The sequence below is a fragment of the Ochlerotatus camptorhynchus genome, unplaced genomic scaffold (genome assembly GCF_037179485.1).
Source record: "Ochlerotatus camptorhynchus isolate MF236.1 unplaced genomic scaffold, CSIRO-AGI_Acam_v1.1 ptg000166l, whole genome shotgun sequence".
In the NCBI taxonomy this organism is placed as follows: domain Eukaryota; kingdom Metazoa; phylum Arthropoda; class Insecta; order Diptera; family Culicidae; genus Ochlerotatus; species Ochlerotatus camptorhynchus.
Window position 1 is genome coordinate 745,317 of NW_027040656.1, and position 144,179 is coordinate 889,495.

Consider the following 144,179-nt stretch of genomic DNA (forward strand, 5'->3'; position numbering starts at 1 on the left):
GCAAATGTAATCGTACGTATTTCAAATCGTTCCAGTGTACCCAAATTGATAAAATTTTGGGTTTGGGTTCCATTTTTAATGCAGATTACGAATATGTATTTACCTCAATACCCTTAAAGAAACCAATTGCCGTGAGAGTGTCCCGGTGGACCGTCAAAAGGGTTTTAGACCGAGAAAAGAAAGGATAACTATCCGAGAAGGTGGCCACAGGTCGTCCGAGGTCAGCTCGGGTTCCGATGGTTATCGCTGCTATCAGAAGGAAGATTTGGGTGCATCCAGTGCGTTAAATAAGGAAAATGGCAAAGGAACACGGGATAAGTGACTTAACGGCACGGAAGATTGTAAAGGAAGATTGCGGGGCGAAGTCGAGGGCACGGAAAAAAAAACTCACATTATTACCAACCGCATCCGGGAGCTACGAGTCGAACGATGCAAGAAGATCTTGAACTTCCTTAAGCGAAAAAATCCGGTAATCCTGTTCACCGATGAGAGCATGTTTACCATCGATCCCGTATCAAATTCCAGAACCGACCGGTATATTAGTTCTCTTCCGGTAAATGACGTGTCCGACGAGCACAAGAACGTGTAACTGGCCAAGCATCCTGCTAGCGTTGTGGTGTTTGGATTGGTGGCTTCCGATGGCAAAAAAATGGACCCGGTGTTCATTCCAGAAGGTGACAAGGTCAATACGGAGGTCTACATCGGGATTTTAAAGTAAGTATGTTCTTCCGTGAATCAAAGAACAGTACAGTCCGAAGCCAAATTTTGTATTTCAACAAGATGGGGCTCCGTGCCAAACCTCGAACCACACTCAGAATTGGTTGCAGGAACATCTTTCGTTCTGGGCGAAGGATATGTGGCCGCCATCCAGCCCCGATCTTAATCCGCTGGATTACTCAATATGGCGCGTCATGAAGGCCAAGGCCTGTTCTAAGCGCCACCCGAGTACAGCAAGCCTCAGACAAACATTGACCCGTATTAGAAATTTTTATCAGCAGAAAATAATGCTTTTCAATATAAAGTCACAATAGCAATTTTATGATTCAGAAAATCCCAGCGGCGCCGACTGGGATCGAACCCAGGCCTTTTCGGATGAGAGGCAATCACGCTTACCACTACACTACCGGCACCGCTACTTAGTACCTTAACACAATTTAAAATACAGGAAACATACAGGAAGCTCCAAGAAAAACACGCACACTATGCATTTATGGGTGAATGCTAGTAGTAGTATCTACTAATTGTATTACTATTCTAGTTTACCGTTGAAAAGGCCATAATAAATGGACTAAACGTCATGCAATGTAAAACTGACCGTTTGGATTACCCTAGACTGCCAAAGCAATAAAACATAAATTAGTAATGGCTACATCTATGAGTTATTTCAGTAGTAGTTTCATGTTCAAGGTACCCGACCAAAAGGAAATAGCAAGATTATTTAACATTGTGTTATATTGTTCCACAATTTTTTGTAACAACAGTTGTAACAATTTAGATCCCGGATGTATTTAAAATAACAAAAAAACCACAGCGTGGTAACAACATTATAACAACAATTGTTAGGCAAGTATAATGTTTCTAGCATAGCTTGTTACAGTATTACACACTAAGGTTAAATCTAAATAGAATTTTAACTGATACAAAGTAAAGTATTTGTTGAGTGTTTTTTTCTATTATTAGATCATCAAACAGAACAGTCCGCACCCCGCCGGGCCCCAGCACCCTTGTTCAAGATTGATTAAAGTGCTGCCGTCGGGATTTGAACACAGACGTGTAAGAATAAAAGAAAAGTTTTTTCAACTCCTCTCACTCACACTCTTCTACGCTGAGGGTGTTAGTTTATAACCTAATTTGATATAATTCTCAAATTTGCCGGTATATGAGCATTGTATTCGCCAATTTAGAACTTTTATTAGTCGTTACTAATAAGTTACGAAAATCTAACACTATGAGAAGATTAGATGTTTTGAATGAGTCTGAAAGAGTATGATATGAAGTATAACAGTGGTTCTTTTGATCATTTTTACAATAGCTGTATCTTTGTTCGATGTTCATATGTTAAGTTGAATTTTTCGTATTCCTCAACGATTTGGCCATACATCCGTAATGCAAAAAAAAAAAATAACCAAACTGAGGTTGTTACATCATAGAGTTCCATTGCCCGCGGGCCGCACTTTGGCCATCACTGATGTATAAGAAAAATTTGTTTTCAATAAAAGTTAATGTTTTAACGAAAGTTCAGTTTTTTTGTTGATTTAATTCAATGGATAAAGGAATGTCAGTTGATTTGAAATAATCACATAGTGGAGCAGACTTGACAGAGTTTTTTTTTAAGATAGTGAGGCATTACATTTCAGATTCATTAGGCTTGTTATAAATAAAACCCTCTTATCTCGACGTTATAGAAGAAAAAATCTCATTCCTATGTACTATGTACAGTACTTTGCTATAGCACGGCGATAGAGGAAATGCTTCGTTAACCCACAGGAGTGCCAACCGACACATTGGGATCGACGCCAGTAAGATCCTAACTACGGCATACTGGACACGGCATGGAATGATGGACACGATACGGCACGGATTGGATACCACGATACAGGGCTGACAGTCTGCTCCCTGAGTAAAGCAAGGTGACACCTTCTTGAAATGGCAAGTGGGCTAATAGTGCAACTGCTCTCGTCCCGGTAAAACCTTGGCATGCCTCTGGATACGTTCAAAACTCGTCACCTGATTTGTGAGTAGTTGGTTCAGATGTAACATTCCTGACTTACGCCGATCTGGCTCTGAACAACCCTAGCAGGGCCTCTCTGCATTGCCTCCCTATGCCCTTGCATAGATAACCATGGGATCACGATAGGCACGAGTGGAGATAGCGGCCTGGAGGGGGGGACCCAACAAAATGGAGAAAAACGGAGAAAAAAACAAAAATGAAGGAAACGAAAAATAAAAAAAAATAATATGAAGGACGATGGCAAGACGCCAGACAGTGAAGACGGGGGAGCGAACGTGTTCGCAAGGAGCGGGATATTGCTGAGATCACCAATTTCGAATATGGTGGCCACTGCGAGTTCCAGCAGCAGCAGTAAGTCCCAAGGTGAGCAAGGACCCCAAAGTTTCCAAGGAGAGCAGCCAGGCTTTGGGCTAAGCCAGATATTCACACCGATATCCAGCAGTAGCAAATCTCAAGAACTGCAGCTTGGGAGAACCAACATGACGGAGATCAGGAGAAAGATCGATGAACTCTATGTGTTCGTAAAGGATAAAAACAACGTACAAAAAGAGATTGAGCAACTTGTGACCAGTATCAAATCCGCCATAGCAGTGCCAGATCGGGAATTTCAAGAGTGGAGAAAAAGAGCCGAAAATGCCGAAAAGGCTCTGCTGGAGGCCAAGGAGAGCATAAGACTAGCTGAAGCATATGAGACGCCGAAGGGATCCACAAATCCACGTCCTGAAAAGAGAGATAGGGCATGTCAGGAGATGAGGAGGAGCCCAAAAACCGCAGAGACAACGAGGAAGGCATCAAGGAGATGGAAGAAAATGGTGGGTAGCGTGAAGTCGAGAACCAGAAGGAGAGGAAGAAAAAAACAGAAGGAAGATGAATTTAGGAAGAAGGACGAGGAAGCGAGGAAGAAGGAATACAGGAAGAACAAGGAGAAGCCTAGGCCTCGTAGGGAGAGAAGCAAGGGTGTCGCTCTGGTTGTTGAGGCGAAGGACAAAACGTCCTACGCAGCACTCCTCCGGAAAGTGAGAGAGGATCCGGAGTTGAAACAACTAGGCGAGAACGTGGTGAAAACCAGGTGAACCCAGAAAGGCGAGATGCTATTTGAGCTGAAAAGGGATCCTACGGTTAAGAGCGCAGCTTTTAAAGAGCTCCCAGGAGTCCGTGGTCTAGTGCAGGGATCTGGACGAGATCACAACGGAAGACGAGTTGAAAAAAGCGCTGAATGTGCAATGCAACTTGGAAGACGTACCGATGGCAATTCGGTTGAGGAAGGCATATGGTGGCACTCAGACGGTGTCAATACGAATTTCTTGGGACGCAGCTAACGAGCTGCTGAAGGCAGGCAACATCAAGGTTGGGTGATCAGTGTGCCCGTTGAAACTTATCCTCGGGTGACTAAGAAAATGGAGAGATGCTACAAGTGTATGGGCTTCGGTCACCAGACGAGAAACTGCAAATGCCCTGACAGATCTGATCTGTGCAGGATATGGGGAGAGAAGGGGCACGTTGCAAAAGACTGTACGAAGCAACCGAGGTGCATGCTCTGCAAAAAGGAGGAAGGAAAGGGCCATATGATGGGAAGTTTCAGGTGCCCAGAGTTCAAGAAGGCGATTGTTAGCATTTCTTCCAAACCAACTCTATGAAAAATCAGCCAAAGTTTTTGGACTGATCAAAGCTGAAATATATTCACATTCGATAACTTCTTCTTAACACTTTTTAACCTCAATTAGCTACTTACAAATTTAGTTTTCAATCCGAGTTTCAATCCTCTTGCAGATCGGATTCCGTTCGGTACTAGCAGCCACTAACTAGCATGTACATGTTTAATTAGAACTTATCAAATGAACATAGATTTAGATTTAGCAAAGTACTTACTTTAGAGATTTTTCCAACGAATTGTGTTTAAGTATTTTCAATAGAAAATTCTACCACTGCTTATAACCTGCATGTAAATTCATATTTCAGGTATTTTAGTTAGGAAAATTTAGTAGTTCACTTTTCAAACTTACATCAGTTTTATATTAGGTAGGTAGAAATCAATTAAAATCCTCAAATAGAAAAACAACACAATACATTAGATTTTACTTTGCAAATTACTATAAACGTGCCAACTACTAGCTAATTCACTTTGGGTTTTGTTTATGTTTTGGCATTTACATCGATTTCCTTCACTCACCGTCTACCAGGTTGCTAAAATCAACGGACTGCCCCCGTGCGTCATTTTGCGACAGGGATTGCGTTGCCTGCCCTGCGGTTTAGGTCGCAACAGCGATGGTGGGCCAGCAATAATGAATGTAGCCCAAATAAATCTCAATCATTGCAACACAGCACAGCAACTGTTGTGGCAGTCGACAACGGGAACAAAGTGCGACGTTGCAGTCATTGCAGAGCCATATCGAGTCCCTCTAGATAATGGTAACTGGGTGGCGGATAGAGCAGGAATGGCGGCCATACAAGTCATGGGCAGGTATCACATTCAACAAGTGGTCGCGGGCTCATACGAAGGTTTCGTGATCACCAAAATCAATGGTATCTTTGTATGTAGTTGCTACGCACCTCCGATATGGACAATTGAGCAGTTCCACCAGATGCTAGATGGGCTCACCGGAGAGTTCATTGGACGGAAACCAGTGGTCATTGCAGGAGATTTCAATGCTTGGGCAGTGTATTGAGAGAGCAGGTGTACCAATGCAAGAGGGTATAGCCTGCTGGAAGCTCTAGCAAAGTTGAACGTCAGACTTGCCAACTTAGGAACCATCAGCACTCTCCGCAAATATGGTAGGGAATCCATTATCGACGTCATTTTCTACAGTACGTCGCTAGTGGTAAATATGAACTGGAGAGTGTGCGAAGAGTACACCCATAGTGACCATCAGGCGATCCGGTACAGTATCGGCGAACGGACACCGGTGGAAATGCGGAGGACGAAAGTAAGCGAACGGAAGTGGAAGACGAAGGCATTCAATAAGGATATCTCTATCGAATCTCTAAGGGTAGACAGCAGCTATAAAGCTGGAACAAGTCAAACAGTTTCAAGAAGCTGTGTCGAGATGCCGATGCCAACCCTTGGGGCAACGCATACCGAGTCGCGATGTAAAAGATCAGAGGTCCAACGATGCCGGCTGAAATGTGCCCCTACAAGCTGAAAGTCATCGTGGAGGGACTTTTCGCACAGCATGATCCAGCGATCTGACCACCTGCTTGCTGCATACTGTCGGAGAGCTCTTGGAGAGGATCATCATGAACAGGCTGACGAAATGCACGGAGAATGAACACGGATGGTCGGAGAGGCAGATCGAATTCCGGAAAGGGAGATCGACGGTGGATGCAATTCGGACAGTGATTGACAGAGCCGAGAAAGCTTCCAAACAGAAGCGGAGAGGAGATCGATACTGCGCCGTGATTACGATTGATGTGAAGAATGCATTCAATAGCGCCAGCTGGGAGGCCATCGCCAAGGCTCGCCTGGTCTAAGAGACAGACACGGGGCAGAAATCGCTTAGGATCACGGCGGAGTTCCACAAGGCTTCATTCTAGGTCCCACTCTGTGGAACAGAATGTACAATGGCGTGCTGACGCTCAAGCTGCCCAAAGGAGTTGAGATCGTTGGCTTTGCGGACGATGACGTCTTGACGGTAACAGGTGAGACCCTGGAAGAAGTGGAAATGCTGGCAGCCGAGGCGATAGATACGATTGGAAACTGGATGCAAGGAGCGAAGCTGCAGATACCCCCACCACAAAACAGAAGTGATGTTGGTCAGTAACTGTAAAGCAGTGCAGCGGGCAGAAATCACCGAGAGCACGCCATTGTTTCAACGCGCGTGCTGAAGTATCTGGGAGTGATGATCGACGACCGGCTAAGTTTTAACAGCCACATCGATTATGTGTGCGAGAAGGCGGCGAAGGCCATCAACGCAATAGCCAGAATCATGCCGAACAATTCTGGTCCGATCAGCAGCAAGAGGCGTCTTCTGGCTAGTGTGTCCTCATAGATACTAAGGTACGGAGGTCCAGCCTGGAGTGAAGCACTGGAAACGAAGCAGAACCAAAGGAAACAGTACGTTCCGGCTCATGCCTCAACTTCCACTTGACGCAGTTCCTGTCAGGTCATGGCTGCTTCAGGAAGTATCTGCATCGGTTCGGACACACAACGTCACCCTTCTGTCCGGAGTGTGGGAATGTGGAAGAATCACCATAGCACGTGGTCTACGAATATCCTAGATTTGATGCTGTGCGAGAGGAGGGCACCTTTAACGCCGTCAGCAGAGCAGTAACGCAGATCATGTCAGCGCTGCAGCGAAAATGGAGAGAAGACCAGCTACATAGTAGTAATGTGCTCACACAAGTGCGAAAAGAAAGACGAAACCGGGAGAACTCTCCGTAGGAGTAGGCTGAATCCACCGCCGGGGGTAGAACGCGACTACGCTGGGAGCTAAATGGCTCACATACGGAAAAGTAACGGATAAACTTCCATCTCCGGGGAACTCTCCGTCGGAGTCGGTTGAATCCATCGCCGCGGGTTAGCTGAGTAGAACGCGACGCTGGGAGCTAAATGGCTCACAAATTGGAGAGACGATCAGCGAACTTTAAGCGCCAGTTAGCTGAGATAAAGTGAGGTGCGTAATGTACAGCTCCCTCCAAAGTAAAACAACAAGTGGCTCCGGGGGAAAAGGGCTAGGCGTCCAAGGAGGTTTTAGTGCGGTAGGAATCCCACACACCGTGTCACCGCGACCGTGCGCCCGGTCGTCTAGCGGTGATGGCATTTTTGAAGGTTTCCGCCTTGCCGAAAAAAACACACATACAAAAAAAAATACAAATATTTAAGTTTAATTATTTCTTCTATTCCAAACATAACAGAATTTGTTAAAAAAAAAATATAGAATTTAATTTTAACGAAATGTGTTATAATGTTGTTTTAATTGGATTTATGATTTTATTCACACCAATACCCTGAAAGATAATTATATTAAGGTTTGTAATTAACAACAGGAGTTGATAAAATGATGTTATAATTTGGTTTTTCCATTCTGGTCGGATAAAGGCTGTGATTGTCGCTTGTACACATACCTATCATGCGATATATCAAATCCCATGTTCCGGAGGCTAACGAGGAAGTAGTTGTAATCGGATTTAAAATCCATCATTGGTGGTCATGTTAAGTGCCCAGGTTTTCAAGGCGTCACCCTAATTAAAAAAAAATACTGGTCTAATATTTTGCGATAAGGAACAAAACTTACATTTTTTACGAATTTCTTAGAATCACGTTTTGCTATGGAATAACTGTATATAGATATATGTATTGTGTTCGTAGCGGTTAGTTCTGTTCCCAGTTCGTCCAAGGAATTTTTCAGGCTAGACAGTTTTCTCAAATTTCTAATGACACAGACTCAGAAAACTTTCAATTAACATCTGTGGAAACGCTCACAAAACACATGAGGCCAGGCTTAATGTTCCAGATGAGACGTTAACCCTTCCACATTATTCTCCATAATTATCACACGTACACTACCGGTGGATGCATAACTGTCCCATACCATATAGCATGGTACAGTTATGTGCCCACCGGCAGTACATCCTACTGAAATCGAAATTTATATCCGCTTGTAAGAATGATAAATCGATGAATTACTTACCTAGATTTTCCATTTGTCTACGTGTTTCTTGGCATTCATGTGTTTAGTTTCGAGGCTGTTTACAAACTCTGTCATGTTTTATTTTTTTTTAGTTGTTCCCACCCCCTGCACAGACAATCGTTCATTCACACATTCACTCACAATGGGCACCTATATTTTTTTTCTTTCTTCGAAAATGAAACATTATACTCAATTTTAATGTTCTTGACTTTTTTCATTCGTCATTTTCTTTATTGCAACTAGTAACATTATGATGGTTTTCTGTTGTTGTTTTTTGCTTTTCTTTTTCGGTATGATAATTTACAGTACAATTACTTTAATTCATTACCTCAATAATATATATAAAGTTAAATTTTCATATATACGTTTTACCACTTTGTTTTAGTTAGTCAAATTCACTTAAATGTCCTCATTTTACACAGTTGTAATTTTCCTGCTCTTGAACATTCCACTTAATGCTTAGGTAAATTTCTCAATAAAAATAAATAGGATGGTTAAATAATTAACTAATGTAGATTTTATACAGTTTTACAAAGGTTTGTTGATTCGTACTTGTTTGTTAGGATTTTTGCTTGGTTTCTGGTTGTTTGGGACTTGTGGCAGCTACACAAGTCTTTTCCTGTAGTCTACATCTTGAATGATGGATAAATTATACAAATCACTTTGCCTGCTTCTTTTACTCGCTTTTTTACGTTTGCTCTTTTCAGGGGTAGTTGATCGCTACGGTCCCCTATCTGGGTCAAGAAGACGGCAAACAGCTATTTTGAACTAGTGAAAATGGCTTTAGTGGAGTTCCCATGATATGTTCTCATTTTACACCGTTTTCTTCAACAGAAGATCAAAACACAACAACTAGCTAGCGGGAGGTAAAGAAACTAAATGATAATTACAAACAAGATTGACTAAGGAAGGAAGGAACGGCTTCTCGAAAATGCGTTCAATAAAAGAACGATACACGATAAAACTGAAATAAAAAACGTTCAATCGTCGCGAAACTTCTTACCCTCTTATCAATTAATATTTAATACATTTTAATATCACATACACTATTTTGTTATCTATAATTCTTTTATTTACAACACTTTTGCTTAAATATGTCCATTCATTATTTGTATTTATACAAACATTTTATTACAATGTACAAAAAACAGTTCCGTTTTTATTCGAAGAAAAATCCTAAAATTCACTGCGTCCGAGCATTTTATGGACACAATAAACTTAAATTTGGGCGATAGAATTTCCCAACACTTTTGCGTGTCCCTTACTTTTGCCCAAAGAAACTTCCTTTTTATCTCTTTTTGTATTTTTTTTATGACTAATTCGTTGCACTTCAGTATTTTGCCGGTTTACATTTTTCCATTAGCTTACGAACTTGGCATGAGCAAGGTTGCAAAGTGGAGGAAGGAATAAATGATTCTGGATGTTTTCGCACCTCAATTGTCTTCTCATTCGCAACAAGCGCGCACGCGTTCTATGCTGGGATTTTGCCGACGGCTTTTTGGATTTGGAATCGTTTTCAGCACTTGAAGTCGGATTGGATCGTCTCTTCGTGCGACGCGACGCGGTGATCCGAAAGTAAAACTGCCGCAATTTAAGAGTAATTATTGTAATATTGATTGCATTTCGACGCACCCGATTGGAAAGCCGTTTGTTCTTTTCTTCCTGTGTGTGTGTGTGTGTGTTTTGTCCCATGGGTATTGTGCAAGCTGATTGATGATGGTTGAATTTGTTTATTCACTGTACTGATTAGGCAGCTCATTTCATGTTTTAAGGGGGCTATTTTTTATGGTAGCAAAGAAGGAAAGAACTTGCATTTTGCCCGGGCCGTGACCGTTGAGAATGGGAAAACTTATAATCACATTTATCATTATTGTCTGATTGTTTTTTTTTATCGCCAAATTCCAAAACTACAGCAAATCCGGTAGTTTTGCATTAATTACAGAGATGGCTTACTTGATTTCCAGCTGTCATGGTTTGGATGTATGTGTCACGGATACTAGCTTCTCAGCGGTGGGCGAGGTGGGAGTAAGGTTTTCAGGTCCAGAGGAGGTGCTTGAGGCAGGCGACGCTCCTGGTTGTGGCGCCATTGTTGGATTACTGCTTGTGGTTAGACTGAGAGGTGCAAACGGAGGCCCACTTCCGGAGGCTTTCGATATAAGCGGACTGATGCCGACGGGAATTCCGTTATGAGCTAACGTAGCTCCAAAGGTGCGCTGGTAGGATTCCAGTAGAGACACTTCCGGAGAACCTGGCGTTAAGTGCGGGCCGTAAAAATTGCGATAAAACTCGGGCCTCATGTAAGGATGGTGGTGCAATGGGTTAAGTCCACGTCCTGCGAGAGGTGTTATGATTTTTCCTGGTGAGGGGTACCCGCCTGGTGATGAAGATTCGGAATCTTTGTTCTCCTTACTGGCCATATCAGCGAGAGACCATATTCTTGGTTTGCTGGGGTTTGTACTTCCGCTAGGGGTGTGAATCACCTCAGGAGGGGTACCTATCGTGGATCGTAAGTGGGGCGGGAAGTTGGAGGGATGCAGTAGGGGATGACCATGCATGGGCCGGTCGTAAATGTCTGGTGAATTGGGTCCACTGCCATTACGGGATCCGTTCCATTCACTGTTTCCAGGCCGATCCAGCATATCAAGCCGCGAAGGCCGGTCACCGTCTTCGCTCGATCCTGTTCCTGAATCTTTGGAATCTACGGAAATGGTAAACGGAAAACACAATGTAAGATATTTTGAAATGATTACGAAGTGGGAGTTAACTTGACTTAATCATTAACTTTCTCTAATCAGATTTTGGTTTCTTCATACGTGAAGTTGACGATTAAGAAGTTGAAGGAAGTAGGGTAGAGCCAAATATATTATATCAACAATATGACCCATCCGTGCCTTTTCCATTCATTGCAATGGCGACCCAAAACCTATTGCTACACGCACCATCTAGTGTTGAAAAGGGTCGGCAACAGTCATCCAAGGGGCACTTATTACAAAAATAAAAGTCAAATTATTTTCATTAGTTACATTTTGCATATTACATACATGCACAATTGTCTGATGTGTTACTGTTGTCATCAAATAAAATAATATGCCTAAATATATACATTTTAAGTATTAAACAAATTTCAATTAGTTTACCCCTCGTGAAGATAAAAACAATACATTAGTAGCATTTTCAGCAACAGATACGCTTTCATCGATAAAAAATTGGTTCGACAGCTAAGCGAAAGAGCGGATCATATTGTTAATATACTATATTTGCTACTTCGTTGTAATCGCCTATTTCCATCATATCGAGAAGAAAACATAAAAATATCGAAGGGTTCCCCGCAGATAAATCAACAGAACCTTTGTTCCAATTCTTCAGTGCTAAGAAATAATTCTGATATTTGACCCCCAAGTTTTTTAGAAAACAAAAAAAGCACTCATATCAAATTCGTTTTTCCTATGTACTACGAAGAAAGTCCAATGGTGTTTCAATGCATTAGGACGGAATTGAAACTCATAAGACGCATTTGGAATCAAATAGCAGTGTTAATTTTTTAATAAAATGTAATCAATTTATGGCATCAAATCCAACAAGTGTTGTTCACCGGTAATCAAACCTATAAGACATTAAACCTCCAAATTTGGTCTAAAGTTAGTGGGAGTGATAGATAAAGTAAGCTATGTCAATTGGATCTGTTTTGCTTCGAATTCAAGAGCTCACGATCTCCATTACTGACCCGATTACCGAAATTACCGGATTCCGAAACACATTTGGATGTCTAAGGCTTTTTAGATTTGATTTTAAATTAAAAATTCGAACAGTAGCGAAACATACCGGTACATAATTCTAAATCCAATGGTATGTAACATTGGATTAGGGGTTATTAACCGGTTATTTCCCTGCTATTGGAATTTTTAAAATAAATTAAAAAGAAAAGAAAAGAGAAATTAATCTTCAAGTAATCTTCAATAGACACATTTTTTATTTATTGTTTGATTCCGAGGTTGTGTTTAGTAGGACGGAAATTAGATTTAAAAACCCTACTTAATTAATGTCATTATCAGACTTAAGGATACAATTTATGCTAGAGAGGAGGGTGATGAAAGTACAGAAATGATAGTTCCGTTGGAGTACGGAGTGAGAGTGTTAAAGTTATGTATACAGGATGATTCAGAATAACTGTCAATGATTTTACAAATATGGAATTCTCAATGAGTAAAATGTACATATGTATTTTTAATTTAAAGTGTGTACAAATATCAGTTTGTATCGGTAGTAGGATTTGAAATTTCATTCGTTTGCGATTTCAAGCAGCCATGGACGTCAAAATGGAGCATGTCATAAATCTTTTTAAAATCGTGTGTTATCTTTTAGAAACTAAAACCTCTTCGAAAGAACGAAACATTTATGTTTAGCATTATTGTACAAAGGAACCATGCTTGGATAATCCGTTCAATATCAGAGCTTAGACGCATCGCCAGGACTCATAATGTAGTTTATCTGGAACATACTGATATCAAATATTCATGCAAGCGTCCACTAGTTATGACCATTTCTCAAAATAACAGTTATTCCGAATCACCCTGTAAAAGTTAAAAATGTGCTAAGGGCAATTTTTGATGATGAAACGAATCGAACAAGCATTACATTTTGATCATACGTTTGATTATGTGGTTGGTCTACTACACGTGGTTAATCTACTACATGGCCAATGATATCAACCGAAATTTGAGTTCAGTTTACTCATAATCGCAAAAAGTGCAGGAACTCAGCGGTGAGTAAATTTGGCTCATGTTTTTCCAGGAAAAAAATCCCGAATATGAGAAAAGTAAAGATTAGATTCTATCAGTCTATTGGTACTACTCCTAGACTGAGTAAAATTTTCTTAAATTTTTCTTATTTTTCGGCAGATTTTTGAGGTTTTTCACAGGATGAGGTAAATTTACTTTTTGCGATTATGAGTAAACTGTACTCAAATTTGGCTCATCTCATTGGTCGTGTATCGGAACTGGAAAAAGAAATGGTCGCTCTTCAATATGCAGAAACAGTTCTAACGATGTCCCACTCTTACCACGCTAAACTTCATCCCAAAAATCAAAATTTCACTAAAATGTTATGTTTTACGATTATTGTCAATTTTAAGGTGTCCATTTTGAAAATTTCCGAAAAGTTAGCTTATAAAAATAATGAGTGATGAACTAGTCAGATTACAAATCACTTTAATAAAGTATTAAAACAATAAATAAAAATCATTTTAAAAATAAGGAACAAGTTCTTTTTCATAGTCGAAATGACTCAATTCCAAATTTGTTTGATAGCACACAATTAAAAAAATGTGCCATGGCAATGTGTGTGAGAGAGAGAGTTAAGCAAACAATATTATGTAATGGATACCAGGCGCATCCTTTACTCCCTACCAGGCCTGGATTTAGTCCCTACCACACTTTATTAGCCCCCGCTAATTTTTCAAAATATAATGTAAAAACCATGTTACATTTAAATAATGCCGCTTATAACAACATTTTATGTGCTTAGTAAATTGTACAAAATTTTCACTTGTAGTAAAAAAAGCGTGCACAGCAAGACATATGCCGCTATGTAACATATTTCCAATGAGAATTTAACTTGAAGCCAACATCACAACGCAGCGTTTAGAATTCTAAGGGCTTAACTGCGATGTTCGATTCTCTCTATCGGGTTTGTCTTTGAATGACTACACTGTTAGATAAAAATAAATCAGTGTGTTTTTACAGTATTTTTAAGGTTGTATTAACTTTAACAGTAACAACACCAAATGCACCAAGAAATTTTAAACCAGGCTAGTTATTAACAACACACAAAAATCAATAATGAGCATCAATCTTTTAAGGTTGCTTCTAAAGATTTTAAACGCTAGATGTAATTTAGCAAACGATTGCATTCTGTTATTTTTCATCATGATTATGTGAGAATGAGCGGATTACTTGTGGACTATGCGGACTCAAAAAGACATAAATTCAATGATCACGAATCATTGGGTATACCTAACAAAGATTGGAAGAAGTATAATATCTTATCCAGGTAAAATGTGGCTTATTCAGCTTAAAAAAGATTTTTCAGTTGAATGAATATTACGATGAAGAGCGTACAAGATAGCAGTTCAACTCTCTTATCTATTTGAAATTAGTCTAATCGACACTCTCTGCATAGGGAAATCAAAACCTGTCAGTTCTTTCCATGATCGATCTGCTAATTAACTCTCCAATAGCGGTGTACAAGCTGGCAATGTACCGCTTTGTGTTCCTGTTTGGCATAAATATCAGTCCTTCTGAATTGTCGTTCACCTTAGAAAGCAAAAATGTAGCGTTTCCAAAATCCTTAAAACTCTATCTTGGAAACGGAACTAAATATAGTTAACTATACACCTCAAAAATAAAGCTATGTTCATTGTGAAAATTCTTCCAAACATGTTGGGGAATTGACCTATTCTCGCCATTCTAAGCAGCGTCCGTGCTTCTATTTGGATTTTCTCAGAAACACACACACATATGACGTGTTTAGCTGTTTACATTTATCTGCTGCTTGCTATCCATTCCAATCGACAGAATTGTTCAAAACTGTTTGAATGTGTTTTTACAACGCTTCAAACTTCTCAGAAGCCTTATCATTTGAACCAGCTGTTCTTTTACCGGCAACTCAAAATCAGCCGCATTTTGAAGTGCTTATATTTAATTTAAAGAAAAATCTGTGCTAACAGGATTGCGCAGTCGTAAAAGTGTAATTAGATGGAAGCTGAACGACTTTTTTTCTTATAGTCACTTTAACGCTTTTGGGTCATTCGTGACTTGTTTGGGGGTGAGATTTGAACTCGTGACTTTGGCGTGAGAGGTATGGATGCTACGCCGGGGTCGCCCCAGCTGAAAGACTAAGGAATCGTTTGAATACATACAGCAGTGTTTTGATGCAAAAATACCTCTTAAACGGATTCTTAGTTTCTTAAATATTTTGGTGATTCAAAATAATTTAGGAATGTCAATGTCTCTTTTGTGATTGATGGGCTATTTTGACGTTTTTAGCCAATGTTGGCGATTCACGACCTTTTTGGAATTTTAGAGCCATTTTGAGAAGGTCATTTTGAATATGTTGGGCCATTTTTGGCGTTTTACCGATTCATGATTATTATTGAGCCACAGACAAACAGACGTAACTCTTTGAAAAACTTGTTCTTGAAAACATAGTATCTCAAAACATATAACCTCAGTAACGACATCTCTCTGGCTTCTCGCGGAAAACAAGCTTGCTCGCTAACTCGTAAACAATATTGCATAAAAGTTCTATAGAATATATAGAAACGTCAAAGTGATCTGATGCTAGCGCTGCGGCGAGTAGTTCGCGGAACTGATAATATTCAAATCAACCGTTAAATGCATGAACGAAGATACACAATGAAGAGTTACGTCTGTTTGTCTGTGATTGAGCTGTCGTTTTGAAGAGTTGTCAGTCCGTTTTTGAAGTTGCAAGGTAATTTTTGCGTCTTTTAACATATTCTTGGCCATTTTAGTATTGCAAAGCCATTTTGGTAATTATAGGCAACACATTCAACATGAACTTAATTGTTTTCTGATAAAAGCGTACATTTCACAGGTGCAGCTGCACCTTATTAAAAACTTAAAGTGCATATTCCAAAAGATGCGAAAGATAAAATTATGCAAAACTTCTGAACATACTTAAACGCAAAAATGTACGATAAATCGTAAAACAATTAAGTGAGTTTTTGCTTTTAACGCTGTGCACTCTCTTAAAGTTCCACAACATCCAAAAACAAATTTAAGACCTATTTCTGTCTAACATTTTTTTTTATCGTTGAAGCATCTATGTACATCCTATAATCGCAGAACTATGTCATATGAGCAGGAAGTCACGCATAGATGGCACTGATATGTGATTATGTAACTATGCAAAGATCCAGCTTTAAAAAACACTTTTGACTTTTGGTTCGTAGGGTCAATCAACTACTACGAAATACGGTACGTATATCGGTACTTACCTAGTATTTCCTTATCATCCTTCAAGCTCTTGTTATCGTCGTCGTCATCGTCCAGGTTGACATCGTCGTCCTCCACCCGGTTGCGGGGCTCCCAGGTCATTTTATTCTCCTTTTTTAGCCGCCGCCGCGCGTTCGCGAACCACGTGGACACTTGCGTGAGGGTCATTTTCGTGATTATCGCTAGCATAATCTTTTCGCCTTTGGTAGGATACGGATTCTTTTTGTGCTCGTTTAGCCACGCTTTCAGCGTGCTCGTGGTCTCCCGGGTGGCGTTTTTCCGTCGCGCTCCGTTCAGATCCATTCCGTAGCTGGTTGGGCGTGGTGGAAAGAAAAAAAAGGAGAAAAAGGGCAGGGGAAAATGATTAATTTTCTGGCTAGAACCACTAATTGCACAATATTGTGTGAGGTGAACAGTCGAGAGAAGAGTGAGTGAGCGAGTGAATGAGCAGCAAAAAGTCGAAATGGCCGTGTGGTATGAAAATTCATATTCTATTCCGTGGTCTGACTGGCTTCAGGGAGAGTGAAAAACTTTCTATAATTTCAAACAGCCGCTGCCAGCAGTTTTTGGTCATTCTGTGGTGTTTCACCAGCACGGAAAACCGTAATATTGTGGTTTTGTTTGTTCGTTCGGACTTTTTGACTTGCTGCCATTGCTAGTCCGGTACGGTTGTTAACGACAGGCTCGTGAGGTGAGAAACCAAAGAATCGGTGGCGCAACGAGCGATTGAAAATGTTCCATGTCGAACACGTCGATTACCCGAGTCGCAAAAACATCATTTGCTCCGGGTCTACGAGGCAAAGATGTATGTTGAAACGATAACAGATCATGTTAGAGCTCTCAGTTGTACGAAAGATGGCCATCATAGGTGATAGAGTTGGTCACTTCCGGCCGGGGTGCTTGGGTGAGATTTCAATCAAGCATGCATTGAATAAGACTTATTCGCTTGACAATTTAACACCGCTTACTACGCTATCAGATAACTGTGGTGACCCAGCCATGACACACTATGATATGGGCACTGGCGGTGGTGGGTCACGCCTTGGGCGCCATTTCGGTTCGTCGTGATATGCTACGGATGCGAAAAAACAGCGAACCAAAAGAACATCATGTTACCTCCGGGCGTAACAAGCTTGTACTCTGTGTTTCCAGCAAGCAATCGCAAAAGTTTTATCAATTTTCATTCTCCACACCCATGCAGTCAGTCGGGGAAGAAAAGTCACACATTTTCATGACGGCGGCCGAGAAGCGCCCTATCAAATTGACTGCGTTTTCTTTTATTACAACCCAAAAAAAAACTAAAGAAACGAAACGAAAAGCCGGGACAAACGAGACAACCGAGATTTGGACCGCTGCCGCCGCCGTACAAGAGACGCCATGTTTTATGTTCTTCTTTTTTTTCCGGTTGTTATCATCTCGATTTTATGCTGTCGTCGAAACCATACACCTTCCAGAAGGTGTAGAAACTGCGAGAAAATAAAAAAACCACAGGCTCGATTTGATTCTCAATTGAATAAACATTAAAGCAATTATCAAGCCAGGCATGAATTGGCTTTGGTGGCCAACAACAACGGACCAAGCATGGAGCCACCAACAGGGAGTAAGTTCCTGATCGAGAATATGCGGCCAGAATGTGAAGCCAAATGAATGATGTATGAAAAATCGTTAAAAGTGGTCTTCTTGAACTCAGTTCTTTTACTCGATGCTGTAAGGGAGGTACTCCATTTTGCCGCCTTCAAGTAGTAGGCTGTGCAATGTAAAACAATCGTTATGATTCACTAGAGAGGTTTGGGACCGCAGACGGCCATGGAACAACGACGAATGAGGAACGGGATAGAGATCTCATAAAAAGAACATGAGAGCGCGTAAAAGTTATAATTTAAAGTGCTGTTTCTCCACCCCAATCATCGTCTTTTCGCACTTTAAAACCCAATAATCAAGTGTTTAGTGTTCTGTTATTTACTAGGGATTCCGTTGCTCAGTGCCTTCTGAATTCATAAGCGGACGCTTTTTTGTCGATTCCACCCTAACACTCCGGGTAGAGTGCGAAAGAAAGACCCAAAAGAAGTTGTTCTCGATGAGGCATACGACGACGGCGCAACATGTGAACAGAGAGTGAGCCACTTTTTTCATAAATTTATAATGAATGGTAATTATAACACATAATCGTCTATCGTCGCTGAAGCGAGCCATGGCGACCAAAACTCCAGTAGAGTGGGGTGGTCTGAGAATTCGAGTAGGCAAACAGGCAGTTCGTTTAAAATTTAAAAGCATGACGAACAGGCGAGACCGATGAGATCTTGCAAATGAAGCGAGAAAGTGAGGCAATTTGAATGCATTGCTGCAGAAAACAGAATATGTATACAGATTCGTGCTCGGTTGGTTTGTTGCTTCCAAACAGAATCGATTTGGATAGAGAACGTCTTGCCCGTAGCACGAGCAATAAAGGCTGGATGAAACGGTTTGACTGCGATTTAGACAGGATGTTGCGGCTACCGCAGTAGGCGGGAAGATAATAAATTGATAAGTCATGTTCTGTGATGGATTGTTACCCCTTCTAGGTATGTAGTTTGCGATTCCATTGAAACAAAACCATAGCAACTAACTACCACCAGACTGTACACATTCCAGACTAATCGTAACACATTGAAATCGCCGAATGAAACCTCGTGGAGGGCTAGTGGAGATCGATATGCATGAAACAATATCACTATTTTATGTTTTTCTATTCATAATTTTTTAGAGACTTTTCCTCCTGTCAACGTGCATATTATATTATCATGATGGGTTTATTAATTTCATATTAGGGGAAGTGTACCAGTAGTTGAGCTTCCCTAATTAGCCATAATCAATCATAATAAGTTTTACCAAAATTTTCAATGCTAGCATACAGTTAAGCATTGAAACTAAACTTCATATGGAAGAAAATCTAATTAGCACGCAAATTGAGAGGTTTTAGGTCTTATGGCCAATTAGGAGAGCAATAGTACAATAACTGGTACATTTCTCCTATTTAAACCACGAATGGAATGAAGTCGACTTCCGTGTACATCACAGGACATCCGGGACTTAGTCTGACAAAAGTATATCATCTAGCAATTTTGTTTTCTCTCTAAAAAAGTTCATATGATAGAGGACTACCCGAGCAAAGTCGCATTGTATACATATTTACACTCATTATTCTCAAATACAAAATATAAGAGATGAACTAGCCTATGGCTAAAAATCTCTATAATAAAGGAAAAAAAAAAATAAAAAATAGCGCTTCTAGCGAATCCATTTTTTATTACCGTCATCTGTAGGAAGAATGAAATCCCATGGTTTTTCAATGCGTTAGGACGAATTTCAAACTCGTAGGACGAATTTGGAATCAAGATTTTGTTAGTTAATATTAGATTTTTAACAATATTTTAACTATTTGTTGCTCGTTTTTAAATCTAAATATAAATAGTGTTGGGTGAAAATGCATAGACGCATCCCTCGGTAAATTCATCGCACATATCTTGTAAGTGTTTGTTGACAGCTGATGACAGGTACCTTTCTTTTAACTTTGACAAACTAATTTGCGATAAACATTATGGCGAAAATAAAGGGAGATCACGGGCGATTAACGATGGATACCAATTTGTAACTGTGTATTCTCGTGATGTAGCGAAGCTGTAAGTAATTATTATTGAATAAAAAATATTTCAGCTTTGGTGCGTGTGCCAGCTACGTATAATTTCGCATGTTGTTGCTTGTCCCGCTGAAGGATTCGGTCTCCGTGTTCCCCTCAAGTTAATAAATAGGTTCATAAAGTCATCTTTAGTAGAAACATTTCATTTTTCTGGATGTCCGGATGTGTTGAGATAAATTCCGTTTGTTCGAGGAGATTGTAGAGTTCGACAGTGAGCATGCATAAGGGCCTATACGCGATGATGGATTCTCTTCGTCGATTTTCTCTTTTGTTAATAGCTCGCTAGATTTAACGTTTCTCGGTGCGTTTGCTGTTGCTTTTGATAGCCAATGCAACCTGTTACTACTCTGCATTGAACAAATTCTGGAAAATTGTTTCGCTTAGCTGTAGCAATGCAAAGAGAAAGTCGATGAAGAGAATCGATCATCGCGTATTCGCCCTTATGCATGCTCACTGTTGAGTTGAAAATTTTGTTGACTTCCCTGGGCGTAGAGTATCACTGTGCTTGTCACATGGTATACGAGTGCAGCTACTCTATTTTAAAAAATCGACCATATTTCAGTGATTTCAGGTAGTGTAGTAGGACATCGATCTGTCAAAATGATTATAACAGATGTAAATTTGACAGGGAATCAAGCGGGTAGTAAATTCTATTAAAATAATTCTAACGTGGTTTATAATTCTTGTCTTCTTAGTGCTCCTGTATTTCCTTATCGAATTACGTCCATTATTAATAATTATATAGCTAGCTTTAAAAAAATCATCCCTTTGCCTCACACAGCAGAAAATATATTAACGTTTGCGAAAAAAAGGATAAATTTTCCCTGGGTTTTTTGTGCGATAACCTGCCACCAAGCGATTAATCCTGAAATGTCATTTGAGGTTACCATACGTTTACAGTCCAACTTTGAAAGCGATGCGTATTTGTTTTTCTATAGTTATGGCTGAAAAAGTGGCGAAACTCAACACGAATACTTGTTAAGATCTTCGAACTCAAATTTAGCGCGGTAATTTTTTTCAATTTTCTTTCAATGTGGTAAACTTGGAAAAAAATCTTTGAACTTTATCTGATTTTCAGAAACTATTTGAATAAAACCTTGATTTCATTTGGTTTCGTAAGAGCAGTGGTCGCAAATTATCAAAGCTAAATTTGAATTAGCGGGTTAACGATTCAGCTAAATGTTTAAACTGATCACGAACCAGTTAGCTTCGCGCTAAATTTGGGTATGCTTATATTACTAATTTGATAATCAATAATTTTAAAGTACACTTAACGTTTGTCAAGTGAAAGATCTTAAACTGGAATGTCTTTTAGTTGAAATTTTACTAACTGACATAATTTTCAGTTAAAGAATAGTTATAGAAATGCAAGTTTATGCTTTAGACAATAGAAGAAGATTTTTTTTTCAGAAACCAAAATTTTCCTTTCATCATAATAGATGCACCCTTATTAGCGACTAACGAGCTCAAATTTTATGCCGACAGCATTGAGTAAGATGCATACATTTGTAGCTAGTATATATTGTGTTAGCTAGTATTGTAAGAGAGTTGTACCTCTTCCGTCCGTAGCGTCAGTCCAAGAATACTTTTCAAGTAACAGATTTTTGACACGAAAAGTTGCACCAACTTGATTGTGACTGAAATAATTAAAAGAGAAGTTACCGCAACTGTTTTGAGACAAATGTGCTACTAGGGATATCTATAAAAAATGTGCAATATCAAAGTGTCAGAAGGACGTCTATGCAATTTAGATGCATTTGAAAACTGGTTTGTAAGCGAATGCTTTTTGCTAGGTGAAAAATGAAAAGTAAAGGTAAATGCTACTGAGTCATTGCATTTATTTCATTTTTGATTGTTTAGATTGCTTTTCGAATACAAGTAAAACTGTTAACAGTTGGCAATTAGGTATTAGCGGTATAACCGCTAACTTCCATTTAGCGGATTTTCGATAAGTTTTTAGCAAGCTAACTAATGCAGTTAGCGACTTCAAGTTCAGCGCCCATTTTGAAACAATAGAGAAGCATTTGAAAAATGTGCAAAGTGTTCCAGTTTATATAGAAAATTTAACAACTACAGCAACTAAATATGCAGTGTTTTGAGCTGATCTTGCTCCGTTCAATTCGCAAGAATTTCACAAGGAGAACGATAAATGAAATCGAACTCTGATCGATACCTGCTACCTTGTTGCTAAGGTATCCAATTTTGATTGAAAAAGGGGCGTTCCTTTGGAGGGTGCTCTCACTCTTCGAAGAGTATAAATAGCAGGACCTTTCAAGTAGAGACGATTCCTTGCGATGAAGGCAAGAATGACAACTGTATCAAAACCGAATACTTCATCATTGCTGAATAGTGATGGAGTAATACGACATGCACTAAACTAAAGACACGACATTACAAAAGATCAAATTACTGGTCGCAGTGGTGTTATGCCCCGCAGGAAAAAAACTAATGTTGAAGCACTATTTACTTTTTTTAATGCAAACGTTATAAACGTAAGTTGACTTAATAAAAACCCAGTGAGCAATATTCCAAAATTCCACAGACAAAATTGTAATTTCAACGTTATCAGTGTACTGTAACTAGATTTCTTATGACTAAAGTTAGTAAAACATGGCCGAATACTCGCGGCTTATTCGAGGTTAAGGGCTAAAAAATCTTCGAATTGATGGAATTCAATTACGTTCAATAAGCGTACTTTCCGTAATTAATCCAATGCATTGGTTGAAGGTTGAAGATACTAAATATTGCGTCTGTAAATAGGCAATATTGCTGACTAACAACACTCTTAGTTGGCTTCAGACCGACTTAAAAATATTAGTCTAATTTTTTTTTGAAAAGCTCCCTATAGAGCTAGCCGAAAAAAGAGTGGTCGCATTACCAATTGACAAATCGGCTTGACGAGCACTTTGAAACTCTTTGGTAAAATCCCATAAACAAACGTCAATATGTGTAGGGTGGACATTATCTTACTCTATAAGTACAGTGAAAAATCCCATAAAATACTGTCAAGCTTTGCATGAAGAGCCGGTTCCTCGCTGGTACCATGGTGGAGTAAAGAAATAAGACAAATTCTACTAGGTTTCATGCACAGATTGACAGATGCTTATGTGATTTTACCATAGGAGTAAAGCGTCACAAAGTCACCGTCAACATATGTAAAAATCCAGTGTTTACGTTTGCGAAATTGGTCCTCATGAACGCTTTTCTTCTTCTTAATTATTTTATTTAACGTCGGTCTCTGTTCCGCAATTGAGTGCCAATCACCGACGGGCATCGAATGTGCAGGGAGGCAGCTTCCACACTTGCGTAGGATATCGCACCCATCAACACAAATGGGCTGTTACCAACGGCTACTTCCCTTCCTATGGAAGACGTCACCAGAGATTTGTATACCTCAGAAAAATCCCACCAACCTCGGCTGGGATAGAACCCAGATTGGGGTTTGAAGCAGTCACGCTTATCACTAAGCCACCGGTTTCGGATCTTAGGAACGCTGAGAGTCTATATTGATCTTATAGTTTTTTTTTACCCAACATTAAGTTCAATTGACTTAAATTTGAGAAAACCTCAAATCACTCACTAGTAGCTTATTGAACTGATAGTCATGGCTCATAAGTGAGTCGAATCTCTCGTCTTTTAGACTGTTTACTGGTGAACTGTATGTCACGAGTGATTGAAAGTGGTCGCAGTCCTTCTTTTTTCTGCTGATATCCCTCTAGTAGGAGCAGCTAGAGTGTGTTTAGTCAGTTTAGTGGTTGTTTGGGGTTTCCACTGTTGTGTGACGAAGGAATGGCGAGATAGCTGTTAGGGCCTGTTTATAAACTACGTAGACAGTTTTTTGGGATTCTTGACCCCCCCTCCCCCTGCGTAGACAATCTCCCATACAAAAATTTTAAAATTTGTATGGACCGTGGATAATTGTCAACCCCCCCCCCCTCCTAAACTGTCTACGTAGTTTATGGACAGCCCCTTAGCGGCTTAACACCATTTAAAGAAGTAGCGGCTGCATAGCTATGGGAGCTCTTCGAAATCATCGTGATCTCATGGATTCCTTTGCAACATAGTGGGAGTGGTCTTTCTTTTATTTTTCTTATAACTTTCATACCATTATTACACGACACATTAAATGCTGGGTACGTGAGGGTTCACCCGATTGAAGAGTGAAAATGCCAAACTTCCTGTCTTTAACATTTCTTGCATTGTGGCATCCTCCTGTTGTTTTTGACCGGTTGTACAGCGAGGATAGTCCACAGTCTACCGACAGTTGTCTTGCTATACTGAGTGGTAGTTCCATATCATCATCATCATCATCATCATCATACAAAACGGAATATCATATGATATGTGCTCAAATTGAATAGATATTTACACTACTTCATTGAAATTTGAAGATATACCACACACTTTGGCTACTTATAAAACATTACTAACGACAGTAACTTGCTAAGTGACCTGAATATGAAAGTTCAAAAAAGCTGTGTAAATTTCTGTCAAAAAGATGCACATAAATTATGCAATATTACTTTATAAAATATATGTCCCATCTTAAAAAACAGCAAGCCAAGAAAAACATTATTGTACATTTAATTCTCCGTATGCTGTTATGGATGAAACAACCTAGTTTTGGGATTTTCCACGATTTTTTTTTTCTGATAAAACGTGTAACAGTGTAAATACCGGTAGTGTACATGTACAACCGATTCTAATGGATAACTCATTTTTGACAAATATCTTTTTTGGACTGTTATGCTTTTATGGGCAGTATACTGCCCATCTCGATCTAATCGAGAATGGTCGGATAATGTTATGATATATTTCATAAAATATTTCAAATATTGTATGAAAACGTCGGTCTTTGTATGCAATGGTCAGAATATACATAGTATTAGAAACATAAGTACATAGTGCCTCGTTTGCATAGTAAACAAACAGCCTAGTTCTAGCCCCCAACCTCCTTCTCTTTAGCCTAGCTACAATTATTAATGCTGGCACATGCTCCTGAAATACCTATATATGCATATGATTGTTTTTAATTGAATGAACTATAATAACGTGTCCAAACTTACGGATAATCAAATCCTCCGATAATCGAGTCCCACCGGTACAAGTTCGCATACATGCATACATTAGTATTGTATTTTGCATTTTAAACTCCTCAAAAGAGCGAAAAGGTTTATAAAAGTGCGCATTTGTCTTCTTGGTGTCCTCTGAGCACTTATTCTTGATGAACCACTTTTATAAACGTTTCCGCACTTACAATGTGCGCAATGTGCAATTATATTCAGCTTTGTGTGTATTTTACAAGAAGTTCACATGAACACTACCGCAATGTGGTGTGTGAGTTCTGAGCTACTTGTCCACATTGTGGAAGGACTTGGTTACCAGAACAACTTTCCCGAAGACAATAACTTCGTAGGTGGTCAGGATCTCGAGGTATAGCTTGTACATTAAATTCAAATGCGCACTTCCCATTTCCCGATAGACTCGTAAAACTTTTGATCTTGTTGCACAAGTCTTGACGTTTGAATGTGAACAACTGGACGCAGCCAGCAGAATACCCGTTCAAAATACTTCTTTCAAATGGTAGACACATTTACGTGTGTTATTACTTTCAGGGGCAGTCTATAGGTGAAACTGTGTAAGAAGCTGTTTGAATATTTGGGACGCGTTATTTTCCACACAGAACAATTTCAAGCTGCAGAAATCAACGTAAGGTTATACTTTTCAAATATTGTATTGAACAGTACTTCTTATATTTCGGATTCCAGTCGCATATGAACAGCTGATTTATCCACTTACAATTCGTATGTAAATATGTTCAGACGGCACTCTTTACATCTGTTCCTCTTACTTGGTTACACTATACTAATGCACCATGTCTTTGCGCTGCTCTCATTAAGCTTTACCAAACCTCTTCAATACAAATCGGATCACATTCATGCGGGAATGATCATTCGTGCACCGGTAAGCCAACATGTATAAATAATACATTTTTCGTCAACCCAACCGATAGGAAAAAAACGGAACACCAAAAATCTTGCTATAGGGCTAACAACGCATTTCGATTTTAATGATATGCAAAATCGAACAAGGCGTGTTTTATGGTTATTCGATTTTTTATTGTTATAATAGTGTTTTATCCATGTCTCTGAACTAGTCGCTTGGAGCGGTCAACTTACGGTTGTTCATTTGGACGGGAAAAGTGATGCACACCTGTTACTATTCTACGCAACAATCTCAGTGCCTAAGGCCCTTTAGGGAGCTTGATTCCGATCCCATATTTGATTTATGCTTTGTCCAGCGTGCTGCATTGATTTCTACATGCGGGGATTCATTGATATTCACGATCGATTTTTGCGCTTATTTTCAACTTGTTTCTCAACCAAATGACATGGACATGCTTCTTCTTTTTGTGAGTTCCACTGGGGAGCGTGACTGAGGTACCTTTTGTTCGATTCCGTTGAAACTTCCTCAGCTGACGGGCTCACAATCTGTGCGATGTACACGTTTGGCTAATTGTTAATCAAATGAATTATTAGTAAGACATAGCGCTGACAAGTCGTATTTGGGTTGGTCGATAAGACAAAGCTGCGTCCGTTGCCTTCGATGGAATGTGACGCGATCGGTTGAGTGTAGTGCGGTGGAATCGGGCCATCACGCGGTTGTTGTCTTGGATTACTAATTAGTTGTGATGCATTTCTAACGACGACAACAGTAATATGTTTAATGTAATTGAGGTGGACATACTCTCGCCAACGCGGCCATACCCAAAACTGATCATCCGGTTGAGTTCGAGTCGGTTTTTAACAAATGCATTCCAATCTAGGAACTGCAGGCATTTGATTTCTCGGATTAAACCGAAGAATAACAATTCACCCGTGGATGCGTGACTTTTCGAGAAATCAGATTGAATCACCCTCATTGATTCAGTGTCCGATATTGTTCTTGTTGCTAGCTCACGTAGGACATTCATGCCTCGTCGGCGTCATTGTTGTTTGGAGAGATGTGAGAGTAAGCGGAAGCTACCTTTCTGGTTTCGAGCTCTTTCACCACGCTGCACTTAACTCCTTTTAGCTTTTTATTGGTTATGTAAATGAGCTGAAAGGGAGGCGCTCCGGTTGTGGCAGCGGAGAAGCTTGGAACATAAAACTCAAAGATAAAAGTATGATAATTTGATCATCATGGTCACTAAATTACTTGCTGGTTATTAGGTATTGTTCTGCGTTTAATTACCCCTTTAGACAACGTGTTTCTAGTTGGTCGGTTGGCCGAACGAGCGTTTGTGGACAAACACTCAGGAGAAACCAGCCAAAGTGTGTCTATTTTTTTCGGTGCGTTTTATGGCCTATGGCGTCTGGGAGTAATGGTCGATGAAAGAAAATAAAGAGTTTCCTCAACTTGGAAGAGGGATTTTTTTTCACAATTTGAATGCTTCTTCAGTGTACGGTAAATACCAGCGAGGTGCTTAGTGCGATGCGATGGGTAGATATAGCATGTTTTTCAACTAAATGTAACATTTAGTTCACAATGTTTGGAAGCTTTCAAACAAACTACACAATGTGCTAATGTTGTGAGCTACTCAAAACTCAACTTGAAATATATTTCGTCGTTCACAGCAACATTACGTAGGCAAACAATTGAAAGTGAATAGTTTCGCGTCCCATATCGACAGTGTAAAATAGTCTGTTAAATAAAATAATTGATTAACGTCTAGTACTAGTCAAATTAGTATTCCGGCATGTATATGCACATTGGAAACAAGCAAATAAAACATTCCACAATCTATGGCTTGCCATACTGAGCGAAGCGGTTCCAGACTTCCCGCTTCTCGATTGGAAATTGAACTGCATACACAGAAACAGAGAGCCAGTGTCCACAATTTGCATTACTCACCGTGTAGTTTAACTCAATTTACACGTTCTTTAACGCGACTGGTCTCATATGGGCCCATTTTTGCGAGTCTTGCGCTGCTGTCTATGGTTCAAATTGGCGGAACGTGACCGGCCGCTAGCTATAACCGGTACCGGTGTGCAGCACTGATACGAGACGGTCGGCGTGGGTGGAAGACGAGCGCCATCGACTGACTTGTTTCCTGCGCGCGGTCAAGTGGTGTACTTTGACAAATATGTAGGCTTCGCTAAATTAATACATATTTGTTAATAAACATTACAAATTAATAGTTCTCTTCACGCCGTCAGTCGTTCACTTTCCTGGATAGGATAATCAACAAGTTAGTTTTATTGCAAGCTTCAGCGGACGGGACAGTCCTGACGCTGCGTTCAAATTTGGTCTGAACACGATAAACAATGGGTCAGAAGTAAAAAATTGGGATAAAAAATGTATGATTTAAATTTATTAGTGCTTCGCGATGCTTCTATAAAACTTGATGTTTGGTATTGTAAAATAAATTTCTACACTAACCAATTTGAATAATTATAACATATAAGTTAAAATGTAGAGATTTTAATTAATATATTAGCTACATAATTCAGTAGTTTCAAATATGTATGTCAAATGATCTTTATGGTCTATTTTGTAAGTCGTGATTCTGAGATGATGTAATTAGACGTAAGACAATTTTGTGAATACACGGTCGTACCAAAATCTGTTTGTAAGTGATTTACGATAAATTGGATTTAGATATCTTCTTTGGGGCCTCCCTTAGCTCATTCAGTAAAGGCGCAGCCCATACTGGAGGGACAGCTGTGTTTGGTTCCCGGTACCCGTTCTAGGAAGTTTTCGGGTTGATACATTTCTCGACTTCCCGAGGCATAGAGTATGTTGTACTTGCCACATAATAATACTAATGCATCACGCATCACACATTTATAGAAGACTACTGCAAAGTTGATTACACATCCCAGTGATTTCTCGTGGAATTGCAGAGGACTCCTCCACTTCTAATATAACGGGTATACGTCAACACATTCCTACTCATTCCTTTTTCGACCTGCGCTCGAGTGTGGCCGGTATAGCCTAGATTGAGATCACCTGTTTTTACACATTGAGGATGAATGCATGTTTCAAGCATCGTCTATTGGTTATCTGTGTAATAACAGCTGATCTGGCAATAACAAATTAGCAAATCGAGGGTGGTCAATCATGCCCATGCTCATGATAAGTGCTCTCAGTTGCGTCGAATGAAAATAGATTTTCGATGCAACTTATTAAAAAATATAGTGGCGCAATCGCCAAACCGAAGTGCGCTAGTGACATAGCGAGATCAGTGATGCCAGCTAGAATTCCGCTAGCACTCCTATCATCTATTCCATTCAGAACGGCTTTCCTATACAAAACATTGCTATATGTTGGAAATCCATTTCGAACTGAATACATAATAGGTGTGAATGACTTGTTACATTCACCTTTCCATTTCTCGATATTGAAGGGACCATGAGATAGCGCGAGAACGGCATTCACAGAACAGTAATTTATTAGTCTACTAGTACAATTTTAGAAGCACATCGGGTTTTTTTTTAGAGTATTTGATTATCCCGTATCTAAAGCAAATCTTGATCGCTTACTTCAAAGCAAAAAAAAAAAAAAAAAAAAAAACTAGTGTACTAGGTTTTTCCATCGACATATGGGGAGTGATTTGTTCTCGAATATTTTCCAGGGACCATCGACATTGAGAACAGTCGAGATAGAAAGAATATCAGGTTATAAACATAAGCATGGGAACCTGAAGGGATTGCCCAAATCATCGAGATAGTTAGAAATATTGAAATGGAAATGGAATGTTTACTGTAAAGTATTTACTAATTTTATTGCTTGATGGCAGTATCATTTTTTCATAAAAAATAGTGTTTACTATGTTTGAAATTGTAATTGTAGTTATTGAAAAGTCACCAGGGATGGTAATGACCAATTACAGTAGTGCTGGTTCACTAGCGCTGATAATTTTTCAGCATGAAGTGTTGACACAATGGAGCAAGCTGATCATGCTGAAAACCAAAATGTCAGTTAGCTTGCAAATTCGGAGCACCTGACGTGCGGATAAAAATCAGTTGCTGAAAACTGTTTACATCATGTTGATGACCATTTGCTAGCAGCTGGCTCATCAGCGCTGGTGAACTAGTACTAATTTAAACCAAGCGTAATGGCCTGTCTTCATTAGAGAGGGTATAGTATAAGGCATAGGTTGCCAAGGCAGTTTGTTTTGAATCCGCTCGTCCTGTCTTATAAATACTAGACCCTCTCTTGTTTACATATGTGCTGGTTCATAATGGTGATTAACCAAAATTGGTGAATTCCGATCAATTTTGTGCCAGAAATTGATGCGCCAATGTTAATTAGCACCAAAAAAACTGTTTACATCACCATGCGAACGACAGGCTTACCAGCACGTAAATCAGCACAAGTTTAAACACCTCATAACGGAGGGAACATCCAACATACCCGCACCAGGTGATATGGTCCCACTCCACGCCTTTGGAAATAGATAAAATGTTTATCCTACTTTTGGTGCGAAATCTTCCAATCTGGCCCATTGTGTAATCGGTGACCATCCTTGGTGTCCAACTCTGCTAGATTTAAGTTTTATTTGTTGCAAATTGCAGCAATAACAAGGAGGTCTACAAAAAAGGCTTCACCAACCATTCAAGTGGTGCGTACGATTTGCTACCCGCACAATGTAGAATGTGAGCTTAATATTTATTTTGCTGTAAATAACACTATGATGAAGAGTCTTGGATTGCCTACGAATGGGAGTTCAATTTCCAGCTGACTTGACTCGGTGAATGATGGCTGACATACGGCGAATCTTCACTTGCACATTGCAAACAACGCCGGTGGCCAAATGGCAGTCCGAAAATTGCCTCCACCAGTCGCGTACGTTTTCAATTGAATAGTGCATATATTAATATCGAAACACATAAATGATAAATAATCCTCGCAAGTGATATCATCTTCATGATTTATCTGAATTTGATTTTCTCAATCCGTCTCCATCAGCTGCAGGCTGACTGACGGACCAGTATCAGAACGCGATGTCATGACAGTCAGAGATATTCGCGATCGTTATTCGGCGCATGGTGCGAACCGCTCACTTGGGTCTGATTTTTGCACCGTTTGTCAGTTTCTGAAAGGACATGATTCAGTAGAAACAGGAAGTGGGAGATTTCGACACTATTGTTTCCTGAGCTTAGAGCTGAGCAGGGCTCGTACATTCGTACGTCCTATTGCGATAGCAAACAACAACCAGGAGTTTATTCATTTACTCGGACGGGACCATCCGCTCAAATCGCAAATCTATCATCGAGATTGTGACTGCCATCATAGGAGCCCTCGAACGGAAAAATGTGGTGTGTCCCTGACAGCAAACGGAGAGAAGCAGAGTGAAGGGAATCCGATGAGCTCTCTTTGTGTTATTCGCGGCTTAACAAAGCAGCCGATGACTTCTAAACAGTGATAAATGATGGTTGATTGAAATTGAACAGTAAATTTCAAACATGACAAATTTTCTGTATTTTGATTGACTTTTGATGGAAAAGAATGGCGCTTCTTAAGCTGAAGGCGGGGGATGAGTGCGAATCGGGATACGGAAAAGTGAAATTAATTTAGACACAACGTGCAATTACGAAGCACACAGAATCAAGCAAACGATGGATGGGGTTTATGTCGTTTGCAAACGCCATCCGTCTGGTCTAAAAGGAATGTAATGAAGCATCAACCAGAGAGCAACATTTAAATTATTCATCAAACACAGCAACGACATTACGCTTCCGAATTTTCATGGTGTTCTGCGGCTGCAATTTCGAATGCCAGATTTCGTAAAAACCGACAATATCAATCCCGTAATTGCTGTGTAATGTAACTTGACTACTAGTAACAAAAAATGAGCAAGTCGTTATATAAAGCATTTTTTTTGCTGTTTGCTTGGGCGGATGTTAATCAGAGGGAAATTCAGAACAGCTCCAGTTACATAAAAAGCACTGTTGACAAGGCAGCGACGAATAAAAGGATTACCGCCGATGGAAATGTGCTTAAAAATTCATGATAATGGAAAACGATTCTGCGGCATGGCGGTGACGATGATGAATGAGCGTAAATGCAATGGTGAATGACGGGGTGGAGGTCGTCCCGAATTTTGTTCATATTTGGTATAACACGATTTGTAAATTAAAGGGAGAATTGTATTACAGGTGACCCGTGTTATGACGGAGTGGCGTTGACAGTTACACAATGTGGAAATTAGCTGCATCCCCATCTAACATGATACATTTGAAATCTGTGCGTGGATTGCCTTATCTTGAATTGCTAATATTTTCTGAAATTACTCTTGGCTACCATGTTCAGAGACATAAATGAGCATATTTACAATTATCTTTCATCCGAACTGGTGTTCTTCTTATTAACTGCAAGATGACACGTCAAGAATAAATTAGTTCCTAAGATTTGAAATGCAGGTGTGAAATATTTAATGACTCCACGCAACACTTCCTTTTCATCTTCGATACTCATCGCCCTACACTGAGGACGCGCTACACTGCCTGGTCCATCTATCGAGCAAAGTGTGGCAAGATCAAGATGATGCGATAAATTTACGTTTGTGACCCGGAATAAAAGCAACACACCAGGAAGATTGATTTATTTACCTTTCCGCATCACAACAACATCGCGCGAGTATGTTGCACGCTTCCGACCAAACCTGGGAACTCTCGACATACGACGACAGAGTGGAGACGACGTTGTTGAGGGAGTGATCATTAACCTCGGTCCCCATCGGTGCAAGCTTTGGTTTGATTTATCAACACTGACGTCAATGAAACCACTGAACTGAAAACACGTTCGATAGTCTTATTTGAGGTTCGATAGAGACAGAGCCGGAGTGAGAGAGAGAGAGAAAGCTGCTAAAGACGCTTGACAGTCTTGGTCCTGTCTTCATTTCACGCCCTTATCGGAAGTGTTGGTTGACAGGTTCATGAAAAATTGAAAGGTGCTGCAACGATCATCCGCCATGGGACATACAGGAAGGGTTGTCTCGCACAGAGATGCTATCGGGAAATCATTTTCAAATAAAAAAAAAATCAACTATTACATCACCTATCCCTAGTAGGCGATGCCGATGAATCGGGAACCTGACAGAAAACGGTTAGATTACAGACTGCTTGGATGCTTTACCAGGTGCCTGCTAAAGACCTATCATCAAAGTCAAACAATGCCGAAATCAATATAGATTTTCATTATTATTTGCCTCGCTTCGCTTTCCTTGGAAACGGGCTGGGCAGTAGCACACCGAGCGGTCAGAACGAGCACAACAAAACGTATGATAAAGATCTCTTTATAAATTTGTTTTGATAGCCTTTCAAACATGCATATTTGATCGAGACTACTGCGGCTCTTGAGTCGTGATTTTTAATTGTATTTATTTAGAAAAAAAATCAGTAGATACACTCCGCAATGCATTACCGCACATCGCGATCAACACTGCTGTTGGCGACAATCGGTGGTTGTCATTGAAGGGTGCAAATGAGCTTTGCTGTGTAGCACCTACATGTACCTTGTTGAGAATTTTGTCCAACTATCATACGCGTCGATAAGCGTCATAAACATTAGGTTGAAAAAAAAAAAACAATGACCAACAAGTTGCTTATTTCATGTACAACAATCAGTTCCGATTGGAGTCTACTAAGTGACGACACGAAGCACTGTTCTTAGTAGCGATCGATTGGGTTGGTTTGAGTGAAGAAAAGAAGTGTGACATTACCTGGAAGTGCCCCTGGATTGAATATAAAATAAAATATTAATTCCATCAATAATTCATCGGTGGCCTAAAGTGAAGCTCTGTCAGTGGCAGTCGCTGTTGACTTCAATCGCTCCCTACAGTCCATCAGCCAAAAGTGTATGTCTAAATTAAATAATGCATTACCATATAATTAAGACACTTTTGATGCGCGACTACCCGTTTGTCGTCGAAGCCAAATGTCATAGTGAAAAGACACATGCATTGGCATTGTCAAACCATTTTCGAACAAGGGAAGAAACAAAACGATGAGTGGTGTAAAATAGTTAACATTTCCTGTCTTCGTACGTACAATATGTTTACGGCGAGTTTCGGTTGCCAATCGAAGGCGAATTAGCATGCAACAACATTGAGTAAAATACGCCACGCAATGTATCATCAAAGTGTACTACGACTGTGATATGGCGGCAAATCGGTAAATCACTCATCGCCTACTTTGCCCTGCGCATGTACCTACTGTAGTCTAGTGAATCTGTCTTCAATGCTAACGAAATGGTAAATATTTTGTTTTAACAAGTGTTTTCTGTGGAAACCTACCACTATGTGCCACCGTCAATATGTCGCTTGCTCATTCAAGAGATCAATCATTACACAGAGTTATCAAGTCACGAGAAGGAACGCTTCTGACAGGAAGCGAAGAAGAGGGGATACGTTGGATGTGTGAACTGATCAAAGGGTGCCAGCGAATGTGTTTGACGTACTTGTGGAAACACTTAAATAAATGGTAGCTTGGGCATATCATCGGCATTAGAATATGGTTTGAAACACGAGGTATTGGGCAAAGTTGATTTAGTTGTGAAGTTTCCAGAATATTTCACGACAGTCATAAATATGTCATCAGCTTGTTTGATTCCAAGAGAAACAACCCGGCAAAGATCACAGACTCTCCGAAAGTCAAAACATTCTCTTTCACTCTCTGATCAGAGAGTGACATACATTTGCGTCGAACGACGAGGAGGAGGTCGAATCAACTTGTCATTTTTTGTCCCGGTTGCTTCGGCGGTGCACAAAATTCATTAAAAACCAAGCCTGCAGCGTTTGACGATATCCACTTCTTTCTTTGACAAGCGAAACATCTTCATAAATTTGTCGTAATTTCGTAATGAGAAATCGTTCCATGTCTCTCTCGCACGCTAATGAGACTACGACGAGAGGAAATTAATTAATCACAGTACATGAATCTGTGAGGAGGAAACATGTGTTCTCGATTTTTTTTTTCTTCCTTTAGTCCTAACTTTGGCCACGGGACAACAAAACAACGAGGCATCACGCCCCTCAAGGCGATACATTCCGAGCGAATTTCCATACCACCAAGCGACAAACCGAGGAAATGATCCATTAGGCGTGGGGGATCTGAATCAGTCAGTGGCGTAAAATATTGATAAATTTAATTAAAACTTACGAGTTGAAAGGGTAACCGAAGGCAGCGTCGTACGGGTGGTAAACGGAGGGATAAGGCCATGGTGCACCACCTGCTGCTAGATTTTCCTTCAGGTCGATTCCGGCAGCCTGGAACAGAGGATTAAGAAAATTTTGAAGAAATATTAATCATGCAAACTGTTGAGTGAGCACTAAGCAGTAAATCGTTGAAAATAGCAAAAGAAAAAAAACTGCTTCGCTCATAAATGCCATGCCATAAATCTCGTTGACTACGCTGTTAATCAAAATACCACTAATTCAAGGATCAAAGGTTACGACTTAAGTACTGATAAGGATGGTTCATCATGTGTTTTTTTTTTGAGTGCGAAGTATGTACTTGTTTTAGACATTAATTAGATGCTGGACAGTTGCAGTTTTTTTTAATGATAAACGTTTTGAATTCACTTTGTTTAGTGAAGTGGTTAGATGTGATATTTGATAATTAATGGTAATAGTAATAATTTTCATTGATGCTTTGTAACACAAAGCAAGATTGCTAGTCAATAAATAAAATATAAATCTAAGGGTTTATTCCCGTGCTTGCTTTTCTGTGAAATTCCGACGGGAACAGACCTATTGAATTTAAAACGTTGCAATAAATTGGTAGGGTAAGTGCACCTTTTTTGGCAAAAGTTTCCTATTTTGTCCATACTTCAGTAAAAGCGATTAAATCACAATCTTTTGCGTTTTGTGGGCAACATGTATATATTGAATCCCAACGAATATGGGTTGAATCTACAATCTAAAAATAACTCAAGATCTCAAACCTATATGTAGTTTAAGGTCAAAATTGTGTTAACACTACTATTTTATATCAAATTTTAATTTAAATCATGTATGTATATGATTGTTTTTACAAATTCAGACGGACAAAAAATAATTGATTAGGGTGACACTATTTCTTCAAAACAAGAAAATAGATGCTATAATTAGTGGAAAACAAGGTGTGCCGAGCGGTCGTCTAATAAGTTTCTTCTTAACTTTAAAAATGTGTCGGTGCTTAATAAACTTAATTTCATTAGTACATTAGAACATATTTTTTTTTCCTCTGTTCGGGACATAAAACCACTGCGACCAGTAATTTGATCTATTGTAGTATATCCCGTGTCCTTAGTTTAGTGCATGTCGTATTACTCCATCACTATTGAGAAATGATGAAGCATTCGATTTTTTTACAGTTGTCATTCTCGCATTTATCGCAAGGATCCGACTCTAATTGAAAGGTCCCGCTATTTATACCCTTCGGAGTGTTGGAACACCCTCCAAAGGCGCGCTCCTTTGTCAATCAAAATTGGATCTCTTAGCAACAAAAACAAGCAATGACAGCGATAATGACCATGCATCAGAACCCTAGTCTTAACCACTTCAAACTAGGGAACAATGAATAGAAGATTTGGAATCACATAGGTGAAGACTAACTCATTTTTTCCTTGTTTCAAGATCATCCTCGGTCAAGGCAACCCGGGGACTTGTCACTATCAACAAGGCATAAAAAGTAACAAGGACTAAGATGTGTTCCTTTGATTACTGAAAAATCCTGTTCCCCTAGTCTGAAGTAGACAAGACTAGGAATCGGTGGTAGATCTTACATCCCGTAACGTACCACGAAAAGGTGATCTACCCACGTTACGGGGCTACATATATTTTAATATATATTTAGGGAATTAGAAACATAAACACATATTAAAAATTATGTTGAAGTCCGAAAGTTAACTACTGTAACATAAGTACCCAAAACTGACACACTTACTCCATAAAAAAAGGTAGGATGATGATTGAATACAAGTTTATTGCTTATAATTAGAGTCGGTGTATGAGAGTCACGCTGTCACGCATGAAGGAAGCCAAGTCTACCTATTGAACTGTCAAACCTATCGTATAAAGTAAACAAAAATTTTAGTGCTATGAAAGTTCCACGAAAGGAATTGTATTAAAATGTAAAATATAATCAAAGAAATGATCGTTTGGTAATGATCAGAAATGAACATATTTGCTTTTTAGTATTTTAGCACCAAAACCTTGACCCATAAAATGTCGATAGGTCTAGTTTCTAAGTGACAAAAAACAGAATCCATTGATTGTGCCTTATTGAGATGGGTTATGTACATCATTTTTCTTGTGATAACCGAGAGAGGTCAGGTGGGTCGAAAATGTTTGGTGTACTTTACACGAGCATAGACTGATTTCTCTCAGCATGGAGGTACAGTGGGTCCCGTGACGAAGATGATAAGGAGAGCGAGGCGTTTACATGAAATCTGACACTTAATTAATTTCAGAAATACAAATTATTGACAAGCACTAATAATTCTGCGCAGTCGACGACGAGTTGCTATCATCTGAGTGCTATTTGTTGTTGGATTCTTGCTCTGGTAGTAGTGCTTACGAGTGGTGATAGTAAATGTTGTTTACTTTATTATTTTTTGCTGCAGAATAAAATGGCACTAACTGAGAAATTATGCACCTGATATTGAAATGGACAGAAGCAAAAATAAACATGGTTCAGGTTGAGGCTCGGTATATTTAGTGCATATTAGCATCACCCCGAATCATCACCCGGTTACGCCTTCTTATCACCTACAAGCGTTCGTGAAAACATTCAGCACACAGAATTCGGTAGGTGATAATCTGTGTGCGCATGCCTTCATTATCCCATTAATTACTAGCAATTGACGGTCCGAGGCTAATCGAGGACTGTATTTCGTTGGTGTTTTATTTTGCAAGTACAAAAACATGTGTTAAAAGCGTGATAGGGTTAATCTGGGGTGGTCTCATTGGACGAGTCAAAAGGTCACATTCCAAGGACACCATACAAAGCAAAACATAAATTTTAATATTACATCCTAGATCAATCAATCATGTCGAAAATCTCATGTAAATTTTATGGCCACAAAAATAAACAAATGCAGTAAAAGCAGCGTAATGTTTATGCACTGTATTAATGATAATTTTGTCATTTTTGGCAAGTAATATTACACCATATTTTCGACACGATTGCTGTGCATCCACTTTGATGTGATATTAAAATTATGTTTTTGCTGTGTAGATAGAGAGGTATCGGCTTATTGCAAGTAGGTATCTGTAGTAGATTAAAAATCTAGTTGTTTTTTTAATTGTCAGGCCTTATCGGAATTTGTCCGATTAAGTCTACTGATACATTTTTACATTGATATTATTTTTCAAAGGTAACCCTACTGCACTAAATATCAATACAATATATTTATGCCAATTTATACCCACCTCAATAACTGTACATTTTAATCATATTGCTGAACGGTCCGACACTAAATGTGTAACATAATCGGTTGCCTGTTATTATCGGCCGTCTGGCTCAATCGCGTTTATTGACTAATTGCATTCAAGTTGACGGCTTCGTTTGCTTATCATACAAAAAGTAGTTCACCGTTGTTGGTCCAAGTGCAGTAAAAGCACATTGAAATATTCGCAGGAATAAATACCACACTGTTCGTAATGCAATCACACACACTTTTTTGCGTAATTTGTGGCAATAAAAAGAAGCTCCATTCATAAATTGAATATAAAAACAGAAGCAAACTGCACATCCAGTACGTGACTTTCGTTCCAAAATAGGACTGGCAGAAGGAACTCGGGTGGAAATATTGAAATTTTCATGCCAGGCATGATTGGCGTATGTGATGTCCGAAAGGAGCACTCTGCGGTCAATCAGACCCGGCCGTTTACAACATCGATGCAGGCCACTGCCAATCGCTCACCACTACCATCGCAAACCCGAACGAGGATAGTTTATGTTTACACCGATTTAAGCCGTGTTCGACAGACTTTATGATGTTAACGGGTTTGCGCGCTGCCCAGTAAACAAACATCCGCAATCGCGTGCTTTATCAGGGTGCGCGATCGGGAGCTGAGCACAGTTAGTTTGTGGAGGATCTAAGCATCCAGCATGTAGGTTCATCGGATGAGGACCTCACACGCGATTGTTTAACAAATTAGCGAATGATTTAGATTGATTTGTTGATGCTCTTTGGCTCTGAAGCGTTTCCAAGTGTTGCAATAACAAATGTCAGCGGAATTATAGCCCTACAGCAGCGAACTCTGCTCTACGAATGACAAACCCTTCAGTACGATGTATTGTTGATGATTTTAGGGCGGTCTAAGTAGCACTAATTTTCTGAGAAGTAATTATCACCACCACCGGCACTCACACTCACACACACAATATCCCTCTCGTCTGTCCAAATAAAGCTGTAAAACTCTGGCTCCAACCATAAACAGGTTGTAAAAGTAAGCTGTTATATGCTTCTATGCGGAAAACGAGAGTTAAGAGATACTCAACTGGCAGTCGCCATCGTCGTCATCCACAGGAACGAATTTCGAAAAATTTTCACCTAAAATTAATAAATTATGCATGTGCGCATTTTGAAGCCCCTCACCCGTTCTCTGAAGGTGCTACAGAGAGGTACCATAGTTTGCGGATGGAGTTTAAGTCGGTGTTCCATTTTCCCAATTCCTAGCTGCCTGATCTTTGGTAGTAAGGATGCTGTACGCAAATGGTACCTTTATTACCAAAAAAGAAGGGATCAAGGAATTCTGAAAAAATAAAGAATTACGGCTGATGCTCCATCCGCAAACAACGGTACCTCTCTGTAGTTCTATTCTAACTTTGGAGAGATCCTTCTTCGTGAACTGCCGTCAAGAAGGTAGTTAAGATAAATTATACGTACATAAAAGTAATTTTTATTTTTATTACCTACATATTTTTCATCTCTCTCTCTCTCTCTCTCTCTCTCTCTCTCTCTCTCTCTATCTGATCGCTGTCTCGGTTAGCCATGCACGAGAAAGCATCCGAGTCACGTTTGCTTGGAACTGCTTCAGCTGAATGCATATTATTGGAGTCATTCATTGTTTTACTCCGAAAAATAGCAGCAAACGGTTGACTGTGGGTAATTTGGCTAAATGAAATGAATAGGGGAAGTGAAGTGGGCATAAAAGTGGAGGAATTTGTTCGGTTGAGAGGAGAACCAGCCAGCAAGGATAGACTCGTCAATTTTGACTGTGAAAACGGGCTTTCGAGATGCGTATCTTTCCTTCGGGTAGGGAGAGCGGATCGTTCGATCCACCACTCAGCTGTGTTTTGACCCATCTTCTATTGAGCCAGTTGAAAATACACACATGGGACGATCAACGGCCAAGCTGATACAGGTGCATTATCTTGAAAGCTTTTAAGGTGATTTACATACACGAACGAAAGGTGGCGATAATCGCTTGGATGCAAGACCATTCGAAGGCATTCAAGTTCAATTGACAAATTGGTCGACGATGCAGGTGCTCGGTGATGGTGTCAACCCATCTAGAGCTGGAAGTTCTGTTTCTCTTTAGTTCGAAAGTTAGGATTAAGAGATAAAATAAAGACAAAAAGCCGAACTGTTGCTAGTTTTCATGTGTCAAACCATGCTTACCATTCTATGTAACAATTTGAATGTTTTGCTGAAAAATAAATTTTTAAATAAATCGAATTAATGCAGTTCACGCACGATCATAATCCAGCAGTTATCGATCAGTTAATTTATCATATGGACGGTCATCGTCTAAATAATTTGTTTACTTTTCTAACTTCTAACATCTTAATCGGATATTATAATATTTTATTAATTGAAGGTATTTGGATGTTAAGGGTAAAATAGTAAATTTTCGGTTTCGTAGCATTTCGTGGATAGTGAGTGGTTGATCTTTTGATCAATGAATCGTTTTACAGGTAAATTACTCAAGAATGATTATTCGAAGGCGACTCAACACTACGATGGCCCAAAATAACACTTTGTCTGGAAACCTGGGAGCTTACCTTCCAAATGAAAGCTAATGATGCCCAAAAGAGTATAAATATGCATATAAATATGCATGACTTGTTCAATAAATTGAGATGCCTATGTTCGAAAAACCATGTTCACTCGAACTCGAGTAACATCTTAAGTTTTGAACTAATTGATGTCCCAAATAAATTAAAACATTACATGATATTTGCTTAGCTAGATTTTGACAGAAATACTGTTACTAAAGGGATCTTTAACTGCGACTACAAACGTGTGGGCCCTGAAATGTTTTTAATGGAATTCAACAAGCTTAATTGGGATCTTTTCTTTTCGTACGGTGATCCTGATGTGCTAGTTGTCTTAATTATATTGAAATATTTACATGATAGTTGCGAACATACTAGTAAAATAAACAATAAAGATCGTTACAATTTCACGTTCAATGCGCAGATTAAAAAAGCATCGTGATCTTGCGTACATGGAACATGGGGGAGTAGTCTGCAAAAAATCCCATGAAAGAGCAGCTTGGAATAATTTTTCGGATCATGATCGATCCCATGCATCATTTTTCTAGTCCCCCTTGATTTCAAACGATCCCACTCCTTGTGCTGATAGATCATTGATTGCGTACCAAACAATCCTGTTTTCTGGATGTGTTTTGATCGTTTTATTTGTTAGTCGAGCTGGTGATTAATTTATGCCTAAATATTTGAATTGAAAATCCAAATCTACGTTTAGATAGAATCTAAAAGGGGATGACAGTCCAAAATGCATTTTGGGTTGAATTTACCGATGCAGTTTTTCACAAATTCTTCATTCTCAACAGCGAGGAATAACTCAGATTTTCTGTACAAAACATCACTGAACTATGAATAAAAGTGCTGTGAAAAACATCACCTTACGTCTTGCCCGAAATGAGTTTTTGGCTGAAATCTACATTCTGATCATTTTAATAAACTTTCTGTGATCTTGAATCATCACATCACGTCTGCCAGATTTCCTCAGTAGAAACCAGTGACAAAAATGTACTAGCATAGGTGAATGTAACTATTTCTTCAGAAATCTCGATCTTTCACCTAAACTCTTCTAAAGGATATGGAATCTACATCATACTGATTACTAATATTGATTCTGGTTCAATGCTTCATGCAATTCATTAGAGTGATTACATGATTTTCTCCACCGGGCTTGCCGAAAAGTTAATCATCTGATCTCACTGTAATTGTGAAACTTGATCATTACATAGAACGCCTTCCCAAAATCTTGATGCTTAATTCATTGTTGATCTATCTTTTCTTATTCCGTTCCTACTTTTAGTATTTTTTTTGAAGTACCAATACATATTCTGTGCTCAAAAAAAAAAAAAAAATAAGTATAAAATTATCCAGGATTGTCGATAAAGTCAAACAGTTTCCAATCTCGTTTGTTAAAGATTAAATCCATGATTGGATCCTTGATTGAATCTATAGAGTGAATCATGCATGCTGAAATTGGAAAAATGCACAGATTTTAACAAATCATACAAAACCGAATCATAGCATGCTTTTTTTAATCTAGGAGCAAAGGGATGCTCTAATACATATTAGAAAACCAGATGATTTGTCATTTTTCAAGCGATTAAGAAATTCTACAAATATTTTAGTATGTAAAGCAAAATGTGACTATTACAATAATAAGCTATCTGCAAGCACAATGCGTATTGGACTAAATGTCGGAAGTTAGGTTTTTCAAGACGATCAATGAAAAACGGAATTATTTTTGGTGTTATTGAAATCGTGATCAGAGATTGATATATTGTTGCAAATATTTTGAACATACAGAAATTGATGACTAAAATTTAACATGGTCTAAAGAGGGCATATATCTTCTTCTAGAATAATCCATAAATAACATTAATTAGTTGTTTTATTTAAATAGTGGTATAAAGTTAAATGCTACTAAAATACTAAAATACTATACTAAATACTAAAATAACACACTCTTACGTTACGTTACGGATTGGCGTGGGTTACACGTGATTCTAAGTCATATATAAGCATTACATTATGATCGCATCAAAGTGTATTCCTAAAAGCTACGTTAATGTACATATGTAGATAATCAAACCTAGTTGATGTTTTTGGTCCAATGTCACCCCTATCCCCATAAGGGGTGACATTGACCAATGAGATTTCAGTGTCAATCAACCATCGACTGTCATTGATTTTCTTCATAATGTGCATGTAATAAGGTAGGGAACGAAAAACTATGTCTTTTTGGTCCAATGTTGCCCTCATAGCATTGGTGCTCAGCACGGAAAACAAGATCGACAGAAAAACAAATCAAGGAAAAAAAATTGAGAAATGTATCGCTTTAGTTTGAGAAGTACTTCACTTAGCAACCGATGAACCATTCTGATGACCCACATTACCGTGTAGGTGCCGTGGGTTGGTAGGGTCCAATATGGGACAGCTTGATGTTTATAAAGAACTATCAGTTAAAGCTGTATTTTTGAGCTTTATCTATATATATTGTTTTGTGTTTCTTAGCGCTTAGCGTGGGTTCGCTGATTCAAAGAGTAAATGGGATAAGCATTGAGTTGTCTATAATTGGGCGTTGTTGAACTTGTGGTACTTGCACAACATTTCATGTGAGTACCAAAGTAGCCATGTAATCACAAAATAACATTAAATGTATGTTCAGAGTGAGTCAATGTCACTGAGATACGATATGATTAGTTGGGTATTCAGATGAAACTATTACTTTAAAAAACTAATCCTGTTTGTATCTCTTTTTCGTTTGCATGTAACACCATTTGATATTACTAACCACTCCGAGCGTTCATTTCTGGTGGTGAGATAATCTGAAGAAGAAGAAGATAACTATACAGGATGAGTGGTACCATGAGCCCCTTCTCGGAATGAGTGTATTGTTAATGGACCTGGTCTACGATTCAAAGTTGGATTCTGTGATGATAAGTATCACTTAAATGGTAAAATAGGCAGCATCATCTTCATCGAAATGTAAGAATTATTGACAATAATCATAACAATCGACTCGCATAAGTGATGATTCATTAGATATAACATTTACATAGCATAAACATTTAAATACATATATAAAAGGGAAGGGAGGGTCCAACGGACGGGGAGAGTGGGAATGCCAACTCCCTGTTGATAACATTTCGTGGATAAAGCGCGAACTCTTCTCCCCACTCATTGGGGCATCTTCCTGTTTGGGGGCTCGTCTTTTTGACCAATTGTGCGATAATGTTGCTGGAAGGAGATTCTTCACTGTCCCGTAGATGCGTATAGGTGATTTTACCCATCGATCGACCCAATCCGTTTTTGGCCTTTCATACAGCGACATGTTGAGGACAATCAGAGGTTATTAAGCTTGATCAAGACAAGCAGAAAAGAGAGCCCACTGCTATCGGACTTAGTTTCCGTGCTACAATGGGTAGTAAACCACTATGATGTATCAATGTCACCCCTACTGACGATACTGACTTTTCATGTGACTTGCATCAAGAAAATCGCTATTCGTTCAGTTTACAAAATCTTCGTATGTCTCATAGGCTGACACGAAAGTTGTGAGATATTAGAAGTTTGATGGTTTAACCAGTTTTTTGTATACATGTGATTTGAAAATGACAGCTATAGAAACGTAATATTATAACCATGAAATGCTCTATAAACCTTTAAAAATTGCTCCTATTTTGCGTCGCTATTCAGTCCTGCTTGTGTTATTTTTTTTTAGTCAGTTGAGCGGAGCGACAGGCAAGCGTCTAGAATGAGCTTCTTTTAGAATATTTTGTATGAGCGTCTTTTAAAAGTTTTTTTTTATAAGATTCTTCTTTTAGAAGCTTACCCTAGACGCTTGCTGTAGCTACGCAGTAAAAGAGCATTTTTTCAAGGTTTATGGAGCATTTTATCGTTTTAATGTTACAAAAACCATTTTCCCATTTGAAAGGAATGGCAGCAATCCCCCGAATGAGTATTTTAATCGACCGTCCAAAATTTTCCAGCTGATTTCTGGTCAATTATCTAGTTTTGTTGTTCATGTGGCTAGTGTCAGCGAAACTAGTAACTGAAATTTCAAACTAAAACTATAGTCATTGATTTAATATTATATGACCTAAATTTCAAACGTAACGAAGTTCAACTGAAAGCAACACAGATACAGCTGCTTTACTTCTTTACCAATTCCCATGTATATAATATAAAACATTCCTGAAAAACGGTGTTCCATTATGATTGGGTTAAAACTTCGAAAATGATGCAATTAGATGGACTTAAGTCCATTTTCATTAGGCTCTGACCTTAAAATTCATCGTCAACTTAAACTTTATAATGAATAGGTATGACATGAGTGGTGCGGACTCACTCGAAATGGTTGTAAAAAAAAATCCAACAACAGCTGTCAAACAAACGAATAAAACATATTATTCTTGATTAAGAAACAATCATAAAAGTCTATTTCAGGGCCATATCGATTTTATTGTTGCAAATAAAATAATTCAATTAAAATTTTAAACAAACATTGGTATCCACAACATTGGGAGCTAATAAACCCAAATAAAGGGATCTGCGGGGACGCGATTCTAGCATATTCGACTGCTTTAACGATCAGTATCGTACTGATGTCGTTTTAATTTTTGCGGTGTGCTACACTGCCGTACACCGTAATAATTTAGGGTGTAGATATAGGATGCCCCTTTGTTTACAAACAAATGATTTTGAGCTGTCAAAGACTCGCGCTTATTCCTGCTTACACTACACCGGTGCAACACCGCAATAACGAAAACGACATAAGTTTTAATGTTTGCTCTGGAAAAAAGGTGCCTACTTGTGAGCGGTTGGGAGAGCATGTAAACAAGGGCAAGAAAGTTAATATTTTTCAAGAAAATTGATTTGAAAGCTGAAAGTGATCGAGTCTGCACCACTCAGAACACACACTTCTCGTCACAGAGCAAAATTTTGAATGAACTTGTCTGAATCGCGTCCATTGATCAGCGTGCAACAACCAGCAGCGCCCGGTCCATCTTCCCTGGCCAAACCAATGCGGAGGACAAAAGTAAACAAAACGTCAAATATTTATAGTAATCATGCAGTTTATTAACACGAAATGAAATGATGATATTGTCCAGATTTTTCCTCTGCCCGTAAGTCCTCGAGTGAATGGGTGAATTTGAATGTCAATACCCGAAAGCAGGACCACAAGAAACGAAAGAAACTTTGAACAATAACAATCGAATCGAATCATCTGGCCTGCTGAGCATACTCGACAACTGCCCCGGGCCAGGCCTGCTGTGATTTCTCGACTGAAGAAGTGTGAATGGAATTCAATACCAGCCCAGGACTGTGCTGCTCGGTGCGTTATGAAGAATTAAAGTGCCAACTTCTTCGCAGGGGAAAAGAAATCATGTGAATGGCCTCGACCAAAGTCGGGAATGACAAGCGAAACGATTTCCGTTAAGCAGAAAATTGTCAATTCGACAACAACAATAAACAATCGAACGGATTGAGTTTAAACATGAACTTACGAGCAGATATTCATAAATTTGGTCTCCAGACAAGCCCCCACATGTGAGCGAAGCTCGAAGACGAAAACAGAAACGGGAGAGAGCCTTACTCAGCATAACTAATAAACAAATAAACATCATATTTTATTAAATTAAGACATTATTTATGCTAATAGATGATAATTTACTTTATTGATTCAATCACCGAATGATGATGGGATATTATATATATGGCACGATTTTCGTTCGATTTAAATTTGAAAAAGAAAAAAATCCAGAAATAGAAGAGAACACGGTGGAGAACACAAATTCATAAATTTTTATTATAATATTTTTATTCTCCTCCTGTGCACAGCAACCCGGTCTGACTTTGACCGCTTGAATCCGTGGGAGGTTCGAAGTGTTCATAATAAAAATGATACCTGTTCTGTTGTTTGAAGCACCCGGACCCACCCTATGCATCGCCATCTAGTAGCTCGAACGAGAGCTTAAGCTGATACTTGTTCATGTTCATTTCAGATTTAATTTTTTCGATGGCTCCCTCGACTCTTTTTCGTATCTGCTGGAGCTTGCTATGATGACGAAACTTCTATGTTCGGACGAGGGAGATTCGGGAGAAAAAAAAACGACACCCTTTCTGCCGACACAAAAAAGTCTTTGACCACACAACTGCGCCGTGGAATTGAGAATCGCTCGGAAAGCGCACAAAAAATGGCTTCCAACTGGAATCGAAAACTATCATTTTTAATTTAAAATTCATGCTTCTGACGACTGACCAGCTCACTGGAAAAATTATCAGCTCCTGTGTATGACATCTATATGAACATGTTCCGTTTGTTCAGTTTCTGCTGGTCGTTTCGCGTAATTTTTCTGTGGTCATCGCGCGTGAATACGAGCTTCATATGTTATCAGAATGTCTGAATAGCGAGAGTTTTAAGGACTATATGATAGCGCCAGACATGTGCTGTTCTCCAGATGAAAGTTTTCCGGTGCTCTCTTTTTTTCGACAACTGTCCCCAACGCACAGTGATAGGTCTACATGCAAAACTCGGCCAAAACCCTAAATCTATGTTTATCGGCTTAAAATCGTAATATTTTCTTCTTATCATTATTCTTTTATGAAAAGCTAAAAATTATATTTGAATAACATTTGATGCATTCCCTTCATTCTGATGTTAAATGAAAACCTATGTTTTCCTTTATATATCAAGTTCTAAATCTAATTCAAAATCATTATGGTCGTCTTCTATGCACTTCTGAGCCAAATGTCTGGTGGTGCTTTTTGATGTCAATTTGTTATAAGGGAAAATAACAACTAGTACAAACTAAAAAATCTAAAATTAGTCATAGATTTTTTTCCAGTTGTTGGATACAGTAAGTTTATCAATAAACATTTTCGTTAAAACAGCCAAATACTTTACTTGAAAGTATTTTTACTAACGAATAAAAGTATGTGATAGTTTCATTACCATCCCAGATACTTTCCGCAATATTGTTAATGCTCGCGATAATTAATTTTGAAACTACATACATATTTGCATTGCATTGTAATCTAATTTACTCAACTTTGAAAAATCAGTAATATTACATTGGTCCACATTGCTTCAAATGTATCTTTTTTTAAATATTTTCTTTAAAAATATGCAGAACAATAAAAAATGAAGTTGATTTTGTAGGTTTTGGCCGGCATTCGACTACTGTGCAACGGCCAGCGCAGTGATAGCAAACCATGTAGTCCGTAGTATGTTTGTGTGAGTGGGTAATCCCGAGACCAAGTGAGATGTGGTCAGTCCGATAGAACTGTGTTGAACCGATGTAGACACAATGTTTTCTCTTTGTCCTCGCTCTCGGCAAGACGAAGTGACGTCGCGCCTGGAATGGGCCAGGGAGAGAATCCAAACATGGCCGGTGCTAACGGGGAGCATCCGTTTTGATTCATTTACTGTGTTTCCACAATGTTAACATCCCATGTGGTATGTTACATTTTTGATAACGCACACAGGATACAAAAACTAGAAATCATGTCGGTTTGGTGGGGGATCCTGTGGAAAATGTTTGCAACCAAGCGAGTGAATTGTGAAAAATGAAGCCCCAAAACGACACTATCTCATATGTTTTCGGTGTGGTGTTAGGGTGAATAGCTCCGGAGCATGGAAATAACTCTTTTGGGGTTTTCGAAGGATTGGTAGAATGGGAGAATTAAGGGCATTCAAGATTCGTCATTTGCATATAAAGACAGCGTGATCAGAAGTTGGATGGCTCAATTAAACAATATTGCTAGTGAGGAGAATTGATACTTACGGCGGGGTTTGCGTAGAATGGCGCCTGATCGGCTCCTATCGCAGGAAAGTATGCAGCCATCGTTTCAGGACTGTATGGCGCACTGTACATTGAAAGAGGAACACCACCGGGGCCAGCGATTCCAGCACTAGCTAACCGTTGATAGTTAATCAGATCATACTGACACGAACACACCGTTTGACCCGAGATGGGATCGGTAAAGATTGGTCTACCAGTATCACAGCATCGCCCACTACCAGACGTAGGAGGACCGGAAGTCGCTGAACATGGAGATGTGCTGCGGGCTCCTGGAGGCACTGTCGTCGTAACTGCCATTGCCACTGGAGCTGCGGGTGGTGATGATGGCGCTGAAGGTGCGGATGGTGTAGTACTCTGGAATGGATAAAAAACAAATATCTGGTTTTACATTTGGAAGCAAATTACGAAATAGTTAAAATTAGTAAAATTCCCTCATTGCCAACGAAACAGTTAAGTGCATTAAGTTGAAAAGCTGACGGGTTGTTCGTGACACAACACCATGTTCTACGTGGCAGGTGGGAGACGAGCAAATCAAGTGGAAATTATTCACTTGCGAAACGCACTCACATGGTGAAATGATGGACGAGTGAGTGCAGTCGGTATTGGTAGCACGATTTGCGAAGCTAAAGAAGGAGAACATTAAATCCCAATCGTCTTGTACTTGGCATATTTTCCACCGTATATCTCTTGAGCGGGTGAGACGGCGTTTTATTAATTACGAGAAATGCATTTAAATGTCACTATCATGTCAGGCGTCTGTGGCGTTTTGCTTCACTTTGTTCTGACATGACTTGCGCTGTTATCGGACATATTTTCCGACTCAGCGAACGCGCTGATGTGTACACTCTGGTTCACATTCTTTAGCGCGTTGGTTTACGCTGGAAGGAACGAGAGTACTTTGAGGAGCTTGGAACAGTGTACGTGATCGAAGGAACCCTTGAGCTGAAAATTAAATTCTTATGACAATCCGTGGAACCATAATTTCTTTGCGTTTTTTTTTGCTTGCTCGAAGTACGTTTGCTCCCACAGTGATATAGATAACCAATGCTACTATCGATCAGTCAGTATTCTACAAGCAAATGCTGACTGAAAATGTCACCCGATTGCTGGGCAAATAATAAGGCGTTATTTATCAATATTTACTTAATAAATCAGCTTTGCAAGGGAATAGATCAATTTAATCGAATAACAAACATTGGATTGAATACGAAACACTTTGCGTAGGGTGGTTAATTTGGAGCAAATAAATAAATTTTTTTTTTTCCATGCTCGAAAATCTTTTAAATAATGTAGGGCATGAACAAACTTTATTTCAAGATTTTGAAACGTGCGTTGAAAATAAGCAACACTCCATTTCGGGTTTATTGTACCAACCTAATGGCACCACTAGTGGGTCAGCATTAAGAGCTGCGCAAAGCTTCCTATCACGATTACTCGGGATGCAAATGTCACAGCTTGCAGAGATAAGGCTGCCGATGTGTATGACATGAGTCCGACTGGTATTAACGGGTCACACAACGCACCACGAGCGACACCAGCAGCAGCAGCCCAGTAGGCGTTGACACCAAGCTTAGTGATTGAAATTTGTAGGCAAACCGTTGCTCCGCAACCGCATGTTTTGTGACAAGTACTATTACGTTCCGCAGTGCCCGTGTTCGTACGCACACGGGTATTAGATAGAATAATATTATCATCATTTAAAACATCATTAGAATTTTGTTATCAGCTCTCTATAATGTTACGCTCTACCGCTCTATGGTAGTCAGTCTATAATGGTTTGCCAGTATGTTCACGCGAGTACCAACACTTGGGGTAAATTTACGGGCAACGGTAAGCTCGTGAACATACATTCGGGTATATATTTACACGGGCGCTGTACTCCTTTTTATCAGTGATTATCAAATATTTGCCAAGCCATCAACGAACCATGCATCGAGTGAGAAATCAGTGCGCATCACATCAAACACTTGGCCAACTGCCGTTTCGATCTATCATTCCGACATGTTTCGACTATTCCGACAGCTATCTAATTTAAAGACAATCTACTGATAAAGGCTTACTTTGCTTGTTGTTTGCAGCAAAATAAAAACATGGGTGGAAAATAGAGAAGCTTGCAGCTCCTTGTAGTACCTATTTCAAGTGCTGTGCTTACGATTTCAGCGTTGGTTGTTTGGACAAGCCCTGCGAACATCAAATACCATGTGAGTGTAACAAATTCCTACCATTGTCACCGATCGATGTTTCTCGGTTACACGGCCAGTGCGACACTGATAACAAAATGATTGAGTTAGTTTGGTGACTCAAGGAGTCGCTTCAAATTGCCGGATGCCACACAGCTGGATGACACCGTCCAATACTAAACAGCTTGCAATTTATCGACTTAGGGATGGTCATACAAAAAAGGGTCCTTTGTTCAATGGTTGACATGCAGCCAAATTTCAAACTGAACTGAACTAGGCACGGTGTTTCAAAATGACTGACTGCATATCGGGAGGGAATCACTCCAATGAGGAAAGGGGAAATGCATAGTAGTGGCGGAACATAAAATGTAAAGCGTAATCCGATTATCATATTATTTCATGGTATAAACAAAATTTTTAAATCCATACAACGTGTAGAGTCAGCGCTATTTGGTGCAAGCCTACTACCATCGGAACTTGGCACGGAATGGGTAAAAAACGGTTGTCTGAGGATGTTGAACAAAACATAAATCGAGGTCTACTGCACCGAGTATTTTGTGAGTGTTGGTGAATTCGGTTGCCTTTTGAGACCCATTCTTGTGAGCTTCGATGTCACACTGGGTGCCATCCATCACTGGTCGACTTGGTTCTACGCTACCATGGGTGGGTTGCTGTGGGGAGGAAGAGAATGACACTGTCATCAAATACGCGCCTCTACGGGTGCTTAGCAAGAAGGGAATTAAGGAAAGGGCGTTTGGTGAAAATTGATAATTTTATGAAATGTGCGACTTTTGCTTTTCGGTTGCCGGTTCCGGGCTGCATAAGCTGATTAGCATGTCTTGTTCAACAGACAACTAATGCACAACATGCAGGGTGACATCGTGATCAACGGTGTAAAATGTTCGTATTAAAATGGTCACAATACTTACTCGCTGAGGACATAAAGCAACAGTTTTTGGTGAAATTAGCTCAACGGAACCACAAGCAGAGCATCCATTTATTTATAAGTTCTCTAATAGTTTAAATTAACATTGATGGGAACAGGCGACAACATGGCTGACACGAGCTGTCGATTATGACAGAAAGCGGCGAGACGAGAGACAATGATGGCACCATCAGAACTGCTGTTCCACTGCAATGCAATGGTGGTGACAGTTTTAAAGCAAGTCGCGCGACAAGCCATGAATTATGAACAATTGTATACGAGCGGAGGAGCTTAATCCAATTTCGAGTCAATAAATTTTCAATTGCTTCCAAATTGGACCTGCCTTCCATTCGTTGGTTGGGTCGAGTCGAGTGGCGGCAAAATGGTAGAGAAACATTAAAAATTAACCAGATGATTTTCGTATTAACCTCTTCGTTTGTTAATTGATAGACATCGTGGCTTTCTCGTGGTCCGGGCTCGACAACTGACGCGGCGTCTAGAATTTCACAAAAAGTTCACCGTGCCATGGAGCTTGATGTTGACAAGGCACCCCGCGGCACCCAAACTGAAGCCACATTCATAAGCACTAGGTCGTGTTGTATTCATATTTTATCTGTCGTTTAACCAAAGTGTCGTTCCTTGAACCTCACATCAGCAGCATGGAGCGTGGAGAGATCTTTTTTCCTGAAACGCCGTATAAACCCTCAGAGAACAGGAGAAGGAGTAAATAAAATCGACAAATGGCTATTTTCAATAAAAATCTTGTTTTTCAGTTTTTATTTATTCAAAACGATCCCCGGCTTGATCAAATCGAGACCTGGAATCGATGAAAGTAAGAAGATCAAAAAGATTTCGCCGCTGCAGCATGTCTCTCACGATGAAAGTTGACACTAAAACGAAAGAACAACTGAGCGGAGAGGAGAAGGAGTACACAAATCTTGAAATCTTGATACCTTGACCTCATAAAGGTAGAGTTTACATCGTACAAAGCGATAAGAAGCACTCAGATGCCAAAGTGTGTGGTTGATGCTTCATGTTGACAACAGAGTTGAAACAACCCTTCACATAGCTGAGAAATGGAACTTGAATATGTGTTGAAGCGAAAAACCTATGTTGATATGTAAACACGATCTATGCATACAATAAATATTGATTTGATGTTGAGACCTTTGAAAACGAAAAGCACCGACAGGACTTTGGGTGATCTTCCGCGTACTGCGACCTCAGGTAGAGACGTAGAGTGCTAAAATGTGTTGATTTTGTAACCATCTAAGCTAACAAAGCAGGACACGCCAAATAGTGGGTACAAAGGCGGCTTAGCAGCACCCATATTGAAACTGAATCCGGCTTGGGACTGGGGCCAAATGGTGCCACACATAGTAGGCTGTGGAAATGAGACGTGTCGACAACGACATAACGAGAAATTCTCCAAGCAAACCTAGTGAACAAGGTACCTTGTAAGCTTCGTGTCAAACTTGACGAATAGCACCAATAGGCAGCATAATTTGTTTATTTAGCGTTTTATTTCACCGCGGTAAGGATTCACACAGACACATTTCCTTTCGTATGCGTATATTGATCAAACAAACAGTGCAGAGAGTGTTTGTAATCTCTCCCTTCCATTAATATATGTTGCAACCACTTGGAGCGCCTCCTTAATCCGTATGTGCGATTTTTACGACCCATTAGAGTCAACTTAGGCTACGCACCATGAACGGGAGACACCGTAAAAGGAAAAAAAAAAACGTTTCGCCATCTGTGTCAATAAACTTGTTAATGTACACAACATTTGCACTGATTTCCAGTGATTACCCAAAATTTTGGTTGACAATTTTGCTTTATTCGTCTGTCGTCATATCCCCATCTTTTGGTTTCGTATTTTCCCTAATAAATCTTCAGTCAACGGAGTCCGCAAAACGGGTGCTCCTAATAAAATGAAGAAAAATATTGTTTTATTATTATGACATTCAAGTGATTTTTATTTTGTTTACTTAGGGATTTTTTTGTTGTTTTATAGCAGTTGGCCGGAACCTTTTTCCCGATTCGGCTCGATGACTTGGCGTGGATTTTATGGTATTTACTTCACTTTTCGCGCGTTGCTAATAAAATAAGAGAACCAAGCAGGCTACGATTGGGTGGATCTGGATTACAACCAGAGTGCGTGAGTTGCTCCGTGGGTGTATGTACGTTTCACATGCCTACTATGAAAGTCTAATCATAGTAGGCTGCGCGTGTTGGTGCGAAGTGTACAATAAATGTTCTTGCCATACCTACACTGTGTTTAACAAAACTGTCATACATAATCGACTGGGGTATCATAAAGAGAAGATCATAATAAAATATCTTTGTGCGTGCAGTGGTTTGGATGGTGTGAACGGTTCAAGAAGCTTCGGGTTTCAGTGTATGCTGGGGGGAGTTTAAAAAATTATGCTCGAACCAAGGGTATTGTTTTAAGCGTTAGGGTGGCTCGATGTATTAAATATATAGTTTTCTTTTTGCCAAATCCTGATATTTTTGAAACTACAGAGCAGCTCGATAACAAGTTTAATAGATCTCTGCAAAAAAAAATGAAATTTTCTTGCAGAGATTCTGCAAAAGATTTTCCAAGACTCATCCACCAAACATCAATTTTGCCGTGCCCTCAGTAGAACTTATTGTTAAGTTAATCGGCGGTGATTAAATTAGTGAGGTTCGGTAAACAAATCTAAGTGTGTATGTGGCATAATTTCATATACCCTAACGGTTTGTGTCGAAGAATTTAAAGAAAATAAAGTTACAAAGTAACTCGATAAAATGTTTAAAAACTTTAACGACACTTTTTTTACATGCAAAACAAATGACAATGCTAAAAATGTAAGCATGTGGTGAACAAGCAACTCATTTTTTTTCATATGAAACCGTAATAACAACATTTTTTAGGTTTAATGTGTAGGCGTAAATGTGTTTACTTCATTAAATGATTTATTCTACTACGTCAACCACATTGCAGAATCTATTTATGTCGTGATTCCTTAAAAATTCGTTTATTTTATTTTATACAAAACTGTCTTACATTCTCTGGATGGGTGCTGTAATATTTTTTTTAGTAGTAAACGGTTGGGTAGGGTAAAGAGCTACTTCAACCTCAATTTTCATTCCATGGAAAAGAAAAGTTTAAAAGTTACCCGTAAGACAAATGGTACATGACAAATGGTACATCAAATGTAAGTGTGGATTTCTTATCTTCTGTTTATGATTTAACGATAAATGTAATAGCAGTAATTATATCGGACTGTAGCATACAAGAAAGTTTTTTTTTTCTATCAGAATGAATTTTTTTAAATAAAACCTTGATAAGATGATTTTCTAGTCCAAGTGTATTGGGGGAAACCAACTTTTTTGTTTCCGAAAGATAGTTAAATTGCATTTTGCAAATTTATTTGAAACAGCCTTCCAACAACCGCATTACAAAATCTGTGCATGTTGCAAAACCTTAGCAAATCTACGCATCTAATCTATTATGTATATTAAAAAAAAACGAAACAAATACTCCATAGCGTTTTTGTATATATATATACGACTTTTTCTTTCACCACTTGAATCCTCCTTTGCGCAGTCCTTTTATAGTTTTTAGGCAAATTTTCCGTTTTACGATTGACATTTTTTTTTTGATTGGGTGAAACTAGGCAAAATTGGATGGGTTGATGTCTTTAATAAAAAATAAATCAATCTTTTTGAATTAATTCTTTGTACCACTCTAGAAATTCCTGACTATATTGACAGCTGGCGAGATTTGGCCAGATCTTTACGGGTTAATCGACCGAATAAACTTTAAAATCCTCTTCTGGAGGCACTCTTTTTTGTCAGTCAAAAGACTTTTGCTTTCCTTCATTAACTACAAATACCCTACATATTATCAGCTTGAATTTAATTTTTCCATAAAAACAATGGATCAGGAACATCCATTTTTGGTGTGGTCAAACATAATTTCTGACTAGAGATATGTCTGACATCCACTTAGACATACGTTACATTTCCAGTAAGTGCGACATTTTTGAAATTTTTAACGTGTTTATTAGCATTTATGATTGCTTGCTGGCACGAAGTGAGCAAATTCCGTCTTGCATACGAATTTAGCGAACGGAACTGCGAGCTGCATCTTTTTTTTTAGCGATACCTCGATCTGAACTACCAGGATTAGTTTCAATTGACCTCAGTGCCTCTCTCCGCAGTTTGAGATAAGAATTTTTAGTGTGAATGTTCTGTTTATGCCCCGCCCACCGTTAGTGTTTCACGATAACCGTTGATTAAATGATTCCGCGACATTGCTACCCGATTGGATTTTGAAGATCAGTTTGAAGAATAATTTTTTTTTCTCTCGTTCTCGTTCTCCACCTTAAATTACCAATGGAAGCCCGAAAATACCACGCTAAAAAATTCAACACGGGTAGTACTTTTCCTAACATCTTAACATGCTGCTGTCATACCAAGACCAAGCTTTACGACAAAATAAATCAAATGACAATTCAATTCGAATGGACGCAATTGATGCTCATCAAGGTGGTTCAAATTATCGATTATTTTTTTGATTAATAACTAAATACCTTGATGTCTAATCAAAAAGTGGTCTTCAGTAAAATTTGTAGCAACTACAGATGTACAGATAGCAAACTTTTCCGTAGATCATTACGGCAAAAGGGTGGAACGATGCGAACAAAAAGTTAAAAGCAATTCTCATCTAAATTTCAAAGGGCCAGTACAGTGAGTTCGCATCCAAATGAGCTAAAATGTTGAGATAATCAGGACCTGATTTGCCATCAATTGAGCTTGATGAAACAAAATCGATATTTAATCGAGTTTTTAAATCTTTTACTCATAGTTTAAATTAAAAAAAAAACACTTATGTATTTTTAATAAAATAAAACCATTTAGTACTCTTTAACAAATCAAAATGTACACAAGGAAAATTCAGTTAATCAGAAATCTTCCTTTATAGTTAATATTTTTTGTATATATCCGTACAAATAAGGAAGGCATGTTATGTTTAGTAGGGCTAAAATCAGAGTCCTTAAATATAAACGAAAAAAACAAGCGGCGCCGGTGGTGTACTGGTAAGCGTGATTACCTCTCACCTCAGCAGGCCTAGGTTCAATCCCAGTCGGCGCCGCCGGGATGTTCTGAGGCATAGCATCTCTGATCACGCCTTCCTTCGGAAGGGAAGTAAAGCCGTTGGTCTCCGGTTCATGAGTTGATGGGTCGATAGGTAGGGTCCAGGTGTGGGAGCTGCCTCCCTGGCATCGGTAGCATTGGTGCTCAGCACGGAAAACAAGATCGACGGAGAACAAATCGAGGAAAAAAAAACGAAGAAAACATATCAAGTAGCCTGGCAACTAACCCATTTTCTCATACAACCGGTAGGACACAGGCGCAAACGCGTCATCTGCCACTCAGAGGTAAAGGCTCGAATAAATTTGATAGGACAAAAGTAATTGTTCATTTTTCTATGCGTTGCTACCACCTTCACTTGAGCGGAGCGCTATTGTATATGTCGCATGGATTCTGGCAAAGTTGTTAGTCTCCTTGATATGTTGTCTTTGATATAAATAAGTAACAAGAACAACATCAGAACAACGGTTTTATTTTCAAAACATTCTGTTTAACAAAAATTGGTTGCATCCCTCCATAGAACTAAGCCGAGATAATCACCTCACACAATTATCGTGTGCATGGGAAGTCGAACTGATGACACCTTTCAAACCGACTGCTGCTAAATAAGCCAAGGAATGGTCAACCTAAAGCTCCCTTCTGCGCATCACAAAATTGAATGGACACCGACAGGCAAACGGGCAGCTGCAACATCATAGTCATGCACTTAAGTGTTGTCAAACGCTCATCTGCTAGCCCGCTCGCCTGCCAATGCAAGAAAATTGTTTCCTTTCAATTATTTGAAATTAGCAATCCAAAACGAACCGTGCTGAGTGCCAATTGACATGTTGTTCCAGGGTGACATAAATGGGACCAAACAAAATCCCATCCAGTTTCCAGTCATCCATTTCTAATCTGCTCGGGCGGAACCAAGCATTCATCGATCATTGAAATGGTGAGTGGCAATAGGAGCAAGGAATTCTCCGAAAGAAAGCCAGACAGAAGAAGCAAATTGAGCGAAACGAAGTCGAAGATTGAAAGCTCAAAACTGACAAAAACATGCGAAAAAATTAGCTACCAGTATTTTTTTTTTTCGAAAACTAAATTAATTTCGTTTAATTGTTTGCCGTACTGACAAACGATGGCAGCAAAAATCAGCTATCGATATAACCATGTGAAAGTGAGAATCGCTACAACTTTTCACACTGAGTAAACGAACATACCTTGAACATACAGGAAAATTGTTAACATGATGTTTCGATGTGCACGCTGGAAAAACCGGTGGTGCCCTGACATACAGTATAAGGTTGGTGGTAAGAAGCTGCTGGAGGAGTGCGCGAAAATGGCGCAACATGGAAATTAAATAACAACACTATTTACAGCAAATCATATTTTTTGCCGCACTGCCTATCGCGGCAACGCCATGGAAAATCGCCGCTGCCTAGTTGGTATCGTTTTCGTTTCCATTTAACCCCATCATTAGTTTGCCATAGTAGGCTGAATTCGCACACATGTCTCTGTCTGTGATGTGTCTATTGGAAAGTTCTGTTTTTTTTCTACCCTCAGTAGGCTGCAATTTGTTTGCGGTATCGAACACAGGGTATCGCCATAAGGTGGGAACGCAGGATCGTTGGAAAAGTATGGAAAAGGCTCAATTTTTTCGAAGAGCAACAACGGTAGGTACTCGTCAACGTTGCGGGACAGGCGGGGTTGAAATATATCAGAAAAATATGTTCAATAAATAGATTGTTTGTACACGGGTTTATATATTTTTACCCTGGCAAAGTCGGTTGCATGGCACGCAAATTTTGACTGACAACTTATTAACTATACAATTGAGGGAACGAACGAGAACGGGTTGTTTTCAATTTGCCTCTCCGGTTTTATGCGGACCGTTATGCTGAGGTTTGTTGGGGAGTCGTTGCTCGTCGTGTTGTGGCATGGGATGTGGAATTCTGAACAGTTGTTGAGTTTGTGTAATGTAACGAATTTACAGGATTTTCGTTTTATGTTAAACCGATAGTGCTTTCTATGCTTGCCATTATTATTTTTATTATGCATGATGATTGTTGATTACCGCTGGAAGAGGAACAGGCAGGAAAGTAGCGTTCTGTATTGTTTGATGATAAAATGAATGGCAATGAATTGAATTCTGGTTGCTTTTATTTCGTTGTGGAATGGCATCAGCTAGCTATTTGTGTGCCGTGATGGCATTAAAATGTTTACCATCGCGTACACGTCAGGAACAAGCAACATTCCTACATGTGTTTTGTATGGGTTTTTATCAAATTATATTGTTAGTTTCTACTATAATGAGATTTTAGCGTGCGTTTTGCATGTTTCAGTAAATTTTTTATTGGTTAATTTTACACGTTTGAACGCGAGGATACACGTGTACTGCACTATGCTGACACGATTCGGATGGCTTTTTGTATGCTTTTTGAATGATTGATCACATTTCACAGATCATTAATAAATGTTAAGCTAGTTGCTCTTTGAGTAAACATTAAAGGATACCCAACGAACCATAAGTTGGGAAATGCACTTTAATTCATTCAACAAAGCAAGGGGCTGTTCATTAACTACGTAGACAGATAGACACGAACCATCCTAGGTCTAAAAGTTTCTTTAACAGTTTAGACAGTTTTTTGTGATTCTTGCCCCCCTCCCCCCCCCCCTTCTCTTGCGTAGAAAATTGTCCGTAAACAAATTTTAAGATTTGCATGGGCCGTGGATAATTGCTAACCTCCTCCCCCGACTAAACTGTCTACATAGTTGTAGTTAATGAACAGCCCCCAAGCAGCTCGCTTCGATAAACCACAAAAAAAACTTCGCATGTATTGAAAAACACGACGTTTCGCAATCTTCCTCTTCCAACCGATTAAATTTTAAAAGCGACGACAGCCATGTAAAGATTTGTTTCATTTTCCTGCTCGTCAGATCAGTCATGTCTTTATTCGTACACCGATCAAAGACACCTTGTTCATGTTTCTAAGTCCTGAAAACAACTCGGCAAAAAGCTAATCGTAGTTGGCTATCACAAATTACTTATACGTTGTTGCACACGGCCATCAAGTATGCATGACTGCGTCCGCTAAATTAATATATATGGTCGACCATATTTAAGTACCCTCGTCATAGCTAGGTAGGTTTGTTGAACATAAGTGAAAAAAAAGACTGTCGTTGTCGCTGTTGTCGCCGTATCTCTCTAATAGAAGCCAAGCAGTTAGTCGTTGTTCGTCTGTCCTCGGGTACGTCACCTAAAATGCTAATTTGATCCTTTCCATGTTTCGCCCTCTTGCTGCGCCGGTTTTTGTGCGCTCTGCCGTGCTCCGCTAATGTCTACTCCAAATCCTCTGGATGTTACACATGTATCAAAAATTGTGCCCGGTCATCACGCCGGTCATGATTGTGATGATGATGAATGATTACAGAACGCAGACTTGTTATTTTCCACTCTTTGTTTCTGCGTTAATACTGGTTTAGCTTGTGTCTTTTTTTCGTTCCTTCTCGTTCTTGTTCATGGGAGGGGAGACCTCTTAGCACTAAAGACCCACGGAATATGGTTTTATCAAAAGGTTGCAACCTAACCCGGTTGAGCATTCAGTCTGCTTGCTCATACTATTAACAAATATCTTGTACGCGACGTATTTAAGGGCGTGGTTATGCTTAATAAGTTTGCTTCTGCTTCCATTTTTGTTTCATTTTTTCTTCTCTTTATTCATTCTCGGATCTGTGGGGTGTTGATTGTCGAACAAGCGCAACGTGCTCAGCCCTGCAACTGGGTTTATTCATACTCAGAACGAAATGTTGTGACAGGGAGGAAAACATTAATATTATTACTATGCGTGGCTTGAGCTTTCTTGTAAACATCGTTGTGTCTTCACGCTATAAAAATGGTATAATAAATCTAGTAAATAATTATATCCAGGCTTGTTCTAAAGGGCTAGAACAGTGATTTTCATCTTTATTCGTTCCATGTCCCGCTTTCAAAAAATTACTCATCACCATGTTGCAGTCGCTATAAATCAATGGATACGTATGGTAGTCTAGTCGCATAGGAGTATTGAGCGAAAACCCAAAAACTTGATAACTTTAAAAAATATAACTCAAAAACGAAAACCCCCATCACTGAGTTTTTTTTTATATGTTGCGTAAAAAGACTTGAAAATTTTCAAGGAAAAATATAAAAACAAATTGCACCCTCTCACTACAAACCATGAAAACTATAAAAAACAAATACAATCAATGATTTTCAATACAGAATCCAATTTAATAAATATTATTATATTGTTCTTAAAAATTTGAAATTTTGATCTTTGAAATCATGTATATATATACACCCTAACATGGAAGTGGTCACCCTAATGAAAACAAAAAAAAAACAAGTTGTAACAAATTAAACTTAAAAAAGTTTATTTTTTATGATCGAATTTTTCGACGGAAGTGTGGAGATTATATTTAGTCCATTTCTTATATCCGAAAACGCGCTTATAAGATTCGAACTATTTTGAAAGCAACTCACTGTTTGCCCCGTAACGTGGGTAAATCACCTTTTTGTGGTACGTTACGGGATGTAAGATCTACCAAACTAGGGGAACAGGATTTTTCAGTAATCAAAGGAACACATCTTAGTCCTTGTTACTTTTTATGCCTTGTTGATGGTGATAAGACTCGGCTTTGTCCACCGAGGATGGTCTTGAAACAAGGAAAAAATTAGTTAGTTAGTCTTCATTCATGTGATTCCTAATCTTCTATTCGTTGTTATATAGTTTAAAGGGGTTAAGACTAGGGTTCTGATGCATAGTCATTATCGGTGTCATTGTTTATTTTTGTTGCTAAGGAATTCAATTTTGACTGACAAAGAGGCGCGCGTTTGGAGGGTGCTCTCATTCTTCGAAGAGTACAAATAGCGGGACCTTTCAATTAGAATCGATTCCTTGAGATGAAGGCAAAAACGACAACTGTATCAAAACCGAATGCTTCCTCATTTCTCAATAGTGATGAAGTAATACGACATGCACTAAACTAAGGACACTACAATAGATAAAATTACTAGTCTCAGTGGTGTTATGTCCCGAACAGAGGAAAAAAAATACTCACTGTTTTGTTTTAATAAAAACTTTAACAACTAATTTTGAGCTTATGATCCAGTTTTGTGGTACGGCGATCTTGCCCCGTGTATTCGTTTCACTTCGATTGGGTGTTTTTTTTCAAGTGATTGAAGTGGCTTATTGAATAGTAAAATTGGTAGCTAATAATTAGACACACGATTTGGCGATTGATCATTTAAGTTATAATAATAATAAAAAAAAACTAGTATTATGCCAAAATGCTGCTTTTACTCGATTGTATAAGTAGGGGAAATGGCTCTAATTTTGACCTATGGATCTAAGATTGGGCCCGCCGCTAAAAATCTGCTATTTATCAATTTTATCTAGATAAACGCGTCATTGGGACGGTACTAATTGATATTTTTGGTCGCTTTTGAAAATTTAGTCGATTGCTGAATTTATGTATGGGCCCAAATTAGGCGCATTTAGGCCAACATTACATCCATTTCCTCTATTTCGAAAATATATATATATTGAAATTATCCATTTATGTTGAAAATAATCATAAAAGTGGATGAATTTTTGCCAATGAATATTCATCGTTATGTAACACGGTTGAAGATTTGTTCCCATTTCATGAATTAAATATTTCTAGATCTAACAAAATCGATTGGGTCAGTTCCTCAAATACGATTCAAGCCCCACCGATTGCGATAATTACTGGCAGGTTAAGCATAGATTTAATGTTATTTTCATGTTTCAGTTCTTATCAGATCACTTGAAAAAATGGCGACACCATCGACATTTTGTTCCAAACTTGCTTGTCCCTCTGTTTATACGTATGCCATGAGGAAAGGTTAGCTGTGTCAGAAGACCGTTTGTACCTGGAATTAGAGCGAATTTAAAAGGAATGGGTTAACAAAATTAATTATCATGAGGCATAATTGGAAAATAGGATAGGGGAATAATACCGCGTACCAAAAATACGGGTCCATTGATCCAAAAGTAAAACCCGACTCGTTTACTCAATACTTTGTTCGTGTATTGGGGTGATGGCAAGAAGACCATAACAAATATCCATATATTATAACGTTACCCTCGTTTGATAATCAGCCTTTTTTACTGGGTTTGTTTTTCTAACTTTTATACAATCCATATATAGAACTAATAGTGCATCATTTATACAAGCCGTCAATTGAATTACAGCCATGTTGAATTCGCGGAACGAACCTATGTACCAATAGAAAAATCACCTTTCCAATGGGTTTAGGGTTTAGGGTGCAATCTGACGTTTGAACAAGCCGAAAACTCCGTTCGCCATGTTCATGATATTTATGAAAAATGTTTTTAATGCGAACAACGAAGGGAAATGGGAGATGAAAACAAACTTGCGCACAGAGAATGAAATAGTGCTATAGAACTCTAACCAACAGTCAACAGTCGTAAATCTGTCGCTGTAAAACTTCTGAGCTCAGATGCCTTGCGCACAAGCAACCAGTTAGTGAACATCAAGACAGTGTGAGATAGAGAGTGAGACAAACACTGAGCGTAATTACCGAACCATAAAATAACAACAGCCACCAACAATATCGATGTTTGTTTATGGTTTTAAATTAACCGTATTTATGTATAATAAAATATGATAATATTTGTGCACCTCAGACAAATGTCAACAATTCTACTGCCAGAGCGCCGGTGGCTGTAAGAGTTATATGTCATGTGACTTAATAGTTGATATGGAGAACATTAGACTACTATTTATAATCAGCAAACTAAGAATGATCGATTAAACTGCAGCCACACATGTGATCTAGGAATGCGCTCACATGGTTTTCGCCAGCGCGCTTCCAAGCTTGTGGGTGCCAAAGTGTTATCTCTGTCCTTGGATCCAAACGGCATGTTGGTAGGTGTTTGCAGACACAACTGATGCGTACATCACAGTAATAATTTGATACTCCTTTGTAACAAAGAACCGCAACTAAAACTACAAAAATGCTCACGTTTTCGCTTTTCGACTTGTGTGGGTTTCTGAATGTATTATGTACCTTTTTTTGCAACTTGCTTGTCGCTACCTTGGCGAAATGCAATTTATCGTCGTTTTGTTGTTAAAATATTAGATTTCACTAGTTTCTGCTACATCGACATGGTAGCTTGAGTGAATATTTTTCTCTTCCGTTCCTGTTGCCTGGTTGTTGGCAATAAGAAGAAGACGTGAGATAAGAGGAATCCAGGAGGCTTCTTCAATTACAACGATTTGCTCGCTTGTTTTGGATTCCAGCGTAATCCAATCCATTGCAATCACGTGCACTCAGTCAGCACAGGAGCACTTGTCACAAGAGCGATGTACTGTCATATTGCTGCCAGAGGGTTCATGCATATGTATGTTTTTCATTTTATACTACAAACGGCATTAATTAATTAGACTTTTAACATCTCGTCACATACTCACTCATACTTATTGTCCGTGGTTGGCTGCTGGCCGAATGCCGTCAGTACGTTGTCTGAAATCCGTGACAACTGGCTACTGTTATACGAGACTTATGGGGACCAAGTTTACGACTTTCGCTTTTTACGACCCTAGGTGAGTGTGTAATTGATGGTGGAAGTGGACACTAACGCACCAATTTATTGGGGACTCTGTGGTAATTTGTTTAATTGTTTTATTTACGTTGAGGTTTTTCACAATTGTAAAAAATATGACGACAAAAAAACAACGGTATACGTCGATAGAAGAATAACCTTAAATGTGTTTGCTTTTTTTTCCAAACACACCGACATAACGTTTGAGCACAGTCGTGATTAATGTATTACATGCTAATAAATTAACAGCAAATAAAGCCACTAAGGTGTATTGACAGAAAGTGTGGAGCATAAATGTGGGTTAGAAGAAAGAATAAAAAATCGATAAAAATTATACCGCTACATTGCTACGATTATTAGCCACCGCATATTTGACCACAGCTAGTTGGAGCCAGAAGTCATCGACGGTGCGCCGAACAAGCCATCCAAGTAAGCTATTATAATTGATAAACCACGTGGTGTTGAGAAGACAGCAGGCTTTGGAAGTGAGGTGGAGAAGCCTACCGTGAACATCAATAAAATATGAGTATTAGTATTATTAATCTACCTCAGCGCTTGCTATGTTGGGCCGTGTGTTCCTCATTTTGTTCATGGAGGAACGGTTTGCTGTCTTGAAATTTTTTGTATTTTATTAACACGCCAGGCCTGATTTGAATAAAATCTATAACCACCGCTCGGTTGTTTGTGGTTGTACATGTGCCCAACGGAACCGGTTCCTGTGGCTTGTTTTCCTTTTTCTCGTTTTCAAAGCTCCTTATAAATGCCGAATCGAAACATATCGACACGCCGCCAGCCTGCAGTCGTTAAACATTCAACACTGGAAGGCACAACTTAACAGCCTTGTTAGCAATGATTCATTACTATACAGCATATCAGTTTCTAACAAAAGGATTACCAGCCGCACAGGTCCGGGAGGTTTTCGTTGAAAGCAAGGTCAGTCCATTGCCGTTGTGTTACTGATGGACCGGTGCGTGGTGGAGCTGCTAATCTCTCGATTTTGTTTTGGTTGGTTTTGATGAAAATTTCTCTTTGCTGCTCAACCTTTCCGAAATAATACGTCTAAATTGACATGGAAAGCATTCTAATCACAGTGCGTAACCTAATCCTGTTGAAAGCGGTGTGGCGCGAGAGCTGATTCACTTTCAAACCATTAAAGAATTAGGCTTCCGGAGTTCAGTTGATCGCCATTCGAAGTAGATTCGAATGTGGGGCATCGTGTTTGTCCATTTCGAAACTCGTGAAAAATTGTTTTTCCAAGTTCTATTGAAATATGGATTTACTATTTTACCCCCGTAACAATGCATGTATAAAAGTCAAGCCTTACGATTTGACAAAATCCTTATGACAAATGGAGTATCCATAGGAACGGAAAAAATTGTCGCTGCATTGTCAGCCGGCGATAAAAACCGTATAAAATCAGATTATCTTCGACTTTTGTGCGAGCAGGGTTGACCTGGGATTGACGAGGGTCTAGTTGCATAAAAGACTGGATTACTTTTAGCTGAGGAATGTTAGCTACTGCATGTATATACCTTTTTGAGCACCTTTCCGCATGTGAGTTGTGGAGGGACTTCTTGATCCCCTGGTACAATATGTTACATTTCTAGACCATCGAAGAATCCCTTCCCTTCCATTCTTATCCAGGATTGTTTCCCACCCACCTTCGGAAGGAAGGGAGATGGAATACCGTTTCGAACGCTTAATCACATTAGGTGATGATAGTGTTAATAAACACATTAAACTGGAACGGAGGAGGAAAACAGATTTTCCATAAATAAACAATAAAACTCCCCGGCAATGTTGGGCGCCATGTGCGAGTGCGAGATAAAAATCAACAAAAGGATGATGATAATGACTGAACCCATCCCTTGCTGAATGAAGGACAAGCAGGAGAGAGAATTTTGCTGCTCAATGGGTGCCCCCAGCAGGCTGCATTTAAGTGGGTAGCCAGAGATCCAGATCTAGATCTCCTTATAGTACCAGGGGGCGTGTGTGAGTGTGAGGCTGTGAATGACTCTATCATCACGCAATATAGATGTGCGACTGCTGGTGGTGCCAAGGGAATGATGACGGGTTCACGGAGGGAACCGATGATGTTCGACCATACGACGACGACAATAAAAACGTTTCATTTTTATTCTGAAGTCGTATAAAAATGGTATCACACACAATGTGTTACCCTCTGTCTATCGCTCTCCGTACGGTCATGGTGATGATGATGATGATGATGATGCTTTCCCTTTCCGGATCAAGAAGAAGCGAGACGCATAAATTTCTGTATCGTAAAATGTAATATTTTATTAATATTAATATTTACACTGGAAATGAAATAGATGGGAAAGATGCGAGAGCGACACTCGATGATAAGTTTTGGTTCTTCCCCCGTCGTTTAGTGTAAATAATACATTAAATCATAATAAATGATCAAGCATTAGGTGGTATCCCGATGAGACCTGATTTCGTTCTTTCTTGTATCTATCCTTCTTTTGCCGGTCCATTCAGCTGCCGTACCCTCTCAGGTACGGGAATAAACTCAAACGTCACCGTAGATAATCTGGAGTATTATTTTAGGTGTTAGGTCCGGCTTTTGAGACGTGAAATTGGATTTGAATCCTGGTTTAACCAAACGAGAAGACTGTTCAGGGAACAGCAATAGTCTACTATGACGCATGTCGTCGAGGTGAACCGAATGAACTGGTATTATGATCCGTGCAAGCTGTGTTTATGTTTGCAGACTGGATCAAGTGTTGTCAAATATGTAGCGTTTAACGGTGAACATATACTTTTGTTAACAGTTACCCTAAGAATTTGAAATCGGCATATTATTCACATTCTCCGTCGGATTGCATGATGATAGGGTAGATGTTTTTCACATCGGGCTCATTTAGAAGCGAAACGAATTCAGCATAACAATTTCTAGTTTGTGTCGTCCCAATAATGTCTTTCCACGTAAGATGTATTTTCTTCTATTGAATTTTACATTACTAAGGCTCACAATCGTCCTCAAGATGAAACTTTCTCAGGTTTTGGGGTTGGATCTTTGAAAATATACAATAAATAACGCACTTGTAACTTTACTTGTTACACTGTGCAACACGACTTTCCAGAACAGAATAATTGAACCATATTTAAGTTTCTTATGGTCACCCGAATAAAAGTCTAGAATTTACTTTTGCCCTAACACGTCATGTTTTATAGGTACCACATTATTGTTGGCGGTACCTACCATAACGAAGGTGCTCGGCGTTCTGAAAGAAACGGAAGGTGTTACTATTACCGGAAGTCAATAATCCCAGTGATTATTTTTAACAGTATAATATATCAAAACAATTAGTTGCAAACAGCTTAACGTGCCCCACAGTTTTGTTTATTTTTATTAGTGCTTTGATGTTTTTTAAATGTTGAATTTTCTGTTAATTATCCTGTTCTGTGAACTACGCAAGCATATTGTGGCTTGCTGAGTACTAAGGGGCAAGTTTAAATGTTAACTGTTACATTCTCAATACAAAAGTCTGTTCAAGCCAAAATATAGCGTTAGATTTTGTTGTTAGCGGAATGCTTGAATAAAACAGCAGAATATAGGTTATCTTCCATTTTATTCCACTTAATTAATTTTGGTATCCATGACAGATACGTATTTCGACTATAATGTGCAGTTTTCATCAGTGTCATTCCCACTAAAGGCTTATCAAAAACCTAAACCCTTAAGTTCTCGTTCCCTAGATAAAAATGTCTAGATCACAGGTATAAAAATGAAACTACAACGTGCAGAATCGGAACCTACCTAACTAATAATAACCAAAGATTTAAGTAAATTAAAGGAAAACAACTCTATTCAAATTTCTAATAAGGAAAAAATCCCAAATACTCAGTCAAGTTTCTTGGATTAATTAGGGCTACAATTTGGTAGATAAAAATAGTACAAGTTTTGGCCGCAAAGATAGTGCAAACAGTTTTATTTAACAAGATATAGGTTTGCTGACTCAGGAAAAGTTGTAGAACGTAAAATTGTATGAAAATTTGTTGAAGACATAAAAGCTGTACATCTTTAAACAACTGAGATAGACGAAGTTTTATAGAATTTTACCGAAATACATGTTTTTAGTAGTATACTTTGAACAATCGTTCAAAAGCATGATTTTATCATTGTTCCTATTATATGATGTCCAGATGTATTCAATAAAAATAGAATTCATCACATTAAGGTAGATAAGAAGTTGCATTAACAAAATATGATCCATTCCCCAAAATGTTCTGGAGTTCAGCTCTTGATGTTCCTCAGATTCTACGAGGTATTGCACGCTGTCTCGACTAAATTTGAGAATTCAAAAATATTCGTTCAGCACGATTCCATCATGCGGAATGTGTAGTTGATATGACTAAATATTTTAGGGTCTCCAAGTTATACTGAGAATTATGACTTGATGTTCTACAGGCTCAACAAAATATTGTATCATGTTCAGATGTATTATACAAGTCTGTGGGACTTTATCGCATCAAGGGACATAAGAATTTGTTTGAACAAAATATGTTCCATTATCCAAATTGACCTGGAGTCGATTCTGGAAGTCAATCTTGATGTTCCTCAGATTTGACAAGGTATTGTATGATGTCTCCGTCTCGGCTATATTTGTGAGTCTGAAAAACTTCGTGGAGCCCCATTACGTAACGCCAACATATTTTAGTTTTTCCAAGTTATATTGAGGATTCCGTCTTGATTATTCCACGATATTTTTTAACCACAACTATATGTTCTTAATCATGCAATAAAATCCGAATAACATATTATGACATCATCCAGTCAATCTAAATACCGTGAAAGACTTCTGTAAGACTGTAGAGCATCTTGATGTGAAATTTAGGGACTTGGAGTAACTAAAATATTGTAACATATACAGGTCCACGAAGGTACCTGGATATATATAATATAATAAATCAGGATATCATACAAGTCTTAATTTATTGTATAGAGCAAGAATATCTACGCGGGAGGTTTAAAAGTACTTTGTCATACAACCATAAATCCTAAATGCTATATAGGGGCTCTGCATAAAATATCTCGTTAAGTCAGTATAAATCTCAAAATCTGAAGTCCAAGATGATTTGGAGAATCTTAGATTTTTTTAACACATTCAAACGGCTCACATGATGCGATGAGTTCCGATGTTTGCTCAAATAATAAGTCAGGACATCGTAAAAGACTTTGGTGGAGCCTGTAAAATGTGAAGATCATAGCTTTTGGATGATTTGGAGGACTCGAGATATTTTGTCATTTCAACTATATATCCTACATAATATAAAGGAGCTACACAAGGCTCTACAAATGCCAACATTAAGTTTGAACATCGTACAAAATCTCATTGAGTCTAAGGCATATCAAGATCTGAACTTTAGCATGATTTGGAGAATCTTAGATATTTTGTTAACACTAATATATATTTCCCTAATCAGCTCTTACAAAAAATCTCTGTCTGCGGCGCCGGTGGTCTAGTGGTAAGCGTGATTACCTCTCACTCCATCAGGCCTGGGTTCAATCCCAGTCGGCGCCGCCGGGATATTCTGAGGCATGACATCTCTGATCACGCCTTCCTTGGGAAGGGAAGTAAACCCGTTGGTCCGTTTGGTTGGTCTTGTTTTCCGTACTGAGTACCAATGCTACCGACGCCAGGGAGGCAGCTCCCACACCTGGACCCTACCTATCGACCCATCAACTCATAGACCGGGGACCAACGGCTTTACTTCCCTGTATGATCAGAGATTTTATGCATCAGAAAATTCCGGCATCGCCGACTGGGAGTTTCCATACTGATGAACACATAATTCTTTCTAGAAAAGATGGTTGCTTCAAGTTCTGAAACAGTTCCGATTGCAATTCGGATGCTGCTAATTTACAGCCTACTGCAGCAATAAAATATCTTTTTAAAACATTACAACGTGTCTGCCGATCAAAACCGGGTATTCAAGTACGTAGGAACCGACACCGCAGGCCACACCACGAGTGTACTCAGTATTTTTTTATTCACTTTCATTTCATCATCGAAGCAGAAGCAAAACCCGCGGTGATGTCTATTCATATACAACATGCCATGGTGCAAGTTTTATTTTTATTGCCTTTGTTTATCTTTTTTATATCACTTTTTTAAATGCAAAAAGGTCAAATGTTGCACCGAAAATTGCGGGCTCGCTGACCAACTGCATCCCATGCTTTTTCATTCCTCCCTGTCCAGCGTCTCCAACGCTTGTTCGGTTTCAAATAGAATAATTTATTGTGGATGTATAAGTTTTTATTTCTTTTACTCCGGTTTTGCAGTTGTATCTTCTTTTTTTCGGGGGTGAAACCAAAATATTTTAAAGGTACTATAAAACTGCACTTTTGCTTGTTCTTTGTGAAATGCAACTTTTTACGAATGCGGATCCGGTTGACCTCACTCTGGGTGCACCGCGTGACGATTCGAATCGAAAACGGATACCTCTGTGACACCAACGCTACGAAGGTCGTTTCACATGAGCGAACTTTTTTGCAATCGATTGGATTCGAGTCACTTTGTAATCAATTGTCGGGATGATCGATACTGCCACCGTGCCACACCGGAAGTATTAATATTTATAGAATAATGCGCTTAACCACACAGGAAGAAATGGCATTGTAAGCGTTAGTAACCTATAAATAAAATTTGTTGTGACACTTTTCGTGCACAATGAATTATAATCACATTAAAAATCCCGAGAACATTGTCGCAGGCTGAATTAATAATAGCAAAAAGGATACCCCTGGCCGCAGCAGGACCGCAAAGTCTTGTCCAAACACGAGACCTCATCCTTGAGTAAGCGAGGAGGGTGGAAAACCAATAAAAGCCAGAAACAGCCGCAACTATCTATCTTGTTCGGAGCGTTTATTGTAGAATGCTGATTTTCCCTCTCTCTTTGTGTCGACTTTTGTTGTTGGGATTTTGTTTGAGCAAACAGAGCAAAGAGAATGAATGAATGTGAAAATAACACACATCATTTCCTAAATAAATACTAACGGAAAGAGCAACAATACGCGGGGGAAGGTGCGATCCATTCGGCTCATTACAAGGGTGAGAGGTAGGAACTTTTTTTTCCGGTATATATGGTTGAAATAACTGCTTTGAGCGACCATCCAAGCTGACTTTACATAGATATGGAAGTAAATAGTTCGAAGGTTAACGATTCATTCGGCATGGCCAGAATAAAGCGTAAAAGAAAATTTTGGGTTTATCAAGCAGCTTTGATTGACGTTTTGATTTTTCTAAAAATATTGGAAACATATATTAATCATCAACTAGAAAGAAAATAATTGTAAGGCAAAGGCAAGGCCAAAGCTTACAGTCTCTTCAATGAAGAATAAACTACAATAATTATTTTTCTAAAAAAAACTCAAACTTTTTTACATGCTGAGATAGAATAAATACAATCTATGGCAAAAAACTGATTGTTTTGGACTTTTGATATCATTTCCATTCTTTTTGTTTGGCGGATATAAGAGGTAAAATATCTGGAAATATTATCTGAAATTTGATCCTGAAATATCTTTCCAATAAAAAATTAATCAATTCCCGAGAAGTGACGAATATCTCGATACCTTGAATAAGTATGGATGTGCCTGACATAAAAAGTGAGTACCAAAAAATAATAAAACAAAAAAAAAATGTTCGCACAACACCATTCCAATACAAAATTATGCAAATGTAATCCCAAAAAAAAAAAAAATAACACACAGGTATTCTTTTGGATAATTTTTGCTATTTACAAAGTATTTTGCATGATTTTTTTTGGGTATTTTTCTTTGGTATTTTACGCTGCTGATGCTGCATGCTGATCAACACCAAGTTTTGGTATCAGATCATAATTAGGTATTCATTAGGTATTCATTAGTTATTGTCGCCTGCTCGGGTTACGGTATCACATCAATAGCAAAGTTCTTAAGTTTAGGTAATTGTTTGGTATGCAAATATCTTAAAACGGAATTTGGCATGCCATTTTTTAGTTTAACTTTTGGATATTTTACAAAGTTGATATCAATAGTAAAGATTCTACCCGTGTAGTTAGAAATCTTAATCTAAAAATATTGACAAATGTTTTGAACATAATTGACAAGCAAAAAGTGTATCAACAACATATTAGAGTTTAAATAGCAAGTCTTTATTATTTAAATCCACAAAATCAATCAAGTGAAATTAAATAGTAAAGGGGTCTAGCTTTTCTGAGTATTTAGCACACATTCTAATTCTTAACTTTCATTCAATACATTATCGATATTCATTTTTCCAACTAATTTTGAAATTCCCCAAACAAAAAAAAAATATTTTTACTATGTTTTCCAATTCAAAAAGGTGTTATTCAAAAGCTGAGTAATGGAAATATTCAAAATCATGGACATTTATCAGAATCCAACAACATTTCAAGTGCCTATAATTTTCAAGGCTATGCATGCTTTTAGATCAATTCTAATGAAATAGTTCAGAGAATAACGCAGGTAGAGGTTAGGATAAGTTTGTCATCTTCTATGTACAGTTTCACAGATTAGTTGATGTTTAAGGTACACCAAGAGCAGTTGAAACACGCGGGAAGTTCTGTCGTATCTATAAATGGAAGTGAATATTCGCTATGATTATTTTTGAAAGGCATTGTAAGCTAGCGTAAACTACTAGATAAAAAATAATCACAGTGATTATTCACTTCTGCTAAGAGATAAGCCTTCCGTTTCAACTTCCACATGATTTTTAACTTATCCCAGTGTACCTTATAGATTGTCGTATTTGCCTCTGCATCCCCATAATAGCTATTTGATCTTAATATTCTTTTTCAAGGGTAGATAGAAGGAAATCTATTTGCAGCAATGAGATAAGATGTACGACGCCAAACATTTTATCAACAAATTGACAAATATGAGCAATAAGAAGGGGCCTGCGATCGAACTAGTGACCTCCTGCTCAGTATGCAGCAACGGTTACCACCAGAGATCGAAATTCTCGCTCAGCTACATGATAAGCTCCGCATCACTCAAAATTCGATGGACGAAAAAGTGTTCCTTAAAGACTACAAACGGGTAGTGACTGCTTTCAAGTGGAGACCGAAGACCAAACCCTTCCGTTCTGGATGTGGTCAAAAACTGTATCTGACTTAAGGTCTTGCGTGCTCGATTATGCACATTCAAAAGTAAAAAAGCACTAAACCGCAACGAACACGCATAAGTCACTATTAGAAACAAGTTTGAACTGCCAGAGCACCGCAGGAAACAGTAACTATCGAAGTTTGCCAAGAAATCTATGATTTGGTAAGCGATTTTTTGTAGAAAACGGAGTAGAACTTTCGTGCCAACTGATAGCTAAACACGAAAGAACGCCTTCAAAATCAACTTATTCTGTTTCAAAAGTCACACGAGGGCTAAATTTGACAAATTTTCTGCTTAAATGGGACTAAACGGATTTGATAATCTCTCCTAAAATGAAGAACTTGAAACAGTGTGCATAACTCAATTTCTCTTGAGTCATTCGTGACTTTTCTGGGGATGAGATTTAAACTCGTGACTATGGCGTGAGAGGACTGAATGAGCTCCATGCCTCTCAAATCGTTAGTGTGATCAGAAATATTCTACGCACTGGAAATTCAAAGTGGTGGAAATTTTGAAAGCTACATTTCTTCAAGGGTTATTACCTAGGGAGCTATATCACCGGAAGCAGCTTCGTTTGGGAAAATTAACAAAATGAATAATTACTTGGAAGGTGCCATTTCTATTGAAAAGTAAATGTTTTTATCATAAAATATCATTTCACCTTCGGAAAAATTTGGTGTGCATTGCTCATAAATTCATAATATCTGAACCACCTTATTCACCGATTTTTCGTACCAGATAATGTCAACGATTCTAGCTAGAAATGTGCCCAAAAATTTTGAGTTTATGAGGTAGTCAAGATCACAGATCACCATTGCGCTGGATATCATCAATTTGTCTTTGTAATTATATTCAAATTGTCACCGTTGTGTTCTGGTATATTGCCATATCCGTAGTGATTTGCGGAAGCGTAATAGCCTAGTCAGCAAAACGACCTTCGGAGAAATGGTCCACTCCTTGCACAACACTAAAGGTAATAAGAGAAGTTTGGCAACATATAACGAACAATTCGATAAGTTCGGTGGAATACTGTGAACGAAATTTAATGTCAACAGTTAAAGTTTCAGGGTTGGTATCTAATGGAGCATGCACTTAACTTATTGTCTTTCATGAATAATGTTTTCAATTCCAATCGCTACGGCCTGAAGACCTACCGGCAAATTCAATGTGGTCAATAAAATTATCGTTCACGAATAATAAATTAACTGACATAAATAGTCTCACCTAAACCTGGTAATTTAAAACAATAACCAATTACCGTGCATGCAAACTGTCACCTAGTGGTTGTTTCCCGCTTTTATCATCCACGCTACCGGTCTTAATGATTTTCGCTTTTTGGCAAACCGAGTTCCAGCATCACGTGCTTCGTAACGGTAAATCATTCCGGGGAAGATCAGTGTCCGTTCCACCTGCCCTGACATTCTAATTGCTCCAAGAGCAAGGGTAAAAACTTCCGCATTTCCTCGGCCAAATTGCATTTAAATTGGTAGTAATTGATTTAACGAATACGTGCCTGCAGTGCAAGGTTGCATCTGTCCAAGAAATATAGAGGTAGACTCAAGTTGAACGAGAACAACAAGAATAGCAAACTGGGTTCGTACACGCAACATGTGAATTTTTTGGATGCGTGTGCGTCTCTTAACAGTGGTCAAGGGCAAACATCGAAAAAAAAGGATGATCATTCGCGGTGTCCTTCGGTTGATGACTTGTCTGACATGAAACAAGACAAGATGTTAAAAGAACTTTTAATAACCATCATTATGTGTGTTTCGGGATTTCGTCTGCCAATCTTCGTTAACACTTTTTTATACGTTGCCCAACAAACAATTATTTAAAATACATTACGCTATAATGTAATTACATTCATAAATAATACGGTTTGTTTACGTGTGATGCGAAACATGAGTTGGACTCGGAATAATAAGCGCAGCTAGCCAAGCTCCGAGACGGAGAAACAAACCCAGAATGGCAGACTATCATTTACATGTGCATTTGTGCAGAAAGGCAATTATTGTCTTGGGGCTTAAGCGTATCACGTTTAGGATTGGCTTCTTCAAACGTACGTCCGTCTGTCTGTGCATTTGAAATAGTTTCAAAACCAAACTTATGGAATGTCTGTAAAAATGTACTCGAAAGAAAAGGCTACCGAAAACTTAATTGTATCTTATACCAACATAACACCAATCTTACCCCCAATATTTATCACCCATTATTGGATATCAGTACCGACATTGATCGTCGATCCACAAGGATGCGAAGGTCGAATCAATTATGAATGTTTTGCATTTATTTTTACTGTACTTGGCGTCTGCGCTCTCTCTTGTACCCTCTGCTATTTTTTTTCTGCTTAGCGCTCACATGATAAGATAAGCTAATTCATCTAAAAAGCTTTTAAACGCGCTGCCTGCCATGGCACTAGGGCAAACACGAATTTCAAATAGTTTGTTGGAACTCAATTAGTGTAGCAGCAGCGCTATATGTACTTGCTCGGTGAATCGGGGTAGAGAAAATGCTCAGGGCGGCTTTTGCCCCATGTGTAATTATTAAGAGTTGCCTATGGCACGAAAGACCGTAAGAATCGGTTGAAGGTTCGAACGAGCAAGGCAGCAACAAATGGAAGTCTTTCACGAAGGTTGTAACTCATAATGAAGGGCGTATTTCAACTTTTTGACATCATTTCACTGAATTTACAAGGTAACATGGTGTAATTGTTTTGAATTTAACATAGAAAAAAGTGGGAGGAAACCACAAAACGGATTGAGCTCGACTAATTTTCGCTGAGAAGCGTCTCAATTTCGAATCCGTTAGTTGCTGTTTGGCAAGGAGTTTGTTTGCTAACGAGTTGTTGCCCTTGATGGGAAATTTTTCCTCACTACTGTCGGTGTCTCTCTTGGGATCGGAGAAAGTAGGGAGGAACGTATAACATAACGAATTACTTTCAGATATTCTTTTGACACATTCACGTGAACCGCATCGTAACCTCTAGCGCTCGAGTAACATTGTTAAGAGATGCTCACCGTGTTCACATGGTCGTCATCGTCGGAGAAAATAACTCCAGAAGCCGCAAGAAGGCGTCGCTGGAATGATTGATCGTCTTGAAACTGCTGAGCATATAGAACAGCGCGCGGTCTCTCACACTTATCGTTTTCACATTTATTAAGCCGATCTCCTTTCCGTCGTCCATGGGGATGCGGAATTTCGAATACAGCAGCGATACTTACACACTGTGTGCGTGAATGAAACTCATAAGTCAGGGTCGGCTTTAGCATGTTGTAGACGTACCCAGTACAGGATGCATGAACAGAATCCTCTCATGGGACGAGGATGGGGTAGAAGAAACTATAATTATCATACAAGTTCAGTAGCGTAACCAGAAGAAGTTGTTAGTCTCACTCAAATAAGATCAATAATAATGTAAAGACAACTTTTTTTTAAGGATTCCTGATTCTATAAACTTGACACAAGGTAGATTTATTGTGCTATAGACCCGAGCAAAGTCAAATTAAAAACAAAATTTGATGTTGGGATGTCGCTGATAATGATTACTCAGGTTGTTGTCGTTTTGGTCGTTTTAACGGATAAAATTATAAAAATTTACATGTGTCATAGTGACATCACATTAAAACTAATTCTTAAATATTCAATTAAATTACATTAAATTGACAGCAAATCAAAATCAAATTTTTATATCAACATCAAACTGAAATCATAATTTTGATTTCAGTTTACACGATTCAAAAATTTAATAATAAATGTTGTTTTAATTTTACTGTGCATTTGCTCTTCAAAAATATGTAGTTGCAGTTTTGTTTTCATTGCAGAACATCAAATTGAATACTCATTTTGTTATCAACAGTAAAAATGTACATCCAATTGAGTATTCAGTTTGCTCGCACTGATAGAACTAGAATTAGATTTCACAGGAAGAATTTTTTGCTCAATTTTGATATTATAACCGTTTAAACGGCCAAAACGACAACAGTCTTAGTAATCATTATCAGCAACATCAAATTTACTTTTCAATATGATCTCAGACTTTGCTTGGGCTTGTATTAAAAATGTGAACGCGAGTGCATGGAGGTTTGTCTTATATGTGCGATTACGTTGATAAAATAGCGCATTCTGGTCAAACCGTTTTAGAATTTTTGAAGCAACTCTATGAATATACCGCCAAAATTGATAAAATTAAGAAACGATCCGTAAAAACACCCAAATAATCCATAACCCATGAAGATACCTAAAAAATTATGAATGAAAAGAGCTATTATCCAAGTTTCATTTTAACATTTTTCTCCTATTTGCACTTTAAGGCTGATATGCGGAAACAAAGAATGTAATTATCAATGTAATAAAACGGTCTACATCTTTCTCATTCCTTTATTTAACGTCGGGATCTTTTTTTTGCCATTCAACACCCATTCAAACACACATGATTGACGACAATAAATAAATAAATGTAGGGCATCCCAACTTTAGCAGTATGTCCACCCAACCGGGGGATGCAAGATTCGCTTACAATTATGTGGTATTCATCATCGGAGGATGTGAGTGGAGACCACATGAACGGAGGATGCGATATACTGAGCTGCGGTCCAATGCAAGAAAATGGAGAAAGAAAAATGTGGAGTGAATTAGTGAGTGAAATTAATCATGTCGAAAAAAAAAGGTAGCCGACTGGGTCTCGAACCACGAACTCTCCATGCTTCGGATTATGGATTGGTTAAAAGCGAATAAGAAGAGCTCATAATAGTACGAAAATTTGATATCGAATGCATGTACTGCTGAACGAAAATTGAAGAGAATCGAAGCAAGTGTGCAATGTTATAAATAAAATCATAAAAATAAAAATTTAAGGGGGTAGTACACTTTGATTTTTCAAAAAATGCATTTTTTTTTTTGGCTTAAAATATTCCTTGGGATGTATACTTTAATTTAGAAAAGACTCCAAGTCCGCCAGAATATTCCTTACCGCTTTACGAAGCGATTTCCTAAAACATGTACCGGCGCGCTGAGAGAGCAATTTTATCTTTAAACGCGTTTATCTTGAAACGGGATTTTTTCAAACTGGCGTGGGAAATAACTTTAACCAGTTATCATCAAATTTGGATATCTCCTAGGTTTTCTTGTTCAGCACTAAATTCTGTTAGAAATACGTATCCACATTTTTGATTTTGTCAAAAATGGATTTTTAATCCACGATTTTGAAAGCATTTTTAGGGTGAAATAATGGACTTTTTTTTCCTAAGGCCACAACTTTTGAAAAAATTAATTTAAAAAAAATCGGAATAAGTATTTCTAACCCAAATTTCATTACTAATCAGGATTTTTGTTCGATTTATGTTCCAGGATCACATGGAAAGGAGTATTTTCCCACGCCGTTTTCCGACTTCCGCGCGAGGACGCCCGCGTGACCTGGTGCACTGGCCACGGGGAGACGCCAATCGAGTTCAAAAAAATACAAATTGTAGTTCGAAGGATGACTAATAAATGGGTTATAACATATTTGCCCTCCCTGAGTGTTTTATTGCGTAAAAAAATTAACGAAAATGCCTTACTTTTTGGACGTTCAAAGTGTACTACGCCCTTAAAGGTAAAGTCGAAAACGTAGACAAAACTCGAATTGAAAAAAGGCAAAAAACCATCACATTGTCTGCGAGGTCAAGAAAAATTGAGCGGGCTTGTTTTTAACTTAGGAATGACGTGAAACGTTAAAACATGAGCTTTTAATGGACGCGCTAGAAACTAGGCACCACGGGTTTTCAAATCGCCAAGCTTTTTCTAGTGCTTTATGGTGTTACTATGAAACTTGGTATTTGGTAAAGATAAATTTCACTGCTATACAAATTCAAGGCCAAATAAGTAAGTTATGATTAAACAAAAACTATTCTGATGGACGGTGATAAAACATATTTCTTGAATTGTTAACTGTATCATAGTTGATTTCTATGGGGTAACAGACATAACATAAATATTGTCTTGAATTAAAATTATAAAAACAAACTTGACACCTGTTCTCAACTTCATAGTTGTTATTTGTGTCAGTTTTGCATATGATGATGATGATGATGATGGTCCCACCTCTTACCCCTACAAAGGTTTGAGCTGGACGATTTATCTTTAAGATAATTGAATATGACATTTTAACCAGGTTGGCAAACAAAATCGAACTGGTTTCAGTTACAGATATAAATTCCCTCTAGAGTTTACAGTTGCTTCACAGCGATATAAATGTGGAAAAGCTCAGGCGTCCACCATATGTGAATGGTATGGCAATAGAATCATAATTTTACGCTCAGGGAAGTCGAGAAATTTCTCATCTCGAAAAATTCCAAGACCGATCTGGAATCAAATCCAGCAGGCCTTCAGAACGGTTTTACTTTGCCGTTATACGTATTATAGTGGAATAAATTTCCAACGCTTGCTTCCAGCTTTCTGATCATATGAATACCATATGTCTAGTTTCTAGACATTCCTGAGCATAAGCAGTATTTGAAAAATTATTCTGAAATCTCATCCATTGAAATTTCCTGAGAGAATAAACTTGCATGCAATTTTATCGAAAACTGTATTAGAGGCTGTCCGTAAACTATGAAGGCTTTGGGACCGGCCTGGCTTATTTTATTCCATGATTCTCACGGTGACAATCAAGAGTTCAAATTTAATTCCAGGAATATATCTATCCACATAAATATCCACACCTTGTTCTTGATTTCTCATGGGATATTGAATTATGGCTCATGGCAGATTTTGATCATTGCCACATGTCCGGGTATATATAATGAATCTTTTAGCGTTCAATATGGCTGCCAAAGGCTTGCCAATGATATTGCCTTTGAATTATTATGTGATTTTATATGAACGGTAGGGCTTGGCAACTTCACTGGTGGCACTCTAAAACTGTCTGGATGTGATCAACGTAGTCCTGGGCACTCAATATGATTATTATTGAACTTATTTAAAAATCTCATGTGATTTGATGGGTCAAAAACTGTTCACATCGCCGCGAAAAGTTTTCGCTCATGTTAAATTTGAACCGGTTCCTAGGGGGGCACCGTTCTCTTTGGGCACCCGGAACATGTCGGGATGTATACTCGATATGACTACCATTAAACTTCTTTCCGAATCCCCATGTGATTTGAGATGAAGAATTAAAGGTTCAGGGTCCATATCATAAATTGGCCACCACCCTGAGGTCATGTCCCGACGTGGACAGTGTGGTACTGGGTACTCATGTAAGTTGATGTGTCACATGATGGGTTTGAAAAGTTTCAGGTCACTTCTAGCCTCAAGATCCGTACTCACCGGCACATTTTTCGGCCATATCTCCGGAACCAGTTTTCCCGGCTCTAAAATTATTAAATAGCATTGTATGGAACTATTCTACAATCTATTTGGTGTTTTTTGTGTCCAATTTGATGCAGTGGTTGACGAGAAAGACATCACTCTTTATTTAATTACACACACATAGACATATTTCAACCTCGACTATCTGACTTCCTTCTTTGTAAGAAGATTAAAAACTACGTTAATCTTTTTTTAGATTTTAAACCCCTACGCATGGGTAGAAAGGTGTCCTTTATTTTAATTTTTTAAACTTCTAAGGACCGTACCGACACCATCTCCTTTATTTGTGTACGTGTTCGGAAAGACCCTTATGCAAAGATGCGGTTGTAAAAAAAAATCATCTATGATCAAAATAAAACGGTGTACTGCAATCTACTACCCGATAAGGGGCGGTTAAAAATAACACGACTTTAAAAAAAAATCTTGCCATATTGTATAAAAAATTGTCTCAAGTTCGAATACTACTATCTTCGAAAATATTATAGAACTTCAATGTGATAGAGTAAGTTTAAATGAAATTCATAAAGTTTCATGGTATACAATTTCTAACAATGTCCACTTTAACTTTGACGTGATCCTGGCTACGCTACTGCACACTGTTCCAATTGCAATGTTGCGAATCAAGCTCGTGGTCGGTCATTTCCATCTTAAGAGCTGGGATAATATCGTAAATCATTGCATGGTACAACAATGTTGAGATCGGCGTTGTAGTTGTTGTGAGTGAACCACTTGCATACCGACTTGATTGCAAGTATATTAGGCTCATTATTTAATTAGCAAAACATGATCTACTCAAACTGCACCCAAGACAACCACAACACTGAGTGCTGAAGACCGATATGCGGCCCGACAAACACACTTGCATCGCGTGTTTCAAGTCATATTTTCGCTCGTTTTGCGTGTGGATTCATTCGTACCGTAACTGGGCGAGATATAGTAACGACAAATTTACATTTTCATACAAATGAAGCCATCGAATAAATCAATGATCCATTGTTCGCCGTGGGTTCAATCGGTAATAGAGCCATTGCTAACTACTAGATGAATTTGAGTGACTCCTTCCGCGAAACAATGTACAAGAGTTAGGAAGTCATCGAGTCGCAAGCCGTACAAGTTTATTGATGTTAATTATAATATAATTATGTAATTCTTGCATGAAGTGCAGGCAGCCATACCGAATGTACTTTGAACACAAACGAAGGAAAACCTCGAGTTAATTGTATTCGTCTCTGAAACAAAACGGTTGATGGCGTGTAATTGATTTTTGCTTATATTTTTCGCGCTCGCTAAGTGCTTGTTGAAACGAAATTCCGCCTCGGCGTGCTATGTATGAATGTGGTAGCAGCAACAGCAATATCGATTGAAACATTTGCTTTTCGATCTGAGGCTCGACTCGAGTGCGAAACCTGTTTTGGTGCGGACATGAAGGTTGAGTGCAGCAACAGTCAGTGGGGATAAAACAGAGGCAACCCACCACAACAAGCTTGCTTAATGTGTAGACCATAACAATAATTTTCATAAGCATAATTCTCTTCGCGTTGCGATGTCACTTAAGATACAATTTCTATGGAAATGCTGCCAAGATCGCAGTGGGAAACCGATCCTCGGAACTTTGGCGAAAAGGAAGGCTGCGCACTCGATCGTTCAATGTGTGTACGTTTCTCACTGATAAGGATCTCTTCGTGGTCGGCAGAATGTTTTTCAGCATGGGATCTTTCGGTTTGTTTTTTTTTTGTCTTTTTTTTTTTGACCAGCTCCTCCGTTTGACTCAATTTTTTATTTGTTTTAAATTTCCTCTTCTTTACCATAAATATTCGTTTATAGCTAGCAGAACGATGGCAGGCATCGATGTGTATTAATTTCACTATTTATCACCTTCCTATAAACGAATTTCACTCAGTAGCCCACCGCAGTGGTTGCAAAATAGTGGGGTAGAAATTTTACGATTCAGCGGCTCTTCGTAGAGATCGATTAATCGTCTGCTATAAATTATGGTAAGGAAATCAACCAGCGTGAAACTGTAAGCTACCCGAATTCAATAATTTATTTGGCAACAAATGAACGCGGAAGGCGGTCCAATACACTAGCAATCAATTTCGATGATTTCAGAAGTAGTTAAGTATTTAATCACCTTGTTAAAATCGCATGAACCATGTCTGCACGGTTGAAACTAGGGCATCCTGGGGTGTGACGGCTTACCTGTAAGGGGAAAATAAGAAACAAATCATTAGTCTTGATGTGCAACACCCCATGCTCCCCCATGAGATTTTTTTTTTTTTGACAAAAGCCGCCTGTTCGTCTTTCCTTCGTTGAAACTGACCCCGGTATTATCGATACCACACTATGGGTTTATTTCATCTGAACAATAAAAAGTTCCTGAACAAGCACATAAAATGTTGATGCTGAAAAAAGATTAATCAGCCACAAAATTGGTGACGGCAGTGGTGGCCTCCGTGGGCTCGAAGTGCAAAAGCTCTGGCGGCTCTCTTTCACCACATTTGTTAGATCATCAATTATGGAGTCTTCGACCCAACCGCTTGGACGAAGTCCCCACAGTCAGTTATCCAAAGGAAGGTGGAGGAAATTAAAAACCAATCCGCATATATTCGATTCGAGCACGGATGAGATGATGATGGTGATGACTCTTGGAATCGTACCCCTCCCTTCTTTGGTCGCCTACACAGAACTGTTTGCGGCGGCGCATTCGAGCTCGACTCGCAGATTCCGATTACAACGTTAGATTGGAGATTATCATAAATTATCCGACGTTTTTCACTGGGTTGTATTTCTTCATTTACCGTTGCGAGACGAAAGGGCAACCGCTTATCGGTCGGTAGCTGATGAGAAGTGCTTCTCTAAAAGCTTTGTGCGTCCGCCGTGAGCCACATTGCATGTTTGTACTAATGTTTTACCTAGTAAACCAATAAACAATGAGCCATTTTTTCTACTCCTTGTGTGTCTGTATCTCTCTTTCTCTCTCGTCACACTCATTTCGCACCGGTCACGCTAGTCACGCTATGCCATTACTTAATGAAATTTATTACTTTACATTGTTCAGCTTTAACGTTTTAATAGAATTAAAAATAAGTGTTAATTAATCCACGGTACAATTCCAGCTAGTAGATATTTTTTTACATTTTATTTTATTTCTGGCTCGGCGCTACCATGCGAGACTGGTTTACAACTTATTCAAAATAGGCAGATGGAAGGCAGAAATCATAAAATGTAGCCTGTCTGCGGACCCAAGTTTTGCACAACTGAGACATTCGTACTCCGAAAGGAGCAGACTGCACGTCACCCGTTCACAGAACACTTCTCTTGTGTTTGCTTTTGTTTTCTCCATGGCCTACTAATTATCTCAGAAAAGTACCTCATCAGCGGCAGACCCTGGAGAGGTGATGTCTTGTACGCGTTGACAGCACGTAAAATCATCAATCTAATTTATTGGCACCCAGAACGACAACAAACGCGGTGCGGTCGTCCGTATCCCTCACACGCAGCTCCAGAAGTGACCAAATTACTCACTCCGACAAAACCCACCGGCCGACAACCAGCGGACCACCGATAACTCAAAGAGACGGCGCGGTCTAAAACAAAGGTGTAAGCTGGAGGAAACCATCTGTTCTTCAGTTTTCTCGTCGCTTGCCGATGTGCGCGGGACGCAGACGTAGAGCAGCGAAACACAAAAAATACCTACAACAGAAGTAGTCGACATTTTTTGGTCGTTTGTATGTTATTTTTAGACCGCGCAGCTCGTTTCCTTTTGGTCTTCTAATCTTGATCTCACACGCTCGGAGCAAGGTGTTAAGGCCCACCGAAAACAGAAAGCGTCCTAAAGCCGTTTGCTCTCTTCCACCAAAGTGCGACAAGAATTATGAACCCTATAGACAATCAATTTGAAGAATTTGGATCGCCTTTCAACGCCTGCTGTAACTAGATACTTCATAAATTGTGCTCGCGGTGGTCTGCTTCCCAATCGAATAATATTCTGGAGCAGCAAAGCATGCTATGGGGTTTTTGTACGATGCAGCTGAGCTGGTTCCGAAAAATAGTCACGAAACCAGATACGCGTTAGCAAAACAAATGAAGAAGTGGGAAAACGCTAAAATTAAAACGTGTTAAAGTCGCATCTAATGGACACTAATGTGCGATACGGCTTGGAATTTATAAATTTGATCAAAACTGAGAGCTCGGTCTCGTAACATTTTTGCATGCAAGAGATCCACCCTGCCATTTATGTATTTTTGTATAAATCGTATATTTCCACTTTTTCCTTGTCCCCATTGTGATACCACTTGTGGTGTAGCACCTATGTTCATGAAGATATGCCCAAGGAATTCAAATTAGCGAATAATTTACTCATAAAACAAGAAGATCCACCTATACCAGATTCACACAATTCCACGGAAATTACCCAGCGCGTTGACCATGTGGACATAGCCGCTAGTGAATATAATCGCCAAAACAGAAAAAAAAACGGGTGTGAAAATCCAACGACTCCCGATTGATTCTCATCATTCTCGCTTCGTTTTATTTTTTGGTTTTGTTCTTTAGTGATTGTCCATTGAAAGGAAACGTGTTCCCGAAACAAGCGATTATCAACAGGCATTGAGCGAAGAATCAACTGAAACGTTGCCTACCCGGTTTTCTTCTCGATCACGAATACCCAGGCTACAAGATCTCCGTCTAGACCGTGGAGTTTCGGACGACATTGGTAATGGTTTTGGGTGTGCTGTGATGTTTGTCGCAAATTAAAGATTTATTTGCGAAAAATGTGTGCCACACGGTTATGTCTGGGCCGTACAAGACAAGCGGAGATCCTCGCCAGCTTGCAGTCCGTGTGAAATTTAGACCATGCCAATTATTGTTTGTTGTTGTATTGTGTCATTTGTGGACTGATCGTTGTCATCACGGTTCATGTGTGGTAGAGATTTCATTGAGAAAAAATGGTGGCTGAGATCGTACCGTTGAAATATCTCACTAAGTCGTTAGGTTACCAACGTTTTGAAAAGTAAATAATCTTAGTAGTGTTGAATTCTTGTGATTGATTTCACAGGTTGTGCACCAACTCTTAAGCTACAATTCCGGACATTTTAATCAATAAAAACAAATATCCGAGGTGGTTCATAATTACGCTTTATTATTGAATGCGAGGAAGTTCATAAAATATTGCCATTATGCTATTATGTTACGTTAACAGAACGAAAATTTTATGGTGATCTTATGCAGCATCCATGCTCATGAAAAATAAGTATTATGATGCAAATTAAATTAAAAATAAATGTCCGGATTATATAAAACCCAGCAACTACGTGTAAACCCACCAACATCCGTTAAAGGGAACCCTTAAAGTAAACTCATTTCTCTTTATACCTTGGTATATGGGAGGTTGTTAATACCACCGAAACACGTTTATGAAAAAAAAAACAAAAATTTCAATACCAATTGACGTTTTGTGCATGGAACCAACTCATGATGGCCACTCAAGTCCAATCCGGTACGTATCAAGACAAATGGAAAAAGGTAAATACACAGTAATCCCTCCATTTGTGCGGCGGTACCGTCCTCCCACCGGTATTTCTCCGGTAGATAACTAGTTTAGGGTTGACACTAATCACATACAAAAATTCATCGTAATTGGTTGAAGGACAGCCGAGAAACCGCGGTACCACTCACGGCATATATGCAGGGATGACTGTAGTTTTCATTTGCAATCAGTTTCAATAAAATCGAATAATAATTAGATTTGTACAGCCAACATAAAACAAATGTCACCTCTAGATGACAATGGGCGCTGGAAGGATCGTGCAATTTACTTTGATGCATTTTCAAAAATTTCAAGCTGAGTTAGGTATAAATACGTCAGGCATAAAATAAAGGCGATATGCAAAATGCACCATTTTTATGTCTGGTGTTTTGAAAATTATTTCCTAAATCCGATATGTCGCATTTTTTCATGCCAAAGAGTGCCAAAGATTTTATTTTCAAAACTCAAAATCATGATTATTTTGCTTGTGATCTTGAAATGTTTATGAAATTCCCGAAAATTGCAATTCTCTTATCCTGGATCTGGATGTTTTTAACGGTTTCTGGAATAGAGAAAATTTATCGATTTATGAGATTTTGAAAATTCACCATTTGAATCCTGTTTTTTTTTCGAATCCTAATGTAAATTTTTCAAAGTATATCGGGCAGATGGCTCTAATGTTGGATCTAAAGATTGTGCCCATCGATAAAAATATCCTATTCTTAATTTTTGTTAGATCAACGCGTCATCTGGACAATAAAAATAGTTTTGTTGTTGTTGCTATTGAAAAATTTGCTTAACAGGCTTTCCTTAAAAATATATTTATGGGCAAGGTACATTTAAGTCAACATTAGAGACATAAACCCTTTTATTTAGTAATATTTTGCATAGTGAAAATTCCGTAATTTTGATGTTTGTTCAACTAAGTTTGAGATTTACGCTTCTTTACAAAGTCGTAGAATTTAATAGGGTAAACGCTCCTATAGTTGCGGTACGTTAGAAGCTTTAGGTTCCTATAGTTGTGTATGGAGACTCCGTACACAATTATAGGAACCTAACGCTTCTAACGTACCGCAACTATAGGAGCGTTTCCCCTACATATATAAAAAATACTCAGAATGTAAAAAAGAAGTGTCTTGAAAAAAAAATAAACTTGTGAACTCTGGATCTAAAATTTTTCAAGATCAAGATTTTGAGAATTCCAGACCTGCGTAGAATATTCATGATTATTATTATTATATTATACTATTATACTCTCCCCCCCCCCCCCCCGGGGGACAGACAGGAAACTCGGAGACTATTCAACCAATTTGGCTGATTCTTCTGTCCAGGATGTAAAAATTAATTATCTAGAATCTAACATAAAATTTTTCGGAAATTTCGATTTTTTACGCGCATTTAAGTAGCGATTTTTCAATGAAAAATCGAGCTTTTTTTTTGAACACCCCTATTTTGGTAATTTAGTGAATTTCGAAAAATTCTATGTTAGATTTTAGATATTTTCATTAAAAACTCAGAACACTTATTATTTCTTTTCTCCGATGTTTCAGTCATGACAACACTGTCCCGCAAAAGCATCGCCTGCCTCTGTCTGGTTGCAGGGCTGCCAACAGTTGGAAAATTTATATTTTGGGCTGTAAATTTTCGAAATAAAAGCTGAAACATTGTTTAATAACATACTGAAAGCTCAAAGTAATTCGTTTAAACAGGTTCGTTTATTTCTTAAATTTAATATTAATATCGTAGGAATACGCAACGGCAGAAAGCCACGCTATAACGAAGTCGGTCGATTGCCGGTCCGGTCGAGGAAATCTATCGGGTTTAAAATTTTCTCGACTTCCTTGGGCATAGAGTATCATTGGGCTTGTCACACAACGTATATATTCATGAAGTGGTTGAAAATCTCTCGCTCACTACAGAAGCGTAACAAGTCTAGAAGAATGTATATTTAAATATATAGATATACTACGTCACGTGGCTGAATGTGACTAACATACCTGAGAAAAATATTCCACATTGAGAATTATTAATTAATTTCAAGATTTTCAAAAAGTTTTTTCGAAACAATGATTTGTAAACAATGTATGTTTCCATAATTTTACTGTCACAAAAAGCACACTATTCAAAAGTGTGTCTTGATATAACAAAGCTCTTTATGAATGAAGAGATAAAAGGTAAGTAACTTGGGCCACTGCATAAAAAAAACAAAACAAAAACACGTGATTTAGTTTTGTCCGCCCTCCTCATCCTATCAACAACAAATAAAGTCTAGGTATTACTTAAAACATCACACCAACGTCAAAACTGTGCCGAAAACCCGTTGCTAAATATCAGCGCGACTGCGAAAAAGTTACCAGTTCAAGAAAACACCCTGCCGAGTACAACGTTTCATTCATAATACTAGAACTCGTTGTTGTCAAAACAGACCAAAAGTAACGAAAATTGACATAAATTCTTCTTGTGTCCATTTTAGGGAAGGATGTTTGGTCTGTGTTGGTTGTCACTAGGTGCGTATCGTTGTTTATCACGACAGTATCAAATGACATAAAGGTTAGACCCCGGGCCGGCAGCAAACATAGTGTACATTGAATTTCAGCTCGTGTAATTAATTATGCCTACACACCGTTGTCTTTGCGCTTGCGATGTGTTTTCTTATTTTCCGATTTTTTTTCTCTTCATTCACCGATCGGCGTTTGTTTTTGAACGATTTTTACCAATCCAAAACGCATGGACTGTTGTGCTGGCTTTGCCACTTTTTCCATTCATACATCGGTTCAAACAATCGAAACACATATTGGTAGGCCGGAAATTATTTGGCAATTTATCGTAATTTATGAGCAATCAATTTTTTTGTCTGTTGTCCGCATTTGTCCAAGCCTTGTTAGAACCGCGCAGGCCGTGCTGTGTGAGTGTTTCGAATTTCTCCGTTGATCGGCAAAACGTGCTTTATGTTTCGGAATATGTGGTTTTGATGACTCAGTCGAAAATTCAAACATACATTCGTTAAGTAACAGAAAAATGTACCTATTTTGGGTTTTTATAACATCCGATATCCGGATATTGATGAAAAAAAAGACATACATATGTATAAGTGGTGTCTCATGAAGTGGAACTTAAACCAAATGAAGCATGAGACGAGTTTTCTTCTTTCCAATAGATTCCCAACAAAGTAGGCTTAAATTTGTTGCAATTACTTCAATTAAATAGCTTGCAATTTTTTTTTTCATTCACATCAAATAGGCCAACTTCGATCAGCTCATTATAGAAACAAATTTAATACAAGTTTTTTTTTATTCCGAAGCTTGTATCGCTTACATTTCCATTTTCCAATAATTGATGAATGCGCGTGGATAGCTGGTACGCGTTGTGTGTGTGCGAGGTGTCTCTTCGAGTGCAGAAAGTGCAGTTGCAATAATGCGGACAGACAGAAACCTGACAAATGGTGAAATCTCGCATCAGCGCGTCTCTCTGCATACCGTGCCACCACCATTGAATGTTCAGAATGTGAGTGTGTGCGAGTATGTTCATCGATGCACGGTGGGGATTGTGGAGAAAAATTATCATGCGTTCGCTGCATATTACACGCAGTTGGCGAGCGAAACTTAATCGATAACTATGGTGGTTCTTGATAGTAAATTAAACCAACAAAAAAATCGGTCCGATATCTACCATCGAGCAGATATAGATGACGCTCACCACTCGAGAACGGTTAGCAGGCTTGTATTTCGAAGTAAAAACAACATCCCTCGGGCATCCAACGTCACCACCCGGCTAGACACGGAACGCGAAAGGTTAGTGCGGTGTGATGATACTTTTGCATGACTTTGTTAATTAGCTACCGGGTCGTGTTGCAAACTGTTGATTGGGAGCATCAATTAGTAATCTATTACGATGTTCCAGTCAACTGACACCTGTTTGAACGTAGTAGAGAGTTTGAGCTGGTACATCAAGTATTGATTGCGATAGTTTTGTTTCACCATAAAGTAATGTGGATTATAATCGAAAGATCTCATACTATAAAAATAACCTAATCATACAAGTCTGTATGCCTCTGAATTTGACAGATCCAATAAAATATATGTTGGTACCAAGGATTTTTGATCTTATTTCCGTCCTACTTAGCACAACCTGCGCCATACGTACCGTTGGAATTGATTAAGAGTAACAAATTGTTGAGATATTGTTCAAAATCCAATACTGCTTCTTGATTCTTAATTCGTTCTACGAGTTTCAATTCCTTCCTAACCCATTGAAACGCCATTAGATTTTCCTCGTCCTACGGATAAACGTAGAAAAATCGCATTCACTAGGAGCGCTTCTTTTGTTTTGAGAACAATGAGCGTAAATATTCATACAATGCGCTCTAATAGGATTTATTATGTAGCTAATGAACTAACGCATCGGAACAAACCTATTATTGATTTGTGCATGGTGAAATCATTGATATTATTGATCGATAGAATGGAAATGGGCGATTACGACGAAGAAGTGCTCTACCCTATTTCTGAAGAAACAAATTATCAGCAGCACGGATAACTTTTAAACATCATAATCACAAATTCAGCACAAAAAAAAATCATCCTACAATTGTCGAATCAAAGCAAAGCCAAAACTGGTCATGCGAAACCTAATCTTAAGATCCGCAATTACAAAATGATGCTGTACTAAAAAAATGTCATGCTATTTGACAGATATCAAAACGTCATTACCTTTTTCACCCACTCGCCATCTGAGAGTCAATCGTCACTTTGATTCTTCAATCCACATGTAATCTTTCAAAAACATACACATCCAAAAACGGCACCAAAATAACTTTTTACATTACCGCTAGCATGTGCCAATTTTTCAAGCATGATTGATGAAAAACAGCAAATACTCAAACACATCTAATACTGACTAGAAACAGCTTTGTTAAGCATTCTACAACCTTACCTTTTTTTATGTAACTGCTGTCAGTCAGTCAGTCTCAGTCCCAGCCTAAGTATGTAGTGCAGTTCACCTTTGTACAGTTTGTTGAGTCTCGCTGGTTTCGGTTTTGTTTTATTTTCCTGTTGTGTTCAGTCGTAGTGTTGTTATTTAATGCACTTTTTGCCAGAGGCGCACTTTACACTCGTGCTGCTTCTGCATTTGCTATTAGCCTGGGTTGCACATTTGAATCGGTGAAAGAGCATAAAGAATGAAGCTCTAAGTCCACTTTAATTCAATTAGACTACGAAGTTTGTTCGCATTGCTTGCATAATTGCATTACGATTGTTACCTGCCTGTTTTTAAAGTTGAGATCCAAGTAGGCAAAAGGGTTTTACCACTCAAAATCATGTTCGGTTGACTAGGCGGTGGCGGTGTGTGTCCAACAACAGCCTACTAGGACGCGTCGACTGTAATGCCGTTGATCAACTGAACCTGTGCATGTGACGTTGAAGCCTGATCGCACATTAGTAGTTCTTCACAGAGTATAATGAAAAATCATGCAAAAACCTGCAAGGTTAAATCCCACTCCGTAATTCGACATGTAAATTTTGTTGACCATTTTACCATTTTTTTTTCTACAACTGTCGTTGAAGCCATACAAGCGTTATTTAAAACCGAAAACACAAATGCAAAACTTTTAATTTTAGCTGCCGCTGGAGGCGCCAGTAAGAGAAATGAGCACGCCATTCCCATTCAGAACACCTTTGAGAATCAGCGAACGTGTGGGGTAGAATAAAGTTGTCTGTATAAATTTCACCCAGCAGTAAGACATAATTAAACGAGGGAAAACTTTAGGTCTCCCCTTTCCCCCGGGTGTATTAATCATATGGCACAATGTAGAGTAGAATATCATCAGCAAACTACCAGGCACGTGGTGACAAAAGTAGTAGCACTCCAGCAAAGTAACAATCGTAGGCGTTCAGGACATGGTTTGGCAAAAGTTTTCCTATTTAACAACGTAAACACTTGTCGTGCAATTTCAGGAGGATTTCCTTTAGATTGTTTTATTTTCGTGGCCGCAATCGAAGGAATGAAGAAGTGGAACCCTTTTCAGTTTGTTTCCGTCACGTCATCGCAGACGGCTCTGCTCCATTCCCGAGAAAATACCATTCAGTAGAACTGGAGCATGGCTTGCTGAGAAAAGGCGTTAACTGCTCTTCCAGTATGGCTTGCTGCGGTAGGGCAAGACATTATTGTTTTACACTTGCACAACTATCAACAGTATTTGTTCTCTCGTGTAAGATCGGTTCTGCTACCGGGAGTTCTGGAAAATGTTGTTTACTCGACTGGTGAAATCGGATCCTAACGGCTATTGCAGATGTTCTGGTTGCTGTTTGCCGATACCAGTGTATTAGGAGAAGTAGCAACTTATTTTTTTTTTCATGAATAGTTGATAGTTTCCCCATGCTTAATAGCTGCAAATAGTTTGAGTGTGGCGTTTTCTCATGAAGTCTGACTGAAAACAGTAAGTACCCTTCCAGGTAGCCAGCGGTTAAGCTAGCGGGATTAAATAGAACTCAAGTGGCTAGCTACTAGGAATAAGATTTCGCTCCAGTTTTTGCAGTTAATCGATGTAGATTTTTGAGAAGCATGCATATTGAAGTGGTAAACTACTAGAAACAATGTTGCTTTCCCATGTTCTAAATAAATTCAGCAAATTCTTGCTGTTGCTGAAATATATGTACATAGGGTTAATATATCTTATATCGGCATAAGTGTCCCTAATATATGGGGTTGACAATGTTTCACCAGCAATCAAAAATATTCATTTGTATTGTTCAAATGACGTATTGTTAAAAAAAAACTTGGGATTTTTAACGCTCAACCCAATTTTTAGATTCATAGGCCAACATGTTGATCATAGATCTGAAGATTGAGCCCATCGTTAAAAATCTCCTGTTCATCATTTTTTTAAGACAGTGCGTCATCTGGATAATACGGATGCATATTATTGGTTGCTTGTGAAAAAATAATTTCCTTTGAAATTTTTGTATAGGCTCAAGCCGACATTAGGGATATTAACCCTATATTTTTATTTTTTTCAACTACATCGTCGTAACGGCTTCTTATCTGTCATATTTGGTAATGACCGTTAAAACAGTAATCACATTGCAATGCAATCGGCAGCAAACCGCATCGGAATGCTTCGAGTATTGGTCTGTGTACGCATTGCTCTATTTTAATTGAGTAATGTCCCACAGCAATAAACACTTTCTGTGCTGCTGGCCGAGCTTGTAGTGTAAAGAGCAGAACTCAACCAAGCAAGCCATGTTTGTAACCATCCTTCAGACATCCTATGAAGCTCAAGTGACTGCATCAAACCAGCAATGTGGAGACATTTGAGGCATGGCTGGCACTGTTTAGAGGCTGACAAGAAATTGCTCAAGCCTGTCAGCGAATGGACTGAGAGAGAAAAAGCAAAACAAGTGTGAAACGAGTGTGCTGAAGTAATCGATTTGAAAAGAAAATTTGAAGTGTCAATAAAACTCAATTCTCACTCATTAAAATCGTGGTAACAGACGCTCTTTCCACTTTCCATTGCTGCTCCACAGTACACACAAACACACGTAGTAGGCCTGGTCTGACATGAACTCACTTGAAATAAGCGCTCGTTTAACTTAACTAGACATATATTATGATAACTAAATTTACGAGCCACGATTCATCTCAGGGTTGGGTGTCCGAGTGGTAAAAAGCGCTTTCCGAAATAGAGAAGGAGATAGAGAAAGGATTTTTTTTTCCAAAATGCGTTGAACGATTTTTGTAAATGATCCAGAAAATAGAGCCATACAGCAAATGTGGTGGTATTTTTTCTGCTTCGCGAGCAGCTTCGTAGTTGACTAAAGATGAACCAAAAAGTATCGACGCTAGCCATGGCAAAGGCAGTAACAGTTTGCTGAACTACTTGAGTCGAAAATCGAAAGACGTGAGAGGGAGCAGCCTTTGCCAACCACAAAATCAGTACACTTTGAGCGGATAGATGATGATGAAAGAGAAAAATAAAGCAAGCAACGTTTAAGAGGTGGGCGGATTATGGTGTGGAAAAAATGCTTTTGGTACAAAGATCTCATGTTACTTCGATCTGAAGAAGTTCCCAGTCGAAACTCCACTCAGAGGTCAGGGTTAAATTCAGTAGTTAACTTTAAACTTTGTTTAATCGATTCAGGTCTTTTTAGCGCATCGACTAATTTCCGATACTGCTGAGGAAATTTTCGGGTTTAAAATACTGTACTGTAAATTACTGGACATAGAGTATCATTTGTATGTACCAATGCAAAACTGTAGAAGCGTTAAAAGAACTTTTGAATTCTTTTGCTAAAGGAACATTTAGATAGATTTACACAGAGTTGGTTTCGGTGGTTCAAAGCACCGAGTGTATGCTCAGCGACATAGCAAAAAAATAATTTTGATATCATAACAAAGTGAATGCACTTCAATCGTGTCAAAAATATGGTATGATTTTACTTGCCAGAAAAGACAAAATTGTCATTAATACAGTGCATGAACTGAAATTACGCTGCTTTTACTGCATTTTTTTTATTTTTGTGGCCATTAAAGTTACATGAGATTTTCGACATGATTGAAGTGCATCTTCTTGGATGTAATATTAAAATTTATTTTTCGCTGTGAAGCAGAAGATCGTGTGATCAATTCCAGGCCCATCCACTTCAAATATTTGTACCTTTGATAAATTACCTATAACGTTTACCAAAAGCATAAATTAGGGTATCGACTGTAGTATCAGTCAGAAAAATAATTAAAATTAAATGCGACGTAATCTGTTAAAAACGATAAAAAATTGAGCCTGTAATGAAATTACACAAGTAATTTTACAGCTTTTGGTATGTAACTGCTTCAATCATGTTTATTTTATAAGCTTGACATGTAAGTTTACATCCAAGTCACGTAAACTTACATGATGATCATGTGCATTATGTAAATTTGAATGTGCAATTACACGTTCTCTCCTATTAATTAACATGTTTTTACATTGGCAAGAAGTTTAAATAAAAAATAAGGAATTTTACAACATTTCTTTTTGCTGTGTGGCGTATCGATATCCTGCTTACCTGGCTTGTATTTTGAACAATGTTTGAATTTTGTCCATTTTTATAAATTTAACCGTTTATTCAAATACTATGATTTACCCTCAACACTATCGAAATTACATTGCACAGAAAATGTAATTTGAGCAATGGAAAGCAAAGTTAAAGTTTATCCACTTTAAGGTGCACATTTCACAAAAACGATGAAAAAGTATTTACACCAGCGATTCTTAACAGTTGCTTAAATTTAAACGATCTTACCATAATTTTGAAGCTAATACTACTTTTAGATTCATAGGAGATAAGCTTCATGATGGCACATAGACGGGACCCTTAGGTTGTTTTTTCGATGTTGAGTAGTTAGAATGAATTAATTAATTAATTTAGCTTTATTTAGGAGGCTTTCAGCCTTAGGCTGGTTCGCCTCCGAAAAAGTTAGAATGAAATAAAAGAACACCGATTGCTTGGTCGTTATGCCATGTCAGAGGCATACGAACTACTGCTTTATTGTTATCTTACATAATCGAGTAGGGTAGTCACACATACAAATTAAGTTGATCAAACACTGCACCTCATTGAGCTACAAATATTTAAATTATGACAAAAAATTCCTCAAAACCTTCGATAACTTTTTGAATTCAAATCATTTGGAGTGCATTTGGCGTAGTTATGCATTTTACCTTTTCCAACATGTCAAAGCTGTAAAAGTAGAAATGAAAAAGATATGCTAACACACACAGGTGCTGTCCACAAAAATGTCAAATATCTTCAAAAGTAAATAGGATATGCGTAGAGCAGACTAAACATGTTGATTGAGAAATTAAAAACGTTTTATATCTTATTTACAGGGATATTAATGATCGACATGAACATTTCAAAAGAAGCACGTTAGCAGCAATAAACTTCACTAAAGAGATCATTTTGTAGCATTTCTTTTTAGTTTCAAGTACACGTGTTCCGGTCCGTTACTTTTTGACACACTTTGTCATTTTTTGAAATTTGAAATTTTAAATCCACAGTGCTCAAACGGTTCCAAATTGGGCCCTGATTAGCCTCCCAAAACTTGAACTCATTTAGTGAGAAACTGACTTGGCACAAACCATTTGAAGTTTATATGGAAATTACTATGGGAAAACAAAACTTTTTGTTCATTGTCTTCTAGCCTTTTTACATATTGTATTGTTAACAAATTCTATTGCTATTCTTATGGAAATCATCTACAACTTTGCAGAAAATCGTTTTTCAGCCAAACGTCAAATGAAATAGTTATTATTTGTTTAAGAGATTGATAATCTTATGGCAAGATTAAGCAACTGTATTGTGGGCAACACCAATGTAGCCTGCTGAACAGTTGATTGAGCATAATCATAAGACATCAGTGACTTGAATCCTTAATAATTTATGTTCCTTACATTTGATCGAAAAGTGGTCTTCAACAAAGTTGTAGCTGAAAATTGTTTCAACAAGCTCAGCTATCATTTGTAGTAGCATAAACTGGAGAATTTTGAGATTGATATGAACTGAAATTATGGTTTCTCCATAGTGATTCCCATATAAACTTCAAATGGTTTGTGCCAAGTCAGTTTCTCACTAAATGAGTTCAAATTTTCGGAGGCTAATCAGGGCCCAATTTGGAACCGTTTGAGCTCTGTGGAGCGAAAATTTCAAATTTTTCACCAGTCTAGTGTACAATGATGAACAACATTACCATCATAAATATTAGTACCGTAAAACGGGGTATCTTTGATAATGCGGGTAACTTTGATAGTATAATATAAATAATAAATTTACTCGCTGTGCTTTTTCCAAATAAGAAACATTGGATCCATATTGTAGCTTAAGGTATTTCCGTTGATATCGTATATAGTTTTTATGTAGTATGTGTTACATATTTTACAAAAATATTAAAAAACCATTTTCGTATTTTTCGCTTTTTTGAAAACCACTCAAACCATCACTTATGAAATGTATTTCCGATACAGCCATCACAAATTCAATGTTGTATTCTTATTCCTTATGAAGTTTTCTGATTATATAATCTTTCAAAGTTTCATATTTAAAGAATTAATTAATTTAGCTTTATTAGGGAGGCTTTCAGCCTTGGGCTGGTTCGCCTCCAACTTATATTTAAAGAACTAAATTGCTTGAGTTTCACTCATTTTTTTTTCTACATTCATCGAGCATTATCAAAGTAACCCCACATCAAAATTCTGAAGTTCGGTCACAAAACTAAAAAAATAGTGCAAATGCTTTAATTTTCATTCAACATATTACTAACGAATTAACTCTTGGATCCTCAGTACTTGTTATAAAAATATAAAATTTGAAAAACATTCATTGCTGTAAAAAATATTTAGAATATACTTTAGAAAACTATCAATGTTACCCCGTTTTACGGTACTTGAATATTTATGACTGCATCAACATTCAGAGCTTCTCTCTACAACATATTATATTAGTAGATAATATGTAGAAAATGAAAATGATCCTATTTCTTCTTTGGTAGATTTATCGAAACATTAAAGAATGATTCCTTTAAAAAAGAATCACTGAAAATAATAACGTCCGAAACCATCTTATTTTTTAAAATAAATGTTGTCCATTATTCATCAATTATAAATATAATTTAAAAAAACTTTATATTAACAAAACCATGCTAATAGAAAGTCTAAGATTATGTGCCAAATATGTATTGCGCATTGCACACATTATAAGTGCAATTATTAGTGTGGAATCGCTTATAAAAGTGCATTTTTACGTTAAATTTTTTTGGTATCTGCGTCGCACTTATTCCTTGATTCGTAAGAAAAAAGATCGCAGAATAAACTCAGACGATACAACGTAAAACACCCCATCTTTTAACGATTCTGCACTTTTGAGCAGTCCAGTTTCAAATGCAAAATTCAATAAAAATTGAAAAACTTACCAATCGACTTTGACGATAATCACATGATGCATGACTACAGCCATGTAGCCTCTTTCTGTCGATACGTGTTTCGAACATTGCGAGCACGAGAAAACCAACAAAATCAGCAGAATCGTGGTCAAATAAGAAGAAAGATCATACTCTGTAGACATAGCCATCCAACAACGCACAGACAGCCAGACGGAGTATCGAGTGTAGTGAACTTTTGTGTTTTCGAACAAAAGTGTACAACTTTATTATCCGCATACGCACTCGAATATGAATTTAATTATTATGATTGTTATTGTTCAGGAGGCCGGTTTCTCGACGCGCCAAGTGGGCACTCTCTTGAGTGTAATATCTCTATGAACCGAGATGAGGAGCATGTGGATATGGATACACTCTTTTCTTGTACTGTTTCGCTGCTCAAAATTTATGTAAATTGTTGCTCCAACATCTACATCATCAACAGCCACAGCAGCAACAGTACCAAACAGTAAGCCAAAGTTGTTAGCTTAACCACTTGCTGGAACAAGCCAGAGCAGAGTACAACAACACACCGTATCATCATCGTCGTCGCCATCATCAACATCATCATTGCCATCGCAGCATGCGTTGAGGTGGTTTTCGGTTTTGGTAGCGATTTTAACGATCCTGTTTTGCTATACAGAAAACCCTCCTATCTCATAGCAACTCACGGCAGACTGTTAGCTCTCAACCGCCTGCTTTGTGAGTGTGTACGTGTACTTGAGCGTTATAGCTCAATTTCAGAGATAGCAGCATGCTTCGAACCACCCAACAACGGCGTGTACAGTGCGTAAAGTTACATTTATTCAATTTGTTAGCGTAAACTAGTTTTGACGGGAGACTTCCCCGAGGCGTATGCCGATGCGACGTGATACTTGGCCCCAAAGAGCTAGCAATTTCGGTGAGTCGACCCCGATTGGCAACGCAAACTACAAACCGCCTCCAACCCAGCTAATTTTATCACGTACGGTATGTGCTTTTGATGGAAGCCATGTTGAAACTCGTCAAATGGCACCATGTCATTAGAATATGGTTACTTACTAAATCTGTTCGTTTAATTGAGTCGTAAATGGAGGTACTGATGCGTGTTCGTGTTAGGAATTACTTGGCAAGGTGGGGTCGTAGCAATGTTTATACATGGTGGGATTGTTTGTTTTACTCCTTATAAGGCCTTTAACTGCTGCTGCTTAGCGTTAAATATGTCTCTGAATAGATACCAACCCACCCGAGTACACCGGAACTGGCTGCACTATGCATTCTTTGGAATCGCGGCCGAGAATCGATCCCAACGTGTTCAATAAGTTATTACACTCGGACGCACTCATCGCGTGGTTCCACAGGGTGGGATTTTCTTTTGACTGCAGCCTAAATAACAAAAACTATTTACCGCCGTGTTAAATCCTACACAAAAGTGGGAAAATAAGACAGAAAATTATAGGTATTTACCGAAAGGTTAAACCCTAGAAGAATGAAAATAAAAGAAGTTACAGAGGAAAAAGGGCACCAACAACAACAACAACAGTGATTGAACGAACGCTGTGCTAGGAGGATCATCAATCTTTTCCATAAACGGCTAAACCTTTTTTCGGTGTTGCTGTTGCTCTTTTTGTCATCCGAGAGAATCAAACAACTGAATCTTTAATGAATGAATTCGAAATGAATGAGAAACATAAACACCGGACAGGCTGACTGCGGAAAGGGGGACCAACCGAAAAGGTGGAAAAACAAACAAAAAAGGCGAGCGTACAGGAAAATAAAACATAAATCATCGAAGGATAGAAGGAAGCGAATAAGAAGCAAAAATAAAAAAGGATCCCAGCCAAAAGAGGAGACCGAGCAGATAAGTTAATGAAAAGCGTCTCAATTCAATTGTTCGAAATTGAATTTTAATGTTTTCATTACAATTTAATTACCACATCTTCAGGGCAGTTGTCAAAACCGATGATGGTGGCAGACAGGGAATGGAAGAGGCAAGAAAGGGTCCGAAACATCTGCCCATCTGCGAGAGGGTCATTCGACAACGAGTCGGACGATGGCTGGTCGTTAATTAGTATAAGTGTAGCAAATCAATAAGGGTCGGTCGGTTGGGTACTTTTCAACCGGAAGTTCCTTCAGATTAGCAGAATGGGATGACCCGTTTTGAAGATTACGAAAAGTCGTTAGGCTTAGCCACCGTGCGTATGTTTTTTTGCGGTCAATTTAACTTTAACAATACTACAGCAATGCTGCCTATTTATTTTTTTCTAATTGCCACTATTGTCAACACATCTATGAGATTAGATCCTTTAGGTGCCTTGATGGACTAATTGAAATAAAGAATTAAAAAAAGAATACGTTACATATTTAAGCAATCAACTAATTACTTCTGTATTTTATGATGATGAATAAAAATCATACACCAATCCAGGGAAGATATGATTTTCTATCAGTTTCTTATAAACAATATACAGAATCTGTATGAAATCGTGACATGAACAGTTTCTATCAATGGAAACCTTGTACGAAAAAAAATACTCTGGAAAAAGCTTTTTGTTCACAACAGAATAATTGTTGTTAGAATTACCGTTATATTTCACGTAAGAAATATCTACAGAGAATGTCTGAAAATCAAGATTAAATGTTTTTTTTATTGTATATGCCATTTGTTTTGCGTGTGAATCATTGTGATGACAGTTTTCAAATCATTCAATGCAATTCAATATCCCTAGTAGCACGCTTGTCACAAATCGGTTGTGGCAACTTCTATACAACTTATATCATTTTAGAGAATGCAAAAAAAATTCAGTTAATAATAGGCATGTTCTATTTTTGTTTATTGAAGCCAATAACACTTGTTCTAGATTTTTAAAAATTGATTTTTGTTTTAAAAACTGTGCATGAATACTTGTTGGTAGGGAAGAGAAGGGAGGATATTGTGTGGGGTTAATATAAATTTAAAAAAATAGCAAAATAATTTGACAAATAATTTAATACATTTGTAGTTTGAAGCAGTTGTGAGATTTATCAGATAGAGATAATTTAGTTAACATAAAAAAATAATGGCCACTGTATTTTTCAAGCATACTTTAAGGGATTCTTTTATCAAGATATATTGAAGACCCATAAAATCATTAACATAATTGAAGTTTACTGTTTGGCGCTTTAAACGGAATTTGATTTTTTGAACTAGTTCGTTTATTTACTAGGCTCAGTCATGTGTGACACTTTGCGGAGCCAAAAATCCGTAATTTTTTAATTGACATTTTAAATATCAGTAAATCTAGGTTAGTATTGGGTACCAATTACTCGTGGCGGGCTAAGACTGGGACACCTCTAGAACCACACTACCGTTCATACTGGCGACATCGCTCTGATAAGACAACGAAACCCTGCCCCAAAGCTCCTCCCCTTTTCCTATCCTTCGACAATGTACCCCTCTAACACAGAAATAAGTGAATTTTGTTTCAAACAAGAACAACAAACAAAGCTAACGCTATTGAGCCTTACAAATAAACAAACTAGATAAAAACATAAAAAAGACTGCGGCACAATGGTTGGAAATATGTGGAAAGGAGGGGATGGTCACATCAAATTCTAACATCAGACAAACAAGGGAATTCGTAGAACGCCTTGATTTTGATATTTATTTATCTATATTTCATTTACTTTAAACGTAATACGAAACTAGAGTTGACCGATTATACCGATTTGTCTGATCTGACGTTCAACCGTAGAAACATTAGTTACAACTGTCACCCTTATTTGAACCACATTAATCCATGATAGCTGAAAATCATTTTACAATGGTGTTACTAAATAAATTATAATTAAAAACTTTGGTTTTTGAAATTTGGGTGATAGATACTGTATTGCCATTTTACCTTATGGAATCACATTCAAGTAGAAGAATTTAGTTTTGTCATTTTTCAGATATTGTAGAATTAGAGGAATACAAAGCTTTTGAATTTACTATGCTGGAGAGAGCTACGCAGATAAACTAATATAATAAAAAGCATTATGGAAACAGACGGAAATAAAATCAAACAGTAATCTTAAATAATTAGTAAGGATGCTGAACTCTAATGTTGACATAATTTTCTAAATAAAGCATTTTTGATCAATTTTCACTAGCAGCTGTTGCTGACGGTGCTGTGAACTGCTGAAATATTTCAGACTGTGTTAACTTTTTGTGTTTTACCATGTTGTGATGTCTGTATAGAAATTATAATTTTATAAACGCAATGTATTTAATTCATTTCACTTACGAATAACAATTCAACCTATTCTAAACACTTTAATTTAAGAAAGAGAAAATAGTAATAACTATTGACTTGTTTTCGCTATTGACCCTAAGTTCTTTACATTATCTGCCCCGTCATCACTTTCCTTATCGGTCTTGTCGACTGTCCTGTAAGCTGCCTTGTTGGGAATTTAGCTCGCTTCAGGGCCGGTATCCAACTGGCTGTCTCCAACAGCAACTAATAATAGTAATTTGTATTAGAGTTCAAATAACTTCTTCTTCTCCTTCTTCGCATTTTCAAGCTTATTGCTTATCGCATATTAGCTTATTGCGTGCTCTCAACTTAGTGTTCTAGATGCACTTCCACAGTTATTAATTGAGAGCTTTCGATGCCTGTACCATTTTTGCATTAGTATAATTGTGTGGCAAGTCCAATCATACTTCTATGCCCAGGGAAGTCGAGAAATGTTCCAACCCGAAAAATTCCTAGACTGGACCGGGAATCGAACCCATCCACCTCCAGCATGGTCTTGCTTTGTAGCTGCGTCTTTACCGACTGAGCTAAGTGAGGCCCCAGAGTTTAAATAACGGTTTGTGTGAATAAAAATTTAAGAATATGTGATTTATATCAAAGAGCCCAATTATTAAGATTAAGAAAAGATTAGGATAACAATACATAATGAAATAAAGTAATAGCCCAAAAACAACGAACGTCAGATTTGACCTTCTTCGATTTCCATAAAACTATTTTTTTTCTCAATCATTTGTTTACCAATCATTTGTTTACCAATGGAATTCGGCCATATTTACTACCGGCTAATTTTTCAAAATGACATATTCGATATGTTTTAATAAATTATTGCACAAAACGTCTCTTCAAACCAAAATGACGTACCAAAAAGGTGTACCAAAAGAGTTGAACTTTCCAAAAAGAAATATAATTTTGAGAAAAATACCTGGGTTATGGCAAGATCAGATCCTTCTTACTGAATCACAACTTACCAGGGTGTATCCGGAACATCTCCAGGTGTTGGCCACTGTGGTCCTGGGTTCCTAATTTGACACACAATGAGCTTGTTTTAGAGTTCTCATTGAACTTTATGTCTCGCACGCTAGGTTTTGGCTCTAGTTTGAAACTGGCCACTCCCTCGGAAGTGAATGTGACCAATGTAGTCTGGGACACTCAATAGGTCGCAATTTGACCAGATCTTGTTTTTAAATTCTGATGTAATTTGATGTATTGTATGATGGGGTTTTGTCCTAGTCAGGAGCTGGCAAGTTCTTCGGGGGTACCAGGAACATAGCCGGATGAGGCCGATGTGGTCATTTGACACCTATAGGTTTGGCTGTCATTGATCTGAATTCTGATGTAATTTGATGGGTTTTGGTTCTAGTCAGGAATTGGACACTTTCTAGTGGGTATCCAGAACATGGAATGGTTTTTTTTTTTAATTTTGATGTGATTTGATGTGTCATATTATTGTTTTTGGTCCTACTCAGGAACTGACCACTTGCTCGGCTACCCAGGTATCCGAAATATGGGATACATGATAATCAAATCGAGCACACTATATTGGCCACATCTGGCCAATATAGTGTGCTCGATTTGATTATCATTGTTTTTTGTTTTTAATTTTAATATTATTATATATTATATTAGATGTCACATGATGGATTTTTGGTCTTAGTCAGGAACTGGCCACTTCCTCGGGAATACCCGGAAGATGGCCGAATGAGACCAATGTGGTCCTGGGCACTCGGTATGGCTGTCTTCGATCTTGTTTTTAAATTCGGATGTAAGTTGATGCAACGCATGATGCGTTTTGGTTTTAGTTAGGAGCTGGCCACTTCTCCGGGGTTCCCGGAACATGTGATAGGCACTAAGAATGGTTATAAATGAACTGGTTTTTGAATTTTCATGTGAGTTGAGATTTCGCATACCCGTAGGTACCCAGAACATCTCCCGATGTGACCAATGTAGTCCTGGGCACTCGGTATGACCACCAATGAATTTATTTTTGAAATGTAACCTCCCATACTCACCGGAACAGTTATATCTTCAGAACCAGTTGACCGAATCCAACCTCCCAGAATGGGATCACAGTACCTTTCATTTGGTGGTTATTACATCCAATTTGGTAGACCTAAAACATGTCGTAGCACACACAGGGGACCGACGTTCATTTTCATTCAACCTTTTGTCCCTTTCTTATCATTCATCCTTTTGTCCATTAGACGTTTTGTCCATTCGACCATTTGACCCCTTCTCATCATTCGACTATTTGTCCATTCTACCTTTTGTCTATTCGACCTTTTGTATATTCGACCTTTTGTATATTCGACCTTTTTTATATTCGACCTTTTGTCCATTGGAATTTTTGTCCATTCGACCTTTTGTTCATTTAACTTTTTGTACCTTAGACCTTTTGTTCTTTCGACCTTTTGTTATACAATCTTTCTGATCGATTCGTCATTCCACGTGGAAATGCCCCATATACAAACCATCACCAACATTTCAAAAGGGCGAATTTCTAGTGAACATAAGTTGAATTGGACATAATAACAGCACCATCAGATAGGAGAATGTTGCCAGTTAATACAGTTTGTTTTGCAAGTATGAGATACAGTGAGTGTCAGAACAATAGAACCAGGGAAAATCACATACCGTTATATCTCATTTGTCTACCAATCAGTTTTTATTAAAATTTCAGGGCTTTTCGACAAACTAGTGTCACATAGTTTTACAAATTTTCACATAATTTTGAGGACAAACTTCTGAGATTTGAGTGGTTATGTAAAATTGGACATCTTTCACTAAACTAGCATCACTATTTACACAACAAAGTAATGATGGACAATAAATATAAATTCAAAATTTTACGATTTATTTATTCACTCATTTTTTTTTTAGCAAATGTACCGAAAATTAACCAATGCTTAATTTATGTAGCATTACATACTTTTTTAAGAACGTTTTTAATGTTTATTTTTTTTTCTTTAAAATTAGATGATATGCGATGAACATAAAATAAATAAATTATTTCGATTGATGTAGACAATTTTTAAAAGCATTGGTTGCTATATTTTTTATAAGCGTTCAGTGAACCAAATGTAACAATTTAGTGACTCATTTCCTGTGAAATTGTGTGGTTGTATTCAACAGCGATATGATCACTTATGTGCAACTTTTTGTGTAAGTATATCAACAACATAAGGATAAACAAGTTTTTCTGTGAGGGTCATCCAATATTATATATTCGGCAATATTTCAGGAGATTGAATTAAAATTATGTGTAATTGTGACATTGTCCTTACGGGCACTGCAATCGCCAAAAAAATATTGTTGAAGTCATTGTTTACAAAAGCAGTGTCGTCCAATTAAAATGTTTACATACACCTATTTGTCTATGATCAGGTTTCTCAATCATTTCTAAAAAAAATTAACCAATGCGAAAATGGGCAGCGAAGAAATCAAATTGATTGACAGTTGATTTTAAACTGGAGTTCAAAGAACTTAGTCCTTCGTGGGACTCTCCGTCACTAGTAAGGTGATAAAAGTCACATCGTGTGAGGTGGAGAGTCACCTCACAGGATGTGACTTTTGTCACCTCACTAATGACAGTGAGTCACACGACTCGCAGAATAGGAAGTCTATCAGGATACTCTTAAATAATACAATTAACTTTCAGCGTCCGATAATAGGCAAAAATGGACCATTCCTGTTGTATACTGTAATTAAAACTTAGCGCAATGGATTCCGTGAGCATTTTTTCCAAAGTTATAGCGTTACGATTCATCGTAATATATTAACCGTTACGTGTATGGCGTGAATAACACGGTTTAGAAAAAAAGCAAAAAATTCCTCGTTCATATAAGGGCCAAGGATCAGCTTTGTGCCTATTCCACTGAAAAAAAACGATGAGCTTGTGAAATCAAGAGTAATGCTCCATTTCTTGAAAGGAAACACTCCGGTGATGAAACATTGTTCTTTAAAGAAAATAGTAATACTTTAAATGCATTTTTTTTTACAATAATTCAGTCTTATTATAATTTATTAGACCCACATGCAAAAGTTGCCTTTAGCTTTTCATGCTATTATGAAATGGTTAGTTAAAATACGTTCCAAATTTGATATAGTTTAAATTTTTTTGATTTTTTTTTATTATTGAGATACAACATATAAATTGACGCTAATTTAATATCTTAAAATACATACATGACAAATAGCATGCTCCGGTTTTGGTAGTCTACTTTACATTAAACAAAAATAACCATCACAAACCAGTAGCATCATTTAGAAGAAAAGATTTTTCAGTAGGTATTTCTCATGTAAAATGTTTATTTGCAAAAATGGTTTTCAGAACCAATTTCACCCTTTACAAAAAATCTGCATAATTATATTATCAAGTTCAAATGAAAGAGAGAGAGAGAGAGAGAGAGAGAGAGAGAGAGAGAGAAAAACAACAAACTTTTGATCTGCTATACTTACACTATGGAGAATCGATATTCAAATTCACAACCACTGAAGCGAGTACAATTTCTATCTAAAAAAAGAAGTCAAATCCACACAACCACACATACCAAAGTATGTTTTCACATATTTATGCACACACCAAAGGGTGTCTACGCAAATTTCCCTCCTTTCAGCGCCTGTTACTCACTGACGGACGACGGTAGGTAGGAAGGTTATAGCTGTTATGTGTGTGAGCATCAAGCACCGAGAAACACGCACTCACGCACGGTCGTTGTAAAATCCTGCTCCGTCTCTCGCCCGTTGATTCTGCTTCCCCCTCTAGCATTGCTGTTGTTCGTTTGTTTCACGCCGGTCGGTCCTGGCCCGCGTATGTGTTTGGATGGAAGGATATAATTTTTCGCCGGAAAGCTGACGTCAGGAAAATTGAAAACATTTGAAAATTTCACACTGCGAGCGGAAACGTTACACACGGCGCATACACTCAGCACAGACAAGGGGGGAGAAAGCCGACTTTTTTACGGTATTATTGAGTTGGTTGGTGGTCCTGACTTGGTGGAAGTACGGATCTCTATTGAAAAGTGGCACTCTTTAGAGTGGATGAAAGCGGAAAAGTGCCCCCCAGAGGGTGGGTGAGTGCGAAAAGTATCGATTTTCCAGGATCTCTTTAAAGAACGACGTCAAAATTGGGCTGCTCCGGCGGGGCGACCGACGACGCCTCGAGGGTGAAATAAAAATCTGTTAAGGGGCTGGTTGAATCTTTTCTTGTTTGAATGTCTTTATTTCTCACTTTTCTCTGTGCAATGAAAGGAAAGTTTTTTTTTTTCATCTGGTGGTCGGGAAGGAAATGAAGAATTGATTTTTCTTCCGTTCTGTCCAAGGGGTTTGGCACGAATTTTTCATGTGCCTTGTCGAGTGATGAAATTTTCTGTACTGATACGTGACTAGAATGAGTGGTTTTTGCAACGCATGTTTGCTACTAACGAAGGCGATATTCTCCTGAGGATTCTGATACTATTGAGAAACGTGTTTTTATTTCTTTATGTGGGGAAACATTGCAAACAAATAGGAAAATGCGATCTTGGTTTGTGGTTTCGTGGGGATTGGTTTGTTGGCAACATTATTTGCGTGACTTTTTGGACAGATTGTGACAAGTTTATAATGGTGTTATAGTTTTAACAAGTGAAATCAATATTTCAACAGAAAAAGAAACACAAAACAGTTAGCTTCCTTTGCCGCTTTCTTCAACGATTATCCTCGTTAAGAATGCGTTTTTTATTAACTTGGTATAGACTTCTCTAGTGTTTAATAAACGATGATAACCCGTCGAGCTGAGATCGCAAAACTTAATACGGTTTGCTTTCGTGAATGAAATGATGACTACACAGTGAGTGTGCGTTTGACTAGTACTGTCGCATTAATGGCCCTTCGCTTATTTTCTACTTCTATTCAATTTTCATACTGCCGTACTCTAGCGGGACTATCAACCTGCCCTCTTCAGACTTTTCTCTAGCAACTCTGAACATTGTTAACTTTCACGTATGAAGTAACAAAAAACACTTTGAATGTAAAAATTTAAAACTAATAATTATCAGCAGCTTTTTTTTACGAACATATAACATATCACATCAGAATGAACATATTACATAACTCATCAGACTAACCAGTATTTATGAATAGTAAGCTATCTTGATATCAAGTACCGCTTACATGACTTCCCGTAGAAATTGGGCAATAAAGTGCTTACCCATATCAAGACAGTCTATATTAGGCAATATCAGCAAAAGTCTAAACTACACTACGCTTTCAGCGAACATCGAAAGTTTCGTAAAATTTATATATTTAATTATTTTTATTTCAATATCATCGATTACAATTAGTGTGTTGGCCTTTGTTACTGAGATTTATATGTTCCGTGCAGCAGTTGATCGAACAGATAACAATCTGTTGTATACTCATGGGCAAGTTAGAGAACAAACATGAAAGGGAAAATTTAATTTAGAAAAAGAAACCTTGAAATTCACTTGAATCAAATTAAATAAATTCATATTATAACGATATTGTAAAGATTCCAAATTGGTAAACAATATTAATAATATTACGGCTACGGCTACGATCTATTTAGTTATGACTTAGTTTTTTTTTAAATCATTATTTTTTTAACTAAAATAGTTCCAGAGTAAAACACCAGAAATGAACCATTTCAGTTGAATCCTCAAATATTTCTAGAACTATTTACTATTACTAACGCAGTTTCATGTTTCATGTCAACCATGTCTTATTTTGAATAAATACGAAGTAAAACTCATTAGCAGTTGTATTATTGAAAAAAAAATTTAATCTGGCCATTTCTACACAGCAAAAAAAAAATTATTTATTCACGTAAACTTGTATTTCGTTTCAAGCAAACAAGCAACTTGTAAGCAATGTTGTTAACAAAGATGGGCTTTTGTATACAATATTTGCAACATTTCATGAAATGTATTAAAACTTTACACGATTTATAATGAAAAATTATATAATATGTGACACATCTTTTAGGTGCATCATATTGAACAGAAATTTATACAACTTTTTCAAACAATGTTGGATTTGTTTGAAACTACACATACATTGAACCGTTTTTTCATCAGTTTGCTCGCAGCAAAAATGTTGCCTCTCGTTGTCGATCACGCTATCGACAGCGCCTTGGAATGTACTCAGGTTCACGAGGTGTACATTAACGTGAAAAAGGAGATAACTTCCTCGCTAAAATTTATCAATCGGAATGGGAATATATTTTATGACGGAAATAAGGATAAATGCTTAGTCTGCAATCTGGAAATTGGATGAATGATGAGGTGTGGGCGCTGGAGGATGAGATTGAGCTGTTCAACGAAGAAGTGTTTTCAATAGACGTAGTTTCCCCGAAGGTTGGAGTAAACATGAAAGGAGAACAAGCATCCGAAATCTAGGAAGATGGCTTTTTAGCTACAAAAGAACTGTGAGAATAACTTCAATGCAATCAAAAGAAGGAACAAGGAAGAAAGAATGTAATAGTGGGTACGGGATATAAAGCTTTCAATTAATAGCTGTTGAGAGCCAGAATAACGCTCGCAAAAAAGTGTAGACGTCTAAAAAAAGAGTTTTAATTTTAGTCTGATCCAGTGGCGTCGCCTTAAACTCAATTTATCTGTACACCAACTCTTAAAACATAAATAGTTATCAAAATATTGCTTAAAATGGATAGATATCGAATAAAATAGAGAATGCACATTTCCAACCAATTTGAGTATGGATATAGTATAAAATCTGGTTTCAAAAGTTGGTGCACAGGATAATAGTGAGGTTACGCAACGCTACTGACCTGATCAAACAAACAATCTAGGAAAACGCGTTGCTTTTATTGAAAAATATAGAGTAAACAATTACATACATGACCAAATTAGAAAAAATACGTCCAGTAAACAATGTCATACTCTTCAGCTTCAGAATCTCTCTTGAACAACCGAAAGATGTAAGATTTGCTTACAATAATGAGGGATTCATCATCGCAGGATGTTAGTGGAGACTGCATGAATGGAGGATGCGATATACCAAGCTGCGGTCCGATGCAAGAAAATGGAGATAGAAAAATGTGGCGTGTGTGTATTAGTGAGTGAAATGAATCATGTCGATGAAATACAAAGTTTGCCGACTGGGACTCAAGCGACGAATTATCAGATCTGTGATTTCTCTACTGCTATCTCCATGCATCGGGCTAAGGATAGGCTAAAAGTGAATAAAAAGCAAAATTTCCTCTCATACTTGACATCGTATGCATTTTTCTGCTGAAGGGGAATCGGAGAGAATCGAGGCAAGTGTGTGCGTCGTTCTACAATGTTATAAATAAAAGGCTTGTTGGTATAGCCGAAAGCGTAGATATAACACGAAATAAAAAAGAAAATAAAACATTACATCGTATGCGAGGTCAACTTATATCATTCGCTGCGGAGGATGATAGAAAATGCAACTAACATTCAATGTTTGGTTTACGTGGATTGGATGAAAAATAATTTGTATATATTTAGAAGCAATATACTTCTAATGAAGTCTTCTTAAAAATTTTCACCAGTTTTGGCATGAACAAATTGACCGAATAATGAGATCAGATTTTATTAGTGCTGTCAACTTGTCAAGTTATGCATTTTATGAATTATGGTCCATTCAAATTTTTAGAAATTCTACCCTGTTATATTAAATATTTAAAAAGCTTGGCCCAAAAAAAAAAATTACATTGACCTAAAATAAGTAATTTAACCAATGCACGTTTGCAAATTTAATCAGATGGATGGTTTACTGAAATGCTGATAATATCCTCAATGCTATAAGCACTACCCAAGTAACTAAAGTAACTATATAAGGCTAATATCAAACTTTGAAGCCTTATATTAGTCGTATGTCAGTCTTATATTGCAAGAAGGTGAATTAGCGGGCTTGTTCATTGGATGTGTACTCAACTAATTCTTAATAATTCAACTAGCCAACCCATTTTCTACCATTAGGTGTAAATGAATTTTGAATGGATTCGATGATTGGATTAATCCAATAATTTCTTACTTATGTATTTTTTTTTTTCAAATATTCAACCTAAGGGTCCATCTTGCAAACATGTATTTATTAGGTGTGATTGGATTGTAATAAAATATTGAATTAATCTCAGCGGTGCCGGTGGTGTAGTGGTAAACGTGATTGCCTCTCACCCCAAAGAGCCAGGGTTCAACCCCAGTCCATGCCGCCGGGATTTTCTGAGGCATAAAATCTCTGATCATGCCTTCCTTCGGAAGGGATGTAAAGCCGTTGGTCCCCGGTCTGTGAGTTGATAGGTCGATAGGTAGGGTCCAGGTATGGAAGATGCCTCCCTGGCGTCGGTAGCAATGGTACTCAGTACGAGAAACAAGATCGACGGAAATTAAATCATGGATAAAAAATTAATTAAAACCAAGTCATAGTGACCTGTTGTTTGATAAACACTGAAACACGTTGTCAACTATTGCCGGATAACACAGTGGTCACTAATCTAGATGAAACTAGATGAACCCAATTAAAAACTTTCAGATTAATCTCCATAGTGGTGACACGCGCCAGCCTCGCTCGGACAAGGTCATATTTCCGAAACAAATTTATTTTTACTACCTGCTAAAGGACGAAACAAAACAACACGGAAGTTAGTGCAATCATATGTTAATAGTTTTCATCCATTATGGATTAAATATTCTAAATAAGTGAATCAACATTTGCAATTTGATCAACCATAGATGCTCAGTAATGCAAATTCAAATCAACTTGGGTAGAGTAGTGCTAGATGGTTATATGTACATAGAAACATGTAGTCAAATCATGTGACGGAAAAACAAATCAACAATAAACAAAAAAAAAAGTTCAAATATCATGGATAGCTATTTACTTTTTTTTTTTAAATAAATGGTCCTGTTTCCTTTTATAATATATTAATAATCCAAACTTTGGAGTGGTTATGCGAAAGGGTATTTATGTTATTTATTTACTATTGTTTATGAGATCAACACAATCTAAGCACAATTGTTATTTCCTTTCTTAATGAAATCATGAGTTGTGTATTTATTGTGATTTTTTTAATGAAGCCTGGTAAATAATTGTAATAGGAAAATGGAATAATTACGGCGTGAGTTGGGTTAAACTAGTCTAATTGTTGAATTGGCTTGCCTGCAATTAGGAAAAACAAATACTAGCTTAGTATAACTATATATAAAAGTAATGGTCGCAAGTGAACACGGAATACAAACCGAATCTTAGCTAAAAAAAATGAGCCCAAACACTTGTTAGATAGACTGATAGACTTACTGACAGCTCTTACTGAAATTTATCCATTGCAAGCAATACTTTTAGATTTGTTCACATTTTAAGAGCTGGTGCAGAGGTACAGTGAGGTTAAGGTGACGCCATTGGTAACAGGGACATTTCAAATCTGATAAATATTTCAAGCTGCACATACATTCTTTCATAATCAAAGTTTCAATTGTACATTTGCATAACGTAAAACAGCATCACTGCATGACGATTGACGTTTATAATCAAAGTTCTGCAGCATTCATGATTGAATGTGCACGGTTTAGAAGGGTTCGGTCCTAAATAAATTTTAATGTTTTGGAAAATCGAACGTCGCTGCACCTTTATAAATATTCATACAAATTTCTGCAATTTCTTACACAAATTAACTTGCACAAAATATCGCATTGTTTGTGTCAAGCTACGACTCTGTGTGATACTGTAAAACATCGAAATCAGACACATTTAAAAGTTCTTATTCATTTCCTATCATGCTCTAAATAGTACTTACATTTAGCATGGTCTCTTATTTTCGTTCAGGATCATTACACATGTTATTATGTTGTAAAGTACACAGATAAAAATTCTGAATTTTAATAGTGATGTAAACATTCATTCACGTAAATTTGTGTTTCATTGCACACAACCGAGCAACTTGGGCTTTTGTATACAATATTTGCTACATTGCATGAAATGTCTCAGAACTTTACATGATATATAATGTAAACTTATATAATACGCGACGCTCCATTTATGTGCATCATACTGAACAGAAATTTACACTACTTTTTCGAACTGTGTAGACGTAATGTATATTAATACATGAAGTCTTCGGATTAAAGAATCGTCTGAAATTCGGTCCATTACATCATAAGTAAAATTGCAGATACGTGTCAAGTTTAATGATAAACATCCATGTCTACTCTATTTTTCAAACTTAACACTCTAATAAAAATATATGCCTAAGTTCAATGTGCCATTATGTGTCCAAATTTTATTAGATTTGAATATTACAATCATCGAAGTGGTGCCTTTCTTAGCTCAGTCAGTAAAGGCGCAGCTATAAAGCAAGAACATGTTGGAGGCGGCTGGGTTCGATTCCCGATCTAGTCTATGAATTTTTCGGGTTGGAAAATTTCTCGACTTCCCTGAGCGTAGTTGTACTACAGTACACCTAATCCTTTTTTTACGTGGGTTAATTTTTCCAATTTTCTTTTTCTGTGGTGAGGATTGCAAATGTATGTTGGTACTATATTTGACTTTGTTTTTTTTTATGATTTTTTAAAACCAGTTGCTTGGTTTTAGTTGAACATTGAAAAAAGAAAAATAAGACCACGTAAAAAGGGTTGGGCGTAATGCCGCGGATACACTTGTATGACACACTTTGACACACATTTGTATAATATGTAATTATGAGCACAAAAACTATACAAGTGTGACCATGGATGAGCATGAGTTTTATTATACAAATAAGGCTCATGCTGATAGTGTTTCTTACAAGTGCATCCGCGGCATAACACTGATGCAAAAATGGTACAGGCTTAGAATGCTATCAATTTACAACAGTGGAAATGCTCAAATAACTCTAAGATAAGGGCCGGCGTAAAGTATAAGTGGGGACGTAATAATGCCGAAGAAGAAGAAGAAGAAGAAGAAGAAGAAGAAGAAGAAGAAGAAGAAGAAAAAAACATCGACGCATGTTATTATTGATGTAAATTTATACCGTGTATTAATGCAACAAGTAATATTGCAGTAATATGCATGTTACATGCAATTCAGCATAAAATTGCAGTATTTGTTTTAACTGTGAAAGATTATTTACGCCCACAGATTAAAAATCTGAATTGTATCCATCGGGTAAAATCTCCCCTTGTTCAATGTTGTGCTAAAGTTAGAATAAACAATGAAATTTATTGCAAGCTTATATATAGCATTGCTGATTTCTGCTACATTGCGCTTAAGTTTAAGTGATAAATCGTGTAAATTTACGCCAAATCTAGCATTAAGTACGTGTGCTCTAGATCTCGTAGAAAATTACATGCATTTTGCAAACGTTGAAGGAAGTTGATCAAATATAATGTGTCTTACAGGACAAAGTTCCTGGAAACGAAAATAACTGGTTTCATATTGGGCAGGATAGTGCAAGTTGAGGATTAGGCGACTTTGTTCCAGAATCCCTTATTTAAAAAAAACTCTCAATTTTCCCCAAGAATATCTTTATATAAAATTGATAACAGACCTGTTAACAGACTGTTAATTCTTATTTCTTGGAGAATACGGAAATTTGGGCAAAATAGGTCAAAACGGCAGTTAGCACATATCTGCGCAGATTGAAACAAACAAACAGATTGAAACTGAGAGTTATGCAAAATTTGGGATTTTATTCGAAAATCACTTGCACTGTCTTGCCCAAGCTGAAGCCAGTTGCAGTCAGACTTTTTCATGTAAGAACGACTATATTTTGTCAAGTTTCTTCAGCGCGAACAGGAGTTATTGCATTTTGATACTTTTTTGAGTTTTTATCCCCAGTGTGCGGGCGTAGGGATGCTGCTATTGTACATAATATTATAAAATTTAATGAAAAATTAAAATCTAAAACATTGTTGTGAAGTGTCTGCACAGAAAAAGAACTTAATTTTAAATTAACAAGAAATATAAATGAATATTAATTTTTCAAACGATGTGTGCAATTTATCAAATCATTAAACATATTATTACATCATTCGAAAGAGATCACCAACTAATGGCAATCAAATCATCTTGATAGCCTTGGCGTAAGACTGTGCTAGGTAATTACAAGTAAAAACGTGTTGCCAGATATGGAGTATTTCGCCATAAAATGTAAAATGTAAAATTGTACATGATCGTATCAAATTTGTAAAACTTTGCGTTCTACCTTAAAAAACCTGGACAATTTCACATAACAATGGCATCAATCGCAAAATTTATATTAAGCTGATTTTTTTTTTCTATATTCGAAGCAATTGAAGGATGCCGAGCATTTAGCAATACATTTAATCCCTAAGCACTTATTTATTGCATGAGGATGCATTATGACTCTGAGCATCGCTTGACCAACATTTAGCACTGAATTTCTGTGTTTACCCCAAGCCGTCATTTATCCTGCAAATGCAAAATTTTACCATCTAAAAATCACACAATGTTTGTAACGCGATTCTCCATGTTTGGGGAATTTCCGCTTTAGCACATTTCAATATTCACTAATATTTATATTTTACTTGCCAGCATGTTAATTGATCTATCGTCATATCATCGCTATCACTCGAAACAATAGCGACTACGAAACAACAAAAAAAAAAAAAACATTTTTGTAAGTAATTAGTTTCAAGTACTGGCAAGATAAGCTCCTTATTTTGACACGATTAAGTTCAATGTTGCCAAATTTACCATTCCGATAAAGAAACACATGTCTTCATTGGAAACATTGGTTGCGCTCCCATCGTCAACCTCTGGTTTGAATATTGAGAGACGATTCATATTCTCACAAAATAACCACTCGAATAGACAGCATGGCAAGGAGCAAAGCTATCTCACAGATTGCGTCATACCATCACCGAGCACCAGGCGACAGAAATTCTACGAAACTACCAATCAAACAGCACCTTTGAACGTATCGCATGTTCCGACGCTATAGCCGTTGAACTATGTATGGTCGGTGATTGTTGTCTAACCGCACCTCAACCACAGCCAATAGCGCAGATAAAACGGTGTGATGGATCACCTTAAAATTGGACAAATTATACCGACTTGTTATCGCATGCCAACGAGCACATTTTCGACCTTCGAGACAGGGCGACGATTTCAAGTGAACCGGCAATCGAACACCGGAAAGTTGAACCCCTGCCCAGAATGCGACTCACCTGGGTGGTGGGCGATCCTCGGAAAGGAAAATGTGACATGGTTTTCTCTCCGCCTGGAATGCTGGACCGCCGTTCACTACTTGTCACCGTTTCGATCATTCACTTTGTACTTCTTCACTCCGATGGCTTGAATTGGATTTTCTTTTTTATCGGAACACAACACAGCACAAACAGAATTATAAATGGCTCTTTTTGGTGGTTTGTTGTTGGTTTTCACGGTTATTAGAGCTTTGGTTTTTTTTCCCCTGAAAATTGCTATCTTAGGATGGGGTTTTATCACGTTGAACTGCTGCAACAGCACTTGGTCACTTGAAGCTTAATCGCCAGAGGCATAGACACGTTTGCCCAATGTCGTGTAACTTGTCACTCATGATTTCCACCAATCACTCATAACTCACTTTCTTTCAAGTTGCTCAATTCATAATCCATCATTTTTGTTCGCAATGAATCGGGCTGCAACGGCACTGATGCATTGTAGAATCATTTCACAGCGGTGAACATTCGACAACTGTTTCGGACAAATCACGCAAAACCGGCGCGCACAACCTGAACACGCTGATCCAAATCACAATCAAAAATCACGCACGTCGAACGCAGTCTGACAGCACTAGCTCGATACGGTCCTATGGAAGCGCCGAAACACTGATCCGTGATACGGTAGCCGTAACTTTACTGCCAATAGCTTGTAATGTCACCTGGTTGATAATTGCCACTACACAAAACCCCGACGAAACCGAACGAAACGACGGCTACCTCTACTCTTGCCTACTGCTCGCTCGCTGCTACTGCTGCACTCGTTCTCGCGCACGACATACATAACAACACAACAAAACACTCTACAATCAGCATTACAACTGTCGCTACACAAAGGCCCGAGACCCGTTCCGAGCTCAACCGGCTGCCCGTCAAAAAGAGGAGGTAATGGTTGACACCTCCTCCTATTTTTCTCGTTTCGCCCAACCATTTCATTCTTACTTCTTTTCTACGCTCTCTCGCTCACTCATGCTCAAACTCAACTTCACTCGCTTCGAGCCAAAGCAAACACAACCACATCCACACAGGCAACCATTCATAAGAAAGCTGGAATAAAAGTCAAGAACCCCAATTACTGAACCATTGATCAAAGCGAGAGAAAAAATTGATGCACTTCTCGCACCCATCAACCCACCGGATGGAGGCGCCTGACGAATGCACACAAACGCAGTTCCGCTGCATACACGTCGGCCCGGTTTCGAAGTGTGCGCGCTATTCCTCACTCTCACGGCTCTCGCAGTTGAGTTTTTCTTTTTTCGCGGCAATTTCTTTTTTCTCGCGGCGCGTCGTCGCATACTCTGGCATTCAAAACACAGAGCGTGTCAAGATATAAAAAAAACATCGCGCGCGAGAAAAACATCGAGCGAGAGCGAATAGCGAGAGAGAAAATTTTTATTTTTCAGACTCTAGTGTGAGTGTATCTACCGCACCGCTCTCTCAACGAGGTTTTTGCATGGCTTGTCATGGCATCGTTGGAGGGCCTGACTACTTTTATGCTGGTGGGTTGTTTGGTAGCGTATTTTTGTTGTTGATTTTTCCGTCTCCCTACACCCATATTCTCGCCGGTATGGGTATTTGTGAGCGTAGGACGACTGACTTCGTTTTGCCAGTGATCATGAAATAAGCTTTTTGTAAACAGTTTAGTTTCGCGGCTGGAAGGGTGGCAAAGTTGCCGGTTGGTTTTGTGATTCAATGATTCGATGCGTTTTCTATCGCAACGGTGTTAAGTGATTTGAAATAATGGATTTTTATTCCAAATTATTATTTCTTATTAAGTAAGCCTTTTGTACCATATTGCTAAGGATGCATCAGCTCTAGAATACAATCATATTTATGTTAAATGATAACAACGAGTTCTACATATATTCCGTACATATTTTTCATATTTCGTACACCCTCCATTTTATGCACTAGGGGTGATGCATATATTATGTCACACGATAAGGGGGGATGTAAGATAATGCTACATTACGGTTCATGCGGTCTCCACTTACATCCTCTGATGATGAATCCCACATAATTGTAAGCGAATCTTACATCCACCGGTCGGGTGTATTGTTCACCATTTCATTATTTATACACCTATTTTATTTTTGTTTCCAAATTTTGAATGTGGCACCATCTATGTGGATGAGTTTCAAACTATCGATTTACGTCAATAGATGGTTTTCGTAATAACTCGAAACTTTTTCGAAGACGAAAGCATGGAAAATGTTTTATTTAATAGTTATTGGTTTTGTCGTCCACTGATTGCCGACCCACTGTGCGTTACTGGTAGTATATCAGTCAATGCCGGCTTTATCAATCATCGGGGTTACAACACCTATTTTCACCACCTCTTCATCCAGCACCTCTGACACTTCCTCTACTGCCTTGCTGTTGCTGTCCAACGATACACCTCCAGATTTTAATGTACATACTGTAATCTGAGCTGCTACTGCTCCACAGTGGCCAAAGGCTGGACGAAATCCAAATTTATTTCTGATATTCCGCAACATCTTGAACAATGCTGAGTACTTATTTTGCTAAATAATATGTGTGAAAAACACAACTTCAAGACTTACTTCAAATGCTTGTTACTCTGCCAATTTTTAACCGATTCAAGCTCACAGGTGGAAGAAAAATTAAAGAACAGGTTTTCATAACTCAGAAAGAAAAGTTCATTATGTGTATATGGTTAGCAGCATCATAAAATATATTTCTATTTACATATTCAGACCGTAAAATCTGCTGAAATACAGTACATACCCGTTTTTGGCAACATGATCTCATCAGTTAATTCTTTTCTCAAATTTCCGCTATAAGCTTCTGGACTGTTTGGCATGGAATACCAAGTAGAAAGAATACCCTAAGAGTGGTCTAGTAAAATCAGAAATGCAATAAAATCTTAGATGGATTTTATATAAAGCAAAGATGACATAAATCATGAGTACATGAAATACATTTTATGGGAAATTGTCTTTACTTTTCTAAATTCTGGGTCCTGGCTTACCCTCAAAGTTCTAAAAAAAACTTTATTTTTTTTTGTAGAATATGTCACTTTAAAAATTTGAGCAGAAATCTTTAATTGGACGCAGTTGGAAATGTTGAAACATTGGGTTTGAAAGACGATCCATTTCATCTCACGACTTTTTTGCGTAATGATCAGATGCAAGATTAGGCCAAAACACTATGCATTATCCACACGGTACTTCTGCTTAAACCGAGACACTTGCGGCAAACGATTGGAGTTTCTTCCTGTCACTGTTCCTCATTGATTTGCACGTATGTAACTACCAAAACGCAATGCGTATCTCAATTTCAAATAATTGTGGTATGAACAGTAATCAATTATAGCTTTAATAGACGTTTCACGATTTTGTCAACGAAAATTGTCTACTTTTTAAACTGCAAACGTTTATACAACAATCCGAGAATACAAGAATCCCTCGAATAGCGCGGTGAGTAGTGCAGCCCACTGACCGCTATTTTTCGGTTGTCCTCCAACCGATTGAACTGGCTTATTGTATGTGCCAGGTATATGAATGACACTAATCACAAAATAAGTTCACCACTTTAGCTATTTGTTTGTATAACTTATGCGTGAAATTAACAATTTACATAGTTGAAGATGCTAATTTCAAATATGTAAATCGTTAACTTCACGCAGAAGTCAAACAAACAAATAGCTAAAGTACATATCTCTGGATGGGAGCTTACCATCAATAACTGTCATTGATCGAAAGGTACAGTAGCAGCACTTACCCTACCCGTGTCCCCTCGAGATTGTCAAGTCGACGATGACAGGAGCGCATACCGTGGTAGAGGTAACAATAGCTGCAATTCCCAAATCTACGAGTGGATGCCTTCCTTCAGATAACAACTTGAGTGCGGTACAATCGATAGAACTGTTTCAAAAACATCGTTGGTACATCAGCGAGTCGGTGATCATCTCTTTTTGCCAGTGGTGGCGTACTGCCGTGCTCTAACGAAACTATCAACTCTATACTTACATCGCCTCATATATCGTATACAAATCTTCAACGAAAATAAGTTCAGTTGGTTGGAGGATAGTCGAGAAATAGCAGTGTATGGCCTGCACCTTTTACCGCGCTTTTCGAGGGATTTCTGTACCTATTGTAAATCTACTGAGTCCAACGATGAACCGCCCAAATCAGGAGTCAGTTTGAAATCAATCGATCGAGTGCATATCTGGTAATGTCCCGGATCTTTGATCCCATTCCTAACCGATAAGAAAATAAAAGTTTGGCACCACTTCCCGTCCTGATAGTAGCCATAAAACCTCAGTCAACAGTAGCCCCACCACGGAAAGGGAATGCCCGCGGCTGTGTGCGGCCATGAAAGAGCGAGAGGGTGAAATTGTGTGGTTAATTTTTGTCAGTTGGTACATCAGTGTGTACGTGACGAACATGGAAGATTAGGTGTGCAGGGTTCCCCTGCTGGGGTGCTGCTGTGTATTGTGTGCCTTACAGTCTCGGGGTGTGAGTTTTCTCAATGTTTTGTTGTGTTTTTCTCTGCTTTGCACTGTTCGCTCTCTGTCACACGGCGCTGTCCTCCCCATTGTTGCCCATACGGCGCACGTACGACAACCACGGCGTCCGTCTTTATAGTTGTCCTTACTGAGAAGCGACCCGCGATCTCAGCGGGCATCGCAAAGCAAAAAAGTAACGCGGCTTCCTTCAAGGGACACGAGAAGCATAGTCCTTTTGTAGAGCCATTCTCAGGAAAGAGAGTAAAAATTGTACCACACGCAATACATGGCGACCAGTGTACTAATCATTGCCATGTAGTGGGGAAGATTAATGTAAATATGTGTAATATAAAAATTACACTGGATTCTTGTTCTCTGGCTCCTGGTTGTTCCTCTGCGTGTGGCATTTCTCCTGAGTTTTGAGAGCTTTCCCTGCCTCGTAAGAATCTATTATATGCGCTTGTATGTGAGCGAGGAATTTTCTTTGCTCAACCAAATAGCAGCACTGCCTTATAATTTGATCCCTCTGCAACGCTTCACATTATTACATTTTTTTTTTCGTTTTCGCCCTCTGCTATTTTCTGGTGGTGTTTACCCGATGATAATTTTTAATGGAAGCTTTGTCGATTTTAATGATGGCAGATTATGTACGAACAATTTTATCGTGTATTGTGTGTGTTTACACTAACCTCGCGGTATTTGTGTGCGCGGTTTTGAGTTTTCCGTGTCCCGTTTTTCCACCGCAAGCTCCCCGCAACATAAATGGTAGGATGAAATATCATTAATTCTTGATTTATTATTTCCAACTTTCAGCGATTTTCCCACTCCATCACACTCGCAATTCCGTCCTGTCCCAGTGGAGGCAAGAAAAAGCGCCATTCTTATTGTTGTTATATTTCATATCCAATTGTAATCATATTCAGTGCATGCCACCAAATTAAAGAAAAGAAAATAAGTATAACAATAATACCTAACAATGGCGCTTGGTGCTGGCGCTTTTGCTCGTACAAGCGTCGCTTTGGGTGACAGAAAGGCAGAACGGGGTCTGGAGTGGCGTGGAAGGAACTAACATGGGGATGATGATACTTTTGCTACCGTTTGCCGCCGGTGACGCCCGGATAAAGACAATGGGATCATGAACACCAGATACAACAGACTCGATAGCAGCGAGGGGTGTGGAAGTGCTGCAAAGTTTCAGACCGTGAATCAATCTTCTTTTAATAATTTTCATTCCTTTTTACAACCACCATATCCTGATGATATATTCTTGGAACAACATACAGCAAACATTAATTATCCATTGTTGGTATTTTTACTGTTGAGAAGCTATGTTGTGGCCTGAGAAGGGAGACTTTTGCTACTAGTTGTGATTCAGCTAGTTTTCAGCAGATATTTTTCTTTGTCACGAAGCATAATTTTGTAATGCTTCTTTGATCTTCCGGCGGATGAGTTGGTTTTTCAATTAACAAGAACATGTACTCGAGATAATGTCAAAGATTAACTTATTTTTAACTAGTTTTGTTCTAGGAACTACCAAGGATACATTTTTTGTAATAGATGAGATGATACTCTACTGGTGCCAGTACTTTATATTGTATGTGATACTCATAAGTATCGTAAATCAATTCAAACACTTTTTAATGATATGGCCTACTGCTGTAAGATTAATCAATCCGATTATAAATCATATAGGGATGTTATATTAAAATTTACAACTTCCATGCAATTTTCAGAAAGATTGAACTCACGTATCTTAAATACGATGTTATATAATAAACAGTATACAAATTTGAAGGACTTTCAAGTTAAGCATCGAAAAAAAAGCATTTTGAATAACTTATAGCGGGAAAGCTGTTCTAAGCAGCTTTAAATGATTTCGAGGGAAAAATCAAGGGCCAGTCAGTTATTTCCTGAAAAGTGTTCATGAAAAATAGCACTTAAGGCAACTACTGTAGAACAGTCTACACTGATTAACGGCAAATAAAATATAAATTAAAAAATATAAAGTAAAAAAATAATAAATAGGGGAAATGGTAATGTCGGCCTAAATGCCCCTAATTTGGGTCCATACATAAATTCAGCAATCGACTAAATTTTCAATAGCGACCAAAAATGTCCATTAGTACCGTCTCAACGACGCGTTCATCTAGATAATTGATAAATAGCAGATTTTTAGCGATGAGCCCAATGTTAGATCCATAGGCCAACATTAGAGCCATTTCTCCTATCTCATAAGCATTCGTTAGTATGTTTAAGCAATTTTAAATCATGTCTTATTACCATCATAGTGACCGTTGTGCAGTTGTTTGCTGTTGTATGCTCTGTCGATTTGTTACTTTTCGTCGCGTATAAAATTAATAATAAGGCAAAAACCAAGCGTATGTACGACGTCAATGCAGTTGCACTTTACGACAAGATGCAAGAATCGAGGCATGAGTATGAAAAGGAAATGTATTGCCAATGGTTTGCTTGCCACTGGAGGTCGGAACACGCCGTTTTTTGAGCTATTTACGTTTGACTGGTTAGACTACCGTGGGGGACCGAAATCCGTACACCTCATACAAGAAGTAGGCGTTTTGTATGAAATGTTCGGATTTTGATTCATTTCTTAGGTGTACGGATTTCGGTTCGCCACGCCGTGGTTCAAAATATTCACACAACATTCCAGACAACATCGGGTAAGCAAACAAATTTTCTAGCATCGATGGTAACGAACTAGCTAAATATTTTCGTAAGTTCAAGTATTTCTAGGTATCTTAAATATCAAATAGGAGCTCTTGTGCACAACGCAGTAAATACAAAGTTTAGAGTGGGATGTCCTTAGATGTACACTTTTTTGATTGATTTGTTTTCCGTCGATCAATGCTACTGACGCCAGGGAGGCAGCTCCCACTCCTGGACCGTACCTATCGACCCATTAACTCATGAACTGGGGACCAACGGCTTTACTTCCCCGTGATTAGAGATGTTATGCCTCAGAACATCCAGCTGGGGTGAGAGGTAATCACGCTTGCCACTACATAACCGGCGCCACTGGAGATGTACACTTGAAATAAAAATAAAAGCTATAGAGGAAACACTCCTAATGTTGCGGTTTTTTTCCTCTGCTCGGGACCTAACACCACTGCGACCAGTAATTTGATCTATTGTAGTATATCCCGTGTCCTTAGTTTAGTACATGTCGTATTACTCCACGCGGATCTTTGTCAGTCAAAATTGGATTCCTTAGCAACAAAATTAACATAACATTGTTACGAAGCATTCGGGGTTGGACGTTAATGTTTACTTGCTCCAAGATTGCCATGCAATCAATTCTGCCATGTAACGTGTCCGTTTAAGGAATGACACCGACAATGACCATGCATCAGAACCCTAGTCTTAACCACTTCAAACTAGGAACAACGAATAGAAGATTAGGTCTCACATAGATGAAGACTAACTAACTCATTTTGTCCGTGATTCAAGATCATCCTCGGTGGACAAAGCCGAGTCTTGTCAGTATCAACAAAGCATAAAAAGTAACAAGGACTAAGATGTGTTCCTTTGATTACTGAAAAATCCTGTTCCCCAAGTTTGAAGTAATCACGACTAGGAATCGGTGGTAGATCTTACATTCCGTAACGCACCACGAAAAGGTGATCTACCCACGTTACAGGGCGTTAGACGCGTTAGGTTCCTATTGTTATGTATGGAGGTCATGATACACAACAATAGGGACCTAGTGTTTCTAACCTACCCCAATCAATCAATCGTACTCTTAATCAAATTTTTAATTAGGAGATAAAACACGTCGCTGGAAAATGTAATTTGGTAAGCACTGTTGGCAGTTTTTACTTTGAAATACTACCCAAGTCGCCTTTTTGGCAATATACAGCTGAACAAAGGCTATACCAGTGTTTGCAAGTACTGATGAGGCCCGTATATACACACTTAGAAATACCTAATCTTACACGTGACGGAATCCATCTTTGACATAAAGGATGAGACGTAAACAAACCTGTCATGTAAAATTAAGTGTTCCGAGACTGAAAAGTTTTTTTTTAATTCATTTATTTATTTATTTATTTGTCAGCATCAACATACTCGATATGGTCCCAATGATGGTTTAACTTAAAATTAAAATTAAAACTACAAAACATTAAAACATGATCATTGGCTGTTTCCATTTCTGGAGAAGAATGAAGAGAAACGTCTCCGAAGTGTTTGTCGTGGCAGGTGAAAATCGAATACTGATGAAACTCGGTTAAATACTCGCTGCAGTCCGCCTATTGCACCGTTGATTGCATAGTTTGTCCTATGTAGTGACATTCTCAGCATAACATTGTTACGAAGCATTCGGGGTTGGACGTTAATGTTTACTTGCTCCAAGATTGCCATGCAATCAATTCTGCCATGTAACGTGTCCGCGACAAGCTGGGCTTTTGAAGTATCTCTTCTGGTGCGAAGAGGCTCCAAGTCGATCAGTTGGCAGCGACTTTCATAGCTGGGCAAATTAAACGGGTCTCTCCAAGGTAACATTCTCAACGCGTATCGCAGAAAGCGGCGTTGAACGAACTCGACTCTCTCAGTACCATTGTTGTAGTTCGGACTCCAAACCACAGAACAATATTCTAGAATGGAACGTACCAGGGAACAATACAGTGACTTGAGGCAATGGATGTCGGAGAAATTCTTAGCTGTTCTGAAGATAAAGACCAATGTCCTTGACGACTTGTCGACGACGTACGAGATGTGTTGCTTATATTTATGTAAGTTGAGAGTCCAGGATGACACCTAGATCTTTTACATGCACACTTAGAAAAATTGATGTAAATTTAGGTGCTCTGAGACTGACATATACGAGCGTCAATTTTGACATAAAATTGAGTCATAATAGACGCAAAATTCAGCTCAACCAAACGTAATTTTGAACTTTTCAGTCTCGGAGCACTTAATTTTACATGACATGTTTGTTTACGTCTCATCCTTTATGTCAAAGATTCCGTCACGTGTAAAATTGGGAATTTCGAAGTGTGTGGCTCACACGGTCAATAATGGTGTCCCGGTGAGCATAGTGAAAAATAACTGGTTCTTTCTTTCGGGTAAAAGTGGTGACTGAACACTTCGCAGGATTTACTGTCATTCGGTTCAAATGGCAAAAGCTGGCAAACGCTTCAAACTGACGTTGGAGGAATTGACAATCATCGATCGAGCAGATCCGTAAGTAGATTTTGAGATCGTCTGCATACGATAGTCGTGGACCTTCGATAACTAAATTCACGTCATTGAAGTAGAGTAAGAAAATCAACGGTCCCAGATGATTTCCTTGAGGTATTCCTGACGTAGCTGCGAAAATGTCGGACTGGCAGTCACCATGAGCTACCACCAACTGACGATCGGCGAGATATGAGCAAAACCATCTCAAGAGATTTCCGCTAAATCCAAGTTCATCCAATTTGGCGATCGCGATGGCGTGATTTATCTTATCGAAGGCAGCAGACAAGTCAGTGTAGATGACGTCTGTTTGTGACCTTTCAATCATACTTTGCGTGATGTACGATGTCAAACACAGTAGATTCGTGGTAGTAGATCGACCAGAGGTGAAGCCATGTTGATCTTCACTTAAATACTGCTTGCAATGGGAGAGCAGAGGCTCTATGATGATTACCTCGAATAACTTCGAAATTGCGCTTGTTTGAAAGTATCTCAATCAACTGAATTTCTCGTCTATTATGACTCAATTTTATGTCAAAATTGAGGCTCGTACATGTCAGTCTCCGAGCATCTAAATTTACATCAATTTTTCCAAATGTGTAGCCAAAAAGGCGAAATAACGTGCCTATGGCTACTTGGGTACTAAAAATGCATTTCTCTGACGATTGGGCTTAAACTTAGATCCCCCAAAAGAATTTAATTACGACGGGATAGATAAAATTCAGTCTAAAAGTTTACTTCATAAAAGCCATAAGGTTTTTTTTTCCTTTGGTTTGTTTTTTCCGTCGATCTTGTTTTCCGTGCTGAGCACCAATGCTACTGACGTGCCAGGAAGGCAACTCCCACACCTGGACCCTACCTATCGACCCATCAACTCATGAACCGGGGACCAACGGCTTTACTTCCCATCCGAAGGAAGGCGTGATCAGAGATGTTATGCCTTAGAACATCCCGGCGGCGCCGACTGGGATTGAACCCAGGCCTGTTGGGGTGAGAGGTAATCACGCTTACCACTACACCACCGGCGCCGTTAACCATAAGGTTTTAGCTTATGATTTTTTTTTAGGAATTTCTTGAAAGCAAAATAACTTTTTCACAAATGGCCATGAAAATCAACTTTTGTGCCCCCGCCATATTTCAATATTTTTTTTTTTTTTTTTTTTACAATCTTCGATTTTCAATCTATACTTCCTTATATAATAATATAACTTTATTATATTATTTATTTTATTAAATTTAGCAATGAGAAAATATTTAGACTGCAAGAATCATGAAAAACAAAAATATCGGCTAATCTTAGTGATCGATCTGAAGAATATATTTTTTTAATGTAAAATAATTAGTAAAATCGATGTTTTCCGTGGGCGGACTCAAGTTTTTCGATGTTTTCACGCACATTTCACATCAAATTTTATATGGCACCTAAAACTAGTCCACTTCATAAGAACTATTTTATAATTTTGGAAATTCGACAGGATTTTTATGCGATCAGTTTTTATTTTAATCATTTTGATAAGATCGGATGGTATTTATGAATTCTTTTTTATCTTGATTGTTGTTTTTTTTTTCTAGTGGACTTAGCAAGCGGCTAGGGTAAATGGCTCGGATAATGGTTTTAATTGTTGCTAAATAGCTTTAATTGTAGCTTAAATACGGGTTTGAAATGGTTCTCAATGCGTTTATCATACAACCATTTTACAGTAAATCAATCTTGAAGAGCTTCGAAAAATACACTTTTCAGAAACTTCTCCAGAGTGGGTCAACTATTGGTCATGTCCACATGTAGATGTAGCTTGGAATCTAAAGATTGGAAATTTCTGCCATAAGACGTTCTTATCACCATAAAACACGTCTTGTTACGCCACTGTGGCAAATCAATAAATAAAAAACAGTTAATGAAAATACGACCTTGTATGTTAATAAGTTTGTAGTTGAGTGTGCATGAACATTTCAATATCGATTCTCATTAAAAACGTTTCATGCATAAAGCTTGTCTAATTCATTGCTGTGTAAGTAAGTGCTTACATACTATATCCATGTCTTATTCTATCCATTCATTTGCATAAAATTGGCATCAAATGTTAATTGCACTTTATATAATTACCCACCTCCTTCGGAATCGTACCCTCTCGTGGGCTAATTTCTCATATATGCTGCACGACAATCTACACCTCGACTCTTCTACTTCGGTACGGTCAATGGACCGTTTGCTTGCTCACATCGGTGGTCGCATACACATAAGCACTCATGGAAACAAGAAACAAATTTCAATTTCTAATTCCTATTCATTTTATCCCTGCCACGTCCTCGTTGTCACTTCGGAATAAGTTTGAACATTTTATTTAGCAACACAACTGCCGTGCGTCGCGCTTCCCTCTCCGGCCCTAGTGAGCAATGGAGCGTGGTTGTGTTGTTTGAATAGGGGCAATAACATTCACATTTTATTCTAAAACGTGCAATGTTGACTCGCTCCGACTTTGTGACATTGCTACAACAAGAGTCTTTCTGTCTCGAGCTGGCTTCATTGGGGACATTACAACACACGACGAACTCAAGCTAGGGGATGATGATAGTAACATCACACAACTATATATTTATAAATGGAGACAATCAACTTTTCTGGCAACTGAGCATTAATAATCCACACACTCCCTTTCGGCTGCCAGCAAGCCAATCGACTGAAGGCCTGACCGAGGCGTATGCCGCTTTCAGACGATGCTACTATGTTCCAAAGTGACATCAAGATGAAATGTAAATGGTAATATTTGAGAAGTCACTGAAAATGTATGAATTTCAATTGAGAATGCACTATACGTTTTACAATTTTAACAGACCTTTCGGAAACATTATATTAAGTACTGTGGATGAAATCGTCATAAAACTAATGATTGAAAGCTGTGAAACACAGACGGAGAAGGCAGAACATTCATTCATCAGTGCGAACTATTTTGGTAGTTACAAACCAGAGAAGAAAAAAACATTATCCCTCGCCAATAAAAAAGTTTCTATCAAAACAACTGTGATCTCATCACTTGTCTACAAGCATTGTACCTTGTGAAAAGCCTCAACGGTAGCAAAAGTGGATATACTCACAAAGTTATTATGGCACTAAAATCCATTAAAACTTCCAACCCACTAGTGACTGACCCATTCATCCCACACCACCCGGCCTCTGTGTTTTAGAGGAACGAACTACGTTTAGCCGCCTTCTTTTTTTTTCGGGAAAAATTAACAACATGACCCAAAGTGTCATCAATTTATTTTTAACGATTATTTTATTCACTTTTATGAGTCGGTCATCTCTTTTGCTCACAACAACCGTATCTTGTTCAAAATGAGAAACATTTCATTAAAATCTTTTTTGTTCCTATTCCTTAAAATTGTATGAATTTTTGTTACTGTTCTTTTTTCTTCGGAACAAGCTGGTTGTGCCCCTGAGAGAAACCCTAACCAGCAGCCACTAATGATAGAGCCTCAAAACGAGATAGTATGTGTGTATGTTGTTGTTCAAAACTTTGATGTTGAGTGGAGCAGCTCCCAGCCGACAAGCCATTTATCGGAGCATCTAGTCGGTGGTGGAATTACAACTCTGCTCATTCGAGCCATCTCGCTCCCGCCTTGTGTTGTACGCGGTCACTTCAAAGCCTACTGATCCGCCACCATCATTAGGAATGGAGCCGCTCCTCTTGATGCCGTCGTCGTTTTACGTAGCAACCTAGTCGCCGCCGTGATGACAATGGTCAACTCGAAACCGGATTGAGTACGCGACTCGGAGGAAAGATGGATTAATCGTGCTGGTGTTTTGCTGCAGATGATTATGATGATGGAATTCGTCACTTGTAAGCGTCTGTGTTGCCGGTTCGGTGGTTATGAGAATTTTTGTAGAGGCAGTTCATGAAGTAAGTATCTTTTGTATTATAAAAGCCAAAACGTGATTTAAAAATCAGGATCATAGATTTTTTTTACTTCTGCTTCAATATAAGAAAAGTTAATTTTAAATGTTTAAAAGCTAAAGCTATGAAAAATACGACAAAGTAGCGTCAAAAGAGAATTTTGAAACCTGCAGCAGTAAGTCACATCATGATTGATTCGATTAAAAAAGGATTTTATTTTAATGGTATGTCTTTAAAATCTGGTAAGGTAATTTTTTTGAAGTTTATTTATTCAGTCTGTTACAGCTTTGGTTGTTATAATTTAACGTTCTTCTGCTTGTACTTCATTAGGCCCCCACTGGGGTTTTACGCCAGTTCTCATCTAAGTATTATTTGAGAACTTCCACAGTCGTTAATTGAGAGTTTTCTAAGCCTGTACCAGTTTTGCATCAGTATTATTATGAGGCAACTTCCCAGTGAAGTCGATGTATTTTCGAACACGAAAAATTCCTTGATCAGCCTGAAAATCGAATCCAAAACCTAAACATTGAATTGAACATTAATTATCTATTTGTACATGTAAAACACGAGTTAAGTGAAGCATGAAGTGAATCAGTTTTTTATACCTAGATCCAAAACATTATCACATTATTAATAAATTTTGTTGTATCCGAATGTTTTAAACAGATTTGTGGTGTTTATATCTTCTTAAAAACATGTTATTAGATTCCCTTTCTTGTGATTTAGTTGGTCGAATCACATAATGGCGGGTTCGATTTTTAATTTAATTTTTTTGATTTGTTTTGTCGTTTTAGCAAGTAAAAACAGATTGATTTATCATTTAACAAGTTTCTAGAAATACCTGCTAGTGTACCTCTGTAAATCATGTTTATAAATAAAATCCTTAGATATAAGTTAAACGCCTATAATGTCTATTTACCATATCAACACTATTTCCAAAACGTGCCTTAAGTTTGCTCTAGCATCATTTGATAAATTTCATACCACTTTATTGTTAAAACATCAGTTTCAGTCTGTAAATTAAATGCAAAACGCTAGAAAAATCTAGGGGCACGAACCGAAGATTGACGTAGAACCACGGTAGGTGGGTACCATTGATTTTGCGCTTAGTTCTTTTAGTTGTTTGTTTGTTTTTCAGACATGTGCGTGTCTTTATCTCCAGTGTCCGGTAATAAGAGAAGTAAGTGATGAATCGTTTGAATCAAATATACGGAATATCTTTTCGCAAAAACCATACCCAGTGTGGTTGACTGTTGGTTCGATGATCGTTAAATTTAGTTCATGTATTGTACGAATTATACGTAATATTGCCACTGTTCCTGACGTCGTGCAATACGAATACATTACACAAAACATATGTTTTATTTACAAATTCAATTTTAACGAAATGAACGTAAGAGAATTAACGAACAACTATTTTCAGTGTGCTTTTTCCTACAAACTGAGCAAATCGCATGACCTGAGAGTACGGACCTTGTTTCAAGCCTGTCTGATGATGATGATGATGATGGTGGAACCGATTTGGCAGACGTGGTGTATGGATGAAGATTTCCGATACTCTTTCTTTCTCTCTCTCTCTCTCTCTCTCTGCCTGTTATCACCGAGCTCCGATTTGCTACACTGTCGGGCTGGAACTGATAGTGGAAGTGATTTGACAGACCCTTTGTGGACGAAAATTTTCACTGCTCTTCCTCTTCCTCTGTTCTGGTATTATTACCGAGCTTTGATCAGATTGACTTGGCAGAATGCGCAGTGAAAGGCAAACTTACGCATGAGGTGGAAAGTGATGTCCGTGCGAGAGAATAAAGATTTTTTTCCATCCGTCCGCTCTTCTTATTAACTCGCGAAAAGGTCATTAATTTTTCCTAATTAGTTAACTATTTTCACTTTTTGTACTTAACACCAATTTACACCAATTCATTTAAAAACTACCCCATTTTCGAGAAGCGGTGCCGGTGGTGTAGTGGTAAGCGAATTGCCTCTCACCCAAAAGGCCTGGGTTCAATCCCAGTTGGCGCCGCCGGGATGTTTTGAGGCATAACTAAGCATCTCTGATCACGCCTTCCTTCGGAAGGGAAACAAAACCGTTGGTCCTGGTCCATGAGTTGATGGGGTCCAGATGTATCATTGGTACTCAGTACGGAAAACAAGATCGACGAAAAACAAACCAAAGAAATATATTTTTTTTTATGCATTACCTCATTTCCAATTTTGTTATGTGACCCCCAGTATAGTAAAGAAGAACGTGTTCCTACATCAATATTGTCAATACACAGAAGGTAATGTTATTGATGACGAAAAAATTAACGCATAATCAAAAACCTAACCAACTATTGTCAACTATACACCTATAAGAATGCAAGACAATGGAAGCAATTAGACAGCAGTGTTTTTAAGGTCGATAAACTCTTTTCTAAGGGCCTCCCTTAGCTCAGTCGGTAAAGGCGCAGCTACAAAGCAAGACCTTGCTGGAGGTGGCTGGGTTCGATTCCCGGTTCGGTCTAGGAAATTTTTCGGGTTGGAAAATTTCTCGACTTCCCTGGGCATAGAAGTATATTGTGTATTGGACTTGCCACACAATCATATCAATGCAAAAATGGTACAGGCATCGAAAGCTCTAAATTAATAACTGTGGAAGTGCATCTAGAACACTAAGTTGAGAGCACGCAATAAGCTAATATGCGATATGCAATAAGCTTGAAATGCGAAGAAGAAGACACTCTTTTCCCTTGCCCTAATTCTGGCTTTACTCAGAATTGGCCCTTTGGTTGACTGCGTTCGTCTTGATGACGTGGTGTGTTTGGAATGACATAAAAAAATCCTAATTTTTTTCGGTATGGTCCTGATAAGGGCCGTTTGGTTCCGTTACACTCTTGTGCAAGGCTTAAGAATTGAACGTTTTCCACAAGCTGGAGGTCCTTTAGCATAATTTTCCACTAAGAGGTGCTCGCCCTGGCTGCACTCCAGCACTTCTGCAACATTTTGGCGCCAGTTGCTGGCGAGTACCTCTAACGGATTGCGCATAGGTTCATTCTTCTGGATCTGAGGTTCGCTGTGCTATTTAGGCACTTACTCCATGGATACGAGCGAGCTTGATGTTCTTCCGGCATGATGGTACCGGGCTTGGCGAAGATGGCCCACAGCGGCGTAACTAGCTAAGAGCAACTGTACATGGTCAGTAGCTGTACAGCTTTGATTCTCCATCACTAGAGTGCTTTGGCTGGGAGCTGTTCCTCTATTCGATTTGCAGTCTTGAGCTGCTGTTTGGTACACAAACTCCGACGTGAATACGTACATTGTCTTGTTTTCTCTGGTCTGAGGCTTGTTGCTGTGTGGCACACGATGTGATTACGTCCGTTATCCGGATACAAATTGGACTTTGACTTGTTTCGTTTAGTACCAACGATATGATGACTGTGTTAGGTAAGACATATCGTGATCTAAGCAAATGTATGGGAAGTTTTTGTGTTTTCGTTTTTGTTGAATTTCTTTATTGTTTAACTAGTTTCACTATTTGTACTATATACAAAAAAACTGATGGATCCATTCCCTGTTGAATGACACATTGCTTAACATAGTTCGGACATATTTGGTGTTTGAAAACTCTACCATTTCATTACATTTCCCTGGATTGACACTCTTCCCAAAAGACGTAGTCCTACGTCAAAATATCTATCAGCGAAATACGAGATGAGTTAGCCAACGAGCTAAAAATCTCGCTAATAAAGCTTTAAAAAATCCATCAGCGAAAGAACTATTAAGCCGTCTGAATTACATTGGTGAATCCCTCGTATTTCTTAGTTTTCACATTTCATTGTTAAGGGGCTGTTCATAAACTACGTGGACAATTATTGATAGATGTTCACCCCTCCTTCCCCTGATAGACGAATGTCCATATACATTTTTGGCAATGTACATGGACCGTAGAACACTTTAGGGGGGTTTTTACGTAGTTTATGAAAAGTCTCTTATTTCCATCCCAAAACCCTACTATATAACTCTGAAGTTGACCTGTTGTGCGAAGTGAATTATTTTTGGAACAGCAAAAATGAGCGGGAAAAATATTTCTCTGCAGGTCCGAAATCTCATCTTGCGTGATAACCAAAGAAAAGAATGACAACTCAAAATAGCCAAAAAGCACGGGATAAGCCGTAGAGCAGTTTAGAAGATATGAAGTGTTGCTGATTGACACTTCCAAGCAATTGAAACTTCAAATAAATCCGAGCTGCACCACGGCTTATCCCGTACTTTTCGGCTATTTTGCGTTGAGGTTCGTTTCTTTGGTAATCACGCACGAATCAAAAACGAAAAAGTGATTCACGAACAGACATCAGGAACATCTATTCCTATCCCACGCATCAGCATCCCGGACAATGAAAAACGGCTGAATCTTTTTTTTCCCTGATTTGTTTTCCGTCGATTTTGTTTTCCGTACTGAGTACCAATGCTGCCGATGCCAGGGAGGCAGCTTCCACACCTCGACCCTACCTATCGACCCATCAGCTCGTGGACCGGGGACCAACGGCTTTACTTCCTTTGCGAAAATTGGTTACTCACGGCCAAGTATTAAATTCCACCGAGAAAGTATCCAGAATCTGAATAAAACCATAACTCATTTAAATGTCATCTAATAGTCTCATGCATAATGAATTGCAAAAAAAAAAACAGGCATGGAAGATGGCCCCACTGTTGTTGATCGATCATGCCTTGGTGATCGCGCTTCACGATCCCATCTAGATGGGGAAACACGACACACGGGGAACGATCTATGACGTTTAATTTGACCATTCATCCATAACAGGAAAACGACACGGCTGCGGTTGGACACAATTATGGTGGCATCGTAGGTTCTCTCTTTTTATTATACTATTTCTATGTACTGCGGGTTTGGTCCATTGGAGTGAAGGAAATCCTTTTTCAGACATGGTGGATAGTCTTCCTTTATTATCAGCGATGGCACTTATTTCTTTGACTAGCTCAGCACATTTTTTGTGTCTGCTACGCTTCCTCTGCAAGGTTCTTTTTCATTCGAGCAGAAATGGAGGGGCCTGTATGTTAGGTACGAGGACAGAACCGAGGAAAACGGACTGAATTATATGGTCGCTGGGTTATATAAATGTTGCGAAACGAGTCTCGTGAAAAGTATCCATTGTGTTATTTAGTCTCGATACAGCATCCTCCGACATCGACGGAAGAGATGGTCCTTTGCCACTACCACCGTGACAAGTGGATAGAAGATTTCGTTCTCCGAAGCGGGTGTAGCCGTGGGTGAAAGAGGGGGAGGGGGGTGAAGGTTGGTAAATCTACTGGGTAGAGCAGAAACAGGCAGAGGACAACTGCTCACGCTGTTATTATAAACCGCTGAACCGTGATATAGCTAGCTTTAGGGTGGATGCAGGGTTGGTCTGTATTTAGGTTTGGACAAAGTGGATGCATGTAATTAAATTGGATCACGAGTGGCACGTTCATTACGGTGGCGTCGTCCGTTGTGATTGACATGAAGTTAATTCATATTCTGGAAGTAAAATAATATATTTTTTTTTATTAATTCTTATGTGTGTTTTGGGGTTCGATTTCGCATCGTTTAAGACACTCATAAGTTTCAGTTCTGCAAAATATCTTTCCATATTGGTCCATTTTCAATCAAGCAATGAATATTATTAAACTTTTTTGTACTGAAATGTTGTGTGTTTTACAATAATTTTCCGATATTGTTTGGTGTTTTCATGTTTATTATTCCACAATACTACGCAGATTGGAATTTTTTTGTACAATAACATGTAAAAACTATTGAAATAGAATTTATACATATTTGTTGAAAAAGGTCCACGGATTTTTTTTTTAATTTTTTGCTTATCCTCTTAAGAACTTCCCAAGTAACCATAGGCACGTTATTTCGCCTTTTTGGCTATATACGGGCCTCATCAGAACTTACAAACACTGGTATAGCCGTTGTTCAGCTGTATATAGCCAAAAAGGCGAAATAACGTGCCTATGGTTACTTGGGTTAAGCGCCACGCATAACAGTTGTTCAACCTTTCAATTTATTTAAAAGTTTAACATCAAACCCCGGGAAGTCAGGAAACAATACGGCATTTCTAAAACCTTCTCCATCCAAAACATATATATCACTGGGCAAAAGTGCAATTGCATTTGAAGACATAATTCTGCCTTTCAGCTTCTCATATTATTGCTAACTTTTATGATGCCAGTGTTTAAGAGTAGCATTTTTGCTTTTGTTCTTGTATTATCAAATTTGATCAATTTTTGTCAAAATATGCTTCAGGGCATCTTTATCGATGGTCCAATTGGCTAGATTGGTCTCCAAAGCGAGCATGGTGCTCTAAATTTTGTTTTATGCTAGTTTTAAAATGTAATTTTTTGAAACCTGTATCATTCTCGATCTAATTTCCACTGATTTTTGACCAAGCCAACCACTGTTCCAAACCAGTTTGACAGCTGCTTGAAGTGACGATAGGTGCTCAACTTTGAAGTATTTGTTTTGTTTTGCTTTCTGTGTTGGGTTCCTGACAGATTAGAGAGCATTTAAAAGATCATGGTCGCTAAAGATTACAGACATCCAGAGTGCAGATTCCGGCTACGGATTCCAAAATAGTTGTACCCGCAATCTTGTCCCTGCAGTGGTTTCGCGGTTTATTTTTTCACGTTCGTGTGTGATATTTGGAAGTGGATTTTGCACAGGAAAAAACGAATGTTATAATTCATTTTTATCTTCACAGAAATGCGTCAAACATCACAGCGCGGTAAAAATTGGACCTTAGAGGTAAAAGAGCAACTGTGCACGTCATGGTTGCTTATCTCATAGGATCTTCTTAAAGGAACGGACCAGTATCGAACTGAATTCTGGAAAACAATCAAAGTAAATGCAGATTCAATTATGTCATCTTTCTGTTCTCGGCCTCCGGATGGACTGAGACAGCGGTTCAGTAAAATTTGCCACCAGGTTTCAAAATATGTATGCTGCTGCGTTGACAGAGACTTAACGCTTGCAGGACCTCAACATCTGATAAAGCTATCTACGATGCAGAAAAAAAAAGTCATTTACCTAGTTACCGCCATTTTGTCAAATTTTGAGATTTTTCAAAGATTCTAGTTCATTCCATTCTCTGAACTATACTCTTCAAGAAACTGAGCCGATTTTCTTTCTAGGTGACGATTTGCGACCTATAGGCTGCTCGCAGTTTTGGGAAGTACCCGCCGGGCAGCCGCCATATTGGACGCCATTTTGGATTTTTGGACTTGAAAAAATTCCCAGTTGTAGAGCAAGAATGAATAAAGATTTGACAAAAAACTCAGGTCTCTAACTCTTACCAGTTCCCGTTGAAAAAAATCCAAAGTTTAGGTCAATTGAACCGGAAATCCCCCTTAACGCTTGCAGGACCTCAACATCTGATAAAGCTATCTACGATGCAGGAAAAATTTCGCTTTGCTCTTGTGAGATGCCTGCATGCTTAGTAGATAGAAAGAAGATTGATGAAGATTTTGAAGATTTCCTGTATAAAGTTGGAGAGCGATGCAAGTAGACGGATTTAAAGATGAAAAAAGATGTTTCATATATATATTTGCAAGCTTTATATTTTCCGACCATCTAAAATTGAGATTTAGATGTGTCGCACCCCCAGGATAACGCACATAAACTCGAGAGATGTTCATGAAGGAAACAAAAAGTGAAAGCTAAAATCGTGCTACGATATTCTCAAAGACGAACCCAAATTCAAAAATATCGAGGATACGCGTCAACTTTTAAAAAGAAAGCAGCCGCTCAAGGACACCTCCAGTGAGTATATTCCTTCAACAGGTTCCTCATTTTTATTCATATCTCGATTACTTTTTCGAAGATACGTATCTACTTTTGTAAATAATGCATTTTATCATTGGTTTGGCGCAACTGATAACTCGCCCACGTATACTAACACCATTAAAAGGGTAGAGGAATTGTTAAATTTCCTGAATAACGTCAGTCATCATTCAGACTGAGTTGCTTAAGGTTGGTCAGGTTGTAAAGTGCGTCCGTAATTCTGTAGAATACGTTATGTGTGAAATCCAGCTCCTGAAGATTGGACATGTTGTTCAATGATAGTCGGAGTGCGTTGATTATTGCATATCTGCTACTAGATTATGAAGTGAAGGCAACTGACAGCTCAGCTCTGGTATTCTTTTCGGTCCCAAGCTAATCGATGGACCCCTCGAAACATTTTTTTATCTGTCAAACTTTCATAGCGAATCAATACATCCAATCCCTCTCGATTGTATTTAATTTATTGGCAAGTCCATCATTGCCAACAAGTTGAGTTACTCATAAATGTCGTTTCTCCTCCACATATTCACGGACTCTGTAAATTCGTCATAGAGCTACGCTAACTGATTACTATTCGAGATTCCCGTCGATTGTGGTTCAATCTAGCTTGAGCCTGTGAATGGTGGACATATGTACTATATGATACTCGCAATAAAATAAAAATATACGAAACCAGATAACCAGCAGCAACAAAAACTATGTCCTAAAAGAACTTAAAACAAAACTTCCATCTTAGATCTGACCGATGGGGCAAAAAGCATGAGGAATCACATTCAACCAAGCTAATTGAGTACCAGGGAGAACCTGGTATTTGCTACGAGCACCGGTTACTAGTACTTCTGGCGGAAGGCGTTATTTGATGATGTTGTTCAACCGAACACTCGAGTCCCAGCAGCAACTGAATGGTGTTGCAGGAAAACTAGACCGGTCTTTCAACGGTTGCGAGATTCTTTTGTTCGGGGCGTTTTGAATGTGAGTTATCGTTCCTTTGATAAAATATTGTGGTTTGAATGCAAGTAGTGTTAAGATTATCCACCGATTCGAGTATATTCCGATAAAAAACGAGTACTAAACAAGATACAAAATGGCTACATTAGAACGGTCAAAAATAGACCAACCGGTGTGACGGTGCAGTTTTATTTTTCTATTTTATCTTGGTCTATTTAATTGGTCCAAATGTGACATAAATTTGGATCTAGAACAGACCACCACTTAGGATGCCCTCAATCTATCTCAGAAGTATTATATTTTCTATTGGATTATTATGCAAATTATTGCTGTACTGAACTTGATTTTTGTAGATACTCCACCACATCTTTTAGCAATTTTAAAACTTTAGCAAATTTCATTTCTATTGAAATCACTTCTGATTAAATTGGTTTAAGTTTGACGATATAACAAAATCTAATCTAATCTAATAAAATACAAATGCAGTCAGCAAGAGAAAACATCCTGGAAAATGATTAGGTTAGATAACGCCTAATCATTCTTCTTGACTACTTTGATGTTTGAAGCATATCTGAGACATGACTCAAACCGTAATACAGAAAGGCCTACTGCGTTGTATTTGCTGCAAAGATAATTCTTGGAAATGATTCGAGTTCAAATAAAAATATTCAATGTACGAAGCATTTATTGAGTCCACAGGGGTGGACCAAACGCTCCAAGTTATAGAAATGTGATAACAATAATACTTAATGTGTTATGTAATTAATAAACATAACAATTGAACGATCCATCACCCAAACAGGTAACAGAACGATCACGGTATCGCTCCTACTACTAAGAATCGGACACCTTGTTTATGATGGAGTTTAAGATGTTCTGTGCATGTTATGGACAGAACATCTTAAGTTCCATCATAAACAAGATGATGGATTCTTTTCCTACTATAGGAGCAACTAAACTTCGGACAGAACTGACAGCAGTGGAAAACCGAAACACAGCTCCAAGGTATGGAATTTAATTGAAAAAAATACCTGTCAATATCCTTCGTTTGGCCATAACATCATGTAGTCGTGCAGATTTATTAAAAAATGTTATCGAGTGGCAGAGTACCAGCAAAAAAAAAACGCGGGGCGAAAACACACAGACGAAAAAAAAGAGGAAAATTTTCGCGTCCCCAAAATTTAATGCCATCAAAACATAATGAAAAACTAAATAAATAAAAAGCTGAAAAGTGTGGTTTCACAAAGGTAAAACATACAATTGTTGGAATTTATGTTTCTTGTTACTCGGGAGTAATCCATAGTGTGCAATAATTTATCTGGATTGATGTGTATGCATTAGGGGAAATTGCTCTAATGTTGCCTTATGGATCTAAAGAGTGGGTCATCTGGATAGCATATTTTTTATTGCTTTAAAAAATATGCTATCCAATTTATGTTTGGTCCATGCTCGGATATGGAGCATAAAGCTAGGTTTTTCCAAGGCCATAAGGTTGTTAAGTTCAATAGACTTGAGGTGAACTAAATAAAAATCATTAGAATCATGGAAATCGGAAGTGGTTACCACAATAGAGGGAACCTTTTACTTCTTGGCATTGAGCTGGGAAAGTTTTGCCTGGATGATGGATCAATTTCATCATCCTTGATTATATCACATTGATTGCTAAAATTAATTTCATTAGAAGGGGGATCAAGATATTGCCTTTTTATTTTGTGTTTAAGAGCCATGGCGGCAGAAAAACATGTCTCTAGATCGACTTCCATGCAGATTACTATAAGAATCCGAAGGATCGAAGAGGAATTTTCCAAGCCGATGTCCAAGTAGGATTACCTAGGGTAGGGTCCAAAAAAGGATCGAAGTGGAATAAGAGTTAAAAAGGTAGAACATTTATAGGTAATATAGAGCACTGCGAAGTTCTGTTTAAATTTGTGTAGCTTAAGGTAGCAGTAACACTTCCTTCAGCAAATAGATCCACACGGCAAGAGAGCACGATGTGGACTGACCTTGATGGTGGTTGTTTATTGCTTAGTAAGATGTGGTCTGATAATCCTGGAAAGGTGATTGGTTTCATAAACCACATCATACCTGAATGTGATTGTGTCGAGACAACAAGCTGATCACTTAATTAATAGTGGTCGACATGCATTATGCGTACAATAAACTACAAAAGTTCTGATCAATCCTCCAACAGTAAAAATTACAGTACCTTTACTGACTACAGGGAAAAAAAAACATCTGAATATTTCTAGCAGTGTAAACATCCATGCGTATGAACTTATTTTTCTTGTCACGCAAACTAACAACGTTCACGAAATATTGCTTACAAAGATGAACAGTTGCATACAATATTTGTAATATTTCATTAAAAGTAGTGATGCTTAATGAATATCAATCTTTGCAGTCTGAAAAAGGCCCTCAAACACAATGTCCGCTCCTTTGTTAGGTGGAAAATGGCCGAATATTTGTTAACATTTTGGTTTAAATACCGAATAGCACTATTTGGTGCATTACTAATTAAATGTCTCATAACTGTACATGATCTATAATATAATCATGTATGATATAAGACGCTCCATTTATGTGCATCAAATTGAATACTAATCTACACTGCTTTTATGAATTGTGTAGGCTATGAGGACGAAGCGGTGTTCAAATTTATAATTTATTGGCATATAAAGCTCTCAGTTAATAACTGTGGTAGTGATTCAAAGAATATTTAGAGCAGAGTTAGCACAATGCTCGCATAAGAGGTGTGAAAATCCTGGAAGAAAAATTGAATAATTTATCTATTTATTGATTTATTTATTTATTTATTTATTTATTTATTTATTTATTTATTTATTATCATTATTCATCTGACTTAACTGGCATAAAAACCCCATAAAGTTTCACAATACAATACAAACATTTAAAAACAGTACATCCGTGAACACATCATAATGAAAACATGGTAACAAACAGTATTAGTTACTATTAATTGCTGATTTGCTACTTGATTTATTTTTTGTCCGAAAATGGAACAATTACTAATTATGATCTTCTAATTATTCTCATTATGTGTGATTAAATTTGGAGCAGGAAATGAATCGTGAATAAATTTGCAACAAGTTTTGCTATTGAAATTATTTATGTTTTTCTTAGTAAATTTGAATATGTATTTAACACCCAAAGCTTCACCCTGTCTATCAGAACAGGTCGTGAAAACGCGTAGTATACTATTATGTTTTCTGCCGTTGTATAAAAATGTTTTTATTTCTCAATAATGTGGTATGGAGAAAGTGGGAAACGAGAGGATTATATTTTCTACACCAAAAGCGAGCAATATACAAAACGTCCAACGAATTTTTCTACTAAAGCGCCGATGGCACAGCAGTCTCGTGTTTTGATGTCATAGCCAGAAGAACAACGTCGTGAGTGTGATAAGGCTCATTTCTAGCGTTTGCGCGATACTACGATATCCCCTCGATAGGGCAGACGAGAAGAAAAAGTAAGCCACCATAGCCAAGTTCCTAACTATTTCCACAAAAGAATACTTTCGACTCTACCTACCATCGGCAAGGACCGTTGTTGGCCATTGTAGCAACGAACGACAAAAATCCCTGTCATAAATTTCCCGTCGGTCTGCTTCTGCTTATGTAATTAGCGTGCCCTCGCTGACTTTTCACCGCAGCGAATCCAAACGACCGAGGGGTTAATTAATTCCCAACTACGCTTAAGACAATCATAATCGGTAAGTCGACAGAATTTATGCCTTTCCTCAACGGAAAGGTCCTCTAACGGAAGCAGGTCAGGTGACATTGCGTGCCAAAAGTCCAACTCGCCGCGCTAATAATACAAAAATTTACATCACATTATAATACTGTTATACAAATTTTCGCTCCTGAAATAATGTAACACACTAGCTCGAACATAATTGCCTTCGCTTCGCACTAGCCAGTTAGTGGAATATTTGCTTCGGGGTACCACATAGGTGTATCTTTGCGACCGTACGTGCCCTGAACTCTATTAATACGATCATTTGTCCAACAAATACAGATGTAGTCCCAAGTTCTATCGGTGGTAACGCTTGTGGTATATATCTCGTTCTCTCCTGTACAAGGTTGTACGCAACATTGCCAGTGAACGTAGCTTACATGTCTTATTCACAAGAACCAGGCAGCCAGCAAGTGGTCGCCTTCAGCTCTAAAGTTCGCGGCACTCCATACTACCAACTTTCCTCCTTGGGGAAAGAGGGGCATGGTTTGACCCTTCAGCTATGGCGGAACGGAAAAACGAAAGAAAAATTGCAGAAAAGCAAGCTCTACTAAACCAACAAGATACATTCAACGCACAAATGGCGAATGGAGCTGCATAGAAATGTGTGCTTATACCAACCCATGATTTTTTTACCGGCTTACTTATATGTATCCCCTTAGTAAAAAAAATATCCAGATGATAAATTAAAAATGTGGTCATGAGCAAAGGTGTAACTGAGAAAATTTCCTGTAAGGTCAGGTGTTTTTTTCCTTAATTTGTTTTCCGTCGATCTTGTTTTCCGTGCTGAGCACCAATGCTTCCGACGCTAGGGAGGCAGCTCCCATACCTGGACCCTACCTATCGACTCATCAACTTATGAACCGGGGACCAACGGCTTTACTTCCCGGTGGCACCGACTGGGATTGAACCCAGGCCTGCTGGGGTGAGAGATAATCACGCTTACCACTACATCACCGGCACTGCTTAACACCTAGCTTTCGATAATGAACCTTTGGCGATATTTCCAACACTGACTGCTTCAATCTCCTGCAATGAT

At 38.2% G+C, this 144,179-nt stretch overlaps 1 protein-coding gene across 1 annotated transcript; it reads right to left on the reverse strand.

Annotated features, from left to right (window-relative positions):
- Positions 1-9,238: 9,238 nt before the first annotated feature.
- On the reverse strand, positions 9,239-117,874 carry mirr (mirror). The gene is made up of 5 exons (XM_065222345.1): positions 117,031-117,874; positions 48,800-49,171; positions 35,193-35,299; positions 16,373-16,680; positions 9,239-11,056 (listed from the first exon to the last, which is right to left on the reverse strand). Exons 1-5 carry the CDS (start codon positions 117,127-117,129, stop codon positions 10,326-10,328), a joined length of 1,617 nt encoding a protein of 538 aa, XP_065078417.1. The 5' UTR covers positions 117,130-117,874; the 3' UTR covers positions 9,239-10,325.
- Between the last annotated feature and the right edge of the window lie 26,305 nt (positions 117,875-144,179).

Coding starts and splice junctions, on each gene's coding strand:
- mirr (XM_065222345.1), bottom strand. CDS start 117,129: ATGATCGAAACGGTGACAAGTAGTGAACGGCGGTCCAGCATTCCAGGC. Junction 49,172..117,030: donor GAGGATCGCCCACCACCCAG/GTGAGTCGCATT, acceptor TATCCATTCCAG/AGTACTACACCATCCGCACC. Junction 16,681..35,192: donor TTCGGTTACCCTTTCAACTC/GTAAGTTTTAAT, acceptor ACGCCCAACCAG/CTACGGAATGGATCTGAACG.